The sequence below is a fragment of the Equus caballus genome, chromosome 7 (assembly GCF_041296265.1).
Source record: "Equus caballus isolate H_3958 breed thoroughbred chromosome 7, TB-T2T, whole genome shotgun sequence".
NCBI lineage: Eukaryota > Metazoa > Chordata > Mammalia > Perissodactyla > Equidae > Equus > Equus caballus.
Genome location: NC_091690.1, coordinates 93,284,358 through 93,428,536, shown reverse-complemented (window position 1 = coordinate 93,428,536; position 144,179 = coordinate 93,284,358). Strand labels below are relative to the sequence as shown.

The following is a 144,179-nucleotide window of genomic DNA, read 5'->3' as shown; positions in this document are numbered from 1 at the left end:
ATTAGATTCATAATAAAGACTAAGAAAATTGCTGAAGTGGAAGGGCAGGGCTTTGTGATTCTAGGACACAGCCGCATCTGCTTAGTTTGCCAGTCCAGAGCGTCTGGTCTAACTTCACTGATAAATTTTTCAAATCTTAGTCCCAACACAAGAATCGGCTTCAGTCTGGTTTCCAGTGGAGAATCAAATGGGGGAATAGAAAAGGAGCTTAGGGGTTGTTTTATACCTCTGCTCTAAAGAGTCTAGACGTGAAATAGAAATTCCAGATGCGAACAACCAGAGGCAAGTGCTGACCAAGAGGAGTGGCCAATTTCAGACCTTTAGGAAAAAAATAATGTCAGCAATAAATATTTTCCCAACTCCAGCCTGAAGTTGTGTCTAGAAACAAAGTAACATTGGATAGTTTATCCGTCAACAACTTCAAATTCAAATTTTTCTACACTAAAATAAAAGTTTTAAATATAGTTACAAAATATTAGAATAACATGAGTATTCAGTAATAAAACAAGAGTTAAGGGAACTGAGATATATCAGACAGGTATATGATCTGCAGCACAGGAGTAATAATTTGTGCATATTTAACATGAAAATACAAAGTATTACATCTAGAAAGAAGTAAAACAAAAAATGTAAGTATCTATATGAAGAAAATAATGAAAATCCTATAAAGGATATCATAAAAGTCTAGAATAAAACAGATATGTATCTTGTTTTTTTGAAAAGGAATACTCTGTATAGTATTTCAGTTACTTGAATAAGCAGTCTAGTGGCTAAGTTTGGCACACTCTGCTTCAGCAGCCTGGGTTTAGTTCCCAGGCACAGATCTACACCACTCATTAGTCAGTGGCCGTGCTGTGGTGGCAGCTTTCATATCAAAAAGAGGAAGATTGGCAGTGGACGTTAGCTCAGGGTGAATCTTCCACAGCAAAATAAATAAATAAATAAATAAATTTCTTAATTGAATACAATGTTAATGAAAATATCAGCAGAATGTTTTTAAATTATTTAAAAATAAGTCTGGAAGAAACATTTCAAAATAACCTGGTTAAATAATTAGATGAAATTAGTTTTTGAAAATAAAAATATTTTAAAAATTCAGTTTTATAGTAAGACAAAAACAGCTCCATGGAATATAATGGAAAAAACATACAAAACCTCAGACATATGAGAATTCAGTATATGATAAAAGGGTTATTTCAAAACAGTAGGGAAGAGTTGAATTATTCAACTCTTTTTAGCCATTTCTAAAAAAAATGTAAAGTTGGATCTCTCCTTTACATAAATCAAAGTCGATTATCATAGGGTGAATATAAGTGCAATAAAAACTAAAACTTATTTTAGAAGGATAGATTTAAAAGTAATTTTGAAGTAGAAGCATTTTCTCTAAACTTAATCAAAATGAATATACGTTTTTTATTAGAACTGGATACTTGCCACATAGCAGGCGCTCTGATCCACTGTGGAAATGCAAAGATGAAAAAGATAGTGTAGCTATACTGCTATTACATGAGTTAATCTGAGAGATATTGAAGAATGCGAGTGACCTAAACTGCCTAGATATGAAATGAGAGGAGAGAGAGAGACAAGAGAGAGAGTTGTCCTAGAGGTTGAACGTGAAGCATAAACATCTATTGATGTTTGTTGCCTTCTTCCTAGAGAAAATAATTTGGTTCACAGTTTACAGATATTTTAAAAATATATAAATGGACGCACAGCTACTTTTTAAATACACGGTTTTATGTAGGTCTATCAATAGAGAATATACTTAAGAAAGGATGTTTCATGATTAGCCTGATCACAGAATGAATATCAAACTGAGAAACTAGACTAAGATTAAGAGGTCATACTCTTCACATTGAATATTTGGTCATACTAATGTCATACTCTGAAATTATGTTTTTATATTAAACAATGTAATATCCAAAGAGAATTAAATAAAGCAAAATTGGCCCCCAGATGAATAGCATTTGTGTGTTCAATTGCTCTGTGTTTCTGACTCCAAACCCAAAGCTGCTTCCAGAACAAGTAACAATTTCAGCCACAAAAATAAAAATACACATTCAGGTTTTCAAAGGAACAATTACTTGATTATATTTTACTACTTCAATTTTAATTCATAACCAAATTTGCAACCAAAGTATTCTTTGAAAATGAACTGATATTGATAAAATGTTTTATTAATATTTTATTAAATTCTAGAATACAACAAGCTAAAAGTTGAATCTGTTGCTGTCTCTAGATGCTTAGGATCTAATTCTTGGATATTAGACATTTAAAGTTTGCTGTACATGGCCAGTGATCTCTAATTAGTAAGGAAGATCATCAACTGAATATTTTTCCTTCTCTCTTCGAATGTGAGATTCAATGACTTCACTGGGACAGAAATTTTCAGTTTGTAAGGATCTGTGACAAAAGAATCCTTATTATTTAAAGGGCTGGGAACAGATCAGCTGCACATTTTGCATAGCACTAGCAAAATTTGTCATGAACTATTAAGCATTATACCAATAAAACCAAAGAGATTTTGTTATTGAGAGACATTATAAAATGTATGATCTTAAAATAAAATGAAATATCCTACCCTCTCTGCTGCAAATCTAAACATATATGTAATATATATATAAATATTTATATGTAAAACTATATCAAAATTATATAATATATAAGATGCATTTATATGTCAATATACAAGTATATGTATTTATATATAAATATATAAATATCATATATTTATAACATAAAATATATTCAAATAACATATAAGTATATGTATACCTAAGTGTATATATATATATATACACTTACAAATTTGTTTATATTTGTAATTTAATAATTGATTATAAAATTTAGAACTATATATTATTGTATAATTTTGTTTATATTACGTCTACATTAAATATATATATTATATATATTATACCATCCACTTTCTCATCACAAGACTTGGGTTTAGAAACAAACAAACAAGGGGTGGTTGTAGTGGTTAAGTTCACACACATCTGAGGCCGGGGTTAGCCAGTTCGGATCCTGGGCATGGGCATGTGCACCACTTATCAAGCCATGCTGTGGCATGTGTCCCACACATAAAGTGGAGGAAGATGGGCACAGAGGTTAGCTCAGCACCAATCTTCCTCAAAAAAAAATAAGAGTGAAAAATTAATAGGTATTTTCTTCTAAGGGTTTAAAAAAACCAAGAACACAACATTAATTGCAATTGCCAAATGTTACCTCCCTAAGAAAAGCAAAGCTCATTTAAAAGTAAGCCATTGATAAATATTTACAGGAAAACATTTACAATAGAGCAGCTCCAGGCAGAATTCATCTTTGATCCAGACAGGAGTGAAAAATACTGGGAAATTAAGTATGCTTAAATAAAATCAAACACAACTGAACACTTAAAGATAAATATCTTCAAAGAGGCAGGTAGTTTATGGCTGGGAAACAAAAAGGAAAATATGCATTTTTTGGTTCTAGGTAAGACCCGACCCACATATTATTTTTGCTGGCTTCCTTGTTTTAGGGGTTAGAACCCTGAAGCCTGAGAGACTGTCAAAGGCTGCACAACTGGTTAGCCTCAGACGTGAGAACTGAACTCAGGTCTCTGATTCCTTGGTCTAGCGTGCTGCCCTGCTCTCTGTCAAGCACAAGTAATTGAGGTTCTAGTTCACTAGGTACTTAGACTCAGTTTTCCAGGATAGAAAAGAGCAGATTAATGAGATCCCATAAAGAGGCTCAAATTATAGGGTAGCCAAGTTATGCAAAGAGTATCTGGAATGCTTGTTTTGAAAATATTTAATATTTAAAAGGATAAGTGTCCTGGCACGTCTGGTTTATACTCCATTTCACCAGTACTCAAATGATATTTTAACACGTATCTTCCTTTCCTGTCTGTCTGTCTTTATCCATGTCATTACTCTTAAGAGAATTAAGATTGAGTTCAGCCATCCATAAAGTGTTATTTTAAAATTATCGAGCTTGAGGGTAGACAGTATAAGAGATATCTGTTTTGTTTTTTTCCCTACCCTCCATCCATTCCACCTTTTGGAATGAGCTCCTTATTTTTTCTGGGGGAGCCGTTCTGTCCTACCAGGGGTATATGACACAAGTCTGGCCAGATTATTCTATATGCATTTGACTGTATTATTGCTTTCAGAATGGACACTTGAACCCTAATCAGTCCAATCATGGTGAATTCTAGAACTTATGCCAGGGATACTAGGGAAAAGTAGAAAAATCTTTTCCTACTGAGGCTACTAAATTGTGAGGACTCTGTATTTTGCAGCAGCCAGTTAGTCCCTGCAGAGGAGGAAGAACTCCTCTACCCTCTGGTCCTTCTGGATGGTCTAAGAATTAAACTGATACGAGACAGAATAACAGGAGAGAATCAAACAAGTTTAATAACATGTATATATGGGGGAAACCCAGCAAAACTGAGTAACTCACCAAAATGGCCAAAGGCACCCCCTTAAATATCTTCTGCTAAAGACAAAGGAGGATGTTGGGGGTAGTAGTTTGGGACTTCAAAGGAGAGGAAGGCAATTCACATGGAGAAGAAAAAGCAAATGTTTGCTAAACAAATGTTTGCTATGTCTTGCAAAAATAATGAGACGATGAGAGGACTTTGATCAAATGGGCCTTGCCAGGTTCCTCCCTGTCTGTCACACCTAGTTCATATTACGTTATAGTTACCTCTGGTATTAGCTCCTTCTGAAACAGGTCTTCCCATCTTAAATTCTTTTAGGCAGCTAAGGAGAAAGTCAAAATTTCTTCCTGCGTCTTTTTTTCTTGAAAATAGTCAAGCCAAAGAGAGACATTTCAGGGTGGCAAATTCTGCTCCCCTACATTGCATCATGGAGAGAGCCTGCCTGTGAATGAAGCTGAGAGAGAGAGAAGACGGGAGATGAAGAAACAGAGACTGGATACTGGGGATACTCCTGAACCATGCCTGAAGACAGCTAGACTGCCCTTTCCAACAGTGAGGGCTGAGAATTTCCCTCAAACCTGGCTGATTTGACTTGGAATTCTGTTATTTGCAAATGAAAGACTCCTAAAAAATTGAAACCAGCGATTAAGGGGGAAGTAAAACCCCTGTGGTTTCCCTTTAATAATAGAACTACTCCTGTATTATGAGACTCCCACTAGGGCAGAGGTCATTCTCCATTCAGCCCTCACAGCACATAGTTACAGTTCTTGTCTTGTGCTAGGCACTCTCGTCACTTTAGTCTTTTAGTGGTTCTGCAGTATTTTTCAATTTTTCCCAATCTGCTTCTGTCTGTGATTCTGGCATCAGTTTCCTCCAATTTGTATGGCATGATCAGGATTGCTTTTTGGTATTGATGTTGTTATTGTTTATTATTTTTGTTTTATAACATATTTTTCCTCTTCTGTTATTACTTTCTGTTTTTATTAGTTATTAGTGCTTTGCAGATGTCCTTTAAACTCATAAACCCTCTTTTTTGTTAACCAGAGTTGCTAGATGGGAGCATCACAGCTTGAAAACCCTGAAGGGTACCAGAAGACTTCAGATTTAGGGCTGATGAGTTGCCAAAAGGCCAATGCTAGTCTGCCAAGTCACTTGGAAAAATTTTCAAAGTCATTGGTGGTATACAGGATCACAAAATCTGGACTACTCTTATGGTATACTTTATAATTTTGACTAAATCTATTCCTCTTCTGCTATGTTTGCTCACTTGCCTCCAAGAAAGTCCTTGGCTTCGTGGGGTTAATTGTTCCTGGGCCCCTGGACTGCAGGGGAGGGAGCAAATCAAGAAATCAGGTGACTGCAATCGAACTCTTTCAAGATACATACTCTCTGTGTCTTCTCAGCTTCACTGATCCCCTGACACATGCACACACAGAGTGCCCACTATAATGTCTTTAACTTAGTAGCCATTCAATAAATGCACTTGATTTTTTCATCCAAGCAGCACTTACATATTTTGAGGGGCTGAGATACCTGTTTATTTTGGAAAAAAACATATGAATAAATACAGACAGTCCCCGACTTACAAGGATTTGACTTATGATTCTTCTACTTTATTATGGTGCAAAAGCAATATGCATTCAGTAGAAACCATACTCCAAGTGTTAAAATTTGATCTTTTCCTGGGCTAGCAATATGCAGGGGCAGCAAGGCCAGCTCCCAGTCAACCACACGATCACAAGGGCAAATGTCCCATATGCTTACAACCATTCTGTACCCACCCAACTATTCTGTACCCATCCAACTATTCTGGTTTTCATTTTCAGTACAGTATTCAATCAATTACATGAGATATTCAACACTATATTACAAAATAGGCCTTGTATTAGAAGATTTTGCCCAGTTGTAGCTTAATGTAAGTGTTCTGAGAGTGTTTAAGATAGGCCCGACTAAGCTGTGATCTTTGGTAGGTTATATGTGTTAAATGCATTCTTGAATTACGATATTTTCAACTTATGATGGGTTTATTGAGACACAACCCCATCATAAATCGAGGAGGAGCTGTAGTAAGAAACTCCTCTTGGTCAATATTCATGATAACATTCAGTATACTTATGGCACCTTGCAGTTTTCAAAGCAGATTTCCATACATTATCTCTTTTCATTCCTGCAACAACTCCCTATAAAGCTAGATAATGGAACTCAAAAGAGAGGCTAAGTGATTTTTATAAAGCCAAACATCAAGTGAGTATTGGAGCATGGGTTAGAAGGATTGTCTTAAAATAGCTCGTATATTTTTTCTACTGTGTTCTGCTCCATCCCAAATTTCTTAACAGGATCCTTTTGGCTTCTTAGTTAAATTTTTTTTCATCAATTACTCAAGAATTATACTAACAAGCATTTTGACTTTCAAACCTACAGGGCAAGAGAATCTTGAAAATGAGTCCTTCTCATATGCCCACTTCACTTCCCGTTATTCAAATAGGAATGGATCTTTGAGAGAAAACTCTCTTCCAGATCATGATTACAGAAATCATTATATAATTTCTTCCTTATCTCATAATATTTGTTTATAATGTTGGAAATTAAATCTTCTCAGAAAGGCAACAACATTCATTTTAACCTCACGTTTGACTATAAAATATAGGGATTGAGTTCAGGGTGTTTTCAACTATTCCTCTCTTTCCTTCTTTGCCTGAAGAGAAAACAACTAACACAAGAAAGGTTTTTCATTTGGAAATTTATATATCTCTGAAATAACTTTGCTCTTGAATTGCTCATGCTTTTCATACCTTTTTTCTTTTTGAGAAAGATTAGCCCTGAGCTAACATCTGCTGCCAATCCTCCTCTTTTTGCTGAGGAAGACTGGCCCTGAGCTAACATTCACGCCCATCTTCCTCTACTTTATACATGGGATGCCTACCACAGCATGGCGTGCCAAGCAGTGCCATGTCTGCACCCGGGATCTGAACCGGCAAACCCCAGGCCACCAAAGCGGAACGTGCACACTTAACTGCTGTGCCACTGGGCCGGCCCCAATAAGCTTCTTTTAACTAGAAAAATGATAAAGTTGACTTGGTGCTAGTGAGTTTGAGCCCATAGACACTCATGGGTGGAAACAACGCTTATGGAGATCGTCTTGCTCCCTGCAGCTCCAACCTCCATGTTAGGACCCCTCCTTTGATGATATCACTGATAGATTTGAAAGAAGTATATAATGAGCTCTTGAAAGCCCTTTATCTATTGTTAATATTTGCCTCATTGGGAATTATTTTTCATGAACTCCATTTCTGAGATGTGTAAGTACAGAGTCCTAGGACGGTGTGAACCAAAGCCTCGTCAGTCCAAGAGCGTAGCCTTGATGACCTGCTCATCTGATGAGCCTTCAATGCCAAAGAACACTGAGCTCAGGGGAATCGTCAACACCGTAACCTCAGACACTGTGTACTGAAAGGGAGACAAGGAGACAAGAATGGAGCAGAAGGGTGTGATGACTCAGCAGCCCCAGCTGTGCAAGGTGACATCTGATCCAAGCATCTGTCTGCAGTACATTGAGCAGGGCCCACAGGAACCCAAGAAATGATGCAGATTATTTCCAAAAGGCAGCAGGTGTTGCTTCTAAGTTGCCACAATCCTCAGGAAGTTTCATTTAAATGCATATGCGAACATTTGCAAGATATTTCTCCTAATAGGCAATCACATGACAGTGAAGCAGAGTAGCTCAAGCTGAAATCTTCCCGGGATTCAATATTCAATATTGCCTACAGATTGGTGGCAATTGCTGAAAAACTAAGGTAATAAAGAATATTGCATTTTTAATGTATCACAGCATCAAGTTCTTTCTGCTATGTCACTCAAAAGTCTGACAAAAAATGAACTCAATTTTTACTGTTTTATAACATAAAAATATGGCTTGATGATTAAAATCTGTGCTGTCTCAGAGTCATATTTTCTCTCTTGAGGAATTATAAATTCAATGCTTTAGTTAAACTATGGGATTGTAAACAATAAACTATGTATGAGAAAAACAATGCGAGTGTAATCTATGAAAAAAGTTTTTATTTGTCATAACATAAAAGAGTATAGAACTTATATAACATAAAAGAGTATAGAAATTACTAGGAATATATGTAGATTTCTGATAAAATTTTCTATTGATATCTCCTGATAAATTAGGTTCTTCCACCCAATTCTACTATGTGTGTGTAGGGGGCGGGGGGGGGGCAGGTTCCTTACACCAACAATAAGCAATTCTCAGGACACCAGCAGTGTGTCCAAAGATTCAACTCAGTTCTGACAGTGTCTCTCCAGAGATAGCGTCAGATTCCACAGGTTAAGGGTTCAGTCTCACAGACTGCCCCCACCCCTTCAGACACCAGTAACAAGCCCAGCTTAACACCTCTGCTTCCGACTGACCAGCTATAAATTGGACGTTCCCAAGACTACTTCCAACCCAAAGTGCCAATTACCAGTTCAGGGTGTTACTTGTACTTCTGACCAGAGGTTCCCGACCCCCTCTGATACCGACCCTGATATCAGTTTCCCCACATTAAACCCAGCATATATGGGGTTAAAACCAAAACACTCATTCCCTACTTACTCTCTGGCTTCCTGACTCCGGAATCCACTATCCTCCATGGAGACAGACACCATCAAGGACAAGCACTTGGATTATCTCCTCCCTGCAAAGAGAAAAAGGCTGGTGGGGAAACTGCTGATGAGCAAGGTCATGGGCTCCATCCTCTCTGCAAGTGTCTCAAGGCCAAAGACAGGCTGGTGGGAAAGCTCCGACCAGCAAAGGCCATATGCTCCCCCTCCCCTACCTAAAACCCCAAATAAAAATCCTTCATTTTAGCTTTTTGGGGAGTTTGGGATTTCAGTGGTAGCTGCCCTCTCCCCTTGCTCAGCGCTGTGCAAAAATAAAATTCCTATTTGCTTCTACCCCACCTGGTGTCAGAGATTGGCTTGCTGCACAACGGGTGAGCAAACTCACTTCAGGTTCGGTATCACCTCCTTGGGGTCAATTAATTTGCCAGAGCAGCCCACAGAACTCAGAGAAATATTTTAGTTACCAGATTACTTGTTTAATATTTTACTTACTAGATTATTGGTTTATTATAAGAGGATATATATAATTCAGGAATAACAAGATGACAAGATACATAGGGCAAGGTGTGGGGAAAGGGCATGGAGCTTCCATGCTGTTTTCAAGCATGCCACTCTCCCTAAATCTCCACGCAGTCACCAACCAGGAACCTCTCCCATGCCCCTCATCCTTTTGGATTTAATGGAGGCTTCATTACACAGGCATGACTGATTAAATCATTGGCCATTGGTGATTGATTCGACCTCCAGCCCTTCCCTCCTCGAAGGAAATCAAGAGGTGGGACTGAAAGTTCCCTCCCTCTGTTCATGGTTGGTTCCCCTGGCAACCAGCACCCAATCCTTAGATGTTTTCCAAAAGTCACCTCGTTAACTTAAACCCAGTTGTGGTGGAAAGGGGCTTGTTATGAATAACAAGACACCCATTTCACCTTTAAGAATCTGAAGCATTTTCAGGAAGGGAGGACTAGAGACCAAATATTATAACAAAAGATACTCCCATTGCTCTTATTACTCATGCAATTCTGGGGGTTTTGGAAGCTGTGAGCCAGAAACCAATTAGGAAGCCCAAATATATATATGAGGAATATATATTTCAAATATGCATTTCTTATAAATCACAATATTGCAACTTCATTTTAGTATAGTTGATGTTTTTAATATTGTATATTGCAACTATTCAATAATATTCTGAGAAGAATCCATGGGCTTTATTAAACTGACAAAGTGGTCCATAGCATGAAAATTTAAGATCCCCCAATCCCATTCAAAACTTTTCTCCTTCTCTTACTCCATATTCAACAGCAACTTGACCTTTCCCCTCTACCTTCAGAATAAATCTCAAATCCAATAACTTGTCATGGTCCTACTGCTACTGTCTTAGATCGAGCCAGAATCTTACTGACACAGCTGAAATGGCCTTCCTGCTCGTCTTCTCTCCGTTCTTCATCCCCACAGTAGTGCATCTCAGCTGAAAGTGATTGTGCCCTGATACTTGCCGAGGACATTTGGTAAAGTCTGTGGACATTTTTAGTTGCCACAACTTCAGGTGTGCCACTAGTACCTACTGGGCAGAATGCAGACATGCTGCTAAAACCCACAGTGCTTAGGACAGCACTCTGCAACAAAAATTTACCTGACTCAAATTGTCAATAGCCCCTAGGTCGAGGAATCCTGCTCTATAGTCTTTTTCCACGTACTGGTCATATAATATTCTTAAAAGAACGCAAAGCAAATCAGGTTCCAAGGGATGGAACCTCCTAGCTTCCCATCACATTTAGAAGAAAGCCCAATACTCCTAACTGTGCCCTACAAAGCCTCATATGTCTTGGCCCTGACTGTGTCTGTAAAATCTTCTCCTCATTCATTCTGACCCAGCCACGTTAGCCTTCTTGCTGACTTTAAGAGATCTCATGCTTTTTTCCTGATTTAAGAGCCTTGTATCTCTAAATTTTAGAATTTAAAATGTTCTGTTTCAAGATATTTGCTTGACTTCCTCACTTCATTCTCATATCAAAAGTTACCTCCCCTAAGTAAAATAGCATCTTATCTACTCAATTATGTACCAATACAACTATTATTTCAATCAGGAATTGATCAATATGTGCAACTCTATGTCTCATAACTCTAATATCTGTAACCCCTTCTGGGTCAAATCCTCCTTTTTTTTTCCATGTTGGTTTTCAGTGAGGTGGTATTATCTCCTCTGCATGGATGTCTTTTACTCTGTGCGGGCCATTGTATGTGTATCAATTGCTCATAGAACATTGAGACCTAGGATGATATTATCATCTTCCAGATAAAACTTCCATCTCCTTCTATAAACACTTTTAATCCAAGATCATCTTCACCCAACTTCAGAGATTGAAACAATTTGAAGCTGAGGTAAAGTTCTTGATAGATTCCTTCTAGTTCATGCCTGTGTGGGGGAAGAAAAGTTTTCATTCTACCCTTCTAGGTTCTTTGGCTGGTCTAATAATCAAATTGACATAAGGCAGATTAACAGGAGAAAAGTGAATTTAATTACATAATATGGAAGCCCCACAAAGACATGAGACTTCCTGACAGTCAGGCACTTGAGGCTTGCATGCCATCTGGAGCTAAGGAGAAGAGGGTAGGTGTCTGGGACTTCAAAAGGGAGGAAGACAATTCACAGGAAGATGGGAAGAGCAAATGTTTGGTAAACAAACGTTTGTCATGCCCTGCAGAGACAAAGGGACAGAGAAAGGATTCGAACATGCAGGCCTTGCTAGGCTCTCCCAGCCTACACAGCCAACTCGTATTCTTTGTAGATATCTCTGGTGATAGCTCTTTTCCTGGAACAGGCCCTCTATCTAAATTCTTTCAGCAGTTAAGGGGGACGTAGAAAGAAACTTTCTGAGTCTTTTCCTTTTTAAAAATAATCAGCCTAAAATAATCCTCAAGCCAAAGAAACACATTTTGAAGTAGCAAATTTTGCTCCCCTACACATGCTCCTAGGGACAGCATTTTGGGAACCCAACCCAAATTAAGTATGGTTCATCAAGACTTTCCCTACCTGAATGGCATGGTCCAATATGGCTGTTAAAAAGCCCGGCTCAAGACTGAGAAAGACAAACACCAGATGATTTCACTCATATGTGGAATATAAACAAATACATGGACAAAGAAAACAAATCAGTGGTTATCAGAGGAAGGGGATTTGGGGTTGGGCAGAAGGGGTGAAGGGGAGCACTTATATGGTGACAGACAAGAAATGTACAACTGAAATTTCACAATGATGTAAACTACTAGGGACTCAATTGAAAAAAATGATTATCCCTAAAAAAAAAAAAAGCCCGGCTCAATCTTTTAAGCTTCCCTCAGCTGTCCCATCTTGAAGAAATTATTCTCTGGCTTAACTCTTCAGGATTGATAATAAATAGAAAAGCCTGAAGTGGAGGGGGAAAGCCAGCTATAAAGCTCAGAGTGTAATCTAAGCATTCTCTGACAAAACTAGACAAGAATAGCGGCCAGGGTAATAAGAATGAGTAATTTTTTTTTAACAGAACACTGACTGACTGTTTATATGTGAATAAAAGAGATGAATGAGTCAAAGATCACTGTGAGTGATTAGACTTGAAAAACGTACATATAGCATAACAAAGTGGAAACATTCAAAGAGAGGGTATTTTTTTTTTTTCTAGGGAAATAGGTTCGACCTGTTCATTTAGAAATAATTCATTAAATCAGTGTGTGTGTGTGTATTTAATATCTGCTATATGCCAGGCCCTATATCAATGTAGATTATCAATGTAGATTACAATCTTGATGAAGTTATCACAGACTAATTGCCCCAAGGAACTCAGGGGAACGCATTTAACTGTTTAAGAGAGGCAGTCACCAACCACCCTGAACCGGAACAAGCCTCACCACAAGACCAAGGCCTATGACCTTTGCCTCATTTTTCATGCTAAGATCTCCTTTCTGGGAGGGGCTTGGGCCTTGTTACCATAACCTGCAGTGTACAGGAAGCATGTTTTCCAGCTGAGCTTGTGCAAGTGAATACTCACCTCTCCCTTTTGCATTTTCATTCCCTATCCAAAATAAAAGGCCCCTGCTTCCCTTTGTTTGGGGACAGCCACAACTTTGGAAACAATTCCGAGTGGGCTCCCATTTGCTGTCAATAAATTCTACATTGTGTGGCAATTACTTTTGGTTAAGAGTCTGATTGTAACTCTGCCAGGAGGTCAACTTTCTTTTGGTTCAGTAACACAGGGATGTTCCTGCCCTTCAAGGATGCAAATTCTGTTGGGAAAGGTAGAAGTTAACAGAAAATTAGAATACAATGTATTAAATGGTACAATAGGGGTGAGTGGAATGTTATCACAGAGGAGGGGTGATTATTTTAGGAAGAACAAAACTGAAACAGGAGGAGAAGTTAACCAGGAACCGATGGGCAAAGGACATGCTTGGTACTTGGAGAGAAGGACGTGCTTAGCCCTAGGGATCAGAAAATATTGATGAGATCATGCTTGTTAGAGTAAGGACAAGCCCACCCAGCATGTACGAAACTATGGCATGAGGTAGAAGTGAAGGGAGAATGCAGGTTAAAAATTATGCTGGCAAGGCTGGCCCGGTGGCTCAGCAGTTAAGTGTGCACGTTCCGCTCAGGCAGCCTGGGGCCTGCCGGTTCAGATTCCGGGTGTGGACATGGCATGGCTTGTCAAGCCATGCTGTGGTAGGCATCCCACATATAAGTGGAGGAAGATGGGCATGGATGTTAGCTCAGGGCCAGTCTTCCTCAGCAAAAAGAGGAGGATTGGCAGCAGATGTTATCTCAGGGCTAGTCTTCCTCAAAAAAGAAGTCATGCTGGCACTTTATTTTGATGACAATGGTACATGCCATTACCTGATCAGCAGTAGATGCAAAGTGTAATTGCCCTTCAAAGGCAAGACATCTCTTTAGTAATTGCATGTTGCTCATATGAACGGGTTTATCATTCTCGTTTTGACATGAACTATTTAAACTTGAAATCTGAATAGAAACTTTTAAATAATAAAAAGTTCTCGGGTGTTTGCCTTTATGACTTAGCAAAATGAGCATGGGCTTTGGAATCCAACAAATCTTTGCTCAAATCTCTGCCCTGCTCTTCCTGTATTGCGGATGTGTGCAAACCATTTAGTCTTCCAGACTGGGGTGTAATTTCTAGCCAGACCACCTGACTAATGGTTCTATCATACAAAGAGCTAACCTAGAGGGTGCCTGACAACTAGGAGACACAAAAAACTCAGCAGTCTGCTCTGAGACTTCTAAGAAAACAAATGAAACAAATTTTTAAAAGTTACAAGGGGAAAAAGCATTTGGAAGAGCAATGGTAGCCACTACATTTCACACACAGTCTTTCATTTTGACATTGCAGACTGTCCATGCTTCCCCTTGGGATTTCCACATGACCTACAACCTGAGCAAGAGATCACTCAACTCTGCACCATCCATCTTATGATCCATCTTTGAAAGTCTAATATTTTACCTTTCATGTCACCCATTTCTATGCTATTGCCTTTTACAACGCCCTGTTAGGTACCTTCTGTCTAGGGAGATTATGATCTCTGGGTCCTGAATGCTCACCACCACCTTGCAATCCATCCATCGCTCTCAATTTGCTACCGAACCAAAGTGGGTTCCCTCCTGGCGAGTTAAATCAGACTCTCCACCAGAAGCAGTTGTCTCACAAAGTAAGGTATATTTGCAGCAAGTAGGAGACCATGAGGAATCATTCCCAAAGTCATGGCTCCCTGAACAAAGGGAAACAGAGGCCTTTTATTTCAGATGGGAGATGAATATTCAAAAGGGAGAGGTGGGTCTCTGCTTGTTCAGGCTCAGTGGGAAAACATGCTTCCACATAGACTGCAGGTTACGGTAATAAGGCCTAAGCTTCTCCTGGGGAGATCTTAGCAGTAAAAATAAGGCAAAGGTCATAGGCAGAGCTCTCCTGCTGAGGCTTCTCTAGTTCAGGGTGGTTGGTGATTGCATCTCCTTAACATAAAAAAGGAAAAAGAACAATTTAGAAAAGTTAAAATAGCCAAACTCACCCTTGAGTTCCTTGAGGTAACTAGTCAGTGACAAATTCATTTGCAGATCATAATCCAGAATAGTCTCTGGGCCTCTAACTCTTCAGAAAACTAGAAAAGGAAAGAGCTATAATATGGATATCATTATTTCCAAACCCTCATAGATTGCCATTTCCCAAGCCCCTTGTCCAGGTGCCTGTACCCAAGCATAATGAGAACCCTCACTATGTGCATATATTTCACCAAACATCAATGTTTTACTTTCTGATTAAGGTCCCTGTTGACATAACTGAACTCGATAGCTTAATTATAGCAGTGCATAAATTGAAGCAGAGATGGCAAAACCTTAACAAACAAAGCCAAAGTATTCTTTCCGTGATATATTGCTACTGCTCTCAGAATGAAGCAAGTTCAAATGAATTGCAAAGCATAGTTTATTTTAATTTTTTTTGCAATACATTAGCTTTTAACTTTTATATACAATTAGAGCATCTAGGACTTTTTTATTGAACTGTTTCATTTTATTAGAGAATAAATAAAAAGGAAGTGTCGACAAAAATAATCCATAACCAATCTATAAATGAATATTTGGGTGAGTTTATTCTGAGCTGAAATCTGAGGACCATGGCCCAGGGTCTTTCTTCCTGAAGGAAGAAAGGGCACCAAAGAAGTGAGGTATACAGAGTGGTTATATACCCCCATACAGGACGTTTCACATATGATTGAAAGGTCCCTCCCACAATAGTCCCAAGATTGCCCTGTCAGCACAGCCCTTGATGGACACAGCAGGTAATGGCTCTGCTGTCTCAGAGGACGTAGCAGGAGGCAAGTCTATTGTCTCCAGCTGGCTGGTCACAGGTGAGCACATCAATCAGTTCCTAGCCTAAGGAAAGATGCTTAATCCTTAAGGGAATGCCAATTTTGGGAGGGGGAGGGAAGTTGCACCTTCATCTCAAGCGCCTTTGTTCTTGCCATAGGGAATCTCTAAAGCAGATATGCAATGCATGCTCAACGGCCAGGTCAGGCCCTTTTGGAAAGACAAGGTCAGGCCGAATTAGGTTTACACCAAATGGCTTCCTCACATACTCCAATATATCCTATTGCTTGCCATTTTTATTTCTCAGAAGAAATACATTACAGCTGAGGTCACAATCTCTGAAATTGAACAAAAATTTGGTTACATCTTTATTTTTCTATAAAAAGGAATTAGAACATTCCTTAAGTTCCCACTGCTCATAACATCTGAAAATAAAATAATAATAACACAAAATAAGGTAAAAACGAAGTAGCTTTTTAATTATGAAAAGTATTGTGTGTAAGAATTCATGGGAAATGGAACTTTCTTACCTGACTGGTGAGAAAAATTTGGTAATATTTCTAGAGATATAATTGACAATATGTATTAAAAGCTGACAAAAATGGCAAGCAATAGGATATATTGGAGAATACGAGGAAGCCATTTGGTGTAACCAAAATTTGGTCTGATCTGGTCTTTCCAAAAGGACGTGACTGAGGCCATTGAGCATGCATTGTATGTCTGCTTTAGATATTCCCTATGGCAAGAGCAAAGGCCCTTGAGATAAAGGTGCAACTTCCCTCCCCCTCCCAAAATTGGCATTCCCTTAAGGATTAAGCATCTTTCCTTAGGCTAGGAACTGATTGATGTGCTCACCTGTGACCACCCAGCTGGAGACAATAGACTTGCCTCCTGCTACGCCCTCTGAGATAGCAGAGCCACTACCTGCTGTGTCCATCAAGGGCTGTGCTGACAGGGCAATCTTGGGACTATTGTGGGAGGGACCTTTCAATCATATGTGAAACGTCCTGTATGGGGGTATATAACCACTCTGTATACCTCACTTCTTTGGTGCCCTTTCTTCCTTCAGGAAGAAAGGCCCCGGGCCATGGTCCTCAGATTTCAGCTTAGAATAAACTCACCCAAATATTCATTTATAGATTGGTTATGGATTATTTTAGTTGACAAAGCTGTATAATTGAGTATACTCTTTCATTCTACGATTCCTAAGAATTTATTTTAATAAAATGTTAGTTTACCTTGAAGAAATAATTAGAAGGATATTGAACATTGCAATGTTTACAACAGTGAAATTAAGAAATTAGTTAAATAAAACGTTTGGCTTTCATAAAATGAAAGATGATTATCAGCCACTGAAATTAAAATGGAAAATTTCACAGTTCTCCAGAAAGCGTTAAAATCCCCTGAAAAGATATAAAGTAGTCATCAGAAACAAAAAACTATAAGAGGAAGGATATAATCGCTGAAGTTTAAGGATTTCTTCGACATTCTGAACCCCTTAAACAAGTGAATTATCTTGTTCCTGAGAAGAGAGGTACATACAATGATCTGGGTGGGCTATCTCCTAAAACCTAGAAAATACCACCTGAGACTTAAGATATATGTTGGAAAAGGCTGTGAGGGAGGTCTTTTGCCTACAATGAAAGTGACCTTCTATGGAATATGCACCTATCCTGGGAGAATGTTCCCATGAATATCGGGAGGGCCACTGATGTGGGCTCGGTGAGTAGAGGAGTCAAAAGAAAGATCTCTTGGACTCTCAGGGTCTGGCAGTAGTGCTCTTTTATTCAGAGAATAGCATGGAGTAGCATGGGGACAGGACCCTTGGGCAGTGAGAGCTACTAGCATGGGTTGAGGGTAGGGCTAAATTTAAGGCATAGGTATGTGAGTTATCTCTTTACAAGACAAAGGAAATAATATGTAAAAAATGTTGTTAAAATGGTGTCAGTGCAGGTGGGTTCTGGTTGTTGGGTAGTCCTATAACTTTAGATAAGAATCAGACCGGATTAAGTCAGGAAGTCCTATGATTCCCAGAGGATGATATAGATCAATATGTAGGGCAGGTCACCTTGGGCTTCTTTCCCTGGGGCAGCCTTGATCCTCATCAGCCACTACCAAAATAGTGCAGAAATTGAAATTATTTATAGTCAAAACATGCAAGTGACTTTTGGAAAGCCTAAGCATTCCAGCCTTCAAGGCTTTGGTGACTTTAGAAATAATCATGCTTCAGTGACAGGGACTTTAGGGATAAAGAAACTATGGCTGGGGAGTCAGGTTGAGGAATCAGCCCAAAGGCCATTTAAAATTGGAAATTTAATCCTCACATGGATGCATTTAAGCCAAAGTCATTCCCTGCTACCTGTTCGGTTGTGGAAGACCTATCCAGATCTATTAAATGAGGCAAATGAACTGTGATTGAGTCAGTGTTTATAGAAAGGATAATCCTCAAATTGAAGTTGTGTCTCCAAGGGAACAGGCAAGAAATTTCCCTGGTATGAGTACTCAGAGTGCCCTAACACAGCAATTTGGGAGCATGAAAAAAAATAATACCTACTCAGCTAGACTGCCATTTCTGTGGAACTGACTTTTCTGCAGAATCTGCCTCTATCCATGAACTCATGCCCTAATCCTATGGGAGGAATTATGGCACCAGGCTAGGAAATGCATTTTCTTTGCCGGATATAAAGCTTTAGTAGAAATAGACACAGTAAGGTATTAAATTAGGTTTGTACTTTCTACATTTTCCCTGCTCTAATTTTAAAAGGAAGGACAAATTTTGGCCTCCATTGACTTAGGGAATATTTTTTGCAAAGTAGAGAGCAGAGCCTTCTTGGTCATCAGTTGTTGCCCAGAGGATGCTCTTAATCCCCAGAATTCTGCAGATATAATTAAGGATGTAGACCTTAAAAATAGATTGTCAGGGTGTGTTCAATCTAATTACATGGAATGTTAATGACAGAGAATCTTCCCTGGCTGCCAGCAGCAGAGATGAGATGGAAGAGGAATCTGGAGAGATGAGGCAGAGGGGAAGATCAGAAAGATGTGAAGTAGAAAAGACCTTGTCCCACAAGGCCAGCTTTGAAGATGAAGGGGGCCTTCAGCCAGGGATGCAGAGAGCCTCTAGCAGCTGAGGATGACTGCTGGCTGCTAACCACCAAGCAAACCGGGACATCAGTCCTACAACCCCAAAGAACGGAGGTCAGCAGCAACCCAAATGAGCTTGGAAGCAGAATCTTTTAAGAGTCTCCCAGTGAGAACTCAGCTGGTCCACACTTTGATTTTGGCCTTGTGAAACTTGCAGCAAACCAGTCAGAACTGTGAGCTAATAAACGTGTGCTGTTTTATGATGCTAAATCTGTGGTAATTTCTTAGAGTAGAGATGTATTGAAAACTAATGCAATGTCTAAAACCATATGTTGACACGGCTCATATTGAACAATCTCCATGTAGATAAATATATGAACATTGTTACTAGTGGGTGGGAGGGAGAGAAAGTGCTACAAAGACTCGGATAAATTTCAGAGCCTCTACAGCCAGTAACTCCTATATCATATATTATACCGATTGGACAAAAAGAGCTGGAAGACCAAGTGATTATTTTATGTCATTTAAATTGTCTGATAAGAGGAAGAAAAGATGATAATTTTGACAAAATTAGACAGGAGACTATGAATTTCAAGGATAATATATACAAAGATATAATTTGTTTTCAGAGTGGATAAAAGGGATGAAAGGGTAAAAACTACCAGTTTTCCTTCCTGAGTAAGTAGAGAGTGGCAATGCAATTGAAACAAATATGGAAATGAGAGTGTTGTGGGCTTACAAAGGTAAGTTATCTTCAGCCTTGGGTGTGCTGAATTGAAGTTAACAGACTTGTAACCAAGTCCTTGAGTCAGAGGTGAATACAGATTTGGAGCTCAGTAAGAGTTCAGGGCTGGGATAGAGATTTCAAGGTTATTATCTTAGAGGAGGTGAGGGGAACTCTGGGACTTATACTGAGCGAATAGCACATCCAAGAATAGATTCTTGGAGGAGGAAAAAGGCTGGCACAAAATGTAAAAAACAAATGATTAAAAGCAATCAGACGTCGGGTGGTGAACATGATATAGTCTACACAGAAGTCAAAATATAGTGATGTACACTTGAAATTTATATAATGTTGTAAGTCAACGTTACTTCAATAAAAAGAAAAAGAAAATTTTGGAAACTACTGTACACTCAACAATAGGAAGTAAATTATGATATATTGCATTACGTCGAATCTAAAACACCACTGATGCACCATAATTTTATGTAATACTAAAATAAAAAAACTCTGGGACTTACACTATGACATGTTACCAATTGTAAGAGGCATCCTGGATTCAGAGATGCTAAAATAATTTTTAATATAATTTTAATATTTATATTATTTTATCACGGTTATTTTGGTTCATAAGAAAATATATACAAAATATGTCCAAGAAAATTCTGCAAAAAGTATAGCTCTACCAGATATTAAATATATAGACTAAATCAAATATTTTAGGTCAGCGCTGTCTGATAGAAGTATAATGTGAGAAACATATGTAATTTTAGACTTTCTAGGAACCACATTTTAACAGTGTAAAAAATGAGGTGAAATTAATTTTAATATGTACTGTACTTAATCCAATATATCCAAAAACTATCATTTCAATATTTAATCAATGTAAAAATGTTTAATGAGATGTTTTTCATTCTTTTTCATATAAGGCTTTGACGTCTAGTGTATATTTTACATTTAGTACATTTTACATTTAGTAGACATCTCATTTCAGACCAGCCCCATTTATTAATTAATAGTAGCCACATGTGATACCACACTGGACAGTGCAGATTTTGATAATTATTTATTTCCAATACGATATTTTAGTTTGAATTGACCATTCTGTAATGTAAGATTTTGAAGAACTTTAAGAAAAGTCACAATTAACTATGTGATTCAACATTAGAATGTTTTAACTCTGTGCTATAAGAATTCTCACTTTATTCTCTTTCTTTCTCTCAGCCTCCATTTGAGTCATTCTATTCTTTCAAATTATCAAGATTTAGATCATTCAGATTTTTTTCTATAAACATAATTCTCCAACAACGTTTTTTCTTAGTTTCATGTGTAAATGGATTCAATGCTCACACAATTCTTTATAAACCATTTTCTCCAAACTATGTACTTTAGCTTAACGTAGTGTTCTCTGGACTTAACCACAGCCCACATCCTCAGCGGCCATGGAGAAGGGCACACAGGAGCTTCAGGCCTTTAATTATCACATTCCTTCCACTTGATCAACTATAGCAGGTACAAAATTTGGGGGCCACATTTTCCCTCAGAAATGAGATATTGCTTCTCTCACTTCTCCGCTGAGGATTGTTAGATCTTTGATTATAACTCTTCACTGCCTGGATTTTGTCATCAAGTCAATTCTGGAGATTATTTTCAAATCTACTAATGCTGATCTCTTGTCTTTATATAAGAACAACTACTCAACTTGGTGTAATACTATTAGAATGCTCTTTTTGCCCCACTGAGAATGCTGTAGACATATATAATCTCCGTAGACATACCATGCTGCTGTTTAGACGTGAGGGGCCAGCCATGTTTTCTACCTCATTAAAATTGTATGACTTTGGTTCTTTTTCTTTTTTTCTTTTATATTTGACACTCAATAATGTAACAAGATGTAGCTTGATTTTTTTATTCTGGATCGTTTTTTGTTCCCTTGAAAACACAGGTGGCTCTTAAATATGCAGATCCTATTCTTGTCTCAGGAAACATTTTTTAATCATAATATCTTTTTTATCTTTTTAATATTAATTTTATTAATTATATTTCTGTGGAAACATTTTGGACATATGTATCTTTCATTCTCTTTGCCATTGCTGTAAGTGAAATTTTCTCTTCATTTAATAAAATATCAATCTTTTCTTCCATGGAAGAAACCTGATTTTGAATCATGAATTATCTGATCCATTTATAGTCTAAGTTATATATTAGTTTTTGATGGATTTATTTTGAGCATTAATTTGTTTCTTTAGCTATGCAATCTCCATTTTTATCTTCCGTTGTTTTATCCTCATATATTTGAGATCTTGTCATATTGAGTTAATTATCTCAGCAAATTTTCCAATAGTAGCTTTTCTATGCATCTGTGAAGTTTTTTATTTTTCTTAGAACAAAATTTTTTGTCTTCGTATTTTTCACCTTTCTTCTGCATGTAAACTCTATTCCTCTTATTTTTTCCTAATTTTCTTCAATAGATAATGTCTATTTTTAAAAGAGATTTAATGTCACTGATTCTCTTTACTACATTATGTGGGAATCCTTCGTCACTAGTTTTACCTTACCTGAAGCCTGCTTACCTTCTTCACTGAACTCCAGTCTAAGTTTCCTTTGTTTTTATATCTGGATGTAACCAGAGAGAGGGAAAGCTCAGTAGGAACTCTGTGAGTACTTTATTGGAGAGAATAATTCTATTTCTTTTTTTCCTATGAGATTTTGGTAAATGTCTTGTTAAACATTCTCCGTCAGATAGGAGTTCTACATCCCCCTGCCATGCGGGCACTGTTGGCGTTGGCCTTCCTCTCCCAGTTCAGCTTCGAGGACTAGGGCAGCTGCTTTCATAAGAAGCAGGCAGAATGAGATATTCATTTCTAAAATTTTATCCTGATAGTAGCTATAAATAGAAAGCATCACAAAAAAATAAATGAAAGCATTAAGCAAACTATTTTTATACAGGCGTAATTATTCTTCCAATATATATTGCTCAAGTCTACAAGGTCAACATTTACAGCGACTTTGCAAAATAATCATATGATCCTTGCCAAATGACATTATATTGAAACAAAACTTAATAAGCATAAAATAATTCTTGTTGCTTTCAGCCTAAATTCAATTACTCTGTTATAAGAATAATAATGCAAAGGAAATTTAATCTTATAAATGCACATATGCAATGAGGAGACACATCTTCAGGGAGAAATATTGACTAGATGACTAGACTATATGATGCTGATGTTATTTACAAGTGTTATAGATAAGGAAATCACTATTAAAATCCAATTAATGTCATTTACTTCAAAGAAGAAATCAGGAATATACCTTCATTAATCCTTTCAAAAATATATTTATTGAGGGGCCTGCCTGGTGGTGCAGCGGTTAAGTTTGCGCACTCTGCTTCAGTGGCCTGGGGTTTGCCAGTTCGGATCCCAGGTGCGGACCTACGCACTGCTTGGCAAGCCATGCTGTGGCAGGCATCCCACATATAAGTGGAGGAAGATGGACATGGATGTTGGCTCAGGGCTAAGCTTCCTCAAAAAAAAAAAGGACAAAAAGAATATATATATATTTATTGAGTACCTATTATAAGTACAGCAATTTTCTAGATTCAAAGTATACAGCAGAAAGTAAGACACATAGAGTCTTGCACACTACAGGGGGAGATAGACAATATATAAGTAGACAAATAAAAATGCAATATAATTAGAGACTCCATGAAGAAGAATGAGGCAGGACAAAGGAAAGAGAGATATAGTTGGCTAGCTGGGTGTGTTGCTTTTCAAAAGGACCTAAATGAAATGATTTATACATCTAATATATTTGATGAAATAGTTTAGAGAATCTAGTTTGTGCAAAATATTTTTAGTTTATTTGCATGAGTTCAGATGTTTTCTTTCTCCTCAGAGGATATAGCAGTTATACAACAAGACCTCATAGACTATAGCAGTTATACAACAAGAAAAAATATCTCTGTGGATTTAGATCAATTTTAATATTGACAAAATCATAAGACAATCGTATTGATGGTATAAAAACAATGGCAGAAAATTAAAAGATTACCAACTCATGTTAAATCTGCTATTGAAATGTGTTCAGACAGTCATGGGACATTAGGAAATTAAGCATTGGTAACGTAGGTGATGACAGTGCTAACAAAAAAACGTTAAATAATGATGTATAAATGTAAATTCATTAAGTTTTTAAATTGCTGGCATTTCAATTTTATTTTTAGTGAAACAGGAAGCAATTTTTAAAATGTCCTTTTTATACTGAAGTTCACTGGCTGTCCCAAGGGAAGGTGCTGGTAGGAATCTTTCTAACCAGACGAAACATCACTACTTTTTCACGACAAAGAAAACCCATTATTGCAATACTTATCGGATACAACATGATTATACCAACTTCCATGCTTTGCTGTTTTTAACAAGCTAAAAACACTTGATTTGATGATTCAGTGTTGCAAAGATACCACCTTGATGAAAGATTCAAAATTTGATGAGAAAATTCAAACAAAGTTTGTGCTCATTTAGCAATTTGACTTTTATAATTTTGAGTGAATTAATTTAAAAGATGAGCGATGCAATATCTGAGATTTTTTTAAATGACATTCTTGGGAATGTAAACATGTTATATGATATATTTGGAGATATACATCCAAGCCAAAAAATCAACTAAACTTGCTGAGAATCTGCTCATCAACTCCTTCTAAATCAAAAATTTACTAATTCAGAAAAGTGAGTATTTTATACCTGAACTTTGAAAATAAAGTGGCATTTTATTTCTATTTTCAAACTTCTGGCCCAAGTAACTTGAGCATTGCAAGTTTAGAAATTACATAAGTATTAGATTCACGATTAATGATTAGAATACATTTCAGTATCCCGTTTTACAATAAGAATATGATTCACAGTGGCTGGCAATCAAGGTTTTCTTGACAGTATATATGTAAATTAAAGGAGAGCAATAAATTGATATAAAAATGCAACTGTTATCTAGAGTAGCCAGTTTTACAACATTATTAAAATCAAAATGATTTAAAAATAAATTAGAACTGGTTTTATAAAGCAAATGTTAACATTTTATGATATATAAACATTTAATTACATAGAAATATGTCATTTCGTTAAGTATTGGAGTTTCACATATAACTTATGTCAATAATTGATTCCTCAGCTAGAAAGTTTGGAAATCACTTTTATGGAAAATATGGAACCATTAAAGGGTTTTATGAAGGACCGTATTTGAATTTAAATAGCTCCTTAAGGCGGCAGAGTGAAAAATCTAACAAGGTGAGTAAGATGGGAAGCAGGGAGAACAGGCAGAACTCTATTATAAGTTAAAAAGTAATTATAAGTAATGAAAATCTAAACTATGAGCAGTAGTAGTAGAGATTGAGAAGAGGGAAATGACTCAGATGCATTCAGAATTATTTCAAGAACGAAATGAAGATGTTTTTGCTAATTGGAAATGAGGAACAAAAATATATAATCTATAATGTTAAGGCATCATCATTGCCAAGACTGGTCATATGATTAACCATTGGAAGAACCAGGACTAGGAATGTATTCTTCCCACTAAACCAAACCACGCAGCTGTGGGTCTTCGGTGATTGCAACAAAGCTTGTGTTGATAATCTTACCGGCCTCAGGGCGGGTTTTGCTGTCACCTAAAATCCTTCTTCTACCTCATGACAAATACGAAGAGCCTACTCAACATCTCATTGAACTAGGAATATACGTGGACTAATCAAAAACAAGGTGAGTCCAGTGGTCCTGAACCCTGAGGACTTGCTGTAAGGCAAGTAGAAGGAGGCAGACAGGAGCGTTGTCCTGACTTCATTGTTAGTTGGCTGATTAACGACCCTCATTACTGGAGAATACCCATCTAAGACTGAATATCCTCCAATCATTTTTATTGGTAGCCTCTTCTTGAACACTTCCAGTGAAGGAGAATTCTCTGTCTCCTGTAGCTTCACAATTTAATTTGAAATAATGTTGAATGTTAGAATGCTCTCTTTTAATTCAAACTGGAATTGCCTTCCTTCTCAACGAGTAATACTGGGTTTACCTATAATCTGGAGCCACACAGAACAAATTCTAATTTCTCTTTGATTTAATACTGCTTCCAAATATGCAGGCAATTTTCATACTTACCATCCCTGACTAATAATGACTTCTGTAGATTAAATACGCTTACTCCTGAATCCCTGCGCCAATTTCTCAGGTGATATGGTTCCAACCCTGGCTATTGTCCCTTGAATGTGCTACAATGTGTCTGCAACTCACCTAGCATTTTACAAAAAACTCAGACTTTCCATCCAGCAGTCCCACTGTGCTGCTAGAGCAGGTGTTCCTTGGCTCTGCCTTGGTTTTCTACCATGTCACTTGCTGGCGGCTGGGCACGCTTGTACACAACCATGTTGAAAGTGTTAAATGAAGGCGGTAAGGACAGCATGATAGGAGTCACTGACAGTCTGCTTCCCTGCCAGCCTCACGAGAACCCACGCGATGCTGCATATAATTGTGCACTGAAGGGTCAGTGCCTCATCCCTGCCCTCCTGTTCATGCTGCATCCAGAAGACTGAACCACCCTCCCTCCCTCACTTACAACCTTCCTTTTATGCACAGGTACCCAAACCATATGGGAAAAACTGGAGCAAGTAGCTAAAATAGTAGCATGTTTATTTGTAAACCAAGCACTCAATCAAGGTTGGATATGCAACACTATCGCTTGTGCCAGGTTTCAAGACAGCCAAATCAACAAGCTCTAGAACACAGAAAACTAACTCAGAAAGGAAAACAGGGGGGATTCTTGGCTGGATTATGTCAACACACGCATTTCTTGATAACTGTTTTTCATTAGAGAAGCACTAGGATGGTGTTTATTATGAAACAGTGGGCACCAGGAAGCAGACTTGGAAATTCCCTGTATTATCTGTGCCTTAAAAGCTGATAGTCTTGGGGCCAGCCTGCTGGTGCAGCGGTTAAGTTTGCATGTTCCACTTCAGCGGCCTGGGGTTCGCCGGTTCCGATCCCGGGTGTGCACATGCCACTGTTTGGCAAGCCATGCTGTGGTAGGTATCCCACATATAAAGTAGAGGAAGATGGGCTTGGATGTTAGCTCAGGGCCAGTCTTCCTCAGCAAAAAGAGGAGGATTGGCAACAGTTAGCTCAGGGCTAATCTTCCTCCAAAAAAAAAAAAAAAAATTTCTCAAATTCCTTAAATCATTGACAGAGCAATACCTAATACTCAGGAAATGTGTTTTGATTTGTTTTCTGGGAAAGGCTCACTTAGATGGAAGAAACACATTTATCGAATACCCACAAGTACCAAATACTATATTAATACCTTGGCTATATTCAAGAATTTTAGCAATTTTTCTTGAATATATATTTTTTTGTATTCTAATTTATTTCTCAATAGTATTTTGTAGGTACCATTACCATAGTCTTTAGTAGAAACTGGGGCCGAGAAAGTCAAGCAATCTGCTCACAGTGAGAAAAGCAACCTTGGTCGCACAGGGATTTGAATCTCATCCAACTTAAAGTCCAAGTCAGTGTTCTTGTCCTCTTGTCCACTCTATTGTGACTGATTTCATAATACCTCCCGTCAAAACCCACTTTTCAGCAGGTGAAAGCTTACACCAATTTAACGGGACACGTGATTCTCTGCACATTTCTAAGTATACACACAGATAATAAGTATTCAAGATAAAATACTAAATTATCCAGTATTAAAAAAAATTAAGAGTTTTGCTCTTAAATAAGAGAACCATCTGCCATGCTACAATGGCTTCCCTCTTCTATTTTTATCTAATTAAACCCTACACAACTCTGAGGTCAATGTTAACTTGCCTCTGGGTCTTGAATACCTACTCCATCTTTGGTTAGCACCAAGCAATTTAGTGCTAATGGTAACTGATGTTCCGTTTTGCTTTGCTCATTTAGCTTTTACTCTATGATGTTGTTTCTCTGTGAAAAGTTATAGAAAACACATCTTCCTCTTCGATAGCTGATCAAACAGGAACTCAAAGGACACTATCTGATCAAGGAAAAAATAATCCAATTTCTAGTAAATTAGCGTGTTCCTTAATGTTCATAAAAACAAATTTTGCAATATTCAAATATTTTAAGACTGCTATGAGGCACTGACGTCAACAGCACCTAAGCTGGATTTTGGCTTCAACATTTTCTGCTTGTATAACCTTGAGAAAATATTCATACTCATATTCTCATACTCATATTCTATCATCTGTAAATAGAGTTTCTTTACATCATGAAGTTGAGTTGAAGACAAATGTGACGACAATATGAAAATAACTAGTGTCACCTCTTATTTGGTTCATTTTTGCCAGAAGTAAGAGGAATGAATAACCCCACGAGTAAAAACTGCAGATGTGGTCAAAGAACTTCTAAATAGAAGCAAAGCCATTCTTAACACACAAACAAACAGAATTCAGCTTCTACCTACTCTCATTGGGCTGAAGATTTAGGGATGATAAATATTTAATGAAAGTCAATTTTCACGCTCTTAATTCTAATGACTTTTCTATTCTCTCTCCCTTCCCTGAGTATTTTTTTGGTCTAACTCTGCTTACAAAAGTGTTTTCACATTTCATCCCTCTCTAGGTATAATACCAGCTTCTCTGAAGTATAATAACGATTCGTATTCTCAGTTTATTAATTGCCTGTCTATTGTCAATTTTATAATGAAATAAGAAAACATGTTTTCAAAGACAGAAAGGGGGGGGTGGGCAGATGGCAAAAAACACACAAGAAAGTTCTCTTGAATATACTGAAAGCCAATTAAGTCATTTATATAAAGATCTCTTATTATCAAATTGTTATTTGCGTAATTGTAAGGAGTTGAGCTAGTGGGGGGACTGTAGCCACTGGCATTTCTTTGAAATGCAGATTAGTCTTGGATTCTGAAATACACAAAATTGTGAAATTAGGCCGCAGCCCCAGGAGTGGGGAAGCTGAGGGTAGTGGGAGCTCTAACTCAAGAAGAATATTTGAGTGCTGCTGTAGTTGTGTTCAAACGTTTCCACAAAAATCAGTTTTCAAAACAAATAAACAGTGTTCAATAAATCTAATTAGCTGAGTGCTCAGTAATTGGCCTCTTAACAACTTGTTAGTATTTTCCTTGAAGTAGCCTTCCAAAAAGTTTAAAATATTCATTACTTGGCCATTTTCAATTTCATTAGAGCTAAATTTTGGCACTTTGGTTTCAACTATTTCCTGAAAGAGTATAAAGTAACCATCAACTTTTTAGCTGGGAAAATTGTTACCTCCAACAAAATAAAGCTTTTGTTCACAGGAAAGATGGGAGAGAGCAGACACTGGGTGACTATTTTAGTGTCTGCCATAATAGTCAACAGTGGAAAGGTCAGAATGGTATTAGACTTGCATATATTCATTTAGTGGTTTGGTAATTATCATTCTAATATTTCAGTAATGTCAGTGAAAATGAAGAAGTGAGAAATTCTTCTCCATAAAAAGGAACAAAGAACTGGCATAAAATGTCAAAATCAACTGCTGTGGAACTCTAATCAACAAAAGGTTTGCAGCAACCTGAGGAGCACTTATTAAGAAAAATAAACTAACTTTCTCTAAGAACAGCACATTTTCTGTCATTGTGAATTACCCCAGGCCCATCTCCCACCCTCCAGCTCAGTGTACCCTTGAAAATAATAGCCCTCATTGCCAATACCAGAGGGTTCAGAACCAACCTCATTTGCAAAGAACCGTAGTTATTTGTCTGGCCTATCTGGTGGCTCTCAGGAAGACTGGCTCTGGAAGTTGTCTTTATTTTAAGTAAGTCAGTGCTGGCTTGTGCTAAAGCTGCTTTGGGGATGAGGGAAGATGTCATTACGAACTAATGTTTTTGGCATTGTTGTCTAGAGCAATAGATAACACTTGAGGAAAACAATAGACCTGCTAGGCTAGGGATTTTCACATCCAAAATTTCTAATGCCCACTGAATTCTGCTGGGTAGATAGCCTCAAGCCTATTTAATGTAGTCATGTAGTCGATACCAGTCAGAGTGCCTGATCCTCCCACCATCTCCACTGATTAGAAGCTTTTCAGGAGCCAGGATCCCACCCCACTCCAGCTTCCGGCCAAAGTAGATTAGATAAATGGAGGACACAGAGCTCAACCATAGCCAAACCTTAGGATAATCAATAACGGTTGACAAAAATAATCCATAACTAATCTATAAATGAAAATTTGGGAGAGTTTATTCTGAGCTAAAATGTGAGGAAGAAAGGGCACTGAAGAAGTGGGGTGCACAGAGTGGTTATATACCCCCAAACAGGATGTTTCACATAGGATTGAAATGTCCCTTTTACAATAGTCGCGAGACTGCTCTGTCAGCACAGCAATTGACGGAAACAGCAGGTAGGTCTGCTGTCTCGGTGGACACAGCAGGGTGGCAGGTCTGCTGTCTGGAGCTGGGTGGTCACAGGTGAGCTGGGTGGTCAAAGGTGAGCACAGCAATCAGTTCCTAGCCTAAGGAAAGATGCTTATCCTTAAGGAAATGCCAATGTGGGGGGTAGTTGCACCTTTATCTTAAGGCCATTTGTTCTTGCCATAGGAAATTTTTAAAGCAGATATACAATGCGTGCTCAACTGCCACAGTCAGGCCCTCTTGGAAAAAACGAAGTCAGGCTGAATTAGGTTCACACCAAATGGCTTCCTCATGTATTCTAATATATCCTATTGCTTGCCATTTCAATTTGTAACTTCCCCTTTTGATTGACAATCTTTCGATAGAAAGCATTGATGATCAAAATATTGTCCCTCGGTGCCAGAGTGGTTGCTGCCTGCCCTGGGTCCATTATGTCCCTCGGTGCTAGGCTTTTATCTCATGTATTTGCCCAGTTGTCCACGTTGGGGGGAAATAGCAGACAAGCATAGAGGTATGTATATTAACAGAGGAAGCATCTCATATGTTATATAGTTTTCAATTAATTTTAGATTGTTGCACAAACATGGTTTATGTGCTTTTCTATGACACTTCACATTTACACTGCATATGATCATAGAAGAAGTACAGTAACAATAATTCAACATATTTGAAAACATTAGTTTAAAATGAAATCTTAGGTAAAGTCTTTATCAGAAAAGGAAATTTGTCCAGGGTTATAAGATAGATGGACCATTTTAAGCCGTGGAGCAATCATTACTTTAGTTTGTATGCTGCTCTTACAACACTGAGTAAAGAAAACAACAATTAATTTGAATATTATGACCAGTATAAGAATTCCAATAAGTAATAGAAATAGGAATTCCAATCCGGATCAGAAAAGGGAACTGATACTAAAAAGGAGCCAACCAAATAAATCAAACTGGGTGTAGGATCGCATAAGGCATCCACTTGCTTCTTCATGTGCTTTAACAGAGATGACACATTGGAAGATTCATCACGTATAAAAGCACAGCATTCAGTCTGAATGATTGTATATGTACCATCTTGGGATGCAATAAGAATATCTAAGGCCATTCTATTTTGAAGGACAGCCTTTCACATTAAAGACATTTCAGTATTTAATAAGGCTATTCCTGCTTGACTATCTTTAAGGGCTTCTTGAGTAAATTTAGTCAGAGCTTTCATATGTAATAATGACATCTTTTAGCCCCAAAGAAGAAGCAAATATAGCTGCAAATATAGCCATACCAGTGGAACACTGAACAAGCCCATCTGGCCTTAAAGAGAGGAAGATTGGCTACAGGTTTTAAGTCAGCCTGACTCCTTCCCTGATTTTAAAGGAAACTCAGGGTGCAGTGTCTTAGCCATCCAGGCAGTAGCCAAGGCCAGAGATTTGTTCCACATAACCATTGAGTTCTGTTAGGATTCCGTTGATAAATGCCTGGCCTTCAAGACCAGTCTGTTCCAAACTAATCACTTTAAGTATGATAGCATTCCAAATAAATTGTAAAATAGGTATACAGTTTAAGCATAACAAATGTTTAAATGAGGAGATATAAGGTTGGGAATACAGGCCTGGTCCGGAGTCTTGGGACAGCTGTCTACAACAGATGCCGTCTTCTTCTCCTCCTGGTATGGTCCTTTCCAACAGAGCTACAAAGAGTATTTTATTCAACGTCTCTTTTGATAAATAAATTCTGCAGGTTATAGTCCAAGATCCTTAAATTCTGGGAATTCTCTGTGAAAGAATCAGCTATAAATCTTTCATTTTTTTTAAGCACCTCAATAAGACCATGAAAACAATTTAATATATCCCTTGAGCAAAGTTGGTTCATATATTTCTTCATTTAATTGCATAGGCTGTTTTATTATTTCAAAAGCAGACAGCCGATGTTTACAAAAAGTATAGATCTGAGATTAAGGAGCACGAGCACAAGAGCTTTTGGCCGTGAGAGAGTAAATGCTTCTGAAAGCTTGCCAATTAAGTTTTGGTTGTGCCATTAGTTTTTACCAATTCTGAGGATTGAGGATGGTAAGCACAGTGGAAATGCTGCAATATTTGCCAAAGATTACAAATAGATTCAATTATTTATCTGATGAAATGAGTTCCCCGGTAACTCAGTAGGAATTCCCCAAACAGGAATTATCCTTTTCAATAATAATTTACCTAAAGCCATCACTCTTCTGCAAGGAAAAGCTTCAAAACAATGTGAGAACATACAGATCATTACAAGATATATTTATCCTTAAGATGGTGGCATTTGGACACAGTCCAATTGTCATACCTCAAAGGATCCCTTAGCAGGGGAAAGTGGCCTTGTGACTCATGAAGTGGCTTCTCTGGATTATACTTTGGGCATATAGCACAACAAGTAGAGGCTATATGAGCCACTGGGAGAGAGTTTCCAAAAGTATTGTTTTTCCCTTTTTTTGCAACCTTTATATATTTTTCTTCTTCTGTGGCGATTTCTTAAGCCTGTAGAAGGAAATCTTTTTACTGGATTAACAGAGTTAACAGAAAGTAGCAGGCATTCTTGAGGCTGGACAGCATATCCAGCTTGATAACCGTCCTCGTTTGTCATTTAAGTAAGACCCATTTGTAAACCAAATTAAACAATAGAATGCAGTCGTGGTCTTCTCCCCTCGTGATGTTGGAAGCAAGGTAGCACGGTTAAAATAGTGAATAATATTTACCTACACAATATAACCCAAGGTTCATCATCATTCACTTGACAATGCTTCTCATGCAATTTACATACCAAACAAGCCTAATTAGTATCCCTCCTTTATAGGAAGAGAGAACAAATTTCTTTGAGAAGTCTCAGGGGCCCTCTGAAAATCCTCAGAGAAATTCTCTTCCTTCATCCAGGTCAAAGGAAAACCTCTATTTAGGACTTGACTATTTGTTTGAGGGAGAAATTTGTTAAAACTATCAAAAGATTTTAAAACACTTACTTGAACAAGATCAAGAGATTGCTGACCTTGTCTTTGTAAAACAAGGGTCAGTGAAACAATGCTTCATAATATTTAACCAAAGCGACAACAGCAAACAAATTCTTAATAGAGAGACCTCTGTCTTTTTGCACCTAGGAGATTATCTTAACAAAACATAGATCTTCTGTAAACTTACTCAGAAGGAAAAACCTTTTATAACTTCTTTATCAAGAGTGGACTAAGAGTTTAAGAAAATTACCCTTTTAAGAGAAAAAGCCAAATTCTAACTTTTGTACCAGTTTACTTTTTCATATTAAAACCCATTTACTTAATTACATTCATTTCAATCTTAGCCAACTTGACCAGGCATAAAACTCTTTTCAGAATTTCTATAAATTTCTTTTGCATTCAGACGTTGTTCCATGCTTTCTTTTTTTTTTTTTTCCTTCTAGTACTTTAGGACAAATTTATCTTTCTTAACCAACCAAACAAAATATTTCCATTCTCTATACCTTCTTTACTGAAAACTTACACCTTACTTTCCTTGAATATAAATACATTTTCCTTAGTAATTTCTAGCAGCTTTAATCACATATATTAGAACTCTTTAACCTTTAACAGACCGTAGTAAACACTAAAAAGTTAAGCAATTATGAATTGTCTTTTATATCAGCATTCTAAACACTTTTCATAATTTCTAGAAATGCCCACACTTTACAGTAAAAGACCCAAACACTTTTAGCATCTCTGCAATAAGCAGCCAAAAGTAAATAACTTAGGTATGTTTAGCAATAATATTTGTGTTCTAGCCAATCCAAAAATGACCCAGATACTCAGATTTTTATCATTTAACTTAACTTGGCAAAAACTCAAGATTGTTACCAAAAAGAATTTCAAAGCTGTTTTTTTTCCCCAAGTATACAGACCATAAAACAGTTATTGTACCCACTTTTATCTATTTAAATCATTTCTTTCCAACAATTATGTTCAGATTACCCACAAAAACTTCATGAGACATTAGACAAAACTGGTCATCATTTAAAGCTATTATTTTGCTGACAAATTTCTAACAGACAACATGAACTTATTTGACTAGTAAACCCAGGCTGCATGCCTGCATCATTATCAAATACCAACAACTTTTGAGGACATGCCTTTTCAATCAAACCAACAGCTTAATCTTTCATTAACCAAAGATTAATGTATATCATGTTAACTTGAAAGACATTTGGGTTAGTTCTAGTCAGAAAATCTTTTTGTAAGTGCTTACCCTAAGTCAATAGAATAGAGCTCTTTAGAAATTGTACCATCCGGAGGTAAAATATAAAAACCTTTGTAACATATATAGACACACACAAACAACAGACAGAACAAATATTTTCCTTATATTTCTGACTTAGGTGTTCTCATAGCAGACCTCGGTGAAAAAACTTGTTTTCCCAGTTTTTTCTCCTTCTCTTTATTTCTTTCTTTTGCCTTAGCAATCTGGCTTTGGATCCCCCTTTGTTAAGCAATTGCAATCACAGCATGAAGCCAACCAGAGTCTACAGGAGAGGCTGCCCATTCGGGAACTGATCGGGCTGTTTTAGAAGCTCAATTTCCTGCTTCTCTTTTAATTTTGTTTTGTTATAAAGTCTGAACAACTTCTAAGGACAGTGTAATGAGTCAGAAAGTGTGCTTCCTGTGAGTGTTACTCCCTATAGAAAGGTCATAAACACTCTCTTACATGCTTCGGTTTTTCCCTCCAGCCATCTAAAACCACCCTGGGTGCTTGGAGTGTTGGGTGACCAGTCCTTATGTGCACGTCCCCAGACAAGCCTGTAATTAATTACCATGAATGAGAGTGGAGTTCCCTATGGGACAGCGGCACGTCGCGAGGATTGATCCTTTGACACTCCTGCTGAGGTCCTTAGTCACCTAAGGACGACACCTTTTGGTAAAGGCCAGGAGGAGCTAATGTCCCTTTTCTTTGGAGCTGAACACATTCAGTCTCTCATTTCTCTATCAAGCAGTTTGTTCAGACTTTATAAACACAGTTCTTTCCAATTTTAAGCCAAATTAAAAACGTCAGCCTTCCCCATTCACTCTTAATGGCAAGCAATAGGAGATATTGGAGCATATGAGGAAGCCATTTGGTGTAAACCTAATTTGGCCTGACTTTGTTTTTCCAAAATGGCCTGACTGGCTGTTCAGCATGCATGGTATATGTGCTTAGACATTTCCTATGGCAAGAACAAATACCCTTGAGATAAAGGTGCAAATTCCCTCCCCCTCCCAAAATTGGCATTTCCTTAAAGATTAAGCATCTTTGCTTAGGCTAAGAACTGATTGCGGCACTCACCTGTGACCACCCAGCTCGAGACAGCAGACCTGCCACCCTGCTGTGTTCACCAAGACAGCAGATATACCTGCTGTGTCCATCAATCGCTGTGCCAACAGAGCAGTCTCACGACTATTGTAAAAGGGACATTTCAATCCTATGTGAAACATCATGTTTGGGGGTATATAACCACTCTGTGCACCCCACTTCTTCGGTGCCCTTTCTTCCTTTGGGAAGAAAGACCCTGGGCCATGGTCCTCAGATTTTAGCTAAGAATAAACTCTCCCAAATGTTCATTTATAGATTGGTAATGGATTATTTTCGTCGACATATTACAAACCTGGTACGCAAGTATAAATTATCCAATCAGATTCTATTTCTATATTTTTACTAAGTAACATCAAAGAAATCATGGCATTTAGCAGTAGGAATGGAAGCAGAAGGGGGCATAGTGAGGAAAGATGAGGGAGAAAACCGAAAATGAGATGTAGCAGAAACTATGAATAATAATAACTCAGGTACAGAAAATATGTGTACAAGATACAGGGGATTGATCAGAAAAGAGAGAATAAGCAGCAGATTTAGAGCTGCTTATTCCTACATGTGGCAAAGCCTGAACAGAAGCTCCAAGGAGACACTGCTGTCGAGGTGCCTCTGATTCCCTTGGATCCAGAAACGACCATCAACCTGGACTTGCCTGGAATCCTGTTTTTCCGGTTCAGGCTTCAATAAACCCAGCATGATTTGGGTTGACTTGAGGATGCCTGGACAAAATAGTTCAATAAAATCTGTTTATGGATGGAATTCAAATGGGGTTTAAATCATGCAGAACTCAAACAGTATAATGTGTATTTCTAAAGGATTAACTCCTAAATCCATGAGCTTCACAGTTAGCAGTTTCACTGGAGTGTTAGATTTTTTGGTTTGTTTGCTTGATTTTGCTTTAAACAAATCACCATGCATAGATCAATCAAGTGATCCTAACATTTTAATTAGTCACCTCCCAAGACTTTACCCAACCCTGACTTTTTTTTAAATTCCACCTTACAAGTTATATTCATTCAGTCATGTAAAGAGAAAAACAAATAATTGTTTTAATTTTTTTTATCTCATTTCATTTAAAACCATAAATAATGTTGCTGAACTTCATAACCTGGCTTATTTAGAAACAATGAAACAATTAGCTATTTTCAAATCAATCATCTATCTGCAAAGAATGAAAATTTTCACTTACTGAGTTCGATCAAAGTAATCTGTTCCAGGTTCTGGTGGCATATCTTACTGGAGAGTTCTAGAAATGTCTTATGTATCATTAAAATAAGTCCCCAGCTACAGAGGGTGAGTAAATTGAAGAATGTCACTTGAATGATGTAAAAAAAAAGTTCTGTCTGGAATCTGTGACTTTTATTTGATTATATGAGGAGTTTAGAAGATTGAGTGAAGGTACTGCGTTTTTTCAAGCTTCAAACTTACAGTATTTTTAGTGTATCAACAACTAACTTTTACTACTTTTGAAACTCCTCTACCATGTCAACCAAAAAGATTTTTTTTGTGTTGCCTGAATTCAACTGGCAGACGCCTCCAAATAACAATAATATTAAAAGCTAACACATATAGGACACTCTCCATGTGTCAGTTACCATTTTAAGCTCTTTAATAATTCAAATAATCCTTACATCATATACAGATGACTGACACATAAAGTGTTAAGTAATTTGTTCTTGATCACAAATAAAAAGTGAAGCTGGGAAATTCATTTCTATAAATGCCTATATTAGAAATGAAGAAATATCTAGTATCAATACTTTAAGCTAACATTTCAGAAAGCAAGAAAAATAGGCACAATTAAAACCCAAAGTAAGTAGGAAATAATGAAATCAAAATGATAGAAAACAGAGAAATAATATGGAAAATCAATAAAAGCAAAAGCCAGTTCTTTGAAAAGTTGAGTTAAATTAATAAATCTTTAGCTAGACTGACCAAGATAAAAAGAAAATATACAAGTTACCAAAATCAGCAATGAAGAGAGAGCCTTATAAAATCCTTACCAATGTATAAAAAATTATAAGGAGGGGCTGGCCTGGTGGCGCAGTGGTTAAGTTCACACGTTCTGCTTCTCGGTGGCCTGGGGTTCTCCGGTTCAGATCCCGGGTGCGGACAGGGCACTGCTTGGCATGCCACGCTGTTGTAGGCATCGCATATATAAAGTAGAGGAAGATGGGTGTGGATGTTAGCTCAGTCAGGCATCCTCAGGAAAAAGAGGAGGACTGGCAGTAGTTAGCTCAGGGCTAATCTTCCTCAAAAAAAAAAAAAAGAGAAAAGTTATAAGGAAATATTATGAATGACCTTAGCCTAACAAATGACACTACTCAGATATAATGGACAAATTCCTAGGAAAATATAACAACTATCTCAAGAAGAAATATAAGATTTATATGGATATATATCAAGTAAAGAAATTGAATTTGTAATTAAAAATCTTCCCAGAAAGAAAAGTTCAAGCCCAGATTGTCACTGGTGAATTCAACAAATACTTAAGGAGAAAGTAATACAAATCGTATGTAAAATATTTCAGAAGATGCAAGAGGAAGCACTTATTAATTTATATTAAGAGAATAGGCAAAAATTCACCAAATTAGATAAAACTACAGACTAATATACTTTATGAACATAGATGCAAAAATTCTTAACAAAAGATTAGCAGATTAAATCCAGAAACATCTAAAAGGATTATAGGCTCTGCGGATTGAAGTTTATCCCAGGAACCTAAAGTATGTTTAACATCTGAATATCAATTAATATAAACACCATATTAATGGAATACAAGACAGAAACCAAGTGAAAATCTCAATTGACCCAGAAAAAATTTTAAAAATCTCAACAACCATTCGTAATAAATACTATCAACACATTGGGAATAAAAGGAAACTTTCAAAGTCAAAAGGAGCATCTACAGAAAGCCTACAGCCAATGTCACACTTAATAGTGAAAGAATGAATGTTTTCCCTCCAAGTTTAGGGACAAGGCAAGAATTTCTTCTCTCACAACTTCTCTTCAACATTAGTACTGGATATTCTATTCAGTGAAATAAGGCCATAAAGGAAAATAAAAGTCATAAAGATCAGAAAAAAGAGGTAAAACAGTCTTTATTTAAAGAAGATAATCTTATAAGCAAAAAACCGTAAGAAATTTACAAAAATACTAATATGTGAGTTTAGTGATTTTGCAGCATGAGATCAATATATAAAAATCATTATATTGCTATATAACTAGAAAAATGCCTTCCAAAAATGAAATTAAGCAGACAATTGCAATTGCAATAGCATCAAAATGAATACAACGTTGAAGAGCAAATTCAGCAAATGAAGCGTAAGACTTGTACATGATAAATTACAAAATATTGCTAAGAGAAATTAAACAAGATATAACTAAATGGAGAGATATACCGTGTTCATGGCTTGTAAAACTCATTATTGGATAGCAATCTTCCAACTTGATATATAAATTCAATGCCTTTTTATGAAAATCCCAAAAGGCTACTTTGTAGAAATTGATAAACGTGTCTTAAAATTAATATATTATTACAGCAAAGGGTATCAGTTATAACAGCCAAATATATAAGTCAGTGGTCTCAATCAAGAGTGATTTTGCCCTCACCCCCAGGGGACATTTGGCAATGTCGAGACATTTTTGGTGGTCATAACTGGGTAGATACCAGGAATGGTCCTAAGCATCCTATAACGCACAGGGCCACCTCCCACAACAAAGAAGAGTTGGGCCCCAAATACCAACAGCGCTGAGTTTGAGAAACCCTGACTTAATTGAATCAAAAGAAACAGATTCATGTACCCGTCCTTCATATTGGGATGCACTTTCTCACGAGAGCAAAAAAAGTCTAATAGTAGATAAGAAAAAGAGACCTTTTGCCCTTGAAGAGTGCATTATGGACACTACCAACTCTGGAAACACAAAAGCTCTCTTTTGTATTATTACATGTTTTAAAAACTTTCTTCTTTTCCTGGACATTTTCTTCCAGTGTTCAATCAACTGATCGTGGTCTCATTTTGCTAGCATGGTACCCATTTGCCTTTGCTTATGTCTGTTATAAGGCATTAAATATAATTTAAAAAATTGTATTCTCAAATAATAAAATTTCACATTTTCTTTTATTTTAAAGAACTCATCTGTATTTTCTGTATACTAAAAGCTTGTAGTAAGAGTATTTTAAAATGGCTGACTTACTTTGGCATTCTTATCTGTCAAAGTGGTGATTTATCATCTTTCTCCCTTTATATTTATTAAACAACACAAAAGCTCCAAAGCCTCTAACTGCTGTTTAATTCAAGTCTATGAGTTTCTGTGCTTCTGTGTTCTCGGAGACCAGATTACTTTGAGAAATTTTAGTGTCAACACGTAATAGTAAAATTGATCAACTCCATCTAAACTAAAAAGTACAAATTTTATTTTCTTCTAAAAAGCGATTATTTGGCTCTAAGGTAAAATAAAACTCATATTTATAAGATGTAGAATGTAGAATGTGTCATTTTAATATCTATATAATAGAAAATGATGTATCTCAAGTCTGAATATTGAAATTCTGAGACCAACTCCAACATGTGGATTTTTCCCCATACCTCCAAGCAATTCTCTGACACCAGCTGGATGTCCTATAATTCCACTCAATCCTGACACTATCCACTAGAGAGAGGGTCAGATCCTACAGGTTAAGGACTCAGTCTTATGAGACTGCCCTCTGTTCGTGCCCCCACCATACTCCAGACGCCAATTGCAAGTTCAGATTGTCACCTGTGCTTCTGACCCACCAACCATACATCAGAGGTTCTAACAGCCCCCTCCCTGGGTTCAATTAATTTGCTAGGGCAGCTCATAGAACTCAGGAAACCAATTTACTCACTAGATTACCAGTTTATTACAGAGGATGTAATTCAGGAACAGCCAGATGAAAGAGATAGATTCAGAGGGCAAGGAACATGGGAACGGTGCAGAGCCTCCATGCCCTCTCTGGCCATGCCACTCTCCCTGCATCTTCATGTGTTCACCAGCTTAGTAGCTCTCTGAACCCCATCTGTGTGGATTTTTATGGAGGCTTTATTACATGGCACGATTGATTAAATCATTGGCCAGTGGTGATTGATTCAACAACCTCCAGCCCCTCTCCCCTTCCTGGAGGTCAGGGGGATAGGATTGAAAGTTCCAACTTTCTAATTACCTGGTTGGTTCCCTGGCAACCAGCTCCCATCCTTAGGTAAGGTCCAAAAATCACCTCATTAACATAAACTCCGTGTGGTTGAAAGGGGTTTGTTAAGAATATCAAGGCATTTTTATCACTCTTGCCGCTTAGGAAATTCCAAGGGTTTAGGAGCTCTGTGCCAGGAACAGGGAGAAAGACCAAATATATATTTCCTGTTATAAATCACATTACAAGCATGAAAACAAATTCCTGTCTTAGCACACTGATAACACTTAAAGTCCTGTAACAAAATTTCATATAGCACATGAATCACATAGATATTTCCCATGGTCTTTTGCCACACACCAACTTGGATTTAAAATCAAGGCTTGAATTTAAAATCAATTTATTTTAAAATTGAATTTAAAGTCAAGACAAATTGAAGCACATACTCAATATCATAAAAACTTTCAGTTCATTTAATGATGACCAAGTCTAACTAAAAGCCATCTTCTCGCTCTATCATGATATTTCCTGGCAACTATTATTATATTAATGGTACAATTTTTTCACAGTGGTCTTTTCTTTACAAATAATTGGGTGAAGTGCAACAGGTTAGAAATTATGAAATTAGCTGTGTCATTTACAAAACCTGCGAGGTTCATTGATTGCTGCTCTCCGGCTTCATTCTACAGTTGGCTAAAAGGTTACCTTCTCATGTGGGAAAGTCTATCAGGGGCATGGCAATAGAAGTTATTGATGAAATGTCTAAAAGAAGAAAATGCATTTGTGATTACTGTGAAATTCCGTTGGGAATCTGTTTTAAGATTTCACAGTTGCGAGGTCGTTCCATTTATTTTCTCCTGTGTGTAGGCCAGTGTTTTAAGCCATAGGTGACTGCTGCAGGATGCTGCAATAACAGTTTCCAAATTTCTTTCCAGCAGATACGATTGAAGCAATGTAGACTCTATCCTACTCCTTATTTTAAACAAAACCTACCTTTCCCCAGGAACACATGCATTCCCATCTTTTCCTAGTGGAGGATCATAATGGAAATAGCTGCCACTTATTGAGAGATTACCAGTGTCCAGTCGTCTGCTCAACGTTTCATAGACGTTCCCCCTTTTACAGAACAATAATCCTCTTATTTTGTCATTGTTACCCCAATTTTATTGAACCTGAGACTCAAAAGACTTCAGTTTATGTAGGAGCATTTGAGTTGCAATACTTGCTCTTAGCTACTGATTTTCCCTCTCCCTATATATCATAAGACCATTAAGTGGAGGGGACATCAGTATCCTCCAGGCCATTATTATCGCTCCCTGTTCACTATACCTCCTCCCTTATGGAAAAGAATGCCATCCTGCTAAACTTCTATCATTTTATCAACATCATCTACAAATCTGGTTTATTCCACTCTCTGAGCCTTTGTCCTTGCCCTTTGATGGTTTCAATATTCATGTTGACAATCTACTTTATACCTTAATACTAACCTCTCTTCACTGTTTCTCCAAGTCCCTGCACGTGCACTCCAGCAAACTGTGCCCAGGGATGAGCCTAGACACTGCCGTTTACCGCAAATGCTTGACGTGTGAAATCTTAAACTCCAGCATCTTACTCATAACACAACCAGTTGTTGTTCCATCTCTGTTACTTTTACTACTTTTTCTTTACCTTGTCATTAGGTTTCAGGTATTGACTTTATTTTTATCTCAATCTACTAACTCCCTTACTTTTTCAGTTACTGTCTCAATATAGAGAGATGACAACAACAGCATAAAAAATAAATAACTTCATCTATTATTTTTTAACAACTATGTGCTGGGCACTCTATATGTTATCCCAACTGAGGATTATAGCGGTGAAGCAAACCACTCAAATTCACACGGGACGTCAATCACATAATTAGGAGAAGGAAACGTCTGACTGTGTGCTTCCAAATTCCTGTTGCACCATGCTGGCGCAATAGCAAAGATACAGTCCTTGAATGCTCCCTCACCTTTTTCTGTCTGATCCAGTCTCACCTGTCCTGCAGAACTCAGCCTGGAAATCATTATTCACTCCAGTGAAAATTGATCCTGGAGTGGGGAAGAGGATACAAAATTTAGATATTATAATGCTTTCTGCCCTTCAAAAGGCATACAGTACATAAAGAGACATCATAATATCCAAATTTTATGGGGAGGGCAAGTAGAAAAAAATGTCTAAAAAGGCTACTTAGGGGGAGAAAAGAGATGGAGAAACACTGCAATCAGCTCATGTTTTCAAACTACAGCTGAGTGCCCAATACCGTGTCTGCATTAGTCTAGTCAATTCCCATTCTCATTATTTAAACTCTCTCTTCAAACTTTACTGCTCCTTAGACTCCTCAAACCTCTCAGTAAGCAAGTACATGTAAACACACACATGTGGATGTGCACACATAACAAATGATCTTACATCCTACCTCACAGAGGAAATCGAAGTTTTCAGGTGAGAGATTTCTCAAGTGTCTGCTTCTCCCCACTTGTCATCCTCTTACAGGAACCTGTACTCACGCTCGCAGCCTTCTTCCTTCCTTGGTAGAAAATGTGTCTCTCTTCGCTTGTATTCTGGGATTCCAACACTTCGCTGTCTTGCTCCATCAATGTATTTCTCTATTAACTATACCTTTTTTCTTTTCCATTCAGTCTCCACTGACTCAGTGCACATGTAATTGGTACCCGTGTTTTGCCTGCAAGAAACAGAAAACACAGCCATCAGTGGCTTAAACAAGAAGTCATTATTTTCATGTAACAGAAAATCTGGAAGTAGGCGTTTGCCTTCATTGGTTTAGCAGCTTAGCAATCGAGGGCCATATCTCTTTCATCACTGTGGCCTTTGCCTCATGGCGTCAGTAGGCAGGGGTAGCTTTGTGCATCACAGCGTTTTAGAAGCCTCCCACAGACTTCCACTTTGGTCATATTGGCTAAAGTGTATTGGCCTGATTGCTTCATGTGGCCACTCATGGTCTTTTAGAGGCAGGCAGGGGGATTATCCAGTTTTGCAAGCCTTAGTGTGGTGGCAGGAGGGAGCAAGGAAGTTGAGAAGGAGAACAGAGTTAGTTAACTTCCAGGCTCTAACACAGTTCTTATGTGTACTGTAGTGTCTCTGTCTTTAAAAGAGGAGGGCTATGCAACAGTGGACTGTTTCAGATACAAATTTTTTTTTTTGAGGAAGATTAGCCCTGAGCTAACTGCTGCCAATACTCCTCTTTTTGCTGAGGAAGACTCGCCTTGAGCTAACATCCGTGCCCATCTTCCTCTACTTTACATGTGGGACGGCTGTCACAGCATGGTGTGCCAAGCAGTGCCATGTCCACACTCAGGATCCAAACCGGTGAAACCTGGGCTGCTGAAGTGGAACATGCCCACTTAACCACTGTGCCACACTGGGCAGGCTCCAGGTACAAAATTTTTATTTTCCCTGTTCATTCAACCTCGTATCTTTCCCTTCACCGTGTGATATTTGCCGTCTAAGTCTTAACCTTTGCAGAGTTTGACTGAACAACCTACTTCTTTATTTTCTGGATCCCTCTGTGTGAACATTTCTATAGCCCTCTCTATGAGCATTCTGAGGATTCTAGAGAGGAATTCCCTCTGGATTCCTCTACCCTGATGTAAGAATAATTCATTTTTCTTCCTGTCTTAAAACAAAAAGGACTATCTTGAGTGTTGAGTGATCTTCCCCTGTTTTATCTTCTGTTATGAATAGCTGCATATTTTTACCCCTTTAACAACATTTTAATTTACTGTGTATAGGGAAGAAATTAGTCTGTTGAATATGCCTTGTTTTTGGTGAGGAAGCTTGGCCCTGAGCTAACATCTGTCAACAATTTTCCTCTTTTTGCTTGAGGAGGATTGTTACTGAGCTAACACCTGTGCCAATCTTCCTCTACTTTTTATGTGGGACACCACAGCATGGATTGATGTGTGGTGTGTAGGTCCATGCCTAAGCTCTGAACCCACAAATCCCCAGCTGCCAAAGCAGAGCATGCAAACTTAACCACTATCCCACCGGGCCAGCCCTTCAGTATGCCATTTTTAACTGGAGGTTTTATAAAAATATATTATCATTATTATTTTATTTATCTGTATTAATCAGAAGACCATGAGTCCTTGAAAGCAGATACCCTCAATTAGTGTTTTTTTAAATCTTCAGAACCAAATATGGTGATTAAATAGCACTCCCCCAGTTATTACAAGATGAGATAGAAAGAAAACTAGAAAGAGAATAAGAAAGGAAGGATGGAAAGAAGGAAGAAAGAAAGAAAGAGGAAGAATGCTTACAGATTGTAATACAAAGGCTTTACTTAGAATCCATAATTGGTCTCCTTGAACCTTTGTGAATCATGAAAATATATTTTGTCTCTGGCCATCAGTTTCTTTCTTGATTAAATTTGAAATAATCTATTTCATGTATCTCAAATGATATTTCTAGGATGAAATCAAATAATGAATATGAGCATGCTTATGAATTATAAATAGTTACAAAATATTAGGAGTGACTACTTGAGAAATTTTGTCTTTTGACAATCATTATGTTGTGGCATTGACACATTGGTGAATATAAAACCACATTCAATCTTGGTAAACTAGGAATAGAGGGGACCATCCTCAAATTGATAAAGAATATCTGTAGAAAACCTACAATTAACATCATACTTAATGGTGAGAAACTAGAGGCTTTCTTGCTGCGATCTGGAATAAGGCAAGGATGGCCCTTCTCACCACTTTTTTTCAACGTCATACTGGAAGTCCTAGCCAATATAATAAGACAAGAAAAGGAAATAAATAATATACTGACTGAGAAGAAAGAAATAAAATTGCTTTTGTTTGCATATGACATGATTTCCTATGTAAGAAATCTGAAGGAGTCAATAAAAATTTATGGAACTAATAGGCAATTATAGCAAAATTACAGGATATAAGGTTAATATACAAAAGTAGATCACTTTCCTATACACCAGCAAAAAGTGGAAACTGAAATTAAAAACACAATACCATTTACCTCAGTGCCCCCCAAGATAGAATGCTTAAGTATAAATCTAACAAAATGTGTACAAGATCTATACGAGGAAAACTACCGAACTCTGATGAACAAAATCAAAGAAGAACTAAATAAATGGAGAAATATTCCAAGATCATGAATAGGAAGACTCAAAATTGTCAAAATGCCAATTCTTCCCAACTCTTCTATGGATTCGATACAATTCCAGTCAAATTCCTAGGAGTTATTTTGTGGAAATTGACAAATTGATTCTAAAATTTATATGGAGAAGCAAAAGACCAAGAATAGGCAACACAATATTGAAGGAGAAAGGCAAAGTTGGAGGACCGACACTACCTGGCTTCAAGACAAACTGCAAAGCTACAGTGGAGTGTCAGGAGAAGGAATACCTAAATAGATCAAAGGGACAGAATAGAAAAACCCAAAATTGACCCAAATAAATACGGTCGACTGATCTTTGACAAAGGAGTGAAGTTAATACAATTAGGCAAAGATTGTCTTTTCAACAAATGGTGCTGGAACAACTGAAGAGCCACATGCCAAAATATGAATGTAGTCATAGACCATAGACTTTTCACAAAAATCAACTGCAAATGGATCAGAGACTTAAACGCAAAATGACAAAACTAGACAATAACCTAGGAGAAAACCTAGGTGACCTTCGGTTTGGTGATGACCTTTTAGATATGACATCAAAGGCATGATCTATGAAATGAAGAAGTATAAACTGAATTTCATTAAAATTACAAATTTCTGCTCTATGAAAGTTACTATCAAGTGAATGAAAATACAAGCCACGTACCAGAAGAAAATGTTTGCAAAAGACACATGTGATAAAGAACAAATATCTAAAATATACAAAGAACTCTTACAACTCAACGATAAGAAAATGAGAAACCTGATTAAAAGATGGGCCAAAGACTTTAATAGACATCACACCAAAGAAGATACACAGATGGCAAATAAACATATACAAATATGCTCCACGTCATATGTCAGCAGAGAAATGCAAATTAAAATAATGAGATACCACTGCACAGCTATTAGAACGGCCAAAATCCAGAACACTGACAACAACAATTGCTGCCAAAGATGTGGAGCGATAGGAACTGTCATTGCAGGTGGGAATGCAAAACGGTGTAGCCACTATTAAAGACAGTTTGACAGTTTCTTAAAAAAATGAAACACACTCTTATCATATGACCCTGCAGTTGTGCTCCATAGTATATTCCCCAAAGAATTCAAAACATATGCTCACACACAAACCTGCACCTGGATGTTTATATTTTGTTTATAATGCCAAAACTCGGAAGCAACCAAGATGTCCCTCAGTAGGTGAATGGATGAATACCTCTAGTACGTCCCGACAATGGGATATTATTCAGTGCTAAAACGGCACAAGCTATCGAACTACGAAAAGACATAGAGGGAAATTAAGTGCATATTACTAAGTAAAAGAAGACAATCCGAAAAGGCTCCATACTGTATTGTTCCAACCATATGACATTCTGGAAAAGGCAAAATTATGGAGACAGAAGAAGATTGGTGGTCGCTAGGGGCTAAGGGGAAGGGAAGGGCAAACAGAGCACATAAGAGTTTCAGACAGTAAAACTATTCGGTGTGATAGTATAATTTTGGACGCACACTATCATACACTTGTCCAAACTCATAGAATGTACAGCACCAAGTTAACTCCATGGAAGCTAATGAACTTTGGTGATTCTGATGTGTCAGTGTAGGTTTATCAATGTAACAAATATATCACCCTGGTGGGGATATTGTTAGTGGGAAGGCTGTGCGTGTGGGATGGATGGTGGGGGGGTGGGGGGCGGGGGGCAGGGGAGAGGAGGTGTTTGAGAAATCTCTACACCTTCTGCTATGAAACCAAAATTTCTCTTTAAAAAACAGTCTATTTAACAACAACAACAAAAATGGCATTCACCAAAAATTTACGTCTCACCTACCACGTTCCAGGCATTATTCTTGGAGCTGGAGATGCAACAGTGATCCCACAGACCTGTCCCGGATCATGTGGCCCTCAGCTTATACTATCTTCTGCTAGAGGGACATTGATTTCTTAACTCATTGTGCTCGTTTTTTACTAAAGACTAACACATTACATACTTTGTTTTATATGAGTCTGTTACATATCAAACTAGCTGGGAAAAAATGATGGCAGAGATCAAACACTTTTAATTCTTGCTAGCATTAGAGCAGCAACGCCTTACTTCTCAAACTCTGGCTTTATTAAGTTTGTTTGATAAATCTTTTTAAACTTTTGTGTGTTTTATAAATATTTTCCTTCCTGATTTTTATATCTAAATTTTAATTATTTTATATTTTTGTTTTTATATAAAATTTTTATGTATCTTATAGTGATATAATTATTATATATTTATATTTATATATTTATTATTCCTACGTTTGTTAACATAGAGGACAATGAATTCTCAGCAAGATTAAATAACTTGCCCAAATTTGACATGTACTGTGTAGCTCTTGGAATCAATCCTGTCGTCTCCCAACCTGCACATCTATCTGTTTAATGCGTATGAGACTTTCTATATAGTGTTCACAAGATGCTCTTTCTTTAGAAAAAGCAGGGAAAATAACAACATAACCAAAGAGATCACAAGCCACTCTATGTTATTAATCTACTACTGTTTTCTGCAGATTTCTGGTTGATTAAGACAAGCTAATGAGACAAATTATGAAGACAGTGTTCTATTAAATCGAAGAGAAAAGAAACAGCATTCTAAATTATTATGGAACTCTTCTGTGTGAGCAATGGAAATTGTAAAATGCTTTAAAAGAGCTACACCTTTAAGGAAGGTTATTCCATAGAAAGAGAAAAAATAAGTGAATATAGAAGCACAAAGCTTTCAAGAGTAAAAGCCTCAGAATTTTAACTATTGACTAAGGGAATTTTTAACCTTTAAGCCAATTTTGATTTTGATTGCTGAAGCCAGTATGCCATTTGCGTTTCAAGAATTCAATAGAAGTTAAAGTACTTTAGAAATGGTTAGACAGTTTTTTCAGATTTAAAGGAGAAAATCAAGTTGAATATTAATGAGACATACAAAAAAGCTCAGTGCCTTTGGAAGCTACGTAGGAGAGGGTCTGTTTGCAAGTCACTAGAAAGGCAGAGTGACATTGCTGAAAGGATGGTAACATTGGAGTCAGAGAGTTTCCAGGTCAGCTCTGGGTAGCATGTGCTCAAGATTAGTTCATCTCTCTGAATTTTCATCTTGTCTTCAAAAGAATGTTTTTAAAAGATGAAATTTAGGGGCCAGCTCCGTGACCGAGTGGTTAAGTTTGCACGCTCCGCTGTGGTGGCCCAGGGTTCGGATCCTGGGCGCGGACACGGCACCGCTTGTCAGGCCGCACTGAGTAGGCGTCCCACATCCCACAACTAGAAGGACCTGCAACTAAGATATACAGCTGTGTACAGGGGGGGTTTGGGGAGATAAAGCAGAAAAAAAAAAAAAAAAAGATTGGCAACAGTTGTTAGCCCAGGTGCCAATCTTTAAAAGAAAAAAATAGAAATTTATAGAGAATGTATCAGAGGGCCCGAAACATACTTTGTCTCCACATATTAACTATATTTATTCTTTTCTTTGTGACACCATATACTAAGCACTGGACCACAAGGCCCTGCCTAAGGAACAAGAATCTGGAAGGAAAGATATACAAGGAATTAGGCAATGACAGTGTAGGGTAATGGTGATGTTGATGGAAAAATTACATGGTGCTAGGAGAACACCCAGGAGTGTCATCTGTATATGCCAAAGTGTCAGTGCAAACTTCCAGGAGGAGGCAAGGTCTCAGCTGAATGAAGGCTGAAGAGTTAGTCAGCTGAAGAGGGAGACAGGAAAGCCTTCTCTAACAGGAGGAACTGCGAGTGGCCCAGCGTCAAGCCATGTCGCTACCACCAGCCTCTCGTGGTGGATCCCGGTGGATGAGAGATACTGAGGCTGGAGAGCAAAGCAAAGGCCGAATTAATCAAGATTAGGACCAGCCCAAATCTGCCTTATCCATTCATCTTTTGCCTCAAATAGAGTTAGGAAACGATGAAAGCTAAGGTAACAGTCAAAGAGAACAGGAGCTCCCTCAGCTCTGGAAAAGCGTGCAGAAGGCCCCTGCTGGCCCAGGGATTAACCCTGAGGAGCTGGCTCATGGGAAGTTCCAGGGAGGTAGGATCCGGCCAGTGTAGTGGGTCTCTTGGGAGCTCAGCACAGTAGATATTTCAAATTGCTATGAAAAAATTAAACAACCATGATAATCACTCCTTTGTGTGCCAGCTAAATTTCAGATTTAGACTAAAAGGCTGGTAAATTAAATCACAGCTTAAATTTATTTTTGCTTTGAGCTTACTTTATTTAACATTCTTCCATCCTGTGTGTGTGTGTGTCTGTGTATGTGTGTTCTACAGAATATGCACTCCAGCTATCAATAAATAGGGCAGGTTTCAAAAAACTCATTATTTATTTACTATAATTAAATCATGAATTAAATTTACAGCTTCAAATTAAATTTACAGTATTAAATTGGTGATTCTGGCACCATACAGACTGTGTCATCTAGCTAAATTGACCTACAAATCAGAGACAATTTTTATAGAACCTTGCCATTTTCAAAGCACTTTCACATTATCAAATGTAATCCTCACAAGAATATGGCAAGGACATGGAGCTGGTATTCAATAATTCACACTCTTCAAGTTAACTTTCACCGCAGCAATGTCATTGGGAGCAAAAAGGGGCAGGTCCTATCATTATCTCTACTTTGTAAAAGAAGAACTTGAGACCTGGGAGATAAAATTTATCTTGACAGCTAAAATGAGTTTGGTATCTCTGGACTGAAATATCAACAACAAATGTATGGGCATAACAATTTAAAATTAAAGAACTTTCATAAGTGTTCTCATTGCAGTCCTCATAGTTAAAAAATAAAAGCCTTGGGACCACCCCATGGCCGAGTGGCTAAGCTCTCACACTCTACTTTGGCGGCCCAGGGTTTCCCTGGTTCGGATCTGGGCAGGGACATGGCACCGCTCGCTCATCAGGTCACGCTGAGGTGGCGTCCCACATAGCACAACCAGAGACACTCACAACTATCATATACAACTATGTATTGGGAGGCTTTGGGGAGAAGAAGAAGCCTAGAGATTACTTTTCTCCAACGTCTCTAAAGCATACAAATTTTGGAAGCATATTCTCAACTCAAAAGCTTCTTTTAGTGCACCATTTTTACAAGGAACTAAAGAAATTAGAATTTGGTTTTGGAATCAGTAACTAAAATTTGCCTATTTAGTGAAATCTTGAAACTAGAATTCACAAAATACTTTTGGTAAGACAAGAGGCAACCATCAGAATCGCAAATGAGAGCAACAGAAGAAAGTGGCTAAAATAATGGTCGCTATCAGTAACACTGTGTGAAAACACTCTTACAGTCTTTGGAAAAGTTACTGCTAATACTGATTCCACGAAACAATTAGAGGTGGTTTGAAGATAGAGCAGATATGACCTTTGTACACATAGAACTCTCACTCTGGTATGGCACATACTTATAAAGGAGTATTACAGAAAACATTGTATTTCAGATTGGAGAAAAACGACTTTAAATGTCAAAGTAAGAAATTTGAGAGATAGTAAATGTACCTTCTAGTTGAATACCCTTGGCAGTTTCTTTGGAGGAATTGGTGCCTACGATATATTATATGTAAAAAATACGGTATGTTATGATAAAATAGAAATAATACAAATAAAAAATAGAAGGAGAGGGAGAGAAAAAGAGGAAAGTACAATAAACTTATTGATTAGTCAATAAATAGAAGTTAAATGACTACCTTAAAAATTGACGGAGCAGCTGATATAACATTAAATAGGATAGCAGGGAACTCAGGGCATTTAAAATAAAGGTATAAATACAAAAGTTAGCACTAGAACAAAAACACAAAACTCCCTAAGCACCTCAAAAAAGTGTTTGTGAATGAAAGACGAAAGTATATACATCTTTTGAAGAAACATAGCAAATATAACACAATGCACATAATTGTAAAATATTATGATGGAGTTGAGATGAAATCTATCAGTCATACAAATACCTATGATAGGGCTTAATATAGTCATTGAAAGACACATTTTTCCATTTGACTTACAAAGCAAGGTCCAGCTATGCTCTGTATGCAAGAGATAAATCTAAAACAAAGTGAGTTAGAAAGGCTAATACAAAGGGATGGACAGGTAAGTAGAAAAAATAAGAAAGCCTTAGTAGTGATCTTGATATCAGATAAAGTAGAAAGTAGCCAAAGAATATAAGTTGGATAGATCTTATGAATATGTCAAATTTTACACCCTAATAATAGAGAATATTACCTCTTATGTCCTCATGCAACTCTCCCAGAAAATGATCATATAATTGGCCACAAAGGAAATAGTGATTAGTTCCATGAAGTGGATAGATTACAAACAAAACCTAAATGTGAAAAACTTGGAAGTATTTCAGAAAGATTGTAAAAAACTTGAAAGTATTCCCAAAAGATCCAAAAGTAGACATTAACAAATAATAAAACATCCCTTGTTCTTGGTTGGGATGGCTTGCAGTAAGAAGGTATCAGTTCTCCTGAAGTTGATTTATAAACTTACTACAATTTAAAAAAAGTACGAAGAAGATTTTACGTGCAATTACATTAGTTGGTTCAAAAGTTCATATAGATAAACAAATGGGCAAGAGTAGTAGGTAAACACTGAAAAAGAAAATGAAAAGATTTTAAAATAGATAAACTAGTTATTAAGAAATATCACAGAGATTGTAATAAAAACAGTGTGGTACTGGTCCACGAATAGAAAAATAGCCTGGTTGCAATTGTATGAGCTATGAATCTTATTTCACCTTTTACAAAAGGTTACCCAACTGTCTGGGCATCACTAAAATATTATAAAACTGAGTCTTTGTTCCTGGTTTCTGAAATGTCACCTTTACATAAATATTTAAGAATAAATTCAAAATATGTCTGAGATCTAAATAATATAAATTGAAATCATAAAAGCTCCATAAAAAAATATATGAATAGAGAAAATCTTTCTAAACTTGATTTAAAATCCAGAGGCAATAGAAATTTGACAAACATGAATATATAATTTGTTTAATTGCATTAAAAACCCTATAAATTAAGTCAAAAGACAACTGACAAAGAGAGAAAATTCTTGCAAAATATTTCTTAAAAGTTGAGGCACAAAGGACAAAAGCGTAATAGAAAAATGAGAAAAATCATGAATAGATAATTGACAAAAAAAGGAAATAAAATGGTCCTGAAGCATATGAAAAGAATTCAGCCTCACAGTTATAGAAATGCAAATCAGAAAATTATTGAGATACCATTTCTTATAAATTAGATCGGCAAAGATTAAACAGTGGCACCATATTCTGTTGGAATGCTGTGGGGAAACAATTCTGACACTTTGCTGGTGGGAATAAAATCTATTACAGCCCTTCTGGTGGGAAATGTGGAAACTACATGCACACTTGCCATTTGACCGAGCAATCCCACTTCTAGCACTGTACCCCGAAGATTCAATGACACCCACATATATGTGTATGTTGGTTTGCAAACCTGCCCCTGCACACAGAGGGTGAGGAGAGACACAAGAAAGAGGCGGACCACTGAAGATTGATAGGTGGCAGGTTTAAGAAGCAAGGGAACTTACTGGAAATGATCTGGGATCTTAAATCAGATCCTGCAACAGTAAAAGAACTTTCACGGGACCATTGATAAGTCTGAGTAGGTCTGCAGATTATTATTACAGAATTGTATCATTGTAGGTTTCCTGATTTTGATATTCGTACTCTGGTTGTGTAAGTCACAACATTTTGAGGATCTGAGTGAAGGGTTTATGAGACACTTTACTATATTTAAACTTTTGCCTGAGTCCAAAATTATTTTTAAACTAATAAGTAAAAAACAAAAACTGGAAAGGGCTTACAAATTCAATCAATCTTCCATCACTCTTTTATTCATTCAACAATACCAAGGCTTATTATGTGCTAGAAATTCTTCTCTGCGCTGGGAGTAGAGACATACATCTGATAAATAAAACCACCCCTTTTGTGGAGCTTCTGCAGCATTTGAAGGGAGAAATTATAAAGAAGGAAAACACACAATAATTTTAAATGATAGGTACAAGTCCCTTTTAGATTTACAAAGATAAAGAAAATAGAATAGACTGATGATGTGATTGATATTAACACAATATGGACAGGGAAAAGAGCCAACTTTATAGTGAGCCATTCAATATGACACCTCCGAAAATTCAGCAGAAATGGACCACGAGAGGATCTGACAGAAAAGGAAAGATATACCTCAGTGAAGAGAATTAAAGCAACGGAACCCACTGGATGGGCTTTTCATCCTTAAAAGAATGTTTCAGCTATATTATAAGCCTTACATTAAAAAATGGCTTTGCTGGAAGAGCCATAAATGTCTGTGATAAGTGGTTTATACATAGGAAATTAAACCTTGCAATATGTTTTTGAAGGAAATTGGATTAGTTGATGCGGGATATGCTTATCTCATTGGAACATTTGTTTCCAGCACAAAATATTTAAGCCCAAAATTCACCTGGCTATGGATGTTTTGCAGACCATTGATTCCCTTTGAAAGGAAAATGAAACTATCTCATTCACAAAAAGACAATGTTTTCAAGACAAGTACAGGTCTGCATATAAATTATTTTTCAGAATGGGAAGACTAATGCCAATAGATTTACTTCAGTGTAAACATGGTTAAATTGGAAACCAAAATTAGATCATATTTAACAGAAAAATAGGAAGACAAAATGATTTCACAGTGACAAGAGTGAATTTAGAGTCAGAAATTTGAAGTCATTTTTCTTTTTTTTTTAAAGATTTTATTTTTTCCTTTATCCCCCCAGTACATAGTTGTATATTCTTCGTTGTGGGTCCTTCTAGTTGTAGCATGTGGGACGCTGCCTCAGCGTGGTTTGATGAGCAGTGCCATGTCCGTGCCTAGGATTCGAACCAACGAAACACTGGGCCACCTGCAGCGGAGCCCGCGAGCTTAACCACTCGGCCCTGGGGCCAGCCCCTGAAGTCATTTTTCAAATAAATGAAGCTCGGAAAATTCTATAATTTTGTTATTTCCACAGATGTTCCAAAACAAGTTATTATCCTCCCTTAAAACCTGTCCCTCCTGTTGTGTTCCCTTCTTTGCTAAGGGCCCCTGCTTCCATAATTTGTCCAAGGGAGAAACGTTCTCCTTTTCCTTTCCCCTGTCTCTGGCGTAAAACTGATCATCGCATCTGCTGAACTGGATCTTTAATTTATTGTCTTGAACTTCTTCTCCTTTTTCTATACCCATAACCATTCCCTTGGTTCAAACTCTCATCCTCCTTGTCTTAGATATTATGCTTTTTCTCCAATTTTATTTCTCTTCCTCAAATATCTTCACTCCTTGAGTCAACTCTCCATAAAGTGTCTTTTGAAAACAAATGGCATTTCATGCAATCGTGGTGACTTAATATTTCCACAAATCTAAATATATTGGCATCACACAGATGGTATGGTCTAAGACTTTTGTATCCTTTCTCTCTTATGATTACCTTAATATAACAACTATACCTAATTATTTGCCATTTCCCAAACATATCATCTTCCTCATGAGAGTCAGCATATTTAATTATTAAGAGTGCGGGCCTTCCAGGGAGAGGCATCCTGGTTTCAATTCTGCTTTGAAACATAGTAACTGTATGACTAGGGTCCTCGTTCTGTGTCTTCATTTCATCTGTAAAATAGCAATAGATAAATATGATGTCTTCATCTTTGGCTGTTGGAAAGAATAAAAGGGTTTATCCTTCTTCAGAATTTAGAGATTGACAGAGAATAAGTGATTGCTCAATAAATGTTAGCTATGATGATTACGATGGTACTGATGCTGATGCAGAAGCAAACCTCAATATTTTTGTGTTTGTTTTGTTTTCCAGAAGCACCATCTTTTCCACTCTAGTTCTCTGCTTGGCAAATTCTGAGTCATATTTCATGACATAGGCAAAATGTCACATAATAAAACTCGCCTTGCCTTAGCTCACAAACATCTATTACAGAGCATATCTCATTATACTGTGCTTGTTGACTTGCTTATTAATGCATATAATATTTCTATAGTATAAATCTGTGTGTGTATCTGTAAAGTGATCATAATAATACCTCCTACATCATAGGATTTTGTGAACACTAAATGAGGTATCTATGTAAATTTCTTCCAAAAGTGCCTGGCACGTCATGAGCAACATTCAAGTGTTATTTGTTATTGTTATTTTATTATTTTGTAAACTTTGAGTTCCTTAGAGTGGAGACTGTGCTTTATTTATCATCACATCTACACCACCCAGTACGCATATGGTACTTAGTAAGCATGATCTCACTTATGTGTGGAATCTAAAAAAGTCAAACTCACAGAAACAGACAGTAGAATGTGGTTATCAGAGTCTTGGGGGTGGGGGGAACGGGGAGAAGTTGGCCAGATTACAAAATTTCAGTTATAAATGAATAGGTTCTGGAAGCCTAATATATATCATAGTTACTATACTTGATAATCATTTTATATATGAAATTTGCTAAGACAGTAGATGTTAAGTGTTCTCACCACACACACACAGCCACACATGCACAGACAAAGGTAACTATGTGAGGTGATGGATATGTTAATTAGATTGAGTGCAGTAATCATTTCACAATGTATACATATATCAAAACATCAATTTGTACACCTTAAATATACACAATTTTTATTTGTCAATCACACCTCTATAAAGCTGGGGAAAAAAAGAGTTTAACAGCTTATGAATGAATGCTCCAATTTAACAAGATTTAGGAAATTGAAACAAATTAAGATTTTTTACTGGATTTATAGCCCCCCAAAACAACATATAGAGATGTTGTAGATCAAATAAGGAATGCTAAGTTACAGACCATGAAACAAACAAATATTGCTCCCAAAAGTCGTCATTAATCCACATTTCAGTGCCTCTATCAGAAGTTAGTCTTCTGGTGAACTTCTTCAAAATACTCTGAAATTCTAGACACTTGAAAGCCCCGAATGCAAGCAGACTCTGGGCTAGCCCTGAGCGAATAGCAACCATCTCAAAAATCATAAGCTGAATCACCAAATTCTATGACCGTTTGAATAACCTTTATTGACTACACTAAGCAAATGTCTCCATCCAAGACAAGGACGCAGCATTCTGTCGTTGGACAAATGCTTATCATGAGTCCACTCTGTCAAGCATTGTGCGAGGCTTTGAGACAGTGGCCAAGAAAATGAACATGATCTTCCCACACAAGGAGATCTGAGTCTATAGGGAAGACAGACATTAAATAAGAATAGCTCTTTCCTCTAAAATGCTTCTCAAAGAGAGACATTAAAAACCAAGATATTCATGGAATGTATATGTTGCTATTTGCCTTTTATTAACTTTTGGTTCCCTTCCCATTTTATCCTTTAATCCAATTCTACTTAGTCAAGTGCAGAATCTTTACAGAAAGCCATGCAGACAGCTTTTAAAATGTCCTGTAGTTCCTGGAAATGGACTGTTAGGTGCCTTAGGGATGTTGCTGGTGTATCAAATTCTTGACCTCTTACTGAACTTAGAGCAACAGGACAGATTTGAAAACAGCGTTCAAGCCCTCCAGACACTAAGGGCTAATCAATGACCCTTTAGTAACTTGGCCCTGTGCAAAGACGTGGTGTTCAATAAACTCAAGTCATTCTCTGTAGTCTCACAGTGGCTCTGGCTGACTTCCCCAGTTGTCAGTTCCCGATAATGGACGGCACTGTTGCAAGATGGTTTGTCTTCACTTGTGGCCACTTACTCAAGTTGGCCATGGAGGTCTCTCACTGTTAGGAAAGGCAAGGTGTCCTTCTCAAGAATCCAAGCTCCCTAAACTGGATAGATGAAAGCCTGTCGCAGCATCTGAGACGATCTCAGTCGTCCTGCCCATCAGTCTTTCACAGGGACATAGCAGATGCTGGAGATATTACCTTCCTCTGCAGGAGGGAAGTCTCCTAGCACACACTGAATGATCACCAGAGTTGATCACAGTGCAAAACCCAACCCTGAACTTAGAAAAGGAAGTGGCCTCCACTCCCTGTGAATGCCCTTGCCTTTCTCTTCTCATCATCACAATTTCCTCTGCTTTGGATTTATAGAACGCCACTGTTAAAAATTTACAGCACACGTTACCTACCATATGGAGAGAAAAGGTCCCTCTGGAGTTTTAAAACAACGCCAAGATGGACAAGCAAAAGCCAGAGCCATGTATATGGTGGGCAGCCCTCACAGACGACTCGATTTCAGGACAATGTTTACCTCTTCTCCGTATTTCACCCCCAGGATATGGCTTACATTTACTCTGGCTTCTGTCAGCCGAGGAAGCCTTAACCTGAGCCAGCTTGAATTCCCTACAGCCCTGTGCTCACGTGGCTCCTCTGGATTTCACTCCAGGAGTGGGTGACAGGACAGGAAAGGGAGAGAGGAAGGGATGGTGAGCTTCAGGGATCCATCCATGTCCAACAGTGAAAATGGTTAGCTAGCTGTTACCTTAAACAGCCAAGTGCTTTTACCTCAGAAAGTTGTCACAAATGTGACTTCCTCAAATCCTCCCAATGACAACAAGCACTCACTTGGGGCCATTTTATAGAGGAAGAAAAACCCTCGCGGAGGTTAAGTGAATACAGAAATTAATTAAATTTGGGCTTTTTCCAAATTTCATGTTCTTTGCACCATATCCTATATCTACTAGTAGTTGAAGTTCTGAACAGTTTGCATTTTTTAAATCAATAAGGTATTATATTGTTGCTAATCTATATATTTCTAACGTATAATTACAACATAGGTTAACCTACACCATAAGGTGAACATATGTTATCAAAAACCCAAGTATATCTCTCATTATTAGACAAAGCATATGGAAATAAATCTTTGTAAGTAGGTGTGTGGGTGGGTGTGAGTATATATTTTGCATTAGGCTTTACAATCTAAGAGATTCTCAGAGATTTAGTTCCACTCCTTATTTGCAGATGAAAAAAATGAGTCTTGGGTTAAGCGATTTATAGTTTATTCATCTAATAGGCATAATTGGCACCTTAAGCTAGTTTTCCTTAACTCTATTTCTCTTTCTAATATATTTAAGCCTTTTTGTAATCAGGGAAGGTATCATCAATATTTTACCTGTAGGGAAGTGTACCTAGAGCGAGAGAGAGACAGCCATCTTTGCAGCTAGGTAACTTGGTGTCATATGGCTAGTTGGTTGCAAGGATAGGACTGAAATCTGAGTGTGCTCCCTCTTTCTCAAGTGTTTTTCCAGTATACTGGGCTCATACTTGATCTTCTTCTCTCACGAGTCTGCATGTTGTTTCAATGCTCCAGCATTAGGAACAAAGGAAAAGATAGCTGTGCCCTATGAGAACTCGTGTCAACCCAGTGGATCAAACAGCGCCCTTTGATACAACTGGATTTGGGAAAAAAAATTTTGTGAGATTAAATTACGTGTTTTGGTTTTGTTTTTGTTTGTATGTGTGTGGCTGAGTTCCGGGATGTGTTTTGGTTAACTCAGTTTTTATTTTTGCCACCACAGTACCACTACTAGAAACAAAATACATGGGAATAGCTGGTTAACCCATATAAAGTGTTGCAGAATAATTATCTAATAAATATTTATTATTTTCTTAGACTACCATGTAAAATTTTTATTTGAAGATAAGAAGAAAAGTAAACAATGGATTTGCCTCTTAGAGCTATCCTAAGGAGGACAATTCTTTATTGTGCAGGACAAAAGGAAGTCTGACATTTGGCTCTGGGAAGCCAAACGGCGTCTGGGAAAAGGAGAATCTGTGAAGCAGAGTGAACAGAAGCATTGCATAAATGAAAGGTGAGATAAAGTGTTTATTTCCTGTCTCCATATTTGTACTGATTTCAAGTTTAGAATATGAGGAGAATTTAAGGGCTGTGACTAATTATCACCCTCAAACTTTAACCACAGAATCATAAAGAAAGATCATTTGAAAAATATAATCACCACAATTCTGAAATGTTCCAATAAGTGAAGTCCCACAGTGTCTAAATCCCTTTTTTCTGCTAGAAAAGAGGCACATGTTTATCTGGGTTTGTTTTTATGTATCCGTATCCTACATCCTAGTCTGACAGACGTGTTACTAAATGACGGACATACGTTCTGAGAAATGTGTTGCAAGACGACTTTGTCCTTATGCGAACATCATAGAGTGTACTTACGCAAACCTAGATGTTATAGCCTACCACACACTTAGGCTGTATGGCACTAATCTTGTGGGGGGACCATCGCATATGCAGTCTGTCATTAACTGAAACATTGTTATGTGATGCCTGACTGTGTTGTCATGATCAAAGACTGACAGACCTGGCTAAGACACAGGAAAACAATTTACAACCTTTCAGGTGCTGTTTTTACCTCTGGTATTTGCTAGGGATAAATATAGTTCTAGTTTAGTGTTGTGGCCATATTAATCTTTAAAACGTGATTTACACTTTTACGATAGTAGTCTTAAATTTTTGTTGCACAGAGGTATTTGGAAACAAAGCCAATAGAATATTTTGTAAGATCCTATATCTGTTCTTCTATTCAATACCTACTTTCTCAGATTTATACTTGTTTATAACAGCAGAAACAAGGGTGTAATCTGTAACAGTAAGTAATATTTTTGAAAGAAAGCAAGATACAACACAGGGGATTAGGGTTGTCATCTTTATTCTCATTGTAAGCAACTGTATAAGCTTGGGCAAGAGCATGACAAGGTCTCATTCCTTGTCATTTCCATAAAATTTGCCTTTATTGTTGAATTAGATGTGAATTAGGTGTCCTCCTCTCAACATGGCTAGCATTCATAGAGAATTTCCTACCAACAGGACACTCTCTAATCTTGATATTTTCCAAATATGATCTCATTTAATCTGAACATAACTCCTTGAAAGTGGTCTTCACTTAATAGATATAAACAGTGAGGACCAGAGAAGTTAATAGACGAAGGTCACAGAGCCATGATGGAACAGAACAGGGATTTACCCTTACATGTCTCCGAGGACTGAGCTTTCTGTTATGTTATACCAAGTCTCAAATATCAGGCAAGCGTTTTCTAACACATGAACCCTAAAAATCTTAAGAAAAGGAGACAAAAGTATTAAAATTTGAATACCCCCATCAACAAATGGGAATTCCATACTTGAGTGTGCGAAATGATGCGGGGTCAGTGAGCCGAGGAGTCAAAAGAAAGATTTCTTGGACTCTCAAGATCTGGCAGTAGTGCTCTTTTATTTAGAGAATAGTGTGGAATAGCATGGGGACAGGGACCATGGGCAGTCAGAGCTTCTGCTGCTGCCGCTTCTGCTGCCCCCACTGGCATGGGGACAGGACCCATGGGCAGGGAGGGCTGGTGCGTGGGGACAGGACCCACAGGCAGTCAGAGCTCCTGCTGCTGCCCCGAGTCAAGGGCTAGGGCTAAATTTAAGGCGTAGGTATGTGAGTCATCTCTTTACGAAGACAAAGGAAAGAACATGAAAAAAAGTTAAAATGGTATCAGTGCAGGTAGGGTCTGGTCGTTCGGTGATCCCATGACTTTTAGACAAGAATCAAATCGGATTAAGTAAAGGTTAGAAAGGTTAGAAGCCACCACCCTAAATCAGTTACATGAGATTGCCAGACAGCAACCAACTTAAGTTCTTGCTTTCCCCATTAAGAGTTTCTAGGGATAAGGTCATCTCTCTTCTTCTTCCTGGTACAGAGAGGGAGGCACCTTTTACAGATAGAGATTTACCTTACAAATGTAAATGTGTCCCAACAAGGGCAAGTTCCATTCCCCAGAGCTTCCCTCCCTGTCTCAGTTTATCAAAAGCAATCAGCCCAAAACAATCCCGATGCCAAAGAGACATATCTTGGGGTGGCCAATTTCAGGTCCCTACAAGGTCATCCCCCCTTCCTTCACAAATGCAAATGTCTCTCAAAGAGCAAGCAAATTCCAGTCCTCGGAGCCTGCTTCTCATCTGTAGTTTTAAAAATAACCAGCCTAAAATCCTCATCACAAATGATTGGAAAAAGATTCGTGTTATTGCAGTTTACAACCACATGAAAACAACACAAGTGAGAGAAGTCTTCACATCTTCATTGCTTCCCCAGTTTAATAGGGTCTCTAAAATATTAAGAAAATTGTTGATACGTAGCTCAGGCTAGTGAGATCCTCAGTTGTTCTTGCATTTTAAGAAGAATATAGAGGGAATGTAACATATTCTAAATGAGGAGGGTGTGGAGAACACGTAAGATGTCACATGAGAAACATTTGAAGGTGTAGGGAGCTTTGTTTAATTTTCTCTTGCTATTCTGTGTCATGTGAATTTAATTCGTTCTCCGGCCAGACAAACCCCTGTTTGGGAAGAGGAAATGTCTTCCTCCCCTACAAAGGGATTGGGTGTTTGTCAGCACAGATAGTAAAAAAATATGAAGCGTGTTTGCTCTATGTGGGCATTGGAAGGGTCAGCAGGCAGAGCAACAATCAGGAAATGGACAAAATATTAAAGGGTAGTTGTTCAACAGATAATTGCAAGCAAGATACGGAAGGATTTCCTAACAACTAAAGTAACCCAAAGATGAAATGGGCCATCATGTAAGAAGGAAATAACCAATCAGAGAGGTCAGCTGACTGCTGGCAGAGAAGGTCTGGCATGGATTCACTAATTCAGAATTGGGATGATGATACTGATAAGAGATATGGATCTACAGCATTGATGTTTCTTCCTGCGTCAGCTCTAGCAAAGCTAACTCCTTTGGTGTCTGTATACGTGCTTCTCTTGGCATCTGACTGCCTCAGAGACAATGAAGTGATTGTTTTAATATCCTCATTGCTTTGTTTATGGATAAAAAGCATTTCTGTCTTAAATGAGACTGATAAACCTTAGTTGATAACCCAAATAGTATAAAACCAAAGAAACTTTGGTTATAAGCTATCTACCTAGATAATCTATTTAGAAGAAAAATTCCAAAGACCACGGTCTGGCTTGGATGAAAGAAAAACAGTCATTTGGCCATTTGTACAGACTCAGAGTTTCCACTGTGATTATTATGCCAACTTCTTATTTGTTCCTGACTCTTTTGTATTGGCAACAAATCTACCTTTGGGATTGTTTCTCCGGAGGCAAAAATATCCTACTGTGTTCTCAGCAGCTGCAGTCTTCCCAGATCCCATCAAGTTTCATTTTCGATGGACACAAACCAGATTGCTTTCTTACATTTGCGAAGCTCTTTTACTGCAGATAGTATAGTAACCTGCTGGGGAGTTATCTTTTAAAAAGATATCCTCAGGGCCGGCCCGGTGGTGCAGCCTTTAAGTTCACAGGTTCCTGTTTGGCAGCCCAGGGTTCACTGGTTCAGATCCCGGGTGCGGACATGGCATCGCTTGCCAAGCCATGCTGTAGCAGGCATCCCACATATAAAGTAGAGGAAGATGTGCATGGGTGTTAGCTCAGGGCCAATCTTCCTCAGCAAAAAAAAGGAGGATTGGTGGCAGATGTTGGTGCAGGGCTAATCTTCCTCAAAAAAAAAAAAAGTAAGATAAAATAAATAAATAAGAAAAAGAGATCCTCATTGGCTTTAGCTATTTTCAGGAATAATGTGGCAGAATTTGTTTTTCATCCTACCAAGAAATGAGAGACCTGTACCTTCAACTTCTAGTCTATACATCCTCACCTCTTCCCAACCCTACCCGCGTCCATACCTTCTTCATCTGAATTATTCTGAAACCTGCTTAAATATGTTACTCAAGCATCCTCTTCTCTAGAAGTCATTTATGCCACACTCGACTTCTCTTCTACTTCTTGGGAGCCCTCCTCTGGGTTCTCATAAATCACTGCAAATAATGAACCCTTATTATAATCCCTGAAATCACCAATGTAGTCTCATCAAAAACTGATGTTCATTTTTTTTTTTAAAGATTTTATTTTTTCCTTTTTCTCTCCAAAGCCCCCTGGTACATAGTTGTATATTCTTCATTGTGGGTCTTTCTAGTTGTGGCATGTGGGACGCTGCCTCAGCATGGTTTGATGAGCAGTGCCATGTCCGCACCCAGGATGCGAACCAACGAAACACTGGGCCGCCTGCAGCGGAGCGTGCGAACTTAACCATTTGGCCACAGGGCCAGCCCCGAACTGATGTTCATTTTTCTCTCAGGATCTGGCCCAATCCTGTCCCTACAAGACAAGGAGTGGACACTTGGTGAATGTTTGTTAGCCAGGCGATGAATGAGTCGACCCCCTTTCTTACAGTCTGAACTGCTCTCTGAAGTAAAGGCAGTGGGGAGGGCTGTCCAAGTAGATATTGCAGGAAAAATACTGCTCTTCTGCTTTATACGACATAAGATTTATTGCCACAAAGCCCTGTAAGTCCTGGAGCTCATGTAGTGTCTACTGCTTTGACCCGATCCGAACTTTCTGTCAACAGAAGAAATCACTCCCTTTAGAGCACATCGTGTCACACCCACTTCTTGAGTCAGTTACCATTTACATCCTCAAATCTGCCTGTGCTCAAGATGTTTAGAACCATACCATCCAGCGTACTATACACAGAGTCAGAACGTTTGATAACTCTGAGTGTATGCTGACCCAGGAATCTGATTATAGAAAATTAAGTGGTGTTATGTCATATCTGGAGGTTTTTGAATAAAGTCATTCTGCGGCAAACGTATGGAAAACTGCAAGATATTCCCTTTGTGAAGTAGACACAGTCCTAGTCTAATGCATCACAATGCAGTATAATGAAACACTTGAAGAACGAGTTAATTAATTATAGATTATAAAACATAATAATTACCCCCAACTTGACCCAGTGTCCCCACACAATGAATCCTCCATAGCAGAGGTGCGCCTGTTTTGATGGCCTCTATTTTCTTTCCTCATAGCCTTCTCGTTTATTTCACTGCAACTCTGTCTTTACTACTGGAAGAAATCTTTCAGATATAGACTGAAAATAGTAGTTGCATTGAGTTCAGCAAGGCTAGTGTGACCAATTCAACCCATTAGATGCCCCTTTCTCAGCATTTGACAAATCAGTAGAAAGTGGTTTGGGATCCATTTCTTCTGAATGTGAATATCTTAACTGGATTCTTTCTGCTGTGAAATTGCTATTTAGGTCGCTTTCCCTTAATGCCTTGATTCTGATGATTCTGAGGCCTGCTTTTCTAGCCTTCTGTACTTTGTTTAGGACATTTTTTCTTTTATCTCCTCTTTCTGGGCTCTGAAGCAACTTCGCCATTTTCAATAAAACAAGTGAAAAAAATGTAAACAAAATAAAATATTAAATTGTACCAAGTGAAAGAAGAATTGATGAATTTAAGATAAAAATATTCTTTTTTTATTTATTCAATGAGTTATAGAGTTTTCATTAAATGCAATGTACTCTCGGAGGTAGGTGTACGGAGCTGATACAATCACAAATTGAATGCTGATCTCAGAGAGATTATGTGAAATATGGAACGAAATGTCAGGCCTAACGGAGGATATGAGGCATCTACATAGAATGGTTCAATGCATAATAGAGGTTGTGATGAAACACCATATGAAAGATCCAGATACATTGCTATGGGAGTTCTGAAGAGAATAAAATTAGTTATGGCTTAAAGGGCAGAAGTAATCAGAGTAACAGTTAGAAGAGAAATAATGCACATTACACTGGAAAACAGAGAAGATAAAACTTTGTCCTGGCCATAAGAAATGTGAGCAAAAGATGGAAGTCAGAAAGCATGAGGATAATTTAATTAGTAGGTCATTTAGACTGGAAAGTCAACCATGTATAAGGGAGCAGTGGGGCGAGATCATAAAATCAACTGGGACGAGATTGTGGAAGGCCTTAATATACTTACTTGTAAAACAATTGGGAGTCTGCATGTTTTAGGACGATCAGCCTAACAGTTCTGTGGAGGATGGAGGGGGGGCAGGACAGAAGCTGAGTCCTACTGGGAGACCATCACCATTGTCCCCCTGAGATATACCAAGTGTGAGCTAGCATTTAAACTTCTGAATATGCTCAGCCTTATAAACAAGAATCTCATCTATTCTCTTATCCTTTTAATTTGTTTTCTTATGCAAGAAAATCAGAGCCTTTGGTAAATCATTCTATTTTAAAGCAACATTCAAATCTTACAGAGAAAATGTTAAAAGTCCATTCATGTCAGCAGAAAACTGAAGAATAGGCATTGTTTGATTTTGAGCATCACTGATGTATATCTTCAATGACTTCTATTCTTAAAAGCACAAAGAATTCTCTGGAAAGATATTTTACTCTCTCTATATAATTTTCTCTCTTTCTCTACTCCTATTATGATTTGGCCCTGAGTTTTAAAAGAAATATTTTCTCTCTTTACACACTAGGTAATAACTGACCCACCGACATATCTGGTAGGTCATTTATATTACGCTCACTCTCTCAATCCAGAGAATGACACTCAGATAAAATTTTTCTTCCAGCATACTCCCCCTGCATATACAGACTGTGCTCTAAATGAGCCTCATTGACTCCTTTAGCATTCAGAAGAACATGCGCAGGTGCCAAGTCTGGCTAGGAGAAAGACGTCCAGATATAATTTTAAAAGCCATCTGTGGAAAGGCATATCTAGACAATGATAACTGCGGCATTTTTAAAATGAAAGACATCCTAAAACAGACTGGCTTCCTTATTAAGCACTTATCATGCTTTTGCACACATCGTTTTGCTCATCTCTTAAACAATTGCTTTAAAAAACAATCTAATGTTGACAGTACTTTTCCAAGAGGCATGATGAGAAATCAAAACCTCAAATTAAATGCAAAAAGGTCCCACAGATATTACTAAGAGCCAAGACAACAATAGATGTGTTAAAATGTAACACTGGGAGATTTATGGCACCATATATCTTTGGCAGATACTACTGTCAGGCAGGGTGTAATCAAAAATCCTGGCAAAATCTCCCAATTAAAATGCTTAATGTTTGCCCTGGGCAAGGTTTCTAAAATCCCAGTGAGCAGTGCTGTTGGCTGGATGGTGACTGTGCATGGAATGTGCCCCGGTGCGGTTTTCCATTTCCTGCCAGCATGGCACAGTGCTTTTTCCCAACGGCTCTTTGTTTACCTGCAAGGGACTCGATAGGTATATTACAGGTCAGTAACAATTTGCTAAAATAGACTTTAATGAAAACTGGCAGGTATTTGTTTTTAATTAAAGGCGAATATGTCCTGGACAACAGATGTCCAAATCTCTTTAGAGAGTACTTGGGAAATAAATATTTTTTAATGTTATTCTTGCTGTTATTTGTATTGCAAGTGGCACTCGGCTTCCCCCAGAGTGTGGCCTGCTTTGTGGATGTTGCTACATTCATCTTCACAGCACGGTAAGCAGGTGTCAAGTATGGTTATCTTGGTTTTGCAGATGGCAAGACAGAAGCTCTGAGAAGCTCCATGACTTGATCAAGGTCATAAAACGAACTGAAGCTGCAGCTGCCCTGGACTTGTTAGGTTTCTGACTAATTTGAATGAGGGAGACCAATTAAGCAGGGGGCAGCTGGGGGAAAAGAGGACTTTTGAAATGACTACTTATCATAATCCTAGTTTATATAGTATCATTTAATCTTAACAACACTGCAGATGAGAAAATTAAGCTTTTAGAGATAGCCAATGTTGTCCTAGTGCATGGAGCAAATTAAAAGGCAGAGCCGGAATTTGAACAAAGACACCTACGACTCTTCCCACTGCCTTTGGAAGGGTTATCTTCACTACTAAGACAGTTTATTTGTCTTTATTTGCCAAGGATACTGCAAAGAAGCAGCAGTCATGGCTGAGCTCCCTGGGCTTAAGAAGATGAGGGAAGTAGGAGGTAATTGGCTCCATCAATATCCAAATGTATCAATTTCTACTCGCTCAACCCAGAAAGGCAGCTTCCTTTAGTCATTCTAAATATTTTCCTGTGGCCTTCCTACAATTGTATATTGTAGCTGTCATCCTGAAGTTGACAGCTGATCTTGCCCCTCAATCTAGATTTTATAAATGGGGAATCCATCAAAATGTTCTCTGAGGACCAAACGCATGGAAAGAAATTTCTCTATCCAGATTCCTTCTGCTCTTGCTGGAGGAGTCTCCAGAGAGAAAAATTTGACAAGGAGATATTGTGGACAAAGTTATACCCACTTCTCATGTACACAATTCCACATTAACACCTATCACTCTCTCCTTTCACATTTGGGTTTTTATTCCAAACGTTAGAATCATAAGGAGGTGTGTATTTGATCTTGAGCAGAGATTCTAGAGAAGTGCAATATTACACAAATTGAATTATAATGTAAATTTTACAAGAATAAATCCTTAGGTATTACTGCTTATTTTGTGCCAAAATTTTCCAAGGAAAGTATTCTCAATAAGGATCTTGTGTGAAATCATAGGTTTTGTGGTTGGTGTGTGTGTGTGTAAAATGACAAGTAAAACCCCTTAAGTTTCAGAAAGGTTTATTTGAGGTATACAAAAAAATAAATAAATAAAATCATATAAGCTCATCCATCTGCCAATGGAGAAAATAGATAAATTTTAATAACCCCAAAGTGATAAATGTTATTTGTTTTATACTACAGTGAACTGAAATTGATTCAGATCATTCTCTGATGTCAAAGAAAAGTAGAAAAGGAATACAAATCATAGTTGCCCAAAACATCCTTATTGTATTATATCCATTGCAGGATCATTTTCTATACAGAGCTCATCATTCCCTGGAAATTTCATCCATTTTAATGCCAACACTAAGTGGATCACATCTGGACAGTCCATTGTTTTACTGCCTAATTTAATATGGGAATATTGATTAATGAAAATAGATCAGCCATGAAAATTTATGACTTTTAATAGCTATTGCTCCTTTGAAATTGAAGTCACAAAAACTAAGATGTTATATTTCTTAAATTAGGAGACAGGGTTGGTCTAAATACATTAGAGAGAGGGAGACAGATGGAGACAGAGAAAGAGAGAACAAAAGAGAGACAGAAAAAGAGAGACAGAAGATTCTTGCTCAGTTTAGAAGATAACATAAGTTTTTAAAAACATATTAATCAAAAATAAAACTACTTAGGCAGATGCGTTCAGAGAAAGCAAATAATCTGTTTAAAATTTGGAAATAAAAACATTTCTAAACAAGAATCATAGAAACATATCTGCTCTGGAAGCAGGTGGCAGAGTTGAGAGGAGTAGCGTAATTTTTATTTAGAGTCCAAAATATGAGAAACAAATTTTAAATTTGGTGCCTCTTCACAACGTGGTTGACTAGATCAGGGTTTAGTGACTGGTTCTCCAGTACTAAAGAAGGAGGAGATGAGTAACTTGCAAAGCCGTAGTTCCCCTCTAATGCTATTTCTAGGTTCATTTAAATCACTCATTTCAAACTCCATGAAAGTTATTTCTGAAAGAAATGGCAGGAAAATGGCAGTTAATTTTACCGCATCCGTAGGTCTGGAGAAAAATTGCATATTTTAATATCAGTATTCATACTTGGTTCTTTTCTTGGAGTTTTGATTTTCTCTTTGAAATATCCTACCAATTTTCTTCTGAACTCTTTAAAATAGTGGTGATAATCGATTTAAAGCCTTTGCTGCTATTTCCAATAACTGGGCGAGTTGTTGGTCTACTTCTATTACGTTCTTTTGAGTAAGGTTACATTTTCCTACTTTATTCCATATCTGGTAATTGTGAATTATATTCAGAGCGCTGTGTATCTTAAAAGAACCAGTTGGAGAGTAATGTATGGCTATGTCACAGAGAGTGCAAGCCCTTTTCTGACGGAATATGAGCCAATCTTCCTAATTTTTCCAGGAGCTGAGACCGGCTGGTGTCGCAGGTCCAATTTTAACTGTAATTATTCCAACCACCAACAAACCCAACATCGCTGGAGTGTCTTATCTTATCTTTCTTATTTTTTTTCCTTTTTTGCCCGTGTTTTTATTTTGATATAATATCACACCTAGAGGAAAGTTGAAAGAAAAGTAAAAGGCACTCTCATATACCTTTTAACTGGATTTACCAACAGTGACTCTCTCTCTCTCTCTCCTTCTCTCCTTCTCACACCCCCGGAAAATGTATTTATATTTTATATACGCACTTTGTTTTCTATGAACACTTTGAGAAGATTTTTTTTCTGAATAATTTGTGGATAAGTTAGCGTCATCATGTCCCTCTAGCCCTAAAACCTCATCTGCATATTTCCAGAGCAAAGATAAGATTTTCATGACCACACTACGCTGCATTTCTCATTGATTTAACATCGGTTAAACACTATTCTGTGATCCCTAGCATTTTATGACTATATTCTTACCTACCCAGAATCCAATCCTCCATCAAGCATTGTATTAAGTTGTCATGTCTTCAGAGTCTCCTTTAATCTAAAAAAGTTTATCGGTCTTTCTTGGCCTGGATATTTTTGAAAAGTACAGGGTAGTTGTTTTATAGAATATTTTTAATTTAGCTTTGTCCAATGAGTTCTCATGATAAGACTTAGGTTACACATTTTTTGGCAGGAACCTTAAAAAAAAACCCAACACCTGACAAGTGTTCCTTTTCCTTGAATCCCACCAGGTGACCTATTGCGTCACCCTGTCCCAACATCAGCGGCTAACTTTGTTAAGGTGACGTAGGCCAAGTTGCTTCACTGCAAAGTTCTCATTTTCTCTTTGTAACTGTGTTAGTTGGAGTGTTCTGAGAAAGAAGACAGGATCAGACATGCAAGAGACTCTCGAGAAAATCATACTGAGAAAAAAACAGGAAGGAAGTCAGAGAAGGCAGGGAGAGGCATCAAATGTAGATGTGAGGGGGGCGGGGAGGAAGGATGGATGGGTGAGAGCCTCTCAGCTGCAGCACAGTCTGAGAAAACTCCTGCCAACGCAGTGCGAGGGCCCTGGAGCCAAAGCTGGTCTTAGAGGGTCCAAGTCTCATGGGGTCGGATAACTCTTTGTTGTGGGGGCTGTCCTGTGCATCATGGAATGTTTAGCAGCATCCTTGGCCTCCACCTACTAGATGCTAGTGGCAGTCTCCCAGTTGTGACATGAAAATGTCTCTAGACGTCACCAAATGTCACCTGGTGGCGGGGTGTAAAGCTGCTTCTAGTTGAGAACTACTGCTTTACACAGATAGCTCTTCTCTTGTCCTCTGTGAGAGTTCTCTCTGAAGTCCATCTGCTGCACATACGAGATTTCCCCTAAAGTTGTCCTTTTTTGCGTGATGAGGTATGATTTACTGCTAAAGCCTCGCCTACACTCCCTGTGCGTAAAGCTTCTCTACACCAAGTGTGTCCTCTGGTGCCTAAAAAGGAGTGATTTCAGCTAAAGCCTTCCCCACACTTACTGCTAGTAGAAGGTGTTTCCCCTGAGTATGCTCTCTGATGTGTGCTGAGGGTCAGCTTATCGCTAAAGTTCCGCTCACACTCCCTGAACACAGGTTTCTCCCTTGAATGTGTCCTCTCACGTCTTATGGGGGCCGCCTTCTGGCTGAAGCCTCGCCCACACTCCCTGCATACAAAGGGCTTCTCCCTTGAGTGGCCCATCTTGTGCCTGACCAGATTTGCCTTCTGGCTAAAGCCGTGCCCGCACTCAGTGCACACATAAGCCTTCTCCCCAGAGTGTGCCCTCTGATGACTGATGAGGTGTGACTTCTGTCTGAAGCCTGGCCCACACTCCCTGCACACAAAAGGCTTCTCTCCTGAGTGTGTCCTCTGATGGGCAACAAGAGTGGACTTCTGTCTAAAGCCTTGCCCACATTCTTGGCACACATAAGGCTTCTCTCCCGAGTGTGTCCTCTGGTGTGTAATGAGAGCTGACTTAACATTAGAGCCTCGTCCACATTCCGCACAAATATAGGGACTCTCCCCTGAGTGTGTCCTCCGGTGTGTGGTAAGATTTGACTTATCAGTAAAGCCTTGTCCACACTCCGGGCACACAAGAGGCTTCTCTCCCGAGTGTGTCCTCTTGTGCTTCATGAGGTATGACTTCTGACTAAAGCTGTGGCCACAGTCATTACACAAATGAGGATTCTCCTCTGAATGAAGCCTCTGGTGTTTGCAGAGAGTTGATTTCTCTCTAAAAAGCCTCCCACAGTCCCCACATACATAAGGCTTCTCCCATGAGTGGGTCCTCTGGTGTGTGATGAGGTTTGACTTATCCCTGAAGCCTCGCCCACACTCCCAGCACCCAAAGGGCTTGTCCCCTAAGTGGGTCCTGAGGTGTCTGATGAGCGTTGACTTCTGGCTAAAGCTTCGCCCACACTCCTCACACGTGAAAGGCTTCTCCCCAGAGTGTGCCATCCGGTGTGTGACCAGGTTTGACTTCTGGCTGAAGGCCTGGCCGCACTCTGTGCAGAGGTGAGGCTTCTCCCCCGTGTGTGACCTCCTGTGTGTGATGAGAGCTGATTTACAGCGAAAGCTTCAGCTACACTCACTGCAAAAATAAGGCTTTCCTCCTGAGCCGTCCCTCTGATGAATGAAGAGGGCTGACCTCTGGCTAAGGCCTAGCCCATAATTTCCACAATTGACCACTTTAATAATTTGTCTTTTTGGAAAGAGTTTGTCTTCTCAGCTGAGCTGAACCCTATTTCCACCACTGTTTTGCCTTCACATGAGCTGATTAGCTGTCCTTCAGGTGGGCTAGAGAAAGGTCTTGAAGTAATGCTCTCCCTTGTCCTCCCAAACCAGGACTCGGAGCTCCCTTCTCTGACCTCGCCTTCCACTCTGTCCCTCCAGAAGCTTCCATAAGAGAGTGGTTGCAATTGCTGCTCCTTCTGATATACTGGGCAGAGGTCCGCTATTTGGAGATTTCCTGCAAACAAGCCTGGGCAGACTGGAAGGTGATGATCATGGAACACCTGTTGGCATAATTGCTGACTGCAGTGGTCCAGAGTGGGGGAGGAATAAGCCTGCATTTCCAGCTTTGGATCTGCTGAACAGGGGCTGAGCATATGTTCCTTCTCCTCTCTCCAGCGCTCTGCCCCCTGCTCCAGCAGAATGACAAGTGTTGGTTTGGAAAATGGAATTCGCAAGAAGACCAGGTTGCTGTAGTCAGCATCACATCCCTATACAGGATCCTCTGAGCACGGTTCAACAGCCACCACTCTTCCTGGGTAAAGTCCACAGCCACATCATGGAACGACACAAATGCCCCTTCTGTCTTGGCTCTCAAGAGCCCCAAGGCCATTTCTCTGGTCTCCTGAATGGTCTCCCTGAAGAAAGATGAGGTCTTACCCTTGCCCAGCCTTGGCTTCTGTACGTAGCTACTGCACAGGGGTAACCTGCGGGGTTCAGTCCATGCATGCGCGGTTAGGTGTGAGGGCTTGTCACTGATAAGAGGCTAAAGCTAGTGGGGACATGGTTGCAATGTCTGTCCTATGGCAGGTGTGACAACTGTAAGGGATGACAGGTTAGAGCCAGCCTGCTACATCAGCTATCTTTCTTTTAGAAGTTACACGATTTTAACTCTTACATTAAGGCTATGCTCTATCTCAAATTCATTTCTGTGTTTGTGTATGACAAGGGTCAGTTCATTTCTTTCCATATGAATATCAAGCTTTTCCAACATTTCTTAAAGATATTTTCCTTTCCCCTTTGAATTGCATTGGCACTTTTGTTGAAACCAATGGGTCATATAAGTATGGGTCTATTTCTTGACTCTATTCTGATCTCTGCTCTGTTCTGCTAGCTTTTGATGGTGTCTGTATTCAAGCTGGAAGCCTTAGCTAAAGTTTCATGTAGGTTTACCTCACTACTGGCTTCAATTCCAAAAAGTCTTGGAATCCAATCATTTGGAAAATGACTGAGACAAGGTGACTTCTCTTTAGTTACTAGGAATTTACTCACTGTTTCTTTCTCAGTTAAACTCAAGGGCGGCGGGGGCAGGGGGTGAAGAGGCATAATTGCTAGCTGAGTTAGGATTTTTCCATACAGTTCATTCCACCAGTGCTTACTGTCCTCAGTCCTGGCATCGTGGTCTGAGTCCAAACCCGGCAATGACTCCCAGATGGACGTGGCTGCTGCTCTCTTCTCTTCTCTGAAGAGTTTCTCTGTGGAATTCAGTTCAGTGAGCTTCTTCAAATCCACCACTCTTCTCTACTTTCATAGAAAGGTATGATTTTAATTTATTTTGTCTGTTTTTCTTGTTGCTACAATTGGAACAAAACTCATTCTGTTTTTTTGTATTCTAACTGGCAGCAGGAGCATTCCTGGTGGAGAAAAATGAAGAGAAAGTTTAGAATTATTTATTAAAAAAAGAATTTGCATTTTGAATCTTTTGTGCTGTCAATTCCTTTTGTTTCTCCTTATCTTGACTGTCACAAATTGGCTGGTTTTTGTCTTCAACCATTAAAATATACTCTTAAGCCTTTAGAACCATCTAATATTTAACTTTAGCAGCATGATTCTAGAATAAAATGTCAAAGCTTCACCTTCTTTTTGCGAAGAGGAAAACAAAATGGAACAATAGAGGTCTCTATAACAATCAAAAGAACAGGAGTCACCTTAGCAATTTTTTCTCTTCTTATTTTCATTTTGTCCTTGAATATGTTATCCAAAAAGTCTTTCTCAATGACCTTTGAGAAAGTCCTTTTTATCAGAAACTGAGGAATATAAAAGGCCAGAAGTTTCTTATTTATTTCTCAATTAAAAAAGGGGAAGGATGTATCCTATTTAAATAGAAAAGAGAGTGGTGAATACAACATTATGAAGTAGAGAAGTAAGATATTTTTTTAAGTAAGCTAGCAAAAATGTCTCTTTTGGTTTGAGTGGTGCAATGAGACTTAAAATGATGACTCAAGAAGCCAACAGCAATAGCATTTAATTTGGGTCTGACACTGGCTGTTGATTCCCCAGTAAGCCGCAGGTTTGGATTCTAGCTAGAGCATTTGGACAAGTTAAAACCAGCCTCACTGGATGTACAGATGGTTGAAATAGCTTTTGTTTTTTCAAAGATAGCATTCCCTATGGTACTCCTGCAGTCTTTCAAGGTGTAAATGTCAAGCGAACAGACAATCTGATGGAAGAGAGGAGTCTCCTTGTGTGCTGTGCCTGTTTTCACTTATCTAATCATGGTTACATTCTCTCTTCAGCATTTCAGCATTCAGACTACACAGGGAGAGGATTTAAATGACATCACTCTTCACACAGAGGAGCTGATTAAATAATAATAATAAATAATAATAATAAAAGAAATATTTTTATATTTCATATAGGTGCCAGCTAGTCAGCTTTCCTAGTACCAAATACAAGAGAAGATTCTTTAAGAATCTAAATGCCTACTCTAGAATCTTCTACGGGTAATATGAAAAAATGTATAATCTCATCATTCGAGCTTCACAGAATTAGTATAAGCTCAGCTTAATGCAAGATGATTCTCAAAATACCAGTGTTACCCCAACTACAAATAGAAGGAGGGGGAATAAAGGGAGTCCTGTGCTCTGATAACTTTGAGAATCATTTGGCCAACTCCTCTTATACATGTTTCTTTGTTAAGAATATTCTCAGATACTTCAATATGCCTAAGTTCGCTCTCAAGCTCCAAGATAGGGACATAGGATACAGTGTTTCTGAAACTTATTTGATTACGAAATTCTTTTCCCAAGACTATCTTATGGGACTATTGCTCTGAAAAACATGTTTCAGAAAAATCTGGCCTAATTTCAGTAACCTTTATGGTTTTTTTTCAAAGCACTGCAAGATCTGGAGTTCCTTTTATTCAAAAGTAAAACAAATATGTCCAAAAGGAAATGCTTTACTGCACTGATAGCTCTTTGAAAATTTTGATGGAAATTGAAGTGTTTATCGGATAAGAAATAACCAGAGGAACTCAGCCTACATGGAGAGAAGGGTAAAGTAGAGCCTTCGTAAGAGACTGGTCTTTGTCCTTGGTTAGTGCTCATAGGAGGTAAATTATTAAATTCCTTCTTCATAGCATTTTCTTCCCACATTTCCTAAGTGCAACATGTTTCATACCCTTGGCAAGATGTTTTGTGATGGTGTTGTGCTGTGTGTGGTTTTGGTGTACATGTGCGTTTGTGTGTTGTGAGTGAGTTTTAGAACTGCCTATGAATCTAGACAGTGAGTTCTACAAGGGAAAAGACTAGCTGATACCACTTTTGTTTTCCAGATCTATTACTGTACCTATAACACAAACAAGAGCTTCAAAATAAGATTTTAACTCATCTAGCTCCTTTTCAGATGAGTCTCTTTTGCATCCTAGAGTTTCCCAGATCATTTTCCCATGACATATAATATAACTCAATAAACATTTATTAAGTACCTAACATGGTCAGGCAATAGGCTAAGTGCTAAGAATTCTATTTCTGCTGCCCATTTGTCAAGGAGCTCAAAACATTAGAGCACAATCTATTTCCTACTATGGAGGTAGTTTGAGTTTAGTAATTTCAATTAAGAGACCTAAACAACTGTGAAAAAATCTCCTACTGCAAAAGCACTTAGATTACTGAGGGCTCTCTGCTTGATCAAGAGAAATTAAGACATTTATTCACTATTAACCACCTAGAGAGCACTATATCACAGGTATAATTACAGAATGGATAGAGAGTAGTGATTTTCTTTCCGGGTGAACAATAATAAATGAATGTCAATTTCAGCACAAGGCTTAGGGATTAAATATAAAGAGAAACTTCCAAATATCTTAGGTATCGGAGGGCATATGGGATGTCACATTAGAATTTCAGTTAGGGGTTGGGGTGGTAAGAGGTGGGCTAGGAATAAAGATAAGACCTGGGAAATGAGGGTATGGGTGATGGTGGAAACAGGTTATGGCAGATCAAATGGCAAAACAGTAAAAGCAAAGAGTGAAATTAGGGTTCATATTTTCAGTGCATCAGCAAAGGAATGAAGTTTAATGATATTTAAGAATGAGTCTTAGGGACACTGGACAGAGATCCTTGCAACACTAGTGACAGTACCTTCTATGTGAAATCCGCTATTCCAAATTTTCTATAAAAATAATATTACATATAATATATATGTGTATGTATACATACAAATATATGTGTGTATATTTGTCATATAAGGTAGATACTATCATTTGCCCATCTGAGGGATGAGGAACTGAAGATGGTGAGGTTAACTCACTTCCCAGAATCTAGAGTAATAGATAAAGCCAACAGGAGATGAAAGTTAAACTCTTTGTCAAGACAGATGAAGATAAGCAGAGAATAGTGAGGACAGAGGAGAAGTGGAAATGAAAAGGGCAAAATTCCCTTGGACTTTTCCAACCACAATAAGCTATTCAACATGGAAGTGCCTAATATAGTATATTTTGCAAACGTAGGAAACATATTGGGGAAAAGTGTTAAATACTTCAAACATACATACTTAAAACTGTCATATTGGAAAAAAAAAGACAGAGTGAAGAACTCAGACAAAGCAATCTGGTGCAGCATCTGAGAGCTCATCAATGTGATGCACTCTCTCTCTTAGCAGAAACCCTCTCCTATGGGTCGGAACCCTGCACAAGAAACTCAGCCCACAAGCAGAGCAGAGAACAAGGGGAGAGAGGAGGCCTTTTTCTAACAATTAGCTAAGAAATTACAGCTTGTTTAATTAACCATGTGTTTGTTTGAATTTCGAGTGGATATAGTAATAGCTCTGTATCTGTCGGAATATATAGTCTAGCCACAGTGAGTGTTTTTTAATGTCTGCTTAAATTTTCTTCTGCCGATTGTAAAGGAAGGCCAGCAATCAAGGATGGGAGACGGCCAAGAGTTGGCCACAGAGGATTCCATGTAAGCACACTCAGTCATCTCCTTCTTGCCATTATTGCCCTTCGCCCCCTTGGTCAAATCAGAGAAACAGTGACATATGTCAGCCTTCTCAAATGCTCTCACCACCGCACCACATGTCAACTGTAAATCTACGGGAAGGATTTGGACTGGTTTCATTTATCCCTTTCCCACTTCCTCACGATTGAAGAAATAGATGGTCTTTATATCACTATCTTGTAAATGGACTGATAAATAAATGATAAAGATATTTAAGAAAACATATATATCTTACTACAACAGCAGAGTCAGAACCAGAACACTGAACTCATACATTATCTATCTGTCACCTGAGTTAGAAAACATACATTTTTGCTAGAACTATGTTATGTATATTATTCTTGAATTTAATATGACACACGGTACCAACCGCATATACTAAACTTGGATACCATTAGCAAAATTTTAGAGGAAGGCATGAGGACATGAACATGTATCGAGGTCCTATTATTTTCAAAGGTATTTTAAGATTAAGTCAAAAAATTTTAAATTTACATAAATGAAAAAAATCAGAATGATGAAAATGGAACAAGACTTTTGGTTCTGCATTTCTAATTCTGGAAAATTCTAAAGCTAAAAGTTTACAATAAAATGTCAGCTATATTTCCCTGTAGACTATCGCTTCAGTTTATCCGTAGTTTCATCTCTCTAATCTGTCTTCTCACAGAAAACAAACACAGGATTAGACTGAGCAAAAATCACAATGATAATTGTGTGGACTGCCAACCTCAGTCTCATTTGGAAAAATCTTTGAGAAAAATGTTTTCAAAACTTTCAAATAGGCTATATTTAGAGTCTGGGAGAGAATCAACATTTTATAAGTTAGCAAGAATCTTGATGAATATTACATGATTATTTTATACGTGTTAGAGAAAAACACAATTCACTTCCCCTGAATTAAAGCAATCAAGAATTGAATAATGCTCAGCTCAGCAGAACACGCTTCCAGCATGGTTTACACATGGGGCTAGTGAAGTGTGACTCCATGTCCTGCTACTAAACTGCTGGGTAAAGTGTGGCAGGTGGCTTCACCTCTCTGCACATCCATTCTTCACCAGTGACACGGAGAAAATATTGTCCAACGTAGTACCTAATACAATCTGGTATTGTACACTTTAAAATATTTTTAGGAAATAGATCTCATGTTAAGTATTCTTACCACAAACAACAACAACAACAAAAAACCCACAAAAGGTCACGAGAAAATTTCTTGGAGGTGATGGATATGTTTAGTACTTTGATTGTGGCACTAGTATGTCAGCTATATGCATCTGTCCAAACATTAAGTTGCGTACTTTAAATGTGTGCAGGGTTTGTATCAATTATATGTCAATAAAGCTTAAAAAAAAAGGAGGAACAGAAATGGAGAAAATAATACCCCTCCTTCATAGCATTGCTTCTTAGAAGGATAAAGTGAAGAAATGCATATATCACAAAATTCTCAAAAATGTTCTATAAAATACATGACGAGAAAGGATTTGAGGCAAGAGACACGCTGTTCCTCATAGTTCTGTTTGTAGCACTGAGCGTGGTGGGTGGCATATAATAGGAGTTAAATAAATATGAATAAATTAATAATGAGACTATCAAAAGAAATTGGTGACAAAATTTCTGCATAGTCATATTTTACGATATTTAAAAGCACAAGAGAGCCATATTTTTCGATTTTATGTGTATATTATGGTTTAAGCCGCCATACATCCCCTGATGTTTAATCGTGTTTGAATACAGTTCGCATATATTTACGCACACATCTTGAAAATTCTTCTTTTATTTAGTTCAATAAGACTAGTCAACTTACTGAAAGGAAACTCACTGTAGGTTTTATCATATTCTGTTTCAGTTTAAGGATAACAGTGTTTCTATCCTCTCTATTTGCTTCAAAACTTCTAGATCAGACACTTAGAAGCAAGACAGCTGTGCATCTGTTGCATACAATACCAGGAAGATTCATTTTCCTTACCCATTAACTGTCATGTCAAATAAATAGGCTGAGAGTTTATCCGTGATAAATGCACTCTGTTTAATGCAATGAGACAGTCTCTTAATTTGAGTACCCAGCATACTGCCAGCTAGATTGCTTCTGCTGATTTAATTGGCAAAAGCTCAATGCTAATTATTTTGCATTGAAACTTTTAGAGTATCACAGATGAAAAATATATATAATCCTTTTTCACAATGAAAAAAACAGTAGTAACATCAGTTTGCATGGTTTTTAAGGGTGTGCAAATACATTAAACAGCTAATGAATTTTTCAATGCTGTATATTCGCAGAAAATGTATCGACTTTAATGAGCCTTCTTAATTTGACTTTCATACCATCTTATATTATTTTATTCCAATTTTTATTGAATAATGTTGATTAGAAAAGAATATTCATCAATTTGCCATGTCTTGCATATGAGGAGAGAGAAAATATTTGTTTGTCAGGAATTCTTCTTGTAGTTTTTGTTCTAGAATTCCTTCTATGGATAAAAATTTTTTTAACTAATTCGTCTTACTTCCCTAAATAAGATAAATAAAATATAAGTGGCAATCTTCTCATTTTGGTTATGCCTTTACCCAGAAGCTGTGTCAAACAATTACTTACAGTCCAATTTTAAGTATGTCAACATTTTGAGCTATTTTCATATGCCTCACTTTCAAGCTCCTGGCTCAGACAAAGCTCAGTAAGTGAGACTGCTGTGTATAGAAAACCTTGCTTCATCATAGTTCTTCAGAAGGACAGACTGTGTCATTCCTTTTACCAACAAAATGACATTGGGGTGTATTTGGATGGTTCTAGCCATTTAATGCCAAGAAGAAATGCGTTGTTGTTCTTTTTATTTTTCTAGGGATGAAAAATAAAGAAAGCTCAAAATAACTGTGTTTGAATGTGTAAGGAGCTCTCATGCCTCAGAGAGTAGAGTCATAATCTCACATCGGAGGATCTAGACAGCAGTGCACCAAGGGCTTAAAAACGGATGTCTCCAGATGGGGAGAATTTGGGATGTCTACTTGTTTTCTTCTTTTCATTCATCTGTATTTTCTGCAATAAACAAATTTTGTCTTTTGGAATAATATAGATTTTTTTAAAAGGCATAGTCAGAGAATTCTATCGCTGGAGGGTTGAGGAGGAGCAAGTGAGTACCTAAGAGATGCTACTCCGGAGTGCAAGATCTCAGATTCCTTCAGCCCCCACTGGTCGTTCCATCTCTGTGTTGGCGCTATTGCTAAGGCAACTGTTAAAAGGTCAACTGGTACTAGTTAATGTTATAGCCTCTCCTGGTGTAGAACGTGGATCTGTAGAGAATCAGATACTAAAAATTAGGAGCAGGAACTCAGAGAAGTCTTTAAGAAAGAAGATACATCTAGGAAGGAGAGAGGGGACACCTAAGATGGGAATAAGCAAATGCCAACCTTTGTCCACTTAGTTTGGCTAAATTCAAAATAAGTTCCTTCTCCTTTCCAAAGAAAGTCAATCAAGTGTATGTAATACTAAGCCATGCTATAATACTCCAATTTATTTTAATTTAATTTTGAAATTCAGCTTCCTGCAGTATCTTGGTTCCTGTTAGGAACACTAGCTCACTTTGCATAGCGAGAGGAGTTATTGTGTAAGGGTTAAATGCATAGGCTCTGGAACATGACCTCGGGAAAGTTGCTTAATTTTCCCAGAAAATTTTTTTAACCCAAGTAGACTTGTGTTTTGCAGTTTTTAAACCACAGGTTGCATAAAAGTGGTAAGAGATTCACCAATGATACTAAGAACAACAATAAAATAATATTAGTAACTCTTATTGGGCATTTATTACACACATACCTCCTTTTATTGTGCTTTGCAAATACTGCATTTTTTAAAAATTGAAGGTTTGTGACAACAAACAAGTCTGTGGACACCACTTTTCCAACAGCATTTGCTCACTTCATGTCTCTGTGTCACATTTTGGTAATCCTTGCAATATTTCAAACTTTTTCATTATTGCTATATTTGTTATGGTGACCTGTGACCAATGAACTCTAATGTTGCTATTGTAATTGTTTTGGAGTGCCACTGCACCCACATAAGACACCGAACTTAATCGATAAATGGTGCGTGTATTCTGACTGCTCCACTGACCGGTTGTTTCTCCGTCTCTCTCCCTCTTCCCGAGCCACCCTCTTCCCTGAGATACAACAACATTGAAATTAGGCCAATTAGTAACCCTATTAATAAGCTTCTATGTGTTAAAGTGAAAGGAAGAGTCACGTGTTTCTCACTTTAAATCAAAAGCCAGAAATGACTGAGTTTAGTGAGGAAGCATGTCAAAGCCAAGACAGGCCAAAAGCTAGGCTTCTTGTGCCAGTTAGCCAAGTTGTGAATACAAAGGCAAAGTTCTTGAACGAAATTAAAAGTACTACTCCAGTGAACACATGAATGATAAGAAAGCGAAACAGCCTTATTGCTGATGTGGAGAAAATTTGAGTGGTCTGGATACAAAATTAAATCAGCCACAGCGTTCTCTGAAGCCAAAGCCTATTTTAGAGCAAGGCCCTACCTCTCTCGTATTCCATGATGTCTGAGAGAGGGGAGGAAGCTGCAGAGAAAAGTTGCAAGCTGGCAGAGGGGTTGGTTCATGAGGTTTAAGGAAAGAAGTCTCCACAACATCAAAGTGCAGGTGAAGCAGCAGGTGCCTCTGTAGAAGCTGCAGCAAGGCATCCAGAACATCTACCTGAGATCATTCACGAAGGTGGCTACACTAAACGACAGAGTTTCAATGTCGATAAAACAGCTTTATATTGGAAGAAGATGCTATCTAGGACTCTCGTTGCTAAAGAGGAGAAGTTAATGGCTAGCTTCAAAGCTCCAAAGGACAGGCTGACTCTCTTGTCAGGAGTTAATGCAGCTGGTGACTTTAAGTTGAAGCCAATGCTCATTTGCCATTCCCAAAATCCTAAGACTCTTAAGAACTATGGTAAATCTACTCTGCCTGTGCTCTATAAATGGAGCAACAAAGCCTGGATGACAGCATGCCTGTTTACAACATGGTTTACTTAATTTTTTTTTTTTTTGATTCGCCCTAAGCACCTGTTGCCAATCTTCCTCTCTCTTCCACCTCCCTCGAAGCCCCAGTGCGTAGTCGTATGTTCTAGTTGCAAGTCCTTCTAGTTCTTCCGTGTGAGCTGCCTGCCATAGCGCGGCTACTGACAGACGAGTGGTGTGGTTCCGCACATGGGAACCAAACCCGGGCCACTGAAGCAGAGCACGCCAAACTTTCACCACGAGGCCATCAGGGCTGGCCCTTACTTAGTATTTTAAGCCCACTGTTGAGACCTATGGCTCAGAAGAAAAAGATTCCTTTTAAAATATTAGCACTCATTGACAGTGTACCTGGCCACCCAAGAGTTTGCATAGAGATGTATAATGAGATAAGTGTCATTTTCATCCCTGCTAAAACAATATCCATTCTGCAGCCCATGGATCAAGGGGCAATTTCGACTTTCAAGTCTTATTTTTTGAGAAATACATTTTGTAAGGCTATAGCTGCCATAGATGGTGATTCCTCTTATGGATCTTGGTAAAATAAAGTGAAAACATTACGGTCAGGATTCACCATTCCACATGCCATCAAGAACATTCCTGATTCAGGGGAAGATGTCAAAATATCAACGTTAACAGGAGTTTGGAAGAAGTTGATTCCAGCCCTCATGGATGACTTTGAAGGGCTCAAGACTTCAGTGGAGAAAGTAACTGCAGATGTGGCAGAAATAGCAAGAGAACTAGAATTAGAAATGGAGCCTGAAGAGGTGACTGAATTGCTACACTCTCATGATGAAACTTTGATGGATGAAGAGTTGCTTCTTGTGGATGAGCAAAGAAAGCAAGGAAATTATTCCTGGTGAAGGCACTGAAAAGATTGTCGAAATGACAACAGAGGACTTAGAATATTACATAAACTTAGTTGATAAAACAGTGGCATAGGATTGACTCCAATTTTGGAAGAAGTTCTACTGTAGGTAAAATGCTATCAAACAGCATCACACACTGCAGAGAAATCATTCATGAAAGAAAGAGTCAATCGATGTGGCAAACTTCATTGCTGTCTCATTTTAAGAAATTGCCACAGTCACGCCAGCCTTCAGCAACCACCACCCTGATCAGTCAGCAGCCATCAGCATCGAGGCAGGACCCTCCACCCACAAAAACACTACAACTCACGGAAGGCTCAGGCACTGGTTAGCATTTTTTGGCAATGAAACATTTCTTAATTAAGGTATGTACATTGTGTTTTTAGCCATAATGCTGTTGCATACTTAATAAACTACAGTCGAGTCTAAACATAACTTTTCCATGCATTAGGAAGCCAAAAAGCTCACATGACTTGCTTTATTGTGATATTTGCGTTATTGTAGTGGTCTGGAACCAAAGCCATAGTATTCCCAAAGTATGCCTGTATATGAGTAGAGTAGATATGAACTTATACATATAACTTAGAATCTGTCTCTGTTACGATATAGGTCTATTGAATGGCAGAGAAATGGTGCTTAAGCAATATCAGTGGCTTAAATGAATACTTTAACAGATTTCTAATTTTTAACGTGCACTTGAGATGTTTCTTGGGGATTTTTAGAACTAAATAAATTAGTTTTAGAATTGACCACATTCACTGAAGTATTTTCTTTATATTTTTTAAAGTAAACACTATAGGTTGATTTACTCAACTACCATATTCCAACATACAACTTATTTTCTTAAAGGATGTCATTTTCTTTTTAATGTATTTATCTGCAGTTTGGATCTAGCTAGCTAGCTTAATTCCACATGACTTTTATTTGCTGCTTAGTACCCTTCATCAATATATCATGTAAATGCCTTAATTTCTGAGCAAGGGTCAAGAAAAAACAAATAATCCCCAAATGTCTTGTAATGATTTCAATACCACCTGATTTTGGGTTTGATCAAGGTCAGAAACATGGATTTGTAGGGCAAAGGCATCATATGCTAAACCTAGAAGCAATTTGAGCTTTTATAATAACTTTGTTCCTATGATTCTGCAGAAATATGCTTCTATACCCTATAAAAATGGGGAATGGAAATAGCAATAATTGAACATTGCTATAGTGGTCTTAGATTTCATGCAAGCACCTAAAATAAATTGCATCTTATACCTACAGAGCATATTTCTCTCATTCTTGACATTTCACAATCTTCTCTGACAGTTAAACTTGTTCAATCAAGTAAGGTCAGGCTGGCAAATAGAAAATATTTTACCAGGTTTCAATTATCAGGAGAATAAACTAGAAAAGAAAGAAGCCCTCCACCTATTCTTTATAACACACTATATTTATTTAGCTTTCCCCAACTATTTCACTCCTTATTGATACACTGATATTTGTGACATTTATCAGATTCGCAAAATAGTGATTTACCATGTAGTATTCTGTTCTATTCTATTCTATCTGAGTTTTACCATGTGTCTGAGGCCAGAGCAACAAAGAGATGTACTGTAATATAGTGATGATCTCTCCTAGGTACGATATTAGAAAACCTGGCTTCAAATCCCAGCTCTGCTCCTTTATAAATAGAGATTTCTAATTGCTACAAAATATCTTCTCCCCTTTCTTTTTTATTAGAATCTTGATTTTGCTGTAGTAGGAAAGTGCTCAGATAAAAAGTTGTATTTCCCAGACTTCTTTGCAATGACATGTGAGTATGTGATCTATTTCTGGCTGCTGATACTTAAGCATAGATTTTTGGAAGGGGCTTGAGAAAGCATGTTAAAATGGGAACAGGGCGGCTGGTAAGAAACTGCCAACTCCTGGTCTTTCCTTTTTCTATCTAAAAGGAAAACTACATTCTAGAATGTAAGCAACACTTTTTTTGACTATAAAACAATGGACGTAGTAGTCACGGGTGGCTTTATAGAAATATCAAAGTCCAAAATCATGATTACATCAGGGAGCCACCACACTAGACCCAAAATGCCTACTTCCAGACTTCTTTTCTGTAATAAAAAATGAAATCTTTATTTTTTTAAGCTAGTGTTTAACTTCATTTATTCTTTTTAGCTGAACGCAATTGCTAATTAATACATTAACCTTACGCTCATGGGTATATTAAATCCAGTCAAAATTTCAGCTCAAACTTGAAAACGTTCCAGGGCCAGCCTGGTGATGTAGTGATTAAGTTCGCTCCCTCTGCTTTGGTGGCCCGGGGTTCACTGGTTTGGATCTCAGGTGCAGACCTACACACCGCTTGTCAAGCCATGGGGCGTCAGGCATCCCACATATAAAATAGAGGACGATGGGCACAGATGTTAGCTCAGGGCCAATCTTCCTCAGCAAAAAGAAGAGTATTGGCAGCAGATGTTGGCTCAGGGCTAATCTTCCTCAAAAAAAGAAAAAAAATTTCAAAAAGTCCCACTCATAAAATGGGCAATCCAATAATCATTTTACTAATTGAGCAAATCAAGTAAGAGTGGAGGTAGAGGGCCTATCACACGCCCGTCACAGAATCTGCAGTCTCTGAAGCACAATAATTATGGTTACGTGCTATTTGAGAGGCAGCGCTCTTCATTCCTTTTTTGTTTTTTTTATTTTTTACACTTGATATATTGTATCTGAGAAACAAATAATGCAATCAAATATTTAATGACTTGATTTTAGATAAGTATAATTATGTGTCTTCACATGTTTTTATTCTTAAATCTAACAACACAAATTACCATGAAATAGAGGACGTATAAACACGGTTATTTTGCTAGATGCATTGGCAGGAATATATGATGCACTGCTTTTAAAGTTTGTTTTTCCAAAACTTGCTCTGAATTTGGCCCTTTGAGAAATCCCCTGAGTGCACTTTCCTGTTTAATCTCAAAATATTGAAAAAAAAGTGCATTAAAACTGGATAAGCTGAAGATATCAAGAAAGCAAAAGAAAGAAAGGGGGGAAGAAAAAAGGAAAGAAGTAAGGAAGGAAGGAAAGAAAGAAAAAGAAAGAGAGAAAGAAGGAAAGAAAAGAAAGAGGGAGGAAGAGAGGGACTTTGGGAGGGAAGGAAGGAAGGAAGAAAAACAATGATGAGTTTAACTTGAGTTTCTGTGCCTTTTAAATGAGTGTTTAGCTTTCTCCAGGCTTTAGAGAAGCACAAGTGGTGTCAATTTAGACAGAAACTGCATTGTTTCAGATAAACAAAGATTTCAAAAGAGTTACTGTTGGAAATTTATTAAGGATTTGAAGACACTCTTTTAAGCAAACAAATCAGTCAAACAGAAACAATAAGAGCCCGCAGCCTGACTCTCACCTGCTCTGGGGAGAGAGTCATTACTCAGTGCTTTCAGGTGTCTTTTCTCAATTTGAATCACCGGTTTCTAGCGAGTTATTCTATGACTAATTTGTGTTTAAGCAATGATATTTTTTCATTTATATTTCAACGAAACCATGGAAGTTCAAAATAGAATGTTTATTTCAATTCTTGTATTTAACACCTCAAACCATCCCTCTGTGCCAATAACTAATCAATTACTTGATTAATTGCATTTACCATTTTTTCTTCCTCTTTCGACTATGTCAATCCTTTCTTCTAGATTTCACCTAAAGTTAATTCTCTATCAGAAAAATAAAATTATTTCCCTGGTTTATTTGGTTGAGCTGTTGTCAATTGTGCATTTTTAATTTTCACATCATCAATTATTTCCAAAAAGCATTTGTTGACATTGGCTGTTAGACACAGATTTATTCCAATGTGTATTTTCCCTGCCAAATTCTTCTGAAAATTTCCAATCTGATGCTTACTTCTTTCATCTAGACACCCAGTACACACAATCTAAAATATGTCACCAAAATATTTATAATATAAATTAAAGGTTTTGGATCACTGAATAAAGAAAACTCATACTGAGTGAAACATACGTTGACAGATTTATACAATATGAAAAAATTATCAAAAGATATTAAGATAACTTTAGCATCTACTTAACTAATAACAGGGGTGGGGGAATTGCAGCTTTCTTCAGACTCAATAGAATATCCTTTTTCACTCATTAATTCATTTAAAATATTTGGAAAACGTGAAGTACATATATGGAATGTGATTGGATAAAGGCTGAGCCTGTAAATTACTTGAGTGCAGGGTCTGTTTCATCTTTGACTCCTTTATCTCCTAACATAGAGAGAAAAATCCTAGAGAGGAATGAGAAAGGGAAGAGATGGGAGTAAAGGAGGTAGCACGCAGTCAGGGCAGGGAGAAAGCGGCAGTGGAGAGAAGAAAGACAGACGATGCTTGTAACTAGAAACATGGCCAGAGACAGAAGATAGGCCTTATCTCCAAAGCTGACTCATGTTTACCACTGTTCTTGGGCCTCACTTCCCTCATGTGAATAATGGAGATAATGGTGTACTCTTTATATAGAAACAAATGGGACCAGCACTGGAGGATGTCACACACAGAGTGCCTGGATACATGATAATTTCTAACATCTGGCCAAATGTATCATAAGAAGGATCAGTTTTGAGGCACTTTCTATCCCAAATCTTTGTTGATAAATTGAACAAAGGACTCAAGATCAAGCCAATTTTGTCTGACAAAGTGATGGAATTAAGAGAGCTCACAATTTTAAAATTCAAAATAGTTCAACTACATTACAGAATCAAAATAACAAACTCCAAGAGAGCAAGCAAAAATGCAAATACGGGACAGAGAAGAGGGAGCTACAGGAGTTCCAATGAAAAGTACAGTCAGGCCTTGGTAGACAAAGTTAAGCGACCTTAGAAACAATGCAGGTTAGAATGCGCAAGGACCCGGAAGTCAGCCTTTGTTTCCATTTTGTATTGACCAATCCCTCATTCAAACCTTGGGTCTGCCTCTGCCACCTCAACGTGAGGGACAAAGTAAAACTGGAAAGTGCTTGGGAATAACTGACAGATATGCAAAGGAAAGCTAATGACAAAATGACAGAAATTATTTAAGGCATTTGCTTTAGTAAAGAGTACTCCAAGTGACATAATTAGTAACAAATATTCCCAACTCTTGTTCTTTTTTTTCCAAACAGTAGAGTGAATGTTTTTGCTCAATTCTACAAGAAAAAAAGAAGAGAAAAGAAAAATTAGAAGTCAAATTAAAATGAGGAGAAGATTTAATTAGAACTAAGAATCCTTTGTGCAAGAACTGATGCCTTGAGTTGTGAGGTATATTGGCTCTAATACTAGACTGGAAATTAAACTCAAATTAGCATAATAGACAACTGTCAGATAATAATAATACCTAACATTTGTTGATCACTTACCGTGCCAAGCCCTCTGGTAAGCCATTTAGGTGCATTTTTTAAATATGTTTTTCATTAAACTTCCAGATAGATACTGGAATTATTATTATTATTATTATTATTTGAAATTTTATAATAGATATTTAGAGAAAGTACACAGCTAGCAAACTGCAGAACTGAAACGTAATCCCAGTGAGCTGGACACCTGAAGTCTTCATGAGGATGAAAGTCTGAGCATTTTGGTAAGTAAGAGATTTACATAATCTTTGTTCTTCTTCTTCTTCTTTTTTTTTTTTTAGGAAGATTAGCCCTGAGCTTACTACTGCCAATCCTCCTCTTTTTGCTGAGGAAGACTGGCCCTGAGCTAACATCCATGCTCATCTCCCTCTACTTTATACGTGGGACGCCTACCACAGCAAGACGTGCCAAGCGGTGCCATGTCCACACCTGGGATCTGAACCGGCGGGCCCCAGGCCCCCGAGAAGTGGAACGTGTGAACTTAACCGCTGCGCCACCGGGCCGGCCCCTGTTATTCTTGTTAAGTAGGCTACTTATTCTTTGGAAAGTTCCTGCTCTGAAATGACACATTTGGAAATAATTATGAGTCTATTGGATATATTTACTTCAACATTGCCCGCTATCATTGTTGCCAACCAACATGGTGCTGTTTTCTGCTTACAAGACAGAAAATTGTATATTCGTTCTAAGAATGAACCTTCTGAATTTTCGAAGCCTCCATGAGACTGTGACAGTACTTTTATAGAAAAAACAATTTAAAGAGTCAAATTTTCCCTTTCACTCTTTTTATAGGAAAAATCATTTTCTACAACACCAAGTTCGACAGGCATATTATATTTTTATACTTTTGGGAAAGCAAATGTCTTTTTTAACTGAACTGTATAATCTCTCTCAGAGTTAGCAGGTTTGGAATATGAATGGTCAGGTACCAGGACTTTCTATGTGAGGTCCACAGGACTGAGCAGAACAAGCGGCCTCAGTCAGTATCGGGTGGCATACTTTGAATGTGGTTTCATCTTTCCTATGGCACCATCCTTGCACTCAAAGAAAGTTATTGCATGCGATGAAAAAGACAAGTGAGAAAAAAATCGCTCAATTTTCCATCTGGCTCTCTTCCCCAAAATAGATGGCGCACTTTAATCATTAGGCTTCCAAAGTCAAAATAGCATTCCTGGAAATGGTCTCCTTAGAGATAATTTAGGAGAAGTATTACGCTTCTTGCAGGAAATCCTGGGACTATGTAATTGTTATGGATCGAATTGTGTCCCTCCAAAATTCATACATCGAGGCGTTAACCTCCAAAGTGACTGTGCTGGGAGACTCGGCCTTTCGGGAGATGACGAAGTTATTGGGGAAGCCATGGATATACACCTCTCGGATCTCCTACTGTGGGGAGCATAAATAATCATGGGATTAGATTTTTTTGCTCTGAATACACCAACACAATAACACAGAGGCTTTACCTGGTGATGCGGGTTATTAAGGTGACCCTGGTATAAATTAAACTAGTAATGAATATTCCTCTTTTTCTAGTGTATATCTACATGCCTGGAATGCATGTTGAATTTTATAAAATGACTTTTTGACATCTGTGATTGAATTGTGGTTTTTCTACTTTGACATACTGCCATCGTGAGTTATTTTAGAAATTAGAAAAACTTCTTTTCATTTTGTTTTAATTAAAAAAAAACACTCTGTGGTCATAACATTCACTCTTTTACAGTACTGAAGAGTTAAATTTGCTAATATTCTATTTAAGATTTCTAAGTTATGGTCACATTAAGATTTTGGATTTCCTGTTTATAGATTGATTTTATGAGAGTTTTACTAGCTTCCTAAAAACGTTTTGTCATATTCCACCGAATTTTACAATCAAGATCATTTCATAAGGCATAAGTATTACTAACTTTTTGCCAATATAAAAGAACATCTATCCGTACATGGAGGAATTTTAGAAGCTTTTTATAGTTGTACCATAATCTTTGGTCAATTTATGTGTTTTACTCTTCTTGTAATTGATTCTAGAAAATTGATATTTTTTCTAGCAACTTGATATTTTCAAGAATTTCATATTTATAGACATGAATTTTTATATAGTTGTTTCACATTTTTAGTATCTCCTGTATCTATAATTTTATTCTTGTTTTATTTATATATGCATTTGTGATTTTTCATTTGTTAGATTATTAATAATTTTGTCTATTTCAAGACTTCACAAAGTGTGTCATGGCCATCTCTAACTTCAAAAGTTATTCTGTAAAAGGATTCTGTGGACAAGATCTTTTCTTAAGCAGTCATTCACAAAGCACAATATCAAAATGAAAGTCTCTGAGAAGTCTGATAGTAAAGAAACTGTTTAACACAATACTTTTCAGATTTAATAATTACCTCAGAACCTTTGTATTCTCATAACATTCATGAATATCCAATGAAAGTAATATTCCACAGAATACAGTCTGATAATTGCTTATCAATTTTACTGTTTACCCCTAAATCCAAATTACATGACTTTGGATATATTTATTACTTTTGTTTTTGTTTTTTCGTTTACTGATATTTACTATTTTTAATTATTCTCTCATCTTTTTCTAGAGGTACATTTGTTGGGATTTAGCTAACATTTTGTGTTGAATATCTGATTCAGTGTTTCTCAAAAAACTCTAAGGTTTGGTTATTAAAATTTGTCTACAAATGGAACAGAATAGGGAGCCCAAAAAGAAACCTGCACATATAGAGTCAACTGACCTTCACTGAGTGTACCAAGATTACACAATTGGGAGAGGATGGTCTCTTCAATAAATGGTGTCAGGAAAACTGGCTATCCACAGGCAAAATAATGAAGTTGGACCTTATCTTACACCATACATAAAAAATCAATTCAAAATGGATAAAGACTTGAACATAAGATCTGATACTGTAAAACTCCCAGAAGAAAACATAGAGAAAAACCTTCTGGACATCGGCCTTTGCAATGATTTCTTTGATATAACACCAAAAGCACAGGCAACAAAAATAAAAATAGACAAGTAGGTTCACATCAAATTGGAAAGGCTCTGCACAGCAAAGGAAAGAATCAACAGAGGAAAAAGGTAACCTATGGAATGGGAGGAAATATTTGCAAACCATATGTCTGATAAAGACTTACAATCCAAAATATATAAGGAACTCTACGATTCAACAGCAAAAAACCAAATAACTCAATTAAAAAATGGGCAAAGTTTCCAAATAAACACTTCTCCGAAGAAGACATACAAACAGGTCTATGAAAAAGCGTTCAATGCCACTTAATGTAAACCAAGACCACGAAGAGACATCACCTCACACCTGTTAGGATGGCTATTACTAAAAAAAAGAAGGTGAGTGTTGGCAAGGATGTAGAGAAATTAGAACTTTTGTACACTGTTGGTAAGACTGCAAATTGGTGCAGCCACGATGGAAAACAGTATGGAGATTCCTCAATAAATTCAAAATCAACTGCTGGATGGTCCACAATTCTACTTCCGGGACAGTGACTTACACACAGTGGAAGCTTGACAGTAATCCCTTCCCTTAGTTTGAAGGCCTGCCATTCCTCACGCTAAACATCAACCCTTATCTACCACATATTAACTCAGATTTCTCTTTATTCTGCTTGAAGGAGAAATTTTGAACTTTTCTCATGTTTTTTTCAGGAGTACAACAGCCCTGGGCCTATTATATGCTTTCTGGTCTCTTATTTAATCTTATTCCACTGATCATCGGAATTTCATCTTCAGGATCTCAGAGCAACTTGAAATCAAAAGGCTTTAATCACTTGCTGGTAACTCAGCATGAAAAGAATGTTAGTTCATTTTAGAAGAGATCTTTTTTACACCTGTGGTGTCTGTCCTGAAACTTGTTCCTTTTCCTAAGTAGGAAAAGAAAAAGACAAAGATTATTGTCAAGTTTAGTGCCTTCAAATCCCTGATTACATAAGAAATTTTATGCTAGTTTCTTATTCACTTGTGAAGACACAAGTCCTTTCTGACAGCGAGCTTTATGTGGACCATTCCTGCTTTCCACTGTGACAACCAAGTCTTACCCTATTTTTCTCTAGCCATAGCAGTCTTCCAGGATTGCATACTCTTGCACGAACAGCTTAGAACAAATAATTTTTCTGCTTTTTATCCAGAAATGGTTTTCTCACAGAGATTACAATTATTGTGAAATGTCATAAAGTTTTACTGTTCTATATATTTTGGGTTAAATTGTGGTTAACTATAACCTTCATATTTTTGTTTATTTGTTAGTTTATTCTCCTGCTGTATTTATTCCTACCTGGTTTTATTCCTAGGCAGTTATTCTAAATGCTACATACACATCCACACACCCACACACACTTTAGCCCTTAAGCATACTATTATGACTATGTTCCTGCCCAAATCCATCCTCCATATATGGGACCAATTTTTCCATTTGCCAAACCTGTCTTGACTTTTTTCCCTTTCTTTCAAAAAAATAGTAACTGTGTCTAATTTAGTATTATCGTAAACTGATGATCATATTCTCCAAATCTTGTAGAAATCTCCCAAGTTAAACTTGGCTTCTCCATATATATACCAATTCAGGGCATACTTCTATAAAATTTTCATTCCAAAGGCAAAGAATATGTTGCTGCAAGAGAAATGGAGTGCAGGCTTTTCCTATCTCACGTCCAAGAGATATCCCATGTTCCAATTTGCCAAAGGCCCTTGTGTATCTGGCTTGAACCACCAAGACTGATGCAAGGAATCTTGGTTTTGGGAGAGCTCAAGCCAAGTTTGTCAAACTGGTTAGGCCAGTTGCAAACCACCAGTAAAGAAATTGACCCGGAGAGTCTCCAGGGAATTTCTGATCTTAAACAGTGCACCTTAAATTTAACTGTTCTTATCTTGGCCAAGAGTCAAAAAAATAGACATCTAGGTATCCCAAGAAATGAAGATAGAGTTTTTCCAGTCTAGCTATAAATCAACTATCTCCACAAATTCTCATGTACATTTCCTTTTACTAATGTTTAAAAATGAAAGCATGAGTATAAAATAGAAACTCAGTCTTATAAATGGGAAAACTATAGTTAACATGTTCATTTAAAATTTCACTGATCGATGTCAGTCATCATTCATGCCACTCAACTTGACATAACTATTAGTAAAAAAAAAATGTTCCATTATTGATTTTTTTCTCAGTTGTGTAAATGATTTTCTTTTTGTCAATGTCTTGGACTTTTAGTATACCTTTATTTGGCACAAAATATGGAAGAGAATTTTTTCCTTTCACCATATGGCTACTAATCTTTTTTTCTCATATTTGAGTGAATTCCAAAGACATATTGTCTCACTGACGAGTCATCAGTGTGTAATCAATACAGTGGCTCAGCTGCCCCAGTCTGCTCAGGGCCTCTAGCCATGCCTATGCCACTGGCTTGGATAGTCTATATTTACACTCTAATAATTCTCAATTCATTAAGATACTGATTACTCTATTACTCATTTACTCACTCATTCACTGAACCAAGAAAAACTGCTGTGTACACATACACTTCTTAGCAATCACAGCGCCAGGTGATGGAGAAACAAGACAGAAATAGAGTTCCTGCTCTCATGCATTTGTAGGCTGATAGAGAATACAGACAGGAAAATAGGCAATTAGAAATGAGTGTGGTAGGGGCCAGCTCGGTGGTTAATTTGGCACGTTCTGCTTCAGCGGCCCGGGGTTCCCTGGTTCAGATCCCAGGGGGAACCTACACACCGCTCATCAAGCCATGCTGTGGCAGGGATCCCACATATAAAGTGGAGGAAGATGGGCACAGATGTTAGCTCAGGGCCAGTCTTCCTCAGCAAAAAGAGGAGGATTGGCAGCAGGTGTTAGCTCAGGGCTAATGTTCCTCACAAAGAAAAAAGAAAGAAATGAATGTGGTAAATGCTACAGTGGAACTCTGACATGTTGAAGCACAGGAGGTACCAAAAATGGGGTGTCAGGGAAGACTTTCTGAGGAAAATGGTAGCTACAACATGAAGAATAAAGAGCAGTTCACTAGGGAAGGATAGGCTGATGGGAAAAGCAGGGATATAGAACATTCCAGGCGGAAGGATCAGAATGAGCTTGGCAGATTTGAGAAAGGGAAAATACCATATGTCTTGAGAGAGCAATTGAGAAAATGAGAGAAAAAATGAGAGAGAGAGAGAGAAAGAGAGAGAGAGAAGCCTGGTTATGTTCGTGTAGAGTAAGCACGGGGTGAAGCTCTAAAAGAAGAGGCGGAGGAAGTCAGCTAAAATAAAGCTGCACAGGCCTGGGAAACCACGTCAAGATGGAGATGAATGGTGACTTATACCAGAGCTGCGGTAAGGGCCTCTAACTTTCCACCACTCGTCCTTCCAGACACAGGAGAAGGGCTGATGTAACCTAAACACAATTCTCCCCTAGCGCCCTTTCCAGACCCTTGACTCTTCCTAGGGCGCCTTCTTCGGTCTCTATCTCTATTTCACACCTTCTCTGAGGTGTCCACCGTGTGCCTCCTCCCTCATGAGGTCTTCCACTGAGTTAACTGAACCAATGCATTTTCTCCTTTCTCTGAATCTGTATCTTTGCTTGGTTTTTTCTCTTTCTGATATAATATCTCGAACTACATATATTTGTAAACTAATCTTCCCCTCCGCTAGACTAGCTTCTTGAAGGCAGGTCTTAACCATCCCCCATCATAGAGTCATTCCTAATTTATTAAATTAAAAAACCCTGTTTAATCAGGCACTGGAGGGGATGTTAAAAAACAGATGTTTCAATTTTTCGTAAGACTTACACATCATAACAGAACATTACTTCACCAAACGTGTAACGCTATTTGGGGTGGAGAGGCTGGAAATTCAACAAGATGTTTTCATTTTTATAGTCATTTGATTCTTATGGTCAGTTTAGCTATAATTTAAATGTATTTTTTTCCGTTGAAAGAGCACTGTTCACCACTGATTAAAAGACTGAAGGAAACATTAACCGTAGGTTTATGACCACACTCAAGAAAGTAATAATATCCACTTCTAAACAACACTGCTTTCTCAGGAAATGAGATTAGCCAGATACCTGAATGCATCTCTTTAATCTGAACACTTTGGTTTAAAATAATTTGAAAATGACTGTTCAATGTATTTCAAGAACATGAAAAGCATTGTTTTATTTTCTTTTTAGCTAAGATTACGCCTTTGGATAATGATTATTCCTTGTTGATTAGCAGAGGTTCAAATTGCCTTACCAACAGCAAGAAAAAAAAATAGAATTCCACTCTCTACATATCCTAAAATTCAAAATTAGTGATCTAGTCACACACACAAAGACACACACTCCCTAGTGGGAACAGTAGGCACAGTAGGCTTGTGTCATTGAAGCTGAGAGTTTATCTGTGTAAAGGCTGGTGGACTTCACGGAGAGAACGTTCCGGCAATAATAATTGGGCACTGAAAGTGTCCAGCCCTTTGCCTGTAGCATCTCATTTTTTTCTTATAACCATACAGAGTTATGTACTCTTGCTGTTTCAATTTTGCAGATGAACAAAAACTGAGGCCAAGGCTGCTGAGAGGAACTGCTCAAGGACACACAGCTGGAAAAGGGCAAAGCCAGACTCTGACCTCCCAGCACCCAGCAGCGTGACTTCAGGCTCTGAGCTCTTCACCAGCACAGCCGCAGCCCGTAGCCACAGCCCATGCAGGGAACCGGCTGCTGGCGTGTCTGAGCCGGTGTTCTCCTTCAGAGCCTCCCGCTCCCCTTCAGCTTTTTTCACCCGTCACTCTATCACAAAAACAGAGAGTTTTGAAAACTCAAGAAATCACATTCTTAAAAATCAAAATTCAGTCAGATTGGCGTTCATTCTAAAAGATTATGGCCCATTTAGTGCCTTTCTACCACTTTAACAAAAGCAGAGTAAGTATGAAACCTGAACAATAGGGGTCTGCGACTTCGTGCAGAAAGAAACTAAGTTTTTCTTTTTGCTTTGTGTGTGTGGACAGCTTTATAGATTACATACTATGAATTTGAAAGGAACTTAAAGGAGCTGATTTAGCTTAGAGTCCTTCAATTCTCTTGAACACATCCCTGTCAAAAGATGATCTTGGGCTGGCCCCGTGGCCTAGTGGTTAAGTTCACGAACTCTGCTTTGGTGGCCAAGGGTTTGTAGGTTCGGATCCTGGGTGCAGACCTACACCACTCGTCAGCCATGGCTGTGGCAGAGACCCACGTAGGAAATAGAGGAAGATTGGCAGAGATCTTAGCTCAGGGTGAATCTTCCTCAAGCAAAAAGAGGAATATTGGCAATGAATGTTAGTTCAGGGCGAATCTTCCTCAGCACAAAAAAAAAAAAGACGATCTAATAGTAATGGGGAACTTACTACCTGTCAAACCCTCCAATTTTCCTCTCTAGGCAGCACAAAAATTCTGCCTGCAAACTCATCTCCCTCAACTCCCGCCATTTGACCTGGATGATAATATTATGAAGCCAGAGAGAAGAGTTTCCAACTCTTTACTACACGTTATCTTTCACATACTTGAGACTAAGCCAACAACGTGTTCCTCCCATCATCTAGTCTTTTCAGGGTAGAGATGCTCAGTCCCCTCACCTGTTTGTCAAAATAACACTTTCAAAATGCCCTCACTTTCCTGAATGGGTTCAAGTTTGGTTTTATTTTTCTTAAAACGCGACAGTCAGAACTGAATGGAATACTAGAGACATAAATTTGGCGAGCCAAATAGGACTCCCAATTTCTTTTCTGAAACTTTTTTTTCTATTAATCCCCAGCTGAATTATATTAATTTTGTTAGCAACCAATTACATTGACCTGTAACTAAATCTACAGTTAACTGAGATGCCCAAGATGTCTTCATGTGCTACATGCAGAGCCACATCGTCTCCCTCGCCTGTTATTGCTGGTTTTCTGATGAAATGCAAGATACGGTAAACACTAGTCTACTGACATCCTTTTAGATTCTGAATCTAATAAGCATTGATTGAAAGCAATGAGCAGCCAGACGGAGGCTTACAGGCATTTTGGTATACAACTCACATATCCCACCAGGCTTCATAACATCAATGACAAGTGGTCAGTTAATTAACAAAATATTTTCAAGAAACAAAGTCAAGATTTTTTTGTGGTAGTTTAGTGAAAACAATAAAGATCATACTTTATTTTCAAAGGACTTAAGAATAGGCTGAATTGAAACTGAGGAGAAGCACTTAAAAAGGAAAACACTTTCTTAATAAATTCTATTAACAAAAACTAAACTGGTTCTTAATAAATTCTATTAATAAAAACTAAACTGGTATTTTAAAGTTATATGCACAGCATAGAGTATAACGTTTCTTAGAAAACAATTTCACATTTTATTGTCTAATCTTAAATGCACAATTTATAAGGTTTTTTTTAATAATGAGACATAGTAAGTTATTTCAAAATGAGAAAAATTATTTAATGTGTTACAATCCCATGACCAAATAAATCAAACTATTCATTTTCTTGTTTCTCTTAGTCTTGATCCAAATACATGAATAAAATAAATGTGTATTTTTAAATTTTTTTTTAATTCTACAACTATATTTCACAGGGTATGTCTGACACCATAGCATACACGTATTTCTAGAACGTTGGGGCAGTACAGCAGTCCTGTAGAAAATAAAGCTTTCCCTATGCAAACGATTGCAGTTTTCGGCATTTGCAGCTTTCAAATCATGGTTTTCACATCTTCTCTCTTGGCACCTTAGACTGGATATAGGAGTTAAAACACAGCCATCAACTGAACTTTATCATCGCATTCACAAAGAAAAGCAAACATCAAACTCTCGGTGTTCTGTGCACAAAGAGCAAATGTGCCAGGAGGAAAAGCGGTTCCCTGCGAGGCCAGCACAAAGGCTCTCTTCTTCAGATCAGGGAGAGAAAGACTTTCAAGGTCTTTGTAGCCCACGAGAGCTGGAGGACACTCATGACTGGGGCAGTTTCACTCGACTTTTCTCTCAGAGAGAAGTTGCCACTAAGGAGAGCGGCTTGCTTAAATAACTGACATGTGAAAGTGGATTCTTAGCACTTAAACTGTAAAGGTGGAGAGTATAGAAACAGGTGTGGGCGTGGATAGACTGTAGCCCAGCTCACAACTGACGTTTTCACTTATGTGTCTGGGCATCTGAAATGATGTACACCAAATGGTAAATAAACCTCCAAAGGAAAAAAGGAGAAGTCTACTTTTAAACAAGAGGATTTTTATAAAATGATTCCTGCCATAAAACATGTCTGGACTTATAGAGTCTTCATAATATCCTACAGCTCTACGTGATCTAATTTACCCAAACGCCTCAGTCTAAAAATCAGGCTTTTATTAAAGATTTTGTGTGAGTAACTTGCTTCTTACAAGAATTTAAGAGTTTAAGAATTTAGAATTTAAGAGTTAAGAATTTAAGAATTTAAGAGTTAACATCAGATACTTAGCCCTAAATGAAAGAAGCCAACCTTCCATCTGATGATGATCTAATTATATATTTCCCGTTTTGTTTTTCACGATATTCATTCTAGTAGTGGAGGCAATAAGGATCTTTATTGAATGTGTACTGTGAATGAAGCACTTTCTACACATTTTATCATTTATTTCTAATTATAAGCGTTAGATGTATAAACATTCCCATTTTGAACTTAGGCTGTTTGAAACAAGTCAAGTGACTTGGCCAACATCAAGTAGTTGATATCTTTGCAGCTGAAATTTTAACTCAGATACATTAACAGAACTCTCAGAACAATTTTGGCTGTGATATATAAGAAGTAAATACACACATGCACATATGCACACACACATAAACACACTACTTAAAGATTAGAACAGGGTTGACAAACATTTTCTGTAAAGGGCCAGGAAGTATATACTTTAGGCACTGCTAGATGTGTGGGCTCTGTCACAGTGGGCAATGCAGCCATCATGATGTAAAAGCAGCCATGAGCTCGATGTAAACAAATGAGCATGTCCGTGTTCCAACAAAATTTTATTTACAAAAATAGGTTGAATGCCAGATTTGGCCTCTGGGTGGTTTGTCTACCCCTGGCTTAAAATAATGCATAACCTGGAAGAAGTTTATAATTTTTGCCAAAATAACATGAAAAATAATTGAAATGTTAACATAATGTAACAAAGAATAATTGTAATTGAATTCAAGTTAAAAAAGCATGAGAAACTGCAGCAATTTAGAGGGACAGAATAACCAACCATCTAAACTCTTCCTAATATTTTACCTATGAATTATGCAGGTTTCAAGAGAGTGGTTGTTGTGGACTGAATTAAAAAGTCACAGAAACTCAGCAGAGACAATATACATATATATATATATATATATAGTGAATTAAAGCCAGAAGGCGGCAAGGACATGCGATCCACATGCAGAAAAGAAACCTCAAAAGTTCCTGTGGTAAAAATGTAATTATCTAGAATCTAAAGAACCAAATAATTTCAATAAATGACTGTTTCATATTCTGGTGGGATCATAGAAGAAATTTTCAGATCACTAACTCTAAATAGACCTCTCTCCAGTCCAGGATGAAGTAAAAGGGACTGTATTTACACTCCCACCCAAAGCAATTAAAAAACAAACAAAAATATGAAACAATTGTTTTTAGATGTTGAACTTCATGCAGAGCATGACCCCTGGGTGAGTAAGAACAAACGAGGCAGGCCATACATACCATTGTCCTGGTTTATTGCCTGGAATGATTTCCGGGCTGCAACAGAGGTAGCAGAAACCTTTAGGTAGAGCCTAGAGATCTTGCTGAGTTGAGGAAGGAGAACATGGTGTCTTTGGAAGTCAAGGTGGCTCGAGTTTTTCATGTAGAATATCATAGAGGAGAGGGCCACACAGAGAGATCCAGAGATGTGCAAAAAGGTCACCCCAGAGTCCTTCGCTGAGTAACGACCAGCATGTAATGCTGAGAAAATCATCCCAGGCCAGAGAAAGAACAACCTGCAAGGATTATATTATCACCTACTTGGAAACAAAACCCTGGTCAGGAATGATTCTTGTTGCCATCAACCAAAATGGAAAAAACTCATGATTCACAGGGCATCAAGTAGAGTACTCAGAACAGACTGAGTTCAGTAGGGGGCAAAATCAGCCCTAAACTCGTAACTGCTCTGGTCTCTTCTAACATATTTTAAAAGCAAGTCTCGAAAGGATCAAACTTTTTCAAAATAACTGTGCCTCAGAACAAGATCGAGGATGTTTATAGTGATATGAAAATATCTAACAGCCAAGAAAGCAAAATTCATAGTACCTGGCATCCAATAAAAATGTATCTGTATGCAAAGAACCAGGCAATCCATAAGGAGATGAAAACTTAATCAATAGGAACAGACCCAGAAATGATACAGATTATAGAATTAATAATCAAGAGCATGAAGGTAGTTACTATAACCCTATAACTATAGCTTGAACTATATATAGTTCAAGAAGGTAGAGAAAACATTGAGCATGTTGAAAAGAGAATATAGAAAATACAAAAATGACCTAAATCAAACTTCTAGAGATAGAAAAATAAACATCTGAAATATCAAATACAGTGGATAAGATTAAGAACAGATCACTCACTGTAGAAGAAAATATCAGTGAACTTGAAGACATGGCAATATAAACTATCTAGAATGAAATATCGAGCAAAGAAAGACTGAAAAACAAATAAATAAAAAACAAAATAAAACATAAACAAAGCATCAGTGAGCCATGGACAATTTCAAACAGTCTAATACACATACACATAATTGGAATCCCTGAGCAAAGGGGATCAGGAAAAATATTTGAAGAAATAACACAAAAATCTTCCAATTTTATGAAAACTATAAGCCCACACATGTAAGAAGTTCAATAAATCCTAAGCACAAGATATATTTTTGAATCTTTTCTTTGAGTAGTTTCTTAAAAAGACAGAATAAACAATTTTTTTTAATTATTATTTAATTTTTTCCTATCATTGTAAAAGCTTTTATTCATTTTTCAGTTACTTTATTTCATATCCAAGTCATTTTTTCCAAAGGATACACATAGATATACATTTTCAAGATACCATATATAAATAATACTCTGTTAATGACACATGAAAGAGAATTTGGCTGGATATAAAGCAGTTGGGATAACTAGTTTTTTCACCCACTTATGTCAAACTTCATTAATGTCTTTTGAATTTAGTGCTTCCATAAAGTAAAATTTCATTAAAGTTATGAGTCCTATATATTGAGATAATGTCTATCCCCTAAATAATAAACCACGTTTTCCTTCAAGAGAAACTTGTGCATTAAAATTTTTTCTTATTCTTTGCCAATATAATACATACTTTTTGTGAGAAATCAAACATTTTTGCAACTTTGATCTTCCCTTTTCAATCAGAAGTATTAAAAATACAAACAATTGCATATTTGAATCCAAGAAGAAATATTTTTGCCCTTGGATTCATCCTCTAGGAAAGTAACAGAACATGCCAGCAAGTTGCGATGAAATGTCAAAAGTTTTGCTTTTTCATTATCATCAGTTTTATCTTTTCCTTTGTAAGGCTTTCAATAAAAAGCATGTTTGAGCATGAACCTCACTATTCTTCAAAATAATTCTCTTTATTTACAGTACTAGGAAGACAGATATAACTTATCATTTTCAAAAGTTTTATCTTGCCTAAAATTCTCAGTTTACCTCCTGGCACTGTGACAACTGCCACAGCCACTCGTGTACACATCATCTTTCTTTGTCTTAAAGTGTGGAGAGACCCAAACTCAGCCAATTTCAGTAGTTGCGTGATATCAGCTGTCAAATGAGTCACTCCTAGAATCCAGCTGTTGGAAAACTTTGAGTTTTCCTAAGTGTTTATACTTGTAGAAGCCACATATTGATAACAAAACTTAGGAGCTAGTCTTTAAATTCTATATGAAAGGAGCAATTTGAGGATGATCTTTCCTATATCTTTTAAAATTGTTCCAAACGTGACTCTTGGGCATCAAGTATTTGGCAAAACACTTTCCATGGCCAATTGGATTCAAAAGCTCAAGAGCTCAGGGGGCAATGATGTGATAAGAAATTTTAAATTATTGTTGCATTGTCTCAATGGGTAAGAAAAAAAAAGGTCTCTGAGTTAGAAGTACCAACAGAGCCTTAGATTTATTTGGGGCTCCCTAGAAGAAAGGCATTGTACCAGCTGAGACTGTGTACTTGAGACAGGTTACCCCGGGAGTAAAGCAGTGTTTGTCCTGTTGCAGAGGACAAAGCTAGAACAAATAGTGACGACTGATTAGAAACTCAACTTACTATTTTAAATTCTCCAGAAGTTTCCGATAGGGGCATGGCGGATATTTGGTTTCCAGAGAGGTGACCCAATCATGGGTAGGAAGTTGGCAAGCAATGAATTCAAGCACTGTTTTGTGTCTAAACACTTTGCTTGAATGAAGTAGTTTTCACTACTTAATTTTGTCCATTTGGTAAAATGAATTCCCAGATGATTCTGTTAATCTAATTCCAAAAGAATATGAACAATGAATTTTTTGGCTCAAATTTTTTCACTTAAGGTAAAACATTTTAAAATAACATAAAATGAAATCCCAAAAGTATTCTTCATTGAAATATCCTGAGAACGATTTTGATTTATATTTTTAAAACAGAATGTGTGCAGCTTCTATTTTTAAATATTCCCCCAGAGTGATTTTTATAGGAATTATTAATAGAAGATATAACATCGCTGAGTCAGTGTAATGAGACTGATATATTGCATATCAAAGCAATAAAATTGATTCATAGGTATTCATAAACCTGAATCACTGAAGAGATTTCTTATAATGGTTTGAATATTTTTAAAAAGTCAGAGCCACCTAGATTTCTTCTCCCAATCTTTCTCTTCTGAGCAGCTGCAATTTTGTTCCTTTTTATCATTTGGAATTTTCCAACTGATACTTATAAAATGGCAATTAATAGCAAGTTGAACAACTAGTTATTTTAGCCAAAACTTTTAGATAAAGTCCTAAAATTGGTCTCATTCAAAAGTTTCTACTTTGATACAAGACGGAAAAGGCTCACTGAAATCCTGCTATTTCTGTTGTGTCTATGCCTGTGTCTGTTTTCAAAATGAAACAGTGAGCCACCTACTGCATACTTTCAACTCGACTTAGGCTGGTTCTCAAAGGCCAGGACATCTGTTACCAGAAGACAGTGATCAATTACACATAGTCATTCCAATTTGAGAATAAAACAAAGGTATTTTCAGTCTTTAGTAAAATATTTGAGTGGGCTAGAGTGGTCTCTAGCAGTTCTTTTAAAGTAGATTAATCTAAGACCTCACTTTCAGAACTGTGTTACTTACAAACAAAATAAACCAGAAGAATTTTTTTGCTCTTCTTAAATTAATCAGATTTCTTGGACAACTGTTTTACACCCATCTAGCATGTCATCTCTCTTATAAATGAAGATATGGGGGAAAATAAATAAACAAACTCATCCTAGTATGACACAAAGCAAAACAAAGTGTTTTTTGACGAAATGTCAAACTATTAGGAACGCCACTACTTAGATTTCTGATGTCTGTTTATTCTTCAGGAGTGGTGTGTACATAAAAGAACTACATTTATATTTATGTTAATTTTCTCAGAGCAGAAACTTGGCAGTGTTACTCTTTACAAATTTTCCTTGAGTCCTACTCCAAATCTTTCCTCCCAGGCTGCTTGGGAAAATCTAACTGAAGATTAACCTCTTACAGAGTCAGGAGAAATAAATGTAATCTTCTGCATTAATCTTCACCATGGATCTATGAATAACACTAAACTGCTGAAAGTGACAGAGTCATTCATCAGAACTGTGGACTGTCTCTTTTTATGACTGAAAGTGACTAGTACCTAATTCATTATTACACAAACTAAATAGAATATTGTGTGGAAATAGTTTTGTATAATCATCTATAGCACTCTATAAAAAGTATTCTTTCAAGGTGTCCGTAGATAAATATTTTCATTAACTTTGGAAATGTATTACCTGGTCCCACTTCCTTTGCCCAATTATCCCATAACGTCTACAATATGGGACTTAGTGTTTTCCAAGAATGGATGTATCTCTTGTCTTCCTTAGAGCCTCTCTCTTTCCAGTTAGTCCTTTAACTTCCAGCTCTATGCCCCCAGAAAGGTAGCTGTACTCATGAATGCAGCAAAACACACACACACATAAAATACCATGTATTATATACATATTAGTATATTTTTTGTTTTGCTCATAATTTCATAAATGCATATCAAGCAGAATATATTTTGTATAATATTTAGGCAGCTAAAGAAAAATGCATGGTAAATTAACATCACTGCTATGTTCATAACGTTTAATAAGCCTCCTATCTTTCTGAAGAATGCATGAGGAGTAGGCTAAACAAATAAGGCGTTGTTTTTCTGACACATCAAAAATGCAAATGCGGGGAATCCATAGATGGTGACGCTATTCAATATTTCAAGTTCTACCTTTATTTCTGCTCTGCCATACTTAATATATTGGTCTTTGTCCTTTTGTTTGTCAGGTGACATTAAGGGATTAAGCAGCATTTGAAAAAATAGTACTTGAACACAGATCTGTTTGGCTCCAAATTATATAGCACCACCTCCCCACACTCCCCCGCACCCACAATCACACATATCAACTTGATGAAAATACAGCCTCACTGTCTCATGTAGACCACTAGGTACTGGTAGAAACATATTAACATTTGAATTCCTCAGGCTCAAAGGTGAAAGTGGATGTAAGTGCTCACTTCTCAGTGGATAAATGACAGAACAAAGGTAAAGAAAGATGATAAAAAGACAAAAAATTGATGGCCTCTTGAATCTCAACCTCATGACACTTCTCATGAGAAGCAAGATTTTCCTTAATCCCAGTCTTTTTTCAGGAAGTCTCAATCTAAGTTATTAGAAGCATGGAAAACCAGAAGGTAGTAGGTTAACTGAGATACACTGCAAAATAGAACCAAGATATTCCTTATTTAGCATTCTTTTCTGCACACCGTCGTCGGTGATTTGATGCCTCACGACGCGGACTGAGGAACCTGGGGAGAACTCCCTCAACCCACTGCCAGCTGTTTCCCTTTTACTTTGGGATAGCTACACGTGTTTTATTTTTTCAATCACGCTTTTGCTTTATTGTTTTGTTTTACCTTTATGACAACTATGTCCATTTAAGATTTTAGAATGGAACGAGAATCATGCTACAAAGATAATGAAAAACATTAATCTTAAAATTCCTCTTTCCCCAGCCTCCACCTTTCTGCTATTCACTGTTTAAGATACTACACTCCATAAAATCTTAGAGAACAGCCAGAGTGCTCAGCCTGGGGTTTATGTATAACCGAAGAATGAAAATAGACAGAGATGATTTATACAATTCAGCGTTTACGACATAATCTTGCCATGTTGTTAAAAATACAAAATTTAAATGTATTTATTCCAAAGAAGAAAATTTATACTCATCTTACATAGCTAGGAAATTATTCTGAATGCCTCTTGCAGACATCATACTTCATCCTATTTTGGAAAATAGTAAAAGTCCCATTTAGCTTTCAGTTTGTGTATGTGAGATGATCAAGGAAAGTCATACAGATGATGGTGATAATGATGATGACAATAAAAACTGACTTCAATTGAGTTATTTCTTATGTAACACAGATAGTGTCAGCAAGTGTTACAGGTTTACTTCATGTAACAGTGATAGGCACTTCTCAGAAGCTGATCAGAATCTAAACGTTACCCAGCATGTGACTGGTGTAATAATAATATAAGCAAACGGACGGACGAAGCTAAGTTGCAAAGTCATCTCATGCATATCAATACACTGATAAGATGTCTTTTTTTGGTTTTTTTGGAGGAAGATTAGCCCTGAACTAACTACTGCTAGTCCTCCTCTTTTTGCTGAGGAAGACTGGCCCTGAGCTAACATCCGTGCCCATCTTCCTCTACTTTTTCCACCTCTTCCTCTACTTTTTTTTTTATACATGGGATGCCTACCACAGCATGGCTTTTGCCAAGCAGTGCCATGTCCACCTGGGATCTGAACCAGCAAACCCTGAGCTGCCGAGAAGCGGAACTTGCAAACTTAACCACTGTGCCACAAGGCTGGCTCCCTGATAAGCTTTCTATGTGTTTATACTCTTGACTCTATTTGATGGATTAATTCTTTTGTATTAGGTCTATATATGGTATTAACAAGTGTAATAAATTCTCTGAGAGGGAAACTACTGTTATCTTGTTTTATATTCTTCCAGGTGTTCTAGATATCAGAATATTTTTATATGATTTCCCCTTCATGAAAATATTTATATGGAATAAATTGCAAAAAGTAGAATTGTGATAGTATTTAGACATTAAAGTTTAATAATACATTCACAATTTTTCTTCTCAAAAGTTACATCAGGGGCTGGCCTGGTGGGATGGTGGTTAAGTTTGCATGTTCCACTTCAGCGGCCCAGGGTTTTCAGGTTCGGATCCCAGGCATGGACCTAGCACCCTTCAGCAAGCCATGTTGTGGGGGCATCCCACATAAAATGGAGGAAGACTGGCACAGATGTTAGCTCAGGTACAATCTTCCTCACACACACAAACGAAAAAAATTACATCATTTGGATTCCATCTTGACTCCTTGTGACAGAGCTCCCTTGTAACCATTGAACAGTCAGTACAGATTTTTTTTCTAACTTGCAAGTTTATTATATGAGAAAAGATAGTATTGTTGCTTTTATTTGTACTTGATGCATTATTGGAAGGGTTAAGAATATTTTCATATATTTAATTTATTTTTATTATTTTATTTTATGATTTTTTGATTCATATCTTTGATCAATTCTTCTATAATGATATATAAATAACTATTTTGTTGTATGATGGAAACGTGTAAGATCTTTTATTATATTTATTAGAATTGTGAAGAGAGGAACAACAGTAAAAACTATACTAGCATATTTGTGATGAGTATAAATAAATACTCGGGGAAAATAAACACACAGGTAGCTCAACATTATATTTCTTTTATCTAACACAGCTGGGCTTACTTAAAAATAAAAATCGGGGGGCTGGTCCCGTGGCCGAGTGGTTAAATTCGCGCGCTCCGCTGCAGGCGGCCCAGTGTTTCATTGGTTAGAATCCTGGGCGCGGACATGGCACTGCTCATCAAACCACGCTGAGGCGGCATCCCACATGCCACAACTAGAAGGACTCACAACGAAGAATATACAACTATGTACCGGGGGACTTTGGGGAGAAAAAGGAAAAAAATAAAATCTTTAAAAAAAAAAATAAATAAATAAATAAATAAAAATCAGCAGCAAAAATAAAGTTTCAAAGTGTAAACTAGAAACTGAGGTAGAGTTAACCTGTGTAAGGAAGAAAACTTATTGGGTAGTTCTTGCCTCAGAAAATGTAACGATCCAACGAGTAGTGAGCAGTCTTTAAGAGTAAAAGGTCTTGGGGCCAGCCCTGTGGCCGAGTGGTTAAGTTTGCACTCTCCACTTTGGTGGCGCAGGGATTTGCTGGTTCAGATCCTGGGCATGGACCTAGCACCACTCATCGGGCCATGCTGAGGCAGCATCCCATGTAGCACAACCAGAAGGACCTACAACTAAAATATACAACTATGCACAGGGGGACTTTGGGGAGAAGAACAAGAAGAAAAAAGAAAAGAAGATTGGCAACAGATGTTAGCTCAGGTGACAATCTTTAAAAATACATAAATAAATTAATGGTCTCTATTTTTAGTACCCACTCTCTCCCAATTAATATAGATATATCTATAATTTCAATACGTATATGCTTAATTTAAACAAAAATAAATAAATAAATTATAATAAAATATAAACTTTGGGACCAAGCTATTATAAGAGTTTAGAAATGTTTTAAAAATACATTGCAAGAAAATCAGTAAAACATTGAATTAAAAAAATTATGAAAAAGATTTTTACATACATATGCAAAAGTCTTTTTCAGAGATAACCAATGCTTTTATTTGAGAAAGTACACTTGTATCTAATTTGTCAATAGCATTTATTCACTAACTACATCATATACAGCCAACAATTTGATTGTATCCAAAATGGTAGCACTGAAAAAGTCAACACACTGGGTTGTTTCATAGATCTTAGCATAAACAAATCGAAGAGCCAAGGTCAAATTTTATGTAATTTGCAGCAGGAAAGGTCTAAAGGGAAGTTAAGAAATTCAGTTGATCAGGTTTCCAATAGTCTGCATTACCAAGGCTCACCCAAAGAAACAGCCACTGCCATATTTTAACTCTTCTTGATCACATTAGCCAACATGTTGCCCAACATTGGTTAAAAATGGTCTTATAAAACAATTGTTCCACAGCTTAATGCCATGAAAAATATCTTTTCTCTGTAGAAGTCAATATGCCTTTTTCTGATAATTATACCAAATGATTTATATTAGTTTACTTAATGTTCCTTTCTATAAAAAACTTCAGAAATAAATTTAATATTCCATTCTTACTCTTCAAAAATATTTATCTCTCCTTTTTATGATCCTTATTTTCTATTGTTATTTTATTTTGAAGTATATAAATATGCATGCATGTATATACATATGTGTGTATCTATTTAATTTGTATTTTACCTCCAGTGCTCTAGAAAGAGATATAATATACAATAAAATCTGTGTATATTTATCATGAAAGTTAACAAGGTAAAGTCACCTTAAATCTTCAGCTCTAGCCTGGCATTAGGAAAATATAAAGATATGAACAAACAAATGGGGATTATTAGATAGTAGATTTTTCATTTTCCCCCCGAAGTACTAATTTCTTTTGCATTGACTAAAGGTGTGAATTGTGGGGGTGTGTGTGAGGAAGACTGGCCCTGAGCTAACATCTGTTTCCAATCTTCCTCTTTTTGCTTGAGTGAGATTGTCCCTGAGCTCACATCCATGCCAATCTTCCTCCATTTTGTATGTGGGATGCCACCATAGCATGGCTTGATGAGTGGCGTGTAGGTCTGTGCCGGGAATCCAAACCCATTAACCCCAGGCCACCCAAGAGAAGCATTTGAACTTAACAACTATGCCACCAGGCTGGCCCCAAAGTGTGATTTTTAAAAAATCTAAATGAATATACATTGTTTCAAAATTTTTCCCTTCTATGTACCATGCACTGGAGAAATAAAGCAGCTTAGAAATGATTTTACAAAAGAGACCAGGAAAAATGTATGGTTGGGTTAAGGGTGGAGGTGAGCGGAAGAGAACAGGAAGGAAGGACACAGATAAACTACAGAAGCACCTGCAGGGAACTGTGTTCAGATTCCATGCCAGACACATAACATCTCACATGATCCTAATCCCTGCCAGGAGAGTTCTTCTAGAGCAGGTTTCACATATGCACACGCCAAGAAAGGGAAGGTGCTTGAATAATCTGCCATCAAACAGTTAGCAGACATTAGCAGTAAATCCCTAACTTACAAAAAGGTACTGTTTTAAGCAAATATTAAAAGAGGGTTCATGAAACCCCTGGCAGCACAGAGGAAGGAACGGTTAGATGACTGAAGTACGTGACAACGCTCAGCTAGAGCTGATGAGCTTGAGATAACAAATATTTTCTAATTTCCAGGCATGCTCTTCTGAAGGAATATCAACAAAAGAGAGAAGAGTGTTGAGTGAAAATAAAATGATTTAGATCTCTGTATTGTCATTATAAGTAAACCCAAGTTTAAAATAAGTAGGTAAGCAATAATTTCACATACATACAAAAAGAATTTAACTGATAAGAGATATCTGTTTAACATAGATGAAGAACAGAGCACGGAATAAAACTTCTAAATGAGCTGTCACTTTTGGAATTTGTGACTAATTCCTCAGAATGTAATGGAAAATACATGGAAAGCTCCACATCCAAAAGCAAGTGAAAATTCTGAAGCATAATTAGTATACGGGAACATCTCATGCAGCAAACAACCTAATCAACTGAGGGGTCGGCGACCCGCAGGGAGAGCAGACATCAAGTGTGCCAGGCCATAGCACCCTGCTGAGCTGATCTTGTACAAAGGGCACTGAAATCCTTAAACAAGAAATGGTTTGCACATATTTTCCAATATGATAGAAGAAAACTAGCAATTAAATGTCTGGCGTATTTTTTTGAAAATTAAAGTGAAACTATTACATTGACTAAGATATTTCGAGAGATATCTACCTTGATTGTATCTTGCTTTTCTATTTTCACATTCTTTGGAAAAAATTAAAAGCCTAGAACACAATTTTTGATGACAGTCAGAAGATCTTATACTATTAGATATTATGATTAATTTTAATTCTATTTTTAGAATTTTTCTGTGTAATCCAAGCTTACTAGAATGAAAGATAATCACTAATTTTTTATCTTTACTACACAAGTTCATTACTGAAAATTGAAATATATAAGAATATAAACAGTTTTGTAATTTTTTTCTAGTTATGGACATGTTTATTCTATGTATATTTTATAATATACCTTTTTAATGCTCAGTAAAATGCATGTTTATATATACTTTTATTTACCTTCTCATACTGTGAAGACTCATTTCAGTACATATCATCATTTTTAATACTGTCCAATATTCCACATTATTTAAATTACTCCTTATTTTGTTTCTTTAGGTTTATTCCAAGTTGGTCCATGGCTTGCCATGAGCATTATTGTGATACACACATGTGTATATGTGTGTGAAAGGCTTTTAATATTGCCTCTTTAAATAAATTTCTATTAGTCTGAAAGCAAGATCAAAGGGTCATATTTGACTTCACTGATTAGTAGAAGAAATTCTCCTATATTTGGAGTAAAATATATATATTGGGAAAAAAATACAGAACAAAAATAGATAACACTCTGAATATTACCAGAAATCAGAGAGAATATTCTAAAGAGGAACTAGGACCCTGGTTAGACTTCATGAAATTGAAATCTATTAAGTTAATAAAGGTTTTGAATGGAATCTAATTTAAGGCACTACTAAAATTACCATTTCTTACACAATCCAGATATAAAAGACTCAAAGAAATAAAAGGATTTAACATTACAGGCAAACTTTCAGGTGTGAAAATGGTTTGATTCAGTCAAACACAATTTTTAAAGCATTTTAGTTAAACTGAATGAGTACTGAAATATAAATAATTTTTATATAATGATACAGTAGCAACAATTATTATGCCTCAACTTGGAATCAGACGTCACTAGAACTCAATCCTTCTGTTCAGTGGGATTAAGAAAAATGTAGACATGGGACCAGCCCTGTGGCCCAGCAGTGAAGTGTGCACATTCTGCTTCGGTGGCCCATGGTTCACCAATTTGGATCCCGGGTGCGGACGGGGCACCACGTGGCAAGCTATGCTGTGGTAGGAGTCCCACATATAAAGTGGAGGAAGATGGGCACAGATGTTAGCTCAGGGTCAATCTTCCTTGGACAAAAGAGGAGGATTGGCAGATGTTAGCTCAGGGCTAATGTTCCTCAAAAAGAAAAAAAAGAAAAGAAAAATGCAGACAGTGAATAAAGCTAAAAGATGAAAAAAAACCTCAGTATTTCAACTGATATACTCTTGAAAACAAGGGGAAAATGTCATTTTTTTTTTAAAGATTTTATTTTTTCCTTTTTCTCCCCAAAGCCCCCTGGTACATAGCTGTATATTCTTCGTTGTGGGTCCTTCTAGTTGTGGCATGTGGGATGCCGCCTCAGCGTGGTTTGATGAGCAGTGCCATGTCCGCGCCCAGGATTCGAACCAACGAAACACTGGGCCGCCTGCAGTGGAGCGCGCGAACTTAACCACTCGGCCACGGGGCCAGCCCCGAAAATGTCATTTTTTACTAATGAATTATACTCATTCAAAGAAACAAACTAATTCTCAATAAATAAGCCAATTTCATACATTTATTTAAAAACTTAAAGCATTATAATTATTATAAATCAATGTTCTAAATGTTAAATGTTTGAAATTTTATTTGAAACCTGAGTAACTAGAAAGAAAAATAAAACCCAAAAATCCTGAGTAAATTCATATGAAGCAATAGGCAAAAGACCAATATGTGTGTGTGTGTGTGTGTGTGTGTGTGTGTGTATGTTTGAGTGCCTGACAAGCAAAAAAGAAAAGCCCAAATAAAACTTCAAATACTATCGTAATAATCCCTGAACTTTCTACATTAAAATAACTCTGGATTTTAAATTTGAAAGCCCACCTTATATGGCTCTACATTTTAAGGAAAATGATTCTAAATTTTATCAATAAGATAGTAAAAATTTTAGTTGCATGAGAGTTGGAATTACATGAGTGGGAATGTTGCTGTCTTTCTAGGGTCCCCATCGTCTTTAAAGATAATTTTATGGGCTACATCAAGCAAACTTTATCTATCTATCGCTCATCTATCTGTCTATCTGTCCATCCAGGCCTTTGTTCATCCACCACAGAAGTCATCTACTATAATATTATAAAATACATAATTTTAGGGACAAGAAGTACAAAGAAAGGAAAATACTTGAATCACTCTAAGGAGAATGGGCATGCCTAGGCAGTGAGGAACAAGAGTGGATATTCCGGCTGGTAATTGCAGCTGCCCTTAATCTGTGTGAGCTCACTAACCTTCATGGTTCCTTCAAGTGCTACATTTATTTAAGATAACTCAGGAAATGACATCATCATAATTGCCTCTTTCAAATCAAGGATGAGTTTGATTTAGCAAGACTTTTGGACACTTTCCCTGGAGCAGAGATTATTATTCATCATTGGCATAATATAAAAATCTCGAAAGCTAAGAGATAGATTCTTCCAGTTTAGTGAAGACAAAAGATTCTGCACCTTTTCAAAGTCACCTTAATTGTCCCTGCTCCCTGACTCATAACTTATTCCATAAGCTTTGTAAACTGTAGTTTATTTAGATTGAAATGCTTAAAACTGAATGATCTTTGAGGTCATAACATTGGAAGAACATAAAAGGGCGAAATGCTTCCTTTTTGGTCCTGCAAATTAACAAAGAATATATTTATATATATTTATATTGCATGATATTTGAGGCCAGGACTTTCATATTCTTTTCAAGATCCTAGCTTCTTGCTGCCTATCATTTTAATCTCAAAAATTGCTTTTCAATAGTTCATGATTAAGATGGTGGATTAATTTAATTTTGGAATTCTAGCGTCACTTGAAATCTTACTTCCTCCCATAGATGCTGAACCGAAGAATATGGAGAAGATAATGGACAATGTACAAACTCTGCTATTTTCTGCTCAATAAAGGTGCCATTACTATTGTGGATAGAGGATCACAGGAAAAGGATTGATTATCATTTCATCTTTAGTTACTTACAGTATATATACAAGATTCAATCTCTGAATTGGAACAAAAAGAAAAAAATAGGTAAACTTTAAACTAGAAAACAGAAAATGTGATTGTTTTCTCAGATATGTATGTATTTAGCACATATGCCAGACTCTTGAAAATGATCCATGCAGGGCATTAAGAATCCTAGGACTTCAACCCTGCCCTCAAAGACTCTGCCTAATCAAGTAGCTTCCACTTACTCCACATGTCTGGGATTTGCTTATGGATACACTTAACATTGTCTGGGCTATCCTTATAACTTTAGGTCATATAATTGGATGTGTGTATCTGATTTTTGTTTCTTTCAGGAAAATGAAAAACCACTTAATTTGACATAGATGCATGACAAAGGGTTAGTTTCTAGAATTAAGTTCACAACACATATAAATATTTATGCCAAAGTCCGTATTTTCTGACATAAGATGATACATGTTTTGATACAACTTAAAGGCAGGTGCACTGAAGATGATGTGATGTCATCAATGACATCAGGTACAGCAAGGTGGTTCCAGGGTTTTTTTCCATTGCACAGTGTTTTTCTTTTTTTTTTTTTTTTAAGATTGACCCAGAGCTAACATCTGTTGCCAATCTTTCTCTTTTACTTTTTCTCCCCAAAGCCCCAGCACATAGCTGTATATGCTAGTATATGCTAGTTGTAAGTCATTCTATTTCTTCTACGTGGGATGCCACCACAGCATGGCTTGACGAGTAGTATGTAGGTCCTTGCCTAGAATCCAAACCAGTGAGCCCCAGGCCACCAAAGTGGAGTGTATGAACTTAACCACTCAGCCATGGGGCTGGCCCCTGCACATTCTTCCATGTCATACTTTGCAGGGAAAATTATGAACCTGTTATTTTTCAACCATTACAAGACAAAGTCAAAAACAAACCCTGGACTAGTTATGAGCTACTCAAAGAAAGTTATTATGTGAAATCTAATTTGCCTCCATTTTTTTCTTAAAACAATACAAAACAAAATAATATTTCCAGCACTTCAGTAGGCAGAGATGGCAGATTAATGGCAAAGGAAAAATGCACATTCCTAGGGATACTTTCCAGAAAAATAGAACAAAACAAACAAAATTCACTGGCATATTAAGGTCTTCTAAATATAGGAAGAATAAATTTCTACAATCTGACTTTTCAGAATAGTATAAAACTTATCACAAATAATTGAATGATATAGAGTCATGCGAAGTGGCGTGTGGAAGCCTTGTTTTGTGAACAGTGATAGAGAAAACCAGCTCATATTCCCTTGAGAGTATTTCAGAGAAGTTAAATTGCAACGGGTTCCAACATCACAATTTATTTGGTTGATACTGAGCTTAGATTAAGGAACCGAGAGAGAGGAGCCTGGGGCATCACTTGATGCGGGGTCGGTGAGCCAAGGAGTTGAAAGAAAGAATTCTTAGACTCTTAAGATCTGGTAGTAGTGCTCTTTTATTTAGAGAATAGTGTAGCATGGGGACAGGACCCATGGGCAGTCAGAGCTTCTGCTGCCGCCGCTTCTGCTGCCCCTGCTGGCATGGGGTCAGGGCCCATGGGCAGGCAGAGCAGCTGCTGCTGCCCCCGCTGGCATGGGGACAGGACCCATGGGCAGTCAGAGTTCCTGCTGCTGCTGCTTCTGCTGCTGCCCCGAGTTGAGGGTTAGGGCTAATTTTATAAGGCATGGGTATGTAAGTCATCTCTTTACCAAGACAAAGGAAAGAACATGGAAAAAAGTTAAAATGGTATCAGTGCAGGTGGGGTCTGGCCATTGGGTGATCCCATGACTTTTAGACAAGAATCAAATCGGATTAAGTAAAGGTTAGAAAGGTTAGACGCCACCACCCTAAACGAGTTACATGAAATTGCCAGACAGTAACCAACTTAAGTTCTTGCCTCTGGCATTAAGAGTTTCTAGAGATAAGGCCATCCCCCTTCTTCCTGGCACAGAGAGGGAGGAATCTTTACAGATAGAGGTTTCCCTTAGAAATGTAAATCTTTCCCAACAAAGGGACAAGCAAATTCCACTCCTTGGAGCCTGCTTCTCATCTGTAGTTTTAAAAGTAACCAGCCTAAAAGTCCTCATCATAAACCGTTTTAAAATTAAGCAGCCTAAAAATCCTCATCATCACTAACATAACATTTCTTTAAGATAGTGTACAAATAAGCATGTGGTGTGACTGCTAAAGAGCAGAGGGCCCAGGAGAGCCCTCTGCGGTGATTCCTGTTGGGAGGGTTCTACCCGACCATCTGCTTATGGCACTCACTTGCTGCAAAACCCCCCAGAAGTTGGTAGAATTTCACTCCTTCCCCGTGATGTCTCTCTCTCAGCAAGTCATTCAAAACTCAGCAGCCCAAAGGAACCAAGAGTAGAAACGCAGCACAAAGGAACGAAAAGTTTCAGCAGAATAAAACACAAATCTTCTCACACACCACCAGGTCTTTGTTCACCAAGAACGAAACAGCACTTCCTGTTATTTTTTCTTTTAATATCTAAACTCTTTCCTTCTTAAGGAAATTACTGGCTGCCTTGTAATCGCAATTTGAAACTTCTACAGAATGAAGGTATTTAAAAAGTACAGTCATTCTAAGCAGCATCTATTAAACCAAGCCTGTTTACTTCCTTGCACTACAGTTATTGGTGCTGACCTTAAATGCGTCCCTATATTGTCCCATTATTCATGTCATTAAATTGCACTTTACTGCATTTACCGGCCGTCTCCTGAGGGGAAGAGCTAATTGTCAAGATTAAGTAGCTTTCTTTATCTCTGTGGAATTTGCCAGTTTAAACAAGCGAACTTTTTGGCTTTTGCTGAAGGCTGAATATTGAGCTTTCCTGCAGACAACAAAGAAAATCTAATGGGGGCCCTAAAGCATGCTCACTGTGGAGAAAATTATAGACGATTAAGTGCGATAGCGTTTCAGCTACTGAAGTGGCTAACGAAAAGGTAGGAGTGGGCAAACCCAGAAAATTATATAAAATGTCATACTTAAGAGCTTTTATCCCTGTAGTTACAATATTATATAATGACTATAGATTTTCTAATTGCAGTTAATACATCTCTTTACTTTAAAACAATGCTTAATTTCGACTTACCAAACAAAAAGTAGCAAATATTGAGTAATACAATATGCTTTTGAACCAAGAGCCTCAACCTCACATTCCCCCAACTTGAAAAGAATTCAATACCGGCTGATCACGGATAATGCTCTAGAGAGAACTGAGGTTAAAACAAGTCTTGAGCTAGAAACCCTCCTGTTATTGGTGACTGCTGATGAGTTAAGCAGTTTTTAGAATCGGGAAAATGAACTTGCCATTAGTGTTACAGCAGTTCTGGTCAGCAATTTTTTATTATTAACTGTTATGCACACGAACTAGCTTGCATCCTAACTATATGCTGATGAGAATTCTGGAAGGAAAAGGAGGAGGGGAACAGGAGGAAGCAGAGGAGGAAGAGAAAAGAAGGAGGCCATTCAGAAGAGGAAGGAGAAGAGAAACAGAAGGAGGAGGGAGAGGAGGAGAAGAAAAGAGAGCGGCCGTCTGTTAGAGCCAATTAAAGCACGATGTCTTCTTGCAAAATGAAACGTTGGCAGCGGCATCTTCGTTTTCAAATTTGCTCACGGGGATGAGGTGCCCTGGGCATCCAGTAACGTAAATACCTAAACAGTAATCACACTAAAAAGATACGCTTCAATTATTTGGATTTTGCTTTTTCAAGACCGTTCTTTTGTTTCGCTTTGCTTTGTTGATGAATTGTCAATGGAAGAATAATTAAGAACAGGTTTATCACAGTCTTCATATTCAAGTTTTATCTCAGAAGTTTCCCATCCAAATTAACCAGTAAGAATGACTAATTTTTGTGCTAATAAGTAGGTAAATTTTTAAATTAAAGACTATCTTGTAAAAACTCACAGTGGAAAAATATCATCACTATTTTTCTTTGCCCAATTTACCAACATTAATATTTTGGCAACCAGGAACTATGAAGCTTTCTGAGATAGTTAGACTGTAGCAGGTCAAAAGTAGACTCTTGCCACTCTAGGAATTTTATTTCCTTGTCTTTAATATTGTTGCATCAATAAGTTCATAAAGTATATCCTTATAATAAGTTGTAGTGTATGTTGATAAGCATCTGCCCAAGAGCACAATTTTGAACATTTCTTTTCTCTACAAGAATAAACACGTAATTATTAAATTGTAGCTCCAGAGTTAGAAGAAAGGTCAGAAAGTTCCAAAGAATAACTGCGATTAAAAATTTGCATGGTTCTTTATAGAGCTAATTGAAAATATTTAAATATCTATAAATGGAACAAGTTATAATGATATTGACGAACAACATTTTTTAAAAAAAACAATCTATATTTTATTAACTTCATTAAAAACCAAACTAGTGGGGCCAGGCTGGTTTGTACACTCTGCTTTGGTGGCCCAGGCTTCACCGGTTCAGATCCCAGGCACAGACCTACCACTACTCATCAAGCTGTGCTGTGGCAAGCGTTCCACATATACAATAGAGGAAGATAGGCACCGATGTTAGCTCAGGGCCAATCTTCCTCAGCAAAACGAGGAGGATTGGCAGCAGATGTTATCTCAGGGCTAACCTTCCTCCAAAAAAAAAGAAAAAGAAAAGAAAGAAAACAAACTAGCATGTAAGTAATGTACATTAGTGGCTTCCTATTTTAATTTGTGGAGGTCTTCTAGATTTTATGTGCAAAGAGAGACAAATCAGTAAATTTTAGGGGTAATCCAATAATCCTTACACTCAAAGGAAAGCCTAGTTACGCTAGATTGAGTGATAGGTATACAGAGGCAGAAAAATTTTTCCTACTTCCCTTCTAGAGTCCTTGACTGGCCTAATAATTAAATTGAAAAGGACAAAGTAACAGGAGAAAAACAAATTTAATTTTGTACATACAGGAGCCCCATAAAAGATGATACTCCCAGGCAGTCAGGTAATTGAGGCTTATATACCATCCTGAGCTAAGGAGAAGGAGGGGTGGGGAGTCCGGTGCTTCAAAGAGGAGGAAAACAATCCACAGGAAGAGGAGAAGAGCAAATATTTGGTAACCAAATGTTTGCCACGCCATGTGGATAAGTCTTTCTGATGTACAAAGTTATCTCTGGTAACACCTCTCTTCCCGGTATGGGCCCCCTAACTAAATTATTTTAAGAAGAGGTAGAAAGCTTTTCTGAGCCTGCTGGGTCTCAATGACCTTCTGCTCAAAACAATCCCCATGGCAAATTGGGCTGGCATATTCCGCTCCCCCGCAGGTGTATGGATTAGGAATGCATTAAATACTTGTAAATTCTCATTTCTTAAAAGTTGAGAGAATTTCTTCATTATCTTTAAATTTCTTATTTATATTTATCATTGATTTTTTCTGCTGCTTCCCTCTAATGCACAAATAGAGAATGTTTCTATTCATGCAAGTTCTCTCTTCTGTAGGTTATTTTATTTTAAATTACTACCACAAGAAAAGAGGTTTCTGTCAATAACAAGGAATTGAGAAGCAAAGAGAGTCAGCCCTGGGAAATAAAACAATTCAACTTTGTGTGGCTTTTTTTAAATAAGAAAGCAAATCTCTCACAAATGCTAGGCTTTAATCAAAAGTGAAGAATCACAAAGCTTTTCAGTCATTGCATTTTAAGCTTGCAATAAATACAGCCTATCTGTATTCAGAATATAAATCATTTCAATGGACAGCCAGCTTCCATTCTTTGTAGAGTAACTTATGTAGGGCTAAATTTATTGATTATAGCGATTATAAAATCTGGGCCAAATATTTAAAAGAAAACACTGACGAATAACAAAAATCACCATCCATTCAGAGCACTGTGAACCAACTCACATAGAAAAATTGTGTTATTGGACTGAAGGGGGAGGGGATGGAGTTTGAAGCTTCCAAAGCTGCTGAAAATTGAGGCAGGGTCGGGGCGGGGAGGTGGGCATCCTGGAACGGAAAGAACCACTGAGGGAGGAAGCCCCAAGACCTGTGGATAAACTTTCTTCAAATATGCGTCTGGGCTGCTTACTTTTCTACCCAAATGGATTAATAAACACTGGCTTTATCCTCTCATATGAAACAGCTAAATAACCAGACTTAATATATGGAAGAATCGCTCTTAAGACAGTGGGCATTAGGCAACAAACGCCAGTGATCACGGAGAGAAGGGAAAAAGATGAGTCCTGTGATTGCCCCATAGAAGAAAGCTTCCAACCAGGCAGTAGGGACTGGGAAGCAAGACGGAGCCCCTCAGGCTCTCCCTGTCAAGGAGACCAACTTGGGAATTCCAGGAAGCTGAGACTGCTGGAGATCCCAGGGCAGAATGCAGAGAGGAGAGAGAACACTGGAAATCTGCAGAGAAGCCTCCTCGGGTACTTAGCTGAGTACAGATCAGTATACCCATAGAAGGAGACCACCGTAGGTTGAGGAAAGGACCACCCAAATGGATTACAGGGGCAGCCTCCTGTGCTCACAGAGGACCGGGAGTGACATCAGTTCCCAATCAGAGTAGGACACCTCATAATTCACCTGGCAGGGCACTAAGAAGGAACTGGCCTTGGCTATGGAGAAAACGAACCCGAGACTGAACACTCTTCTGGTCCTACCTAAAAGAACATAAATGCAACTCTGGAAGGATCAATCTCTTTCCAAGTAAATTAACAGCACTCAAGGACAATTTTATTTATTTATTTAAAATTTTTTTTTTTTCCCCGAGGAAGTTTAGCCCTGAGCTAACATTTGCCAATCCTCCTCTTTTTTCTGAGGAATGCTGGCCCCGAGCTAAGATTGGTGCCCATCTTCCTCTACTTTATATGTGGGACGCCTACCACAGCATGGCGTGCCAAGCGGTGCCATGTCCGCACCTGGGATCCAAACCGGCAAACCCCGGGCTGCGGAAGGGAAACATGCGCACTTAACAACACTGTGCCACCAGGCTGGCCCCTCAAGGACGATTTTAGAAATCTAAAAATATGAGTACCTGAACTTCACAAAGCACTCCATCCAATAAAAAATTATCATGCATTCAAAGAAGCAGAAAAACACAACCAATAGTTAGAAATTCAGTTAATCCAAATTGACCCAGAAATGACAAAGATGATTGAATTAGTAGATAAAAATATTAAATGTTATCACAATTGTATGATATATCTTCAAGAATGCAGAAGAATAATTGAAAATGCTACAGAGACTTAGGAAATATAAAAAAGACACAAATCAAACTTCTAGAGGTGAATTTTTTTCTCGCTAACTTCCATTTTCATAGAATTAAGGCAGCAATTTTATATTAACCTGTGGTGTCCAATACAGTAGCTGGCAGCCATACTGGAAACTGAGCCTTTGAAATGTGGCTAGACCAAATTGAGATACACCACATAAAGTACACAAGAGATTTTGAAGACTTACCATGAAAGTATATTATAAAGTATTATGTTAATATTTTATATTGATTACTTATTGAAGTAATAATATTGTTAATATTGAGTTGAATAAAATATATTACTGACATTAATTTCCACTGGTATCTTTTTACCATTTCTTTTTTTGAGGAAGATTAGCCCTGAGCTAACATCTGCTCCTAATCCTCCTCTCTTTGCTCAGGAAGATTGGCCCAGAGCTAACATCTGTGCCTATCTTCCTCTATTTTACATGTGGGACGCCTGCCACAGCATAGCTTGATAAGCCGTGCATAGATTAGCACCCAGGATCCAAACCGGTGAACCTTGGGCCACCAAAGCAGAACGTGCAAAATTAACTGCCATGCCATGGGGCCAGCCCCTCTTTTCACTATTTTTAATGGCCACTATAAAATTTAAAATTACCTATGTGCTTGCATGTGTGTCTCACACTTTACTTCCAGTGGATAGCATTGGTCCCAGAGAGGTGGAAACAGGGTGCTAGAGAGGGAATACAACCTGTCCACAGTCACTGCAAGAGATAGTGCAAGGGCTGACATCAAATTCAAGTTTCCTGACTCCACCTCCATACAAGGGTCCTCTGGATACTGTCCTCCAGCAAGGATGCCGAGTTCAGAGATGCACGCACACTGCATACTCCGACATACAGTTATAAAGGACGTGAAATGGGAGTGAGTCGGGCAGGATCTGGGTGCTCTTTGCTTGGTAGAAATTGCTCCCCATGTAGTGATTACTGTGTTTTTCTAATTTATTTTAATTTTATTGTGTATCTGTTAGCATGAGATAATTACAGTCTTATTAAAAAAATCTCTTTTGCTCAAATGTGTTTTAAAATTTTCACAACAGAAAAAAAATGCTAATTGAGGCTGTAAAAACTGCCAAGGTATGGACAGCTAATCTTCGACAAAGGAGCTGAGGGCCTACAATGGAGAAAAGAAAGTCTCTTCAACAAATGGTGCTGGGAAAACTGGACAGCCACATGTAAAAGAATGAAAATTGACCATTCTTTTTCACCATTTACTAAAATAAACTCAAAATGGATCAAAGACCTAAAGATTAGGCCTGAAACGATGTCTTCTAGAAGAGAATATAGGCAGTATACTCTTTGACATCAGTTTCAAAAGAATCTCTTGAGACACCATAACTCCTCAAACGAGGGAAATAGTAGAAAGAATAAACAAATGGGACTTCATCAGACTAAAGAGCTTCTTCAAGGCAAGGGAAAACAGGATTGAAACAAAAAAACAGCCCACTAATTGGGAAAAAATATTCACAAGTTACTTATCCGACAAAGGGTTAATCTCCATAATATATAAGAAACTCACACAGCTCAACAACAAAAAATCAAACAACCCGATCAAAAACTAGGCAGGGGACATGAACAGACATTTCTCCAAAGAAGACATAAGGATGGCCAATAGACACGTGAAAAGATGCTCATCATCACTAATCATCAGGGAAATGCAAATCAAAACTACACTAAGATATCACCTTACACCCATTAGATTGGCAAAAATATCCAAAACCAAGAGTGACAAATGTTGGAGAGGTTGTGGAGAAAAAGGAAGCCTCATACACCGTTGGCAGGAATGCAAACTGGTGCAGCCACTATGGAAAACAGTATGGAGATTTCTCAAAAAGTTAAAAATAGAAATACCTTATGACCCAGCCATCCCACTATTGGGTATCTATCCTAAGAACCTGAAATCAGCAATTCCAAGAGTCCCATGTACCCCTATGTTCGCAGCATTATTTACAATAGCCAAGACATGGAACCTAAGTGCCCAGCAACTGACGATTGGATAAAGAAGATATGGTATATATACACAATGGAATACTACTCAGCCATAAAAAAGGACAAAATCGTCCCATTCACAATGACATGGATGGACCTTGAGGGTATTATGTTAAGCAAAATAAGCCAGACAGAGACAGACGAACTCCGTATGACTCCACTCATAGGTGGAAGTTAACATATAGACAAGGAGAACTGATCGGTGGTTGCCAGGGGAAAGGGGGGTGGGGGGAGGGCACAAAGGGTGAAGTAGTGTACCCACAACATGACTAACAATAATGTACAACTGAAATTTCACAAGGTTGTAAACTATCATAATCTTAATTTAAAATAAAAAACTGCCAAGGCATAAACTGTAGCAACAAAAATTTCAGTGATAAAGAACTGCTAAGGGATTAGAGCAAATTAATTTTTAGCGAGTAACACTAGGTGCAAAGTGGCTAGAGTTACATCTTCTGGTTGAAAGAAACCGTCCACATGAGTTATATTTGCAGATTTAAAGCATTGCTCCAATTACGTCCTTTTCTTAGCTGGGAAAGTCAGAAATCATTGGGAGAAAGTTCAGATCTCTTACCTAAAAAAATGTACACACACAAAATCTTTGAAATTGCAAACAATTTCAAAGGACTGATGTGCCAGCCTCTGTCTTCTGACTTTTAGATCCCCAAGATGGAGCCTAAGAACCTCTCCATCCCAGCTGAGTGCCCCTCCTTACCAATTCTAAGTGGTAAGTGATAAACGTCAGGTTAAAGGTGCACCATGTGCCTGTTTAATGGCTAGAGATGACTGGAATAAATACATACAGAATGTAACTATCTCACTGGAAAGAAGAGACTCTGTCCTAATATTACTGGTAAGAGAAACTGAAAATAAAGTCTTACTGACCTAAAAAAAATAACAAAATTTATAGGGAAAAGTGAAAGCAACATTTAGAGGGAAATTTACACCTAGAAAAGAAAACAATTTAAAAACTTCCACCTTGAGAAACTAGAAAACGAAGAGCAAAATAAACCCGGAGTAAGTAGAAGAAAGAAAATAATAAAGATCAGTGTGGGAGTAAAGGAACTAAAAAACAACAAACAAGAGGGAAATTGAACATAGTCAATAACAGCTTTTTTGGAAAAAAACACTAACGTTGAAAAATCCCCAGTGAGACTGGTCAAGAAAATAAAATTAAAAAATTTATGAATGTGAGGTTATGGCTAAAGTTTCTACAAATATCACAATTTTAAAAGGAAATGTTATGAACATCTTTATGTGAATCAATTCAACAATGTAGATGTAATGAATTTTATTTGAGGAGAACAGCTTATTAAAATGAATGCAAAAAATAGAAAATCTATATCTATGTCGATTAAAAACATGAATTGTCAAAGTCCTCTTTAGAAGAAAATACCAGGCCCAAATTGGTTCACTGCTATAGTCTCTCAAGCATTTAAAAAAGAAATAACACCAGTCCTACAAAAATCTTTTCATGGGGCCGGCCCCGTGGTGGAGTGGTTATGTTTGAGCACTCTGCTTCGGTGGCCCAGGGTTTCACCAGTTCAAATCCTGGGTGCGGACATGGCACTGCTCGTCAGGCTGTGCGGAGGCAGCATCCCACATGCCACAACTAGAAGGACCCACAACTAAAGATACACAACTATGTACCAGGGGGCTTTGGGGAGAAAAAAGGAAAAATAGAATCTTTAAAAAAAGAAAAAAAGAGAGCAAACAACCTGAATAGACCTTTTCCAAAGGAGAAATACAGATGGCCAACAGGCACATGAAAAGATGTTCGACATCACTAATTTTTAGGGAAATGCAACAAAAGGCTACAATGAAGCATTACCTCATGCCCATGAGAATGGGTACTATTAAAAAGACAAGAAATGACAAGTGTTGGAGAGGATGTGGAGAAAAAGAAACCCTTATACACTGCTGGTGGGAATGTAAACTGGTGAGCCACTATGGAAAACAGTATGGAGATTCCTCAAAACACTGAGTACAGCAATTCCCTTTCTGGGTATTTATCCAAGGAACATGAAAACACTAAATCAAAAAGATTTTTGCAACCCTCTGTTCATTGCAACATTATTCACAATAGCCAAGACTTGGAAACAACCTAAGTGCCATCAACAGACAAAGAAGATGTGGTGTATTAATACAATGGAATACTACTCAGCCGTAAAAAAGGATGAAATCTTACCATTTGGGACAACATGGATGGACCTTGACGGCATTATGCTAGGCAAAATAAGTCAGACAGAGAAAGCCAAACACCATATGATTTCACTCATATGTGTAAGATAAAACAACAAAAACAATGCTAATAAACAAGCACATAGATATAAGGAACAGATTGGTGGTTACCAGAGCAGAAGGGGAGCAGGCAGAGGGCAAAGGAGGAAAAGGGCACATGTGCATGGTGAGGGATGGAAACTAGACTTCGGGTGGGGAACATCATGTAGTCTCCACAGAAATCGAAATATAATAATGTACACCTGAAATTTATATAATATAAACCAGTTATCTCAATAAAGATATTAATTAATTAATTAATTAATTAAAAAATAAAAGGCAATGGCTGGAAACACTTCAAATGTCCCTGAGCAAGTACAAGGATAATGGAAACTGTGGTTTATTCATACAATGGAATATCACTCAGCACTAAAAAAGAGCAAACTACTGATCGAAAAACATGGAAGAATCTGAGACTTTTTACTAAGTGAAAGAAGCTGGACACAAAAGGCTACATACTGTATGATTCCATTTATAAAAATTTTAAGAACAGATAATATTAATCCATGGTGATAGAAATAAGGAAAGCGTTTATTTTTGAGGGAGTCTTGCCTGAAAAAGGGCACTCGGGGAATTTCTGGAGAGATGTAAATATTCTGTATCTTAATTTACATAGATTTGCCAAAACTCACCGAGCTGTGTACGTAAAATCCGCATCCTCTTCCACAAAGCGGGAATGCCTTTCGGAAGCCCCCGCTGGAGTCCTGAGAGAGCCCCAGCGCTCTGAAGGCGCTTCGAACCTTAAATGGCCTTCGTTTGCTATTTGTTTAGCTCAGCTCAGAGAACACAGTGAAAAGGTATGCGTTCCCTCCCCCAGAAGTTACAACAGGTCATCTCAGGGGACCAGGGGCTTTTTTGTACAAAGTTTCCGGTATCCCAGAACAGGTCTGCTTTCTCTGGCTCCTTACACCCTAAAATCAGGCGACTGTGTTGGGAGGCCGTTGTAGGGCCATCCCCTGGTAACAACTTCCTCCTTATATCTTGCTTCTATGCCGCTTCTGTGGTCTCTGATACTGTCGCCTGCAGGCTCACTACTATAAGGAGTGGAGAGAAGCGTGTTGTCTTTGGTAAGAAAAATCCTTTGTCGCCGCACAGGAAGCGGACCTGAGATTTCCTCCCAAAGGCCTTTGCTGCAGCAGCAGATCAAAATGCTAAGCAAAGAAAGACCTCCTAACGGAGGAAGGAGATGCAGAGAGGTAAACTGTGTGCCTTTGACGCCCACAGGTGACCTGCAGTAGTTCCAACCTGCCGGCAGCGCCCCTTGGCTCAGGGCCCTCGCGCTCCTGGACTCACCTGGTGCTGAGGACCAGCGCCGGCAGCAGAGGCGGCAGGTAGAGCGCCGGGCTGAACTGCATGCTGTCGCCTGAGGGGGCCTCCTTCCCTCGCTGCCTTCGCTCTCCCTCCTCCAGGTCTTGTCGCTCCCTGGTGCTCGGGTCTGTCCCAGGCCGGCGATGAGACCTCTCCAGCGGCGGACAGACAGAGACAGACGAATTGACCGACGCCTCACAAAACTAAGAGGTGGGAGCGTGGAAATCAGCTCTAGGAGTGATGTCACCGGCGGCCTAGGAGAGCCCGGCCCGGGATCGTTCGGCGCCGCCGCTCCCGAGCCCGGAGGGCGCGTTGTCACTCGCTCTGGAGGCGGCGCGGGGAGAGGGAGGGGGCGCCCAGCGAGGGCCCCGCGCGCTCGGGTCACCGGGCTGCGCTCTGGTTCCCGGCTGCACACCCGCCCGAGGCTGATTATTTATCCCATTTCTTCCGAAGTTGGGAAGGGGCCAGACCGGGGCGAGGAGAGAAATCTAATTTGCCAGTATTGAACCTGAATACTCTGCGGGAGATGAGACTGAATTCACTGGGAAAGATGATCAGATGCTCAGAGTCTCAGGCAGGTGTCCCGCACCTGATTACACAGTATTTGGAAGAACAGTGTTCTAGAGACGGCATTTAAAATATTGTTTTGATTAAAAGCGCACGGCGATCTGCCTGAGGCAGGAGCTAAAGGGGATGAGAGAACTAGGGAGCAGGAGTGAACAGCATCCAGAAAAGCACACTGAGGGCAAGTGGCGTTTGCTAACTCCAAAACGTGGGTTCCTTTTCCCAGATGAGGCTCATCACGCGTAAACAGTTGAGTAGAAAAGCATCAGTAATCAACAAAGAGGCGGCAGTGGCGGACTGGGGTTATGATGTTTGTATTTTTTTTAATCTGTCCCAAATTTCTTGTAAGAATGCAGCGGTCGATGACCTTCATTTTGAGAAAAGTAAATAAATTTGAAAAAATAAATCTCATCTTTTTTATTTTCAAGTTTTTATTTTTTGAAGCAAATGTACATCCTCTCCTTTTTAAAGACTATTTTGAAGAAGGGCAGTTTTGTTAACCCATTGTTTTCTATCTTTTAATGAGATTTAAATTTAGAACATAAATATGGAGCAGACATAATGTCTTTAATAGCCCAGGTCATTAAAATATATGAGTAGTTTTGCAAGCTGGATGCCTGCCCTTGTGTAACAGTAGAACCACAACTCATATCACTAAGAGCAGACAAATCAACTCCCACGTGAAATGCATGTTATTTGGAAGGAAAAATGACAGCATAGTTTGTTAAAAATAGATTCTGGAAAGTTGTACTTCCAGGAAGATGGAGACTTTCCTCTTCATTTAAAATTTAAATGAAATTTTAAATAACATTTAAAATTTTAATGTTAATACATTTAGATGTAATTTCCTTTAGTCTTCTCACTAAATGCAAATAAAACATTGGACATTATATATAAAAGAAACATAAAAAGACTCCTAAAGGCAGAGACTACTATCTAAGATGAAGATGTGTGTAACAGGAAATAACACTGACTGTGTACGTTTTTGTTTCACAACATGTGTATGTGGTTATCCTATGTACTCATTACAGAAGGTAAGTTACCAGGAATTTTTACCAATATTCTTTTTCCTGGAAACGATTGTCACAGAAAGATCAGGTTTGCTCATGTTCACTAAATTATTAAAATAGTGCAAATGGTACTCGAAGTTAGTCTGCATCATTTCAAAATTTGCACTTACTTGACAAATATTCTTTTTTATGCTACTGATGAAAGAAAAGATTTGCCCCACTGTAAATTATATTAGTTTCTGCTAGACAATCTAGCATTAGACACCAATCCTTATCAATCATATTAACCCAAGAAATATCAGAATGAGCTTTTCTTAGACTTCACACAAAGTCAGTCCTGAGTCTGTCATTTCATCAAGTGTCCCTAAATAACTCTGAAATTGTTTGGTCTGTTATCCATTTCCTGCAAGCAAAAAAAAAAAAGGGACATCTAATTTGGAATTTGGAAGATCATATAGACTGTTGGGAAAGAACGTTTTGGAAGGTGAACTTAAGTGAGGTTTTGGAAATTCTTGCAATTTTAGAGGATCAGTGAATTATATCATGAATTCTGATACTGCTTTGCCTCTCAATGGAAGTCTTCTCTTCTTGGGGATTTTTACGGCCATGACTTTTCATCATCCACGACAGTCTCACCCGCCAGTCGTGGAGAGATGCAAATCCATAAGTGACCTTATGGCCTCAAAGGATTGGTACTGATGTTTTAAAGATCCAACTGCTACAGGATACTCAGCAGACAGCATCCATACTACATTGAGTCCAAAACAGCTGAGCAACAGCCCTTTGCAGAATCTACACCCTGGTCTGGATAAATGATATCAGGACAATCCAAAAAATTACACTGGGAGCCCACTCTCCAGAATTTATAGGATTGGGAACCACAATTACATCAAGCATGACTTCACTGTAAATTACTCACCCTAAGGAGTATGACTTGACTTGAGGAATGACTGAGTACATAATATAGTTAGGTTTGGCCCTGGCTTTCCCACACCTATTCTTTTGACTTACCTCTTCTTTTACAATGAATTTTATTCATTCTCTTACTAAACATTTATTAAAAACCTATGTACTGCATATTTTACAGCATAAGTTGTAACTTAATTGCCCTATAGAATTTAACCAGTTATATTACTTGTTAAATTCTACTGAATCGGAGACCTTCTAATTGATTTTGTTTATTAATTTTCAAGAGCTGATTACACTCTTTCACAAGGAGCAGTAACTTCTATATTATTGTTTTCGTGTATAGGATCTTATTTAATGACCATATGGGGTGGACAAAGGAGACTTGGAAGTTACATAAATCTCTCAAGGTCACACAAGTAAAAGGTGACAGCCTGACTTTAACCCACATCAATACTTTTTTTGTTTTTGTTTTCATGTTTTAAGCCTGAGGTCAATAGTGTATTAATTGCAGAGGTTTGACTTCAATCTCTGTCCAGTCTTATTTTTGGTTTTCTACATATCACACTTCCTGTAGTAAACTGGCTTTTCTGCTTATACCACTCTCTCTCTATATATATCTATACACACATGCATGTATATGCATATGCATATATACACACATATATGCATACACATTATATATACATTTATATATATTTATATTTACATATACATTATATAAACCAAATAGTGACCTAAACTTATTTCTTTAAGATTCTTACTTAGATTAATGTTCACCAAATATTGTAAGTGCCTAATTAGAGCTATAATACCTACTACTCCTAATAAAGCTACACAATCAAGACCTTATCTAAGCTTATCTTAAGCTCTTCCAATTTAAAATTTTTACAATGAAAAATGTTGATGTGGCACTTCACCAGTTTCTCCGTCTTTAAAACCGTCTGTTTCCAAGTTTTATGGAAGACACTATCTTGTGTTTTGTTTTTGTTTTGTTTTATTTTGTTTTAATTCACTCACTTAGAAAACCTACAGTATGAGAATAGCATTGAAGAAGACATTCGTACTCACTATATCAGTTCTCCATTGATAGATTGAGTTACGCAGTTGCTTCAACATTTCTCGTTACTCATCCACAGAACCTAGAAACGAAGTATTGTGTGTTGCAGATCTTTGAGGCCTGTGCTCCAGAGCCCCACATCAGGAAATGTAAGGGGTCTGACTCACACTGTGGGAGTCACACGACTCATGCTATCAGACCCCCAAAGGTGCCTCTGCTCGTCTATTGAAATCAAAGCTGAAGTCTCAAGCAAAATCCACCCCAAGGCACCTTCGCACAAACATCTTTATCACCAAATACTTGATGCCCAAGTATTTTTAAGTGACTAAGAAATAAGCGAGTTGGTGTAGTGTATGTGAGTGTATACATATACATACATGTATATTCATATATTTTCATTTGTAATGTATATATGTGTTTATATATACACATAGTATATAAACCATACTATATAGATATAAATAAATAATATATATATATAATGGACACCAAAAATACATTTTTGTCTTTTGCCTGTCCAGTCTGCATTATCATACTTCTAATATAAACACTGATTTTCCTTTGAGGAAAAAGAATCCTCATCTTCCTTAAGTCCTTGAGTTTTCTTTGTTTATTTGTTTGTCCTTATGGCTTTATTGAGGTATGACTAACACATAAAAATCGTATACATTTAGATTGTAAAATGTTATTTTTTAAGGGTGCACAACGTGATGATTTAATATACTAATACATTGTAAAATGATTGCCAGAATCAAGTTAACACATCCGTGACCTCACATAGTTCCCATTTCATGTGTGTGTGGTTAGAATGCTTAAGATCTATTCTCTTAGCAAATTTTAAATATATACTACAGTATTATTAACTATAATCGCCATGCTGTGCGCTAGATTCTCCTGCACTTTAAATGGGGTTAAAGATACTGCCAATTTTTAGAGGTACGTGTGTATCTCAATCCCTGCCAATTGGCATGTTTTCTCTCAAGCCATATAGATAGGGTCAGGTACAGACTTCTGTGAGGATGGAAAGAGGTGTCATATATGTAGATTCGTAGTACAAAAGCCCACATAAACTATCCCATCAGCCTTTGAAGACTCTCCAGGCCACATTTGAAAGTCCACTTTATTGTTTCTGATTTCTGTGAAGTTGGAGAGTGATGGCAGCTGTCTAGTCCATTTCACTTTTCCTGTACTCTTTATGACTTGTGATTTCACCCCTAAGCAAACCTTGTGTTCATTTGATTAAATGAGCCCTCAAAGTTCAATTACCATGCTAAATCCTCTTTTACAGTTTAGTTTTTGTTTTTATGATCTTTAGTTGGAGACTATAAATACTGGGATTTCTTATGTTTCTGTGCATTGCCTCATTGGATTATCAAAGGCACATTTCTGTTTATTGGATTTTATCCTGTGGAATGATTGTAAAATCCATGAAACATTTAAGTCTATATCTAAATCAGCTCTTTATTTTTATTTGATTATATGTCTTACCTTTCCATCCACTGCACTTCATTTCCTTGCTGTCTAAAGAAATCAGGCTGCCCATAAATAGCCAACTGGAATTCTACTGACGTCTCAGCCATTCATGGAAAAAAGTGAAAAGATTCAAATAGGGAATGTACCTCTTTGAAAAGAAATGATTGAACAAGGTTTTGGTGAAAGTGAATACGACATAATTGACAATAAAACTTGGTGTTTATAACACTCTGACATTCTCAAAGCATGCAAGACATAAAAGCAGTACTGTTACATCGTATGGAAAATGAAGCACAAGGAGTTGAAGTAACATCCCCAAAGTCACCCTGAATGATCATCATTGAGCCGGGATTGTGATACAGAACTACTGAATTCAATTTACTGGTCTAACTACTGTAACCCCTTTGCAAGCATTCTTTTCATTGAGTGAAGCTATGTGTTAGGCATTTTGCTAGGTGTTGTGGGGAGTACAGTGTTCAGTAAGACGTAACAAGTCACAATGTAGTGACTACCTGGAATGTTTTGCTTTTCTCCCTTCTTTACTTATTTGAGCATAAACTAATTATTTTTAAAAAGCTGTAAATGAATTTCAATAATTAGGGTGCAGTTTCCTCCTTATCTTATTTCTATTTGAGAAATGCTCCAATCCTTTTTAGCACTGATTTCACAACAATATGCTTGTGGTATAGCTATTTCTTTTCAAAAGAGACTTCAAAAGACTTAGACGGAGAAGACAGAGTAAAATTGGGATCAGGGTCACAGTCCCGACAGGTTCAGATAACTTAAATCCTCCAATTTTATGGATGGCCAGGAACTGTCTGCTTTTGGCTCTTAGGTCCCTTCCTGGATTCTGTCTTAGAAATCAGCAGAATCAGGTAGCTTCAGTCAGCACAAAGTACTAAATCAAAGAATTTACTCCCACAAAAAAAGTATATATCACTGGGATTGATTTAATTATTTTAATTTTATAATGCTCTATAGGAAATATTTTATCTTAAGAAAGCATCAGAGCTCAGCATGACTGAAAATACTCGTTGTTGGAGGGAAAGGAAAGTGAATTAGCATATAAGTCCTGCTCTGTTGTAGGCGGTGTACCATATCCGCTACATCTCATAAAGATCTTACAGGTGACTCAAACCTCCTAAGACTTGCAAAATTTCAGAGAAATTACAGCGCTTCAAAGTTTTGCAGAGCTGATGGAGCTGAGATTAGAATATATAGAGAGAGTAAGTTAGGGTGGTTGCCTGAAGGAAGTGCCCATTACTAGCTATGTGGTTGGGCGAGGTAGCTTCATGGTCTGTAAAGTAAAGATGGCAATAGCTCTTAGTCTTTATGTCTATTCAAAGTGCCACTCTGTCCATGGATGGGAGGTAAGTTCATGTTCAATTGAGCTTTGATATTTTTTGAGTCTTAAGTACTGGATTTACTGTATTTATTTCATCAGGAATAAAGACCTCCAGGAATTTTTGGTTATTAAGGCAGATTTGTATTCTTCTTTGGAAAAATTGTTTTCTGGCCTTCTAACACCTGATTTCTACTGTCTGCTTATCTAGCATTTTGAATGTTGTTTGTCTCTAAGAGGAAAGATCTATGAGAAATGGATGGGCATAGTCATGAGAAGTCCGTTTTCAATCTTCTTCCAGGGACTAAAGAATTCAGAAAGTCTCCTCAGAATGGTGTTCTTTGAACAAACTTTGCCTTAGGTCTTATTTCAAATTTTTACAAGAAATACTTCTTAAGTTTTGATTTTTCCCCCTTTAGTAGGAAGCATTCTAGTATGGCTCCCATGACCTCTGTGCTCTGGTGTTATGCCCATTATTACATTATTTTATACAGCAAAAGGGATTTTGAGATGTAATTAAGGTTACTAATCAGTTGACCTTAAGAGAAGGAGATTATCTGGGTTGACCTGACTTAGTCACATGAGTCATTTAAAAGCAGAGGATTTCTATGGCCGGTAGCAGAAATGGAAGCCAAAAAGACATAAAATCTGAGAATGATTAGATGTGCAGTTACTGGCCTTGAGTTTAGAGGTGGCTGTGTGTCTAAAAGTGCAAGTGACCACCAGAAACTGAGAATGACCTCTGGTTGACAGCAAGGAAACAATGACCTTAGTCTTGCAATCACAAGGAACTGTATTCAGGCAACAATGAATGAACAACACAGTCAACAATTTGGTTTCAGCAGAAAATCCAGACAAGCCTGCCTGGACTTCTGATCTATAGAACTGTGAGCTAATAAATGGGTGTTGGTGTAAGCTGCTCCGTTCATGGTAATGTGCTATCCAGCAATAGAAAATTAACACATTCCCTAAGGAATGCTTTCTTTACTTTCGTCTGCCCTGTATCAGGAACTTGTTTGGTGTGGTAGCTGATTGGTGAGTATTGGCCTGTGGCCAAGTTCTGGAGACACAGGTTTGAAAGAACATCATCCTTAAGGACCTTTGTGATTCTCAAGGAGTCTTTGCAATCTAAGTCCATGCCTCCCGCAAGCCTAAAGACCTCCTTTTCTTGTTCTCTCATTGTCATTTTAACTTAGACAATTATCTTTTTGACTGGAGTTAGAGAACCTTGTAGCCCACAGGTGTGTTCCTGGTGGTCTTTAGCTGTAGATCATTAATGCATGACCTGAGGTCACGTACCTAGAGACTAAACTCATAGTTTAGGCATTGAAGGGTCTAAGCTAAAATTTCAGCTTTGCCACTTATTAGCTGTGTGACCTTAGAAAAGAATCCTAACTTTATCAAGTGATAGTGTTTTTAAAATATCAAACTAATAATAGTATCTTATTACAATAGTATAATACATACATAATAGTATAGTAGATAGAAAATTGATAATAATAATACCAACAACATTGAGTTATTATGAGGATAAAATGAGATGCAACATATAGTTTATTCAGTATATAGTAAACATTCAATAAATGTTAGCTATTACCATTCATAGTCCGTTTCCTTACTTAAATGAGGATTATAACACTTGCTCTCATGGGGAATCAAATGACACAGTGCATACGACCAAAGTATAAAATTTCACACACATAAATGTCATTGTTTCTATGATTGTTGTAAGAATGAAAGAGGCTCCTACCCAGCATCTAACTCTTCACCTAGTCACTCAAGAACCAGAGCAATATCTGAGGAGATATCTTGGTTGATATTCAGTAACTTTGGTGAAGACTTGGAGATAAATTAACCAAGTATTTCCTTCAGTGTTTGTCACAGGGAGATACTGCCACCTTAGGTAAGTCATTTGGTACATCTGGGCTTAAATTATTTGCCATCTATTTCAGAAACAGATTGTGTGATAAAGAGTTCATGAGATAGTTAAAGAGATAATGTTTGATGGGCCCTTTGAGACTTTTAGATGAAAGATGTCACATGATCTCAGTATATTATCTCATTGTTATTTTTTTAGGGAGAAAGAGCACAAATGGTTTTTCAGTCATAACAACTAAAATTGGGGGAAAAAATCAAGGAATTAAATTCATTCTCTAATCACACTTTTGTTCACAAAATACAATTATTGACCTTTTCTAAAAGTTCCTAAAAACACTTTGATTAAGCCCCATTGTGAGCCCAAAGCATAAAAGAATACTGTAGTGATAATAATAACAGTTGTCGTTTGTATAATACTAAACATCTCATTAACGATTATCAAAGACATTCTAGTATTTGATTCACACATCTAATTCTACAAAAATATTATCATGACCGTTTCATACATGAGAAAATTGCTTACAATCATGGTGCTGGTAAGTATAAATTTGAATTGACAGTAAAGACTGGACCCAGACTACCTGGGTAGAAATACTGGCCCTAAAATTTATTACTGATGTAACCTTAAAGCAAATTGTTCAACTTCCTCTAGATGGTTCAGCTGTACCATCTGTACAAGGAAAATTGTTAATAATACATACTTCATAGAAATATCGTGAAGAGTAAGTGAGTAATATAAAGTGATTAAAGCACTACTTGTTATATAATGAGCATTCAAAATAATTTTACCATGGTTATTATTAGTGTAACTGGATCTCAAATCAGACCCAGGTCAGCTAGCACCTGTTACAAATATCATTACCATTTGAGGACGATGAAAGAGATTTGCACAATTTCTAGAAAGACTGGGAAACATTAATGTGAAAGCCTGTAACTGGACTTCTCAAAGAAGCACCAAAGGTTGGCAATGGAGAAATGTGTAATTGGAATCCACAGCCAAGAGGAAGGAGAGAGCTGTGTGGCTTAGATCCCCAGGGACATTCCCTTTCATTTGAGGCCTTGTGTAGGGACCTTGTGCATGCATGGGGGACTCCGCCTACAGGCATCTTGTAGATTACAATTGACTTTTGACAAAATCTGATCTTTTCGCTCCAGGCAAGGCCAGAGAACATTCTCTTTCAAAAAAATCAGCAGCCATCTGTTTAGAAAAATAATTAAATACGTAAAATTTCCTTTAAACCACAGGTCTTCTTGAGACTGAAAACTGGTGAAATTTCAGGATATCCTCCAAACTATACAAATACTTATTTTACGTGAATTTCCAATCCATTTTACCATTACCAGCAAGAACAACGTTGAGCTGTGTGGGCCTGGGACTTCAGGCTGGTCATAAAATTGAGCACTTCTCAAATGCCATTGAGAGTGCAGCTGTCAAAGGGGAGGGTGGAAAGCTTTCCAAAAGCCACGGATAAAGGAAGTCTCCAGTCAGCAGGAATTTACCTGAAAACAAAGAAAGATGGCTCCTTATATCCGCTCAAGACTGAAGCATAGCAGGAGGGGCAGAGGACGTGGATCAGAAGAAAGGAGGCCAAAAAGCCTCAGAGGAGGATTCGATTGCCAGCCTTCAGACTTCATCTCAGGAAAAGTACACAAATGTTTTGAATCTATTCTAGAAAATATGTTCATAAACTAGTCATTCTCTTTTTAATAGTATATAAATATAAAGGAAGAAATAGAACAGATGGCTAAATATTGCAGTAGTTTTATGACCGTAATCAACAGTGCATTCAACATATCTGCCTTGCATTTATGTACCACTTGATAATTTGAAAAACACATTTTTGGCTTCTTTGTTGTATGCCACCTGTGCTAGTTTGCTAGGGATGCTATAACAAAGTACCACAGACTAAGTGGCTTAAAGAACAGAAATTCATTTTCTCACAGTTCTGGAGGCTAGTAGTCCACGATCAAGGTGTTGGCTGGGTTGGTTTCTTCTGAGGCTTCTCTCCTTGTCTCGTAATGGCCATCTTCTCCCTGTGTCTTCACATGATCTTCCTTCTGTACATGTCTCTGTCCAAACTTCCTCTTCTTATAAGGACTCCAGTCATACAGGATTAGGTCCCAGGCTAATGACGTCATTTTAACTTAATTACCTATTTAAAGATGCAATCTCCAGATACAGTCACATTCTGAGGTATGAGGCCTTAAGAATTTTGGGGAATACAGTTCAATCCATAACACCACTCCTCCATACATTTCCATTTGGAGAATGAAGAGTAAACACAGAGAAGTTAGAATCACTGAATTTTAGACATATAAATCACCTAAAGGTTATTATAACTCAACCTTATAGGTTGTGGATGAAACCGGACCTGTGAGAAGTCAAATGAGTTGTCCAAGATAAAAGAACTCTTCAGTAGTGTATAAAAGAGGTAGGATTAAGAGAGAAAGGGTGCTAATAGAGAGAAAGGCTAAATTTGTCAGTAGTGATACTAAAAAAATTAGCTATCAAATTAAAAAAAAATTAAAATGAGACCTCTCCTTAGTACCACTCACAGACATAATCGTGGTTGATTTAAAAGCTGAATGTAAGGATTTGATTTCTGAACTAAATATTGAAAAAAAAGTCTTGATGCCATATTATGACATAAACCATCAAGGACAATATTGGCACATTTAACAACTTAATATGTTTTCCAGATGACGTGGCTCACTATTCACCCTAGCCTATCTCCAGGTCTTGATGGCTCCCTAGGAAACTGCAAATTGTAAGAGTCCTTAAGGAGCACATGGACTAGACCATCTCTAAGGAAGATGGAAGTCAGCTTTTAAATGGATGTTGATACCTTACCTGATATTTATAAAACATTGTGAGCTTAACTGGGTTTATATATTTGCATTTCACAGATAATGAATTAAAGCTCAGAGAGAGGCTTAATATTTGGCCCAAGCTGTACAGTGACTGACACTGAGGTGAGTGACTTGAAATAATTCAATAATCACAAATCTTGGCTAAGCATCTCATATTAAAATACAGTCAAAATTGTAATCTTGAAGTATTTTGGTATCATATAGACCTAAACTTGTTATATAGTCCTTTTCTAGAAGTTAATTAATGCCATTCTAAAAGCCCTAATTCACAACATTTTGCTACTGAAGGGTAGCATCTTGATAAGTTTAGAAAGTAAAAAGCATTTCAGCTTCGGTGAAATCTACACAACTCTCATTCATTCCAGGTCGCACCAAGCATAAATTGTGTCATCTCCTCGCCTAACTACTTCAACTCAAACATGTAAAGTCCTCGAAGCACAATTTTCCTTAATAATTTTTTATGTCTACGAGACTAAGATTTTTGCCTGACTTCACTGGAGCACACATCTGTCATCTATTCTTCAAGCTTATTTCATTTTATTCTTTTGAATAGCAAATGTAGTCAAACGTAACACACATGGCTATCCTTAAATAAAATGCATTGAAGAATTTATACATATTTAGGAGAACACAGCAATCTTTTTATACTGACTTTTTACTGTAAGTAAAACAGACTTTTTTTTTTAGTTCGGGAATTGATCAATCACAGAAATCTTTCAACTGATTGGCTCTGTGTTGTTAAAATAAAATTATAGTAGGTCATCCTGCCAGAATTAATCTCCCCAAATATCATGCCTCTGTTATGGCTTTTAAAGTATTTATGTAAAGTCTAACTCAGATTGTGAGTTTCTTGATGGAATGGTATTTTTTTCTAACACTTTTCAAATCTCTTGTAGTTACATACGGCCCCAATGATCAAAATACAGAATTGAAGTGATTTTCCAGATACCAAGGAACAGAAGCTTATAATGTAGATTATTTCTCAAAATAATGATGTTATAGCCTATGAATTGTAAAAGGCTTAACTCTTACTTATATTTATCTAACAGACTAAAATAATAACTGCAATTTATTGGAGCCCTTACTATGTCCCAGGACTGTGCTATGGAATTTGTATACATTACCTTATTGAATACTCACGACAACCCTATAAAGTCAATCTCACTGTTTTTATTTTAGAGCTAAAGAAACAGAAGTTCAGAAAGGATACATAAATGGCCCTAATTCACATAGCTTGTAAGAGTTACTGTTGGGATTCAAATCTTCTCCGTGTTCACAGGCAGTGCTGTCAATCTGCTCGCCTACAAAAGTTGAGTCTATGGGGTGTGCTTATATTTACTGCATCTTATGCATGTCATTTTAATTTAATTCAGATAAGAAAATATTAGCCTCCAAAATAGTTAATATAGCCTTTTTATATTTTCACTTAGTATGGAATAGCTGAATGCAGTGTTGTTTACAATGTCTAAACACGCTTTTTCACTATATCTGGAGACTTCAGGCCTGAGGACAGAGCAGATACTCTTCATATTAATCTCAGACATCACAGGCAAAAGAAAGCATCAATCTCTCCATATCATGTAGTAAATGAAGACAACTAACCGTAATATTGTCTCGTCTCACCAAGCTCATTCCTAGTCATTAGTCTTCAAAGTTGTTGGGAAATTGAAGTCTGGTAGTCTAATTTGAATAACAAGTATGTGTGCTTATATAAATTATGTGTGTAATGTATGTAGGGTATTCGTTTTTTTCTCCAAGACCATCAATCTTTTTAGATTCTTGTGGATAAATATTCAATAAAGTGGCTGTTTGTTCTGAGTTATCAAAATTTATATGCAGAAAAACTTTATTTTCATTGTTTGGAGGAAAACTATAAATCTGGGAGACACTAAAAGATCACATAATGACAATACATTATTTAAAGAAAGTAAGGTTAAAGGACCAGTAACTTACTAAAGATTAATTCAACTATTAATTGCTATGATAAATTCAACACATCTGTGCATACAAATGCACGTGCACACATACACACATGCATCATGGCTTAATAAGATTGCTATGTACATAAGGAGGTTGCTCTCTTCTCATCTATTTATTTAAAGTAAATTTTAAACTAAAGCTTTATTTGAACTAACCAGAAATGCTGATTTCAATGATGATTGGCCTATCTTCACAGACAACTTTTAATTTCTTAATTTCTATTTGAATTATTCCACTTTTATTCAGTGTCTAGAAATGGAGAATTTAAAGAAAAGTCATGTAATACAACTATGAGAGCTAATAAGATGCCCTAAAAAAATGGTAAGTGGGCCAATATGTACACATTTTCAATCTTTTTGTTATATCCAAAGCATTCATCTATTTAATCCAATGCATTTCTCCATAATTATCTATCTAACACACAAAATAAGGTAAATAAGATAAATTATATAAATAACAAATTAGATAAATTATCAGAAATTCAGAATTTATTGGGGGTTATGACAGCAAATTGGTGGAATAAGAGCCTCAGAACCTCCTGCCGCCCCATGGAGACAGCAATTCAACATAAATGCATGGACCAGTTAACATAAAGTGAGTGTGTATGGGAGAAAGAAGTAAAAGGGTAAAGTTTTTGTATGCAATTGAAATTAAGTTGTTATCAGCTTAGAATAGATTATCATAAATATAAGATGTTTCATGTAAGCCCCACAGTTAACAAAAAGAAAATACTTATACAAGATATACAAGAGAAAATGAGAAAGAAATTAAAGCATGTCACTAAAAAAAGTCAACAGAATACGAAGGAAGACAGTGAGAGAGGAAAATAATTAACAAAATGACAATAATAAGTCCTTCCCTGCTAGTAATTACTTTAAAAGTAAATGGATTACATGCCCCAATCACAAGTCATTGACTGGCTGAATAAATGTAAAGACAGGCCCCAATTATATGCCAGCTACAAGAGACTCATTTTAGATTTAAGAACCTACATAGGCCAAAAGTGAAAAATGGAAACAGAGATTTCATGTAAATAACAAATGACAGAAAGCAGGAGTGGCTGTATTTATAGTAGACAAAATAGACTTTAAATCAAAACCTATCACAAAAGACAAAGAAGGATATTATGTAATGATAAAAAGAGTCAAAATATTGATGAGGGAAATTAAAGAAGACACAGATAAATGCAAAGACACCCCATGTTCATGGGTTTAAAGAATTAATACTGTTAAAATGTCCATTCTCTAATTGATTTTTAGATTAAATACAATTTCTATCAAAGTCCCAATGACATTCTTTACAAAAATAGAAAAAATCCTAAAAGTCCTATGAAACCTCAAAAGACACTGAATAGCCAAACAATCTTGAGAAAGAAGAATAAAGTTATAGTTTTCACATTTCTTGCTTTCAAAATATATTATAAAGTTACAGTAAACAAATCAGTATGACACTGGCATAAAAACAGACATACGTAGATCAATGGACCAGAATAGAAAGCCCAGAAACGAATTCATGCATTTATGGTCAACTGATCTGTGACGAGGGTGCCAAGAGCACACTATTGTGAAAAGATAGTGTAGGGGAGGAAGACTTTTCCTCTATCCAAAGTGGGTTCGTCTGGCCAGAGAACGAATTAAATTCACATGAGACAGAATAGCAAGAGAAAATTAAATAAAGCTTTATGAGGAACCATGGCCCAGGGCCTTTCTTCCCCAGGGAAGAAAGGGCACCGAAGAAGTGGGGTGCACAGAGTGGTTATATACCCCCAAACAGGATATTTCACATATGATTGAAATGTCCCTCCCACAATAGTCACAAGATTACCCTGTCAGCACAGCGCTTGATGGACACAGCAGGTAGTGGTCTGCTATCTCAGTGGGCGTAGCAGGAGGCAAGTCTATTGTCTTGACCTGGGTGGTCACAGGTGAGCACAGCAATCAGTTTCTAGCTTAAGGAAAGATGCTTAATCCTTAAAGAAATGCCAACTTTGGGAGGGGGAGGAAAGTCAGTTACAGGAGGTTACCAGACTAGCACAATAAAATGCAGATTTAAGTCCTTGCCTTTGGTATTGATTAAGAGTTTCTAGAAAGAAGGTCATCTCCTTTCTTCTTCCTGGTACAGAGAGGGAGGCACCTTTTACAGATAGAGATTTACCTTACAAATGTAAATGTGTCCTAACAAAGGGCAAGTTCCATTCCTCAGAGTCTCCTTCCCTGTCCCAGTTTATCAAAAGCAATCAGCCTCAAATAATCCTGATGCCAAAGAGACATATCTTGGGGTGGCCAATTCCAGTCCCCCACAATAGTCTCTTCAGTAAATGATGTTGGGAAAACTGGATATCCACATGCAAGACAAAGAAATTGGACTTTATTTCACACTATACACAAAAATCAACTCAAAGTAGATTAAAGACTTCAATGTCAGACCTGAAACCATAAATCTACTAGAAGAAAACAGAAAAAAATCTTCTTGACATTGGTATTGGCAATGATGCTTTTGGATATGACACCAAAAGTCCAGGTAATAAAAGCAAAAATAGACAAGTGGGATTATATCAAATAAAAATCTTCTGCAGAACAAAGGAAACAATCAACAGAGTGAAAGATAATCTATAGAATGGGAGAACATATTTGCCAACCATATATATGATAAGTTAAAATTCAAAATATATAAGGAACTCATACAACTGAATAGCAAAGAAAGAAAACAAGTAATCCCAGTAAAAAGTGGGCAAAGGGCCTGAATAGAATAAATATCTCTAATGAAGACAGACAAATAGCTACCAGATATATGAAAAGGTGCTCAATATCAGTAATCTTTAGGGAAGCTGAAGTAATAAATCAAAGGCTTGAGGAAAGATAGGCAGCGGGGCTTACATTATAGGCAGTGTACAGCCTGTTGGTGATCAAAATGTACTTGATATATGAATAAATTATCTGGTACAAAAGAAAAAACTGCAATGCAATATCATTTCACACCTGTTGGAATGGCTATTACTGAAAAAAAAAAGCTAACAAGTATAGGAGAGGATATAGAGAAATTGGAACCTGTGTAACCACCTTTGAAAACAGTATGGAGCATCCTCAAAAAATTAAAAATAGAGCTGTCATATGATTCAGCAATCTCACTTCTGAGTATGTATCCAAAAGAATTGAAATCAGGATCTCAAAGAGATATTAGCACTCTCACATTCAGTGCAGCATTGTTCACACTAGCCAAGAGGTGGAACCAACCCAAGTGTCCATCTAGAGATGAATGCATAAAGAGAAAGCATTATACAAATAAAAGAGAATATTATTCAGCCTTAAAAAAGAAGGAAATCTTACTATTTGTGGACATTATGCTAAATGAAATAAGCCAGTCATAGAAAGATGAATATTACATGATTCCACTTATATGAGGTAACTAACATAGTCAAACTCATAGAAGCAGAGAATAGAATGGTGGTTGCCAGAGGCTAGGAGGTAGGAGAAGTGGAAAATTGTTGCTCCATGGGTATGGGTATACAGTTTTAGTTATGCAAGATGACTAATTATTAGAGATCTGTGGTACAGCATAGTACCTATAGTTAACAATATAGTATTGTACACTTTAAAATATGTTAAGATGATAGATGTCATGTTAAGTGTTCTTACCACAAATACACACACATAGACACACACAGAATAACATAAGGAAAATTTGGAGTTGGTGAATAGGATTAGTACCTTGACTGTGCTATCGCAGGTGTATGCATATGTCCACACACATCAAGATATATACATGAAATGTGTGCAATTTTTGTACATCAATTATATCTCTATAAAGCTTTTAAAAAAGGGTAATTAACCAGGAAGATGTAACAAAAAATATACAACTAACATCAGAGACCTCAAATATATTAAGCAAACATTGGCAGAAACAAAGAGAGATACAGACAATATTACAATCATAGCAGGATATTTCAATATCCCACTTTCAATAATGGGCAAAACAACCAGACAGAAGATCAATAAGGAAACAGAGCACTTGAACAATACTATACAATAAATGGAACTAACAGACACGTACAGAACATTCCACACAACAGAAGCAGAATACACATTCTTCTCAAGCAAACACAGAACATTTTCTAGGATGGATCAAATGGTACTCATAAAACAAGTTTTAACAAATTTAAAAAGATTTAAAGTATAGTTTTTTGCCACAATGGAATGAAACTAGACATCAATAGTATAGGGAAAAATGGAAAACTCACAAACATGGGAATTAAATAACACACTCATGAAGAACC

The 144,179-nt window shown here is 37.5% G+C and overlaps 2 protein-coding genes across 2 annotated transcripts; both read right to left on the bottom strand.

The window, feature by feature from the left end:
- Positions 1–68,122: 68,122 nt before the first annotated feature.
- Positions 68,123–131,942, bottom strand: LOC100072148 (uncharacterized). The gene is made up of 3 exons (XM_023646188.2): positions 131,851–131,942; positions 126,808–127,247; positions 68,123–73,876 (listed from the first exon to the last, which is right to left on the bottom strand). Exons 1-3 carry the CDS (start codon positions 131,940–131,942, stop codon positions 73,788–73,790), a joined length of 621 nt encoding a protein of 206 aa, XP_023501956.2. The 3' UTR covers positions 68,123–73,787.
- Positions 70,948–73,568, bottom strand: LOC138915097 (zinc finger protein 133-like). The gene is given in 3 exon segments (XM_070275035.1): positions 70,948–70,994; positions 70,997–72,232; positions 73,421–73,568. Coding segments are annotated over 3 exon segments (1,431 nt in total).
- Positions 131,943–144,179: the final 12,237 nt, after the last annotated feature.

What these genes read in the sequence shown, in the direction of transcription:
- LOC100072148 (XM_023646188.2), bottom strand. Translation starts at nt 131,942, where the DNA reads ATGGCTGAGACGTCAGTAGAATTCCAGTTGGCTATTTATGGGCAGCCT. An exon ending in GAAGTGCAGTGGATGGAAAG is followed by an intron (nt 127,248 to 131,850) that starts GTAAGACATATA and finishes ATAAATAATCAG; the next exon opens with CCTCGGGCGGGTGTGCAGCC. An exon ending in GCGCTGGTCCTCAGCACCAG is followed by an intron (nt 73,877 to 126,807) that starts GTGAGTCCAGGA and finishes TTTCTCCACCAG; the next exon opens with GAATGCTCCTGCTGCCAGTT.